The following is a 122,956-nucleotide window of genomic DNA, read 5'->3' as shown; positions in this document are numbered from 1 at the left end:
AACACTGTAATACCCTCGTATTAAATTTTTTATAAGAAAAAGAGGAAGAGAAAAGTAGATTAAAAATGCTGCACATCTATTTAGTAGCTAAAACCCAAAGAAAATACAAGTCAGTGCTGTCTTAATCTAAGTTTTCTAATGGTGTATGTGGCAGGCATTAGAAATTTAACAGGCAGCTAAAACTTGCACATGGACTTAATCCAAGCTCTTTAAAATGAGCTCAGACTGTGAGTGACTAGTTGCTTGGTCTGGAGTGTGGGGAGTGCTATTAGACGGGAAAAATAAAAAAAGAGAGAGGGAGAAATAATCTGGTGCTTCCTTTGAGAGGCACACATGCACACACGCTACTATTCAGTTTTGGGGTCAGGTTGAGTCAGAGATATTACCCCCAAATTTCAGGCTTAAAGTGGTTTGGCAAGAAAGGACAATGGAAAAATTGCTCATATCTCCATGTTCCCGTTAAGTTCTGAAGTCTGCTGTGCAAACCAAAGGAATGCACATATCATAGTTTTAAAAAATAGATTAAGCCAGTAGTGGAAAAGAAGTTCTAAGATATTATTATCCTTGGCTATTTTCAAAAAATGAATGATGAAACATTTCAGTTAGAATATCTACTGGAATGCTATAAAAGAGCGCTCCAATTATGTCAGTGTCCCATCTGTGAATGTGATTCCTGCCCTGTATGGAAGACTCTGAAATCATTTGCTGACTGTCAGCCGGTGTAACTGTGTCCTGCAGGGCTCACAGTTAGAAAGAGGCTTCGTTGAGGGACAGAGCAGCCGCAGATATGGGACAACAAGCTGACACAGGGACTCACGGCCAGAAGCACAGCTCAGGGAGCAAAGCTACTGAAGCACCTTTTTGCTGGCAGTGTGTTAAGCTACACAAAGTCTTCATTCCTCATTCTGAGCCTGCTCTAATCATGAAAAAGGGACTAGGGCCCAAAATTATTAACACATCATCGTTTACACACCCTACATTAACGAGACTCTTACACTTTGTCATGGGTGCAGAAATCCTGCCAAAGCCAGAGACTGATCCCAAAAGTGCCGTGTGCTATTAACCCCTGGCAGTTTGATGCAGCTCACTCTTTGTGAAAAGCAGACTTGTGACACGAAGGCAATTCAGGGCCAGGGTCTGCTGCCATCACCCCTATGCCACCAACCCGAGCAAGCATTTCACATAAGGGGAAAATACATGCTGGGTCCCAGGGGCATACTCTTTCTGAAGTATCTCTAGGTTGTGTCATGCAACTGACTGCACTGCTCATCTGGCTATTGTGGTCTCAAGTATTTGATCTGGAAAAAAAAAAAGAAAAAAAAATCAGTGCCTTTCATTTTGCTCTGTGAACAGGGCTCTGAGGAACAGCTACGCTTCCATAGCAATGTAAAGAACCATGAAAACTGCCATCAGAGCTCTGCCTTGTGCTGTGGTACACTGCTACCCTATAGCAGGTGAGACCGGGATCTTGCCAGCACTGGGAAGTGCAAGAAGTTTTCTATCATTCCCTTTGCTGCTCTTTGTGCAGCAAAAGAACTTCTCTGGGATGTTGTGAGAGTGACTAAGAGCAGCTGAAGCGCTCAGGAAAGAGGGAGTTTTGTCTGGAGAAAGCTGAGGATACACGAGGCAGGGCAATGGCCTGATCTTAGGGCGGTATAAAGCCACTAAAGACTCTTTCCATTGGCTTGTCCGAGAATTGGAGCTCTCGGATGATCCCCTTTGGGTGTAGGTGTTAACGAGTGTGTTTTGGCAGGTGCTTGGGGACCTTGCTACGGCAGAAGAAAACAAATAGCCGCTACTAAGAGCCCTTCAAACGAAGCCCTGCGATACCCACCTCATCCGCCCCGACACCCAGCAAATCCCCGGGGCGGCTCTGAGTCAGCGGCTGAGCGGCGGTGCCAGCGCTGGCGGCGGCCGAGCGGAGAGCGGGGGAATCTACAGCGGAGCGAGTCGATGGAAAAGTGTTTCCCTTCTCCACGTCCTGCTCCCCGGGCCGGCAGCCCTACAAAAATTGCGACTCACCTGGGCTTCCCGCCCGGCCCGCGGGGTGCAGCGCCGAGCACCTCGGGGAGCGGGCAGGCTGCCTGGGCAGCGGGCTGCAGGGCCCGGGGGGAGCAGCCGGGCCGGCTGGTCCGCGGGTGTTTTACAAGAATCGGGCTGTGAGCAGAGAGGGGTTTCCTAGCGCGGAGCATCCCCCGCTGGTGGGCACGCCGAGAGCCCCAGGCACAGCTGTGCCCGGAGACCCCCTCCCTGTTCGCCAGCATGGCCCAGAGAGATGCCCCCTCCCCTGGCTCCGTGCCGGCACCGCAGAGCCGCTGCCGTGCCCGCCGCCCCCTCCGCGTCCCCACGCAGGGCCGCTCCCGGCGCCGCGCCCTTCCCCGGGGCCCACAGCCCCGCTCGCCGCCGCGGGGGGAGGACGGAGAATGCCATAGCCGCTCCTAGACGGCTGCCCCCCCTCCTCGGTAGGGCCGGGGCCATAGCGGGGAGATCTCCGCTGCAGAGCGGGACGATGGTTCGGGTCGGAGCGGACCCTCGGGCTATGCGGAGCGGGCGCGCACCGAGCGCTGGCAGCGGGGCAAACTCCTCCTCTCGCCGCGCTTAACTCTTGCCTCCACCGGCACACCGCGGCCGCGGGATGGGAGCGCGGCGGCAGCCCCGAGCCCCCTGGCACGGCTCGTACCGTCCGCCCACCCGCCGTGGGCGCCGACCCCGACGGGAGCCGCGGGCATCCCCGAGGGCAGCGGAGCCGCCGGCCCCGGCCGAGCGCTGCCCAGGCTCCACCGGGCCCGGAGGAGCCGCCTGCGGAGCCCCGACCCCCCGGACCTGGGTAGGCGACGGAAGGGTTAAGCGGCCGGGAGGTTAGTCAGCGAGACTCCTGGGGTGATGGCTTGGAAGAGGAGAGTCCCCTCTGGCTGAAGTTTAAAGGAGGTTTCTCCAGACAGATTTCTATCGCCTTCGCGGAGCGCTTCAAACCAAACCTAAAGCCAGTCCAGTCCTTTACCCGAGGGACCTTCTCGTCACGAAAGCCTGCCTGCCCGCCCAGCCGAGCTGCCTGCGAGCGGGCTAAACCCGACAGGATAAACCACCCGGCCCGAGGAGGGACCTACAGAGACCCTCGGGGGAGGGAAACGCACGGGAGGGCACACACAGCACACAGACACACAGCGCAGGAGTAAGACCCTACCTTGATCCATAGACCTCATGATGTGGTGGTAATGTACCAGCCTGCAGGCAGTTTCTCTCTGCATCAGGAATTAAAAAAGAAAAAAGAAAAAAGAAAAAAGAAAAAAAAATAGAAAAAATAGAAAAAATAGAAAAAGAAAAAAAAAGGAGAAAAAAAAATATCTTCTTTAAACCATGTTCAACCAGTGCCGCCCGGACAGAGGGAACCCCTCTTGCTCGCCTCCTCCGTACGTGTTTGGAGGTGCAAAGAGGGATCCGAACTGGGCTGAGCTTGTTCCTGAAGTGAAGTCAGTTCTCTGCTCTGAGATGAGGGTTACTAGAGAGGGAAAGGCCACTTCCTTCCCTGCTCCGAGTGTTTATAGTCTTTGAATGCTGTAAAATAACGGGATTCCCTCACTGTTTCCTCCTGTTTATCCCAGTGCCATGGAAACCCCTGGATCGCCTCCATCTCCCAAACTGAGGGCTTTCCTGCAAACTTCACACTCAGGAATCCATGACGTCTCGCAGCTCTGGGCCAAGGCAGCTCTGCGGCTTTCTCAGTCTGCAGCACAAGCACTTAATTGTTGAGCAGAAAGTTAGAGAGCGAGAAAGAAAGAAATATGGATGATGTTAAAAATCCCAGTGTGTGCTTTTTAAACAAAACTTGCAGGCACTGCAAAGCCTTTCAAAGCAACGGGGCTTCTGTGCAGAAGTTTTCCTTCTTCCCAGCAGAGACAAGCTCGAACTGCTGCTGCTTTTACCTTTGAATAAATCATTCAGAAAACTGAGGTCCCCAGCTTATATTTATGTATTTTAAATTCACCAGCACCCTATTAATATCCATCTTGTTACTGGCACAGGTTTTGGCTTCTAATTACCATTGGCTCAATTCTTCATACAGAAGACTAAAAGAAGAAAAAAAAAAACACGGTTAATTTGTTTAGTGGCATTTCACAGACCTTTCTCTATTTCTATTTTTAGATCCATTTAGGAGAGGAGCAACCCCATGGATAACACGTGGAGCTCAGTAAGAATGAAATAGCCAAGGAAGCCTCCGAAACCAAGACAACCCGTGGGTGTTTACACATACTATGTATAAACAGGAAAATAAAGCAAAAAGAAAACAGGAAAATAAAGTCAAAGATGTCGTGAACTGTGTGTTTTCTTACAACGTATAGTTTTCACTGGTGTGTTAACGAGCCTATTGATACCACGCTGGGCTCTGTACCTCCCCGCAACTGGACTTACATACATTTTTTTCCAGAGGAAGAGATCAAAGGTTCACATCTATAAAATGCTCTTTCGGGGATCATAGCAGCTCTGCAGTCCCTGGGTGTTTGTGTATAACCCCACGGAACGCTGTGCATGGGGAGCCGGGGTCACCGGAGCCCCGGGCAGCAGCGGGAGTGACTCAGTGCATCTGGACTTGGCCCGGAGCTGCACGGAGGGCTGGCTGGCACCCGCACCGCGTTTCCATTCTTCACTCCCTGAGTCCCAAAATCGACTCGAAGGAGGTATCACAATCAAACTTTCTGCTTCTCGGGTTTGTTGTCCTGCAGGCTAGCAACTGCAGGCAGGCCAGGGAAACTCAGCGCACCTCACTTTCCTACCCTTTGTCATTTTTGGACATGCTGAGGCGGAAATACCTTCCCCAACTCCTCGGGCCCGTTATAGAATCGGCTTCCACCGGCGCCCCCAAAGTGCTGGGGAGCCCCGTCCCCGTAACCCCTCACCCCTCAGCTCCCCCGCAGCCCGTACCCCCCTCACACCCCCGCCGGCTGTTAGGGAAGACTTTTTCTCCTCGTCCCCGCAGGGGCTGAGCCCCGGGACCCCTCTGCTCTCCCAGCAGCGATGCCGTTTGCAAACATTGCTCTTCGGCCGTGTTCGCACGGAGATTTTCTCACCTGAGCGCCAGGGTTGGCAGAGAAGCACCGACAAACTGCTCCTGGCACACGGACTCGACCTGGGTTCTTTGCCCTTTAACACCCATCTCAACGGGACACTTAAAAGCCACGATGTTCACGGGCGAGATCCCGCAAAAAAACCCCGTCGGGAGCGAGAGATCCCGTGGATAGAGCCGCACCCCGCAATTCCCGGCTCCTTTGCAGAGGTGTCGCACCTGAGTTAATTGCTGTGTTCGATTAGACCCATTATTGGCATCAAGTGTGGTCGGAACCGTTTGATTTCTATTTCGAAACATTAAGGGGAAACCAAAGTTGTTGCTTTGCTTGGAGAGCAAAGCAATAGTTAATTAATCGTTATTATTGTTATTATTATTATTCCTCCCCCACCACCCACACTCCTTACTGTGGCACTAAGTGGTCACCCCAGCATCACTCGTTATAATTGCAGAGGAGAGGGGCTGGGGCTTTAAATGAGGGGGAGCGCTAAAGCAGAGCTGGGAAGGGGCGAGCTGGCGGGGGGCTGAGGGCGAACAGGGGTGCAGGGGGGGACACCCACAACCTGGGGGGGCCGAGGGCACCGGGCTCTGCCAAAGGGTATCCCGGAGCGAGCGGAGAATGGGCGACCCCGACGGAAAGCTTCGCCTCCTCCCACGCTGAGCTATAATCGGGGGGAGCAGTCACAGCTCAGCGGTTATGGCATACAGGTTGGCTTCCCTAGTCTGGACCGTTTAAAAATACAATGTCTTTCTTTTAATAGCTCAGTTTGATCGGCTCCCGCTAGTTCACATGACAGGGTTTTCCTAAAATATCTTCTTCCACAAAGTTTTTTCCAACTTGAAAATGCTGAATCCTGCTACCCAAATTAAACTCAGTGCAAAGCGAAAAAAAAAATAAATAAAGAAGTGAAAGAGGGCTGGCGGCTGCCTCCGGACTGCTAGTATTCCCCAAACCAGCATATGACACAACTGTAAGATTTCCAAGGCTTTTGGAGAGTTCAGCGAGAGAATCGTGTCCTCCACTGGCTGCAGCTTCCCCGCTGAGTTAAACTTTCCTGACGGAACCTTTCTCCATCTGGCTCCGGCTCCCAGAGCGTTGTGAGCGGCCGCGGAGAAGGGGATATAGTTCAAGTCTTATATAACTCTGCAAGCTGGATGCGGGGGCAGAGACTTTCCCTAGAAACGAGAAATTTTTATATATATAGTTACTTTTAGCTTCACTTTTCAAAGGAAGGCCAAATACCTCCGACTTTCCTTTGCTTTCTTATTTTGGTATCACTAAGGGATTTTATTTTTGGAGGTAAGGAGCTATTAATAGCTAATATTTTTAGCTAGTTATTCCCTCTTTAGGAGAATACTTCCTCTTCCTTTCAGGGGCACATTCTGGACTGTACCCCTAACCCCAAACAACGGACCCACCTCCCCACGGCACCCTGCGGGATTTGCCAAGAGGATGCCCGGTTTTTGGGGATGGGGAGAAGGTGCATGTCCCGGCTCTCCCGCTCCCTGTCTCAGGGGGTAGGTTTGGAGAGCGATGATCTCCCCGTAAGCAGCCCGGGCCGGGGGGCTCCCAGGGGGGCTCCCGGGGGTCGGTACTGGGGGTTTGGCCCCGAGGGGTCCCCGACTCCCCCCCTCCGCCGCAGGATGAGCGCTCCCCGGCCGGCTCCGCGCTCTGAATTGGCAATAAAAACGAAATAGCTTGGTGTTTGGTGTTTTTTTTTTTTTTTTAATTCTCATGCTCTTCAGGAGATAAGACATCAAGGCTTCCTGAGGATGTGCTCTCAGGCCATTGGGGCAGCTGCCCGGAGTTTATCATCATAGACTTCACGGAGACGTCTCTGTTTTCTTCTTGCAAAAGGTATTTCAGGCTCACAGCAACAATAAGTATTTTTGACAAAAGCTCCTCACCCTTCCAAAGTAAATACTGTTCTCTCCAGCGCAACCTCGACAGGTTTAAGCCGTTAAGCAGAGCCGTGCCTAAACTCCAGCTTTACACACTCCGGGTGTGTGCTCACTGCACCTGAGCTAGGCTCCCGAACAGAGCCCGACAAGAACCAAACCATCCAACATCTGCAGCTCGGCCGGTTTAAGTGATGCCAACTGGCACCTCTCGCCGCTTTCATAACAGTCTTAGAGCATCATGACTACATGTAACCAACTCAAGCTTATTTCTGACAATGCACTTGTCTAAATAACATATTCACTCACTTAATTAAGTTACAAACGGAGTGTCTGATCCTGTAATGAGCTCCACGTGGCCCGGGGAATCCGCCCACATAAAGCTCTCCGAGATTGGAACTAAAACTGCTTGAATTTTTCCCATCAAAACATTTTTTTCCAAATGAGAAATAGCTTTTCATCTACAATGAAAATTGGTTGAAATTTTCTTTTCTCAATAAACTGAAACATTATTTTTTGAGTTAGTTTTTTTTTCTTTCATTTTTTTTCTCCCCCATGAACTGACTTTTAGTAAATGGATTCTGTTTATGAACATTAAAAATAATTTTAATATTTTTTTTATTTTACTATTTCCCCAACAAATGCAACCACAGAAAACAAACCCGCAAATAAAAAGATATTGAAGAAAGTATAGGGAACATCCTTTCTCTCCCCCCTCCTCTCGAAAATTTCCTGTAAAGGAAAAAAAAAAGTGTCTTTCAACTCCCTGATAGAACAATAGGGCCCCACTCTCGCTGTCTTTAGGCAGACAACTCTTGAATTAGTGTCTTCTTATGGGACCAGGAGGATGTAATTAATTCAGCTGGCCTGATACGCTACCATCCCAGGCTGTAATTTCCCATCTTACCTATTACTGTGCCTGTCTCCTGGAATTCTGCAGAGTTGCAGACAGACAGCGGAGCACACTTGCAAAGCAGTTGCATGAGTTCGTGACCGCTTGTACATGGAAATGTCCAACCCCCTCAAGTTGGGTTATATGTGAAAGAAGTACCAGATCTGCACCTGCAGGAAAACCTATTCTGAGCCTCAGACTCCTGAAAAACCCAACCTGGTGATGGTCTGGTGGTGTGTTTTGGTTTGTGTGTGTCTTTTGTTTGTTTGTGTGTTTGTTTTATTTTATTATCCAGGGAAAAGACAAGTAGCTCAGCCCACCTGGGACCTGCCTGGCCCCTCAGCATCCTCCAGCCCCGCTGGCATCCCCAAACATCCTCCAACATCCCCGCAATAGCCCAGTGTCCCACTGCAGCTCTCACCTCTGGACCAAAACCATCGCTCAGTTCTACCCTGCAACTAAAATCACGGCTCTGTTCTACCCTGGCCCCTTCAATTTGCCAAGAGCCCACATTAATCATTGGATAAGGAATTTTAGAGGCACAGAAATTCATTTGCATCAGTGAGAGAAAACGAGGCAGGATGGTCTGTTGGGTACCGTGGAAGGGATCAGTCTTCCTGGGAGGTTTTTTCACACCAGAGGAGAAAGCAAACTCAACCATTCAGCTGAAAATCCCAGAGTTTACATCTATTCCCCATGTCCATCTGGGGCAGGAAGGGCCAAGGCAGCATTGCAATACATTAATTTTCTGGATTGTAAATGGTGCTAGATCTACTTCAAAACTGAAATTCTCTTAGTGCGCCCTGATTGAGCAAATTTGTGTGAAGAGGGATGTTTATACGCCGTGATTTATGCTTTTACCCAAACATCAAACATTGTTTGCAGGGAACACTTAAGCCCTCCAGATTGGCATTGCCTTACAAACTACTACCAATGACTAAGTTAGCAGCTCTGAGGCTTTTTGCAGACTAGCATGTAGAATAAAATTGAACTATAACCTTTGTTAAAAGCAAGAGTAATTAAACAAAGAAGAACTTTGGATGAGGCTATAAAGACATTAAGTTTCTTGCCAAAGATATTTTCTCTTTAAGATTATAAACCCATAGGGTTTTGTTTTCCAGTATTTTAAATGAAGGTTCAGAAAAAAAAAGAAAAGGAGAGACAGCTACACAGAGTAATTACTCTCTGGAATTATTAGGAGGAACATTAGTCATACTGGAGTGTTGGAAAGGGTGGGCAAGTAAGCAACCATTTAACTGCTTCTTGTAGAACTCAACTGGAGTCACCAGGCCACACTTTTGGAAGAGGTATCCAACAGAGCCATGCATGAGAAATGCCAATTCTTCACTTTCTTAACCCTGGATTTTTAGTCCCATCAAAAGTTGCTACCTGGGAAGTTCTTATTATCGGTCATACCAGGGTTAGAACTGGCTTGTGAACCTGTTTTGCATAGCACAGGAAAAAAGGGAGAGGAAGAAACAGCATATGATGGCCCAGAGCAGGTTGTGCGCATCCCCAGGCACCCGCAGCCCCCGTGCTGCTCCGTCCCCGGCCCTTCCCGGGCAGAGCGGCGCTGGGAACCCTGTCCTGCTGGACGCAGAGCGCCTGTCCCCTGAATTATAGTTGTTACAACAGTCCAAGGGAATAGCTGGTCACTTTTGCACCTTGCTTCCAGCTCCCTGAAAAGTTGGTGGAATGAGAACAGCATCATTAATTAATTGCTCTTCCCAGATATTCAACTCACCTTCCCCTTCCAGGGAATTACTGTAGAGAACTAAGGTAGGAATTGGAAGAGGTGCTTCTGATTGCAGGTGATTATGAGCTTGTTTCCCCAGCTGTTCCTTGCAGGGGGTGGGTTCAACATCCCCCAGGTCAATGCTCAGGCCCCAGTGGCTTCACAGTTCTCAGCATGGAGCTTCCTCCAAGTCCCACACAGCAGCGAGTGCCTCTCCCGGGGGCTGGGTGGGTGTTTGCAAAGCCTTTGGGAAGGGAAAGCATCCCTGGCTGAAAGCTAGTCCAGAAAGGACTTAGCAAACCCTGACCAAGAAGGCGGCTATGAAACCCACCACGCTCCCAGACTACCTGGACTCAAGTGCTCATAGCTATTGACTCCTGGCTCCGCTGGAGAACACAGCAAAGTGATGTTTTTCCACACAAGTTCAGAGTGAATTGCAGTTTAGAGCAATGTTCTTGTATCTAAAGACAGACTGCTACCCACTGTCACAAAAATGCATGCATAGTTAGCATTTGTTTCAGTTACATTAGGGCATAAGTTGGTTTATTAATAATAAAAACATGACCCAATCCAGTTAGACACCTGTACATTAGGTTCAGGATGGAAACACTGATGCAGTCATTTGCTATACCATATGATGGGTAAACTAAATAAAGATAATAAAGAAAGGTTATGACTGTTTTGGAAAGGTGGTTTTATCCCTTTAATATCACCACCAGGGCAAGGGAATCTGATATTATATCCTGAACACAGTTTATGATTCATTACTGGGGATCTAGCCACACCCAGCAGCTAATCTAGAATTTCACACATTTAATGAACTTCATACTTGAAATATGTGGTCTGTAAAATCTGATTTACACTGTTGTTAAAATAGTTGGTGTTTGAAAGAAAATATATTTTAAAGTATGTATTTGTGCACAAAGTTTTGTTGTTGTATTTTTTTTTTTCCTAAAAAACTCAAACCTGGTCATTAATTTACCCCAAAGCGTATAAAACATTCCCTGCAGCACAATTTCTAGTGCAGTATTTCTTTCAGCACCTCAGATTTACTTGCCACATTTCTTCAGGAGCAACTGCATCCAGTTATACAAAGGAGCAGAAAGCCCCCGCAATGTGATTGTAGGTACTTTAGTCGGTAAGTTAACTTGACAAGTCAGTTTGTGATGGAGTCCAGGGTCTATAATTAGTCCTTACCTGCTACCACCATAAAACTGCTGCATTAGGTCAGTCCTTGCTTGAGCCATACAAGTGGTACCTTGCAATTCCAGTTCATTCAAGCGTGTTAACTTTTTATTGGATGTTAACACCTGATATTTCCTCCAGGCTCTGCTTTTACTGAAGGCTTTGTGGCATTATATCCTTCGGAGCTGGAATGGCAACAGGAGCTGAAAGAAGAGTGGGAACCTGTATAAATCACTGCCCTGCATGGTATCCTGACGGTGAAAGATCACAAGAGACACGTAGGCTGTTGAAGGAAATAGGTGTCATTCACATGTGAAATACAGTATGTTTCTTTCTGTTGAAGGTTATTTATGGTGAACACTGCACCTGTAAAAATTAGTTCCACACTTCAGTAATGAGAACTCACAAGAATTAAGCTCAGACTTGGACAAAACCTGAGGATTGTGTGAGGGTGTGGATGAACGCGTGACCTGCTTGTTTACACCAGCCATGGATCTTCCACCAAGATACCAACACTTCTTTCCATCTGATTTTGGAAGGATTTTCTCTTTATTGGTTAAGTGTTGCAAATACCAGTTTCACTCAGAAAATTCGGTTTCTGTCTCATTTCTCCTTGTATATAGGAAAGATCAGATATCAAAATCTGATCAGTAGGAGGCTTGAGACTGCCTGGAAGCAAAACGGGCAGCTTCGAATCAAACTTCAGTCTATAGATGGTTGCCTGAGAAATTCCATCCGACAAATAAATGAAAGGATACTGAAGACTGGAAAGAGGCACAACTGGAGAAAGCAAAATAGATGAGGGATTGATAATGTGTAAGTTGGTTGTTCAGAAATTTCTTTTCCATTTTACAGCCCAGCTGTCAGGGTGCAGAAGCCCCAAGTCCCTGTGTCACATGGCGCGTGATCGACAAGTGTTTCTTTGGAGTAACTCACAGCAGACAATCCTAGAATCAACAATAGTGTAGATCCTGTTTAAAACTGGTCGTCCGCTTCTGCAGGTATTTTACTTAGCTTGGATACAGGCAAATAGAGATAAAAGGAAGAACCAGTGTTAGTTTCCAGCTCACACTTCAGGCGAAAAAATTCCATTGCTCTTGTTTAATTTTATTCACGTTCAATGCTAAAATAACTTTTCTGTTTGTCATTGGGCTTAAACTAATTGTTCCAGGCTAGAATGAAGCCAAGATGGCATACTAAATTAATAAACATTAATAAACATTAATAAACATTAATAAACAGCAGGATGTAACTACTCCAGTTATGTTTAAAAATTAAACTACAGAAAGGATCTGACGTGCAAATCAAGTGATTTGTAACTACATCTACATGCAAAGGCAACATGAAGACATGCGTGGAAATCGGGCAGGAGCACTGCGAGGGTGAACCTACACCCACGATGCTGCCTGGCAATTCGGGAGGTGAACCTACACCCACGATGCTGCCCGGCAATTCAGGAGGTGAACCTACACCCACGATGCTGCCCGGCAATTCGGGAGGTGAACCTACACCCATGATGCTGCCCGGCAATTCGGGAGGTGAACCTACACCCATGATGCTGCCCGGGGGATTCAGGAGGTGAACCTACACCCATGATGCTGCCTGGCAATTCGGGAGGTGAACCTACACCCATGATGCTGCCCAGCAATTCGGGAGGTGAACCTACACCCACGATGCTGCCTGGGGGATTCGGGATGTGAACCTACACCCGCGATGCTGCCCGGGGAATTTGGGAGGTGAACCTCGGCCGGACTGGCCGCTGCTCAGCTCTCCCTGGGCTCACAAAACACCCGTGTGAAATTTTACAGCTCGTGGTGTGCGGCTTGTCAGACATAGGGAGAACGGGATGGAGCCGGATAGAGGTGCAGCTGGAGAGCAATAAACATTTCCAGGGCTCAAGGGATCACTGGCAGTGCCACTGCGCCCACAGCAAGGTGACAATCTGCTTCAGCATCCGCTGCAGTCCAGAGGACTCTCCTCAAAGGTCATGTCCTTTAACTCCTAGAACAAGATCGAAGCCAAAAGTGATAAAACCATTGTGAACACAACCCATTCCAGCTCCCAAACGGGCACCCTGGCCTGCCCAGGAGAGCCAATTCACACCTGGGACCTTCCTGTCCGGAGAGACAGCGATGGCTCTGGCTGTGCTGGTCCAGGACACGGTCACAGCAATGATGCAGGACACAGTGATTCATTGGAAATCACTGTGTTGGAGCAGAGATGCTGGCAGCAGAAAGGCCAGTCCTTATAGACGTGCCTTTAATTCAAAATCTTCATCTTGAATTTACAAGGGGTGCAGAGCAATTCCGCCTCTGCGGGCAGTGTCCCTGTCTTCCCCATAGGGTCAGTGCGAATGGCATTTCTTTCCATGGCAGTTACACCATTGCTGCCGGAACATGGTTCATCAAGACCATTACATGGCATTTTATATAATGGCATCACCGACAAACAGTTTGTTCTCATTTTAAATAGGAATCCTGATCAATAGCAGTCTGCTTCACTTTTTGACAAGTCACACGTCGGTGGAATCTGCCACTGTACGAAATGAACCCGAAGGGACACGTCTTAAAAACACAAGAGCCAGCAGAGGACAGATCCGTGTCTAACGGCAGGGAAATGTAACGCCCACAGCAGAGCTACAACACAGCTTTTTGGGAGCAGATGTGAAACACATGAGTAAAAAATATGCTGTCTGGTGAAATCCCAAGCGGAGGAGATACCCGCTGCCCACGTGCCCCCCGAGGTGTGTGCTCCAGGAGCTCTGAGCTGACTGCGCAGGATCACGCAGCACAGTCACTTCACCTCTACTTATGCTCTTAATTTATATTGTGGATAATTCTACTTTTGCCCTGGTAAACAAGTTTCTGGATATGGTTAAGCTACTCAGAGTGTACATTTAAAATAAAATCTGTTTCACATAAAAGGACAAATGAGAATGACTATTACCCCCATCTTTAATGCGCTAAATTCTTTTGCACAGATTGTTCTTGTTACTACTTCTTTCTGTGAGAGAATCTGAACAGCACAAAATATTCCTTCTTACGTGCATAATTACAGCAAGCCAAGAGAGGGAGGCTTTAAAGTGGGAATGCAATGATTTTAAAGCCCTTTTCTGTAACCCGCTCACTCAATAACAGTTTGGTATTAGACCACAAAGGGAGGAAGAACAGCAGAAAGGAGGATGTTTTTCTGAAGGCCAGATCCTGCAAGGTGATGATCATCTCTAATTACAAGCAGCAAAAATTCAGAGATTCACCATGTAACCTAGAGAGCCTCACACCACCCAGACAGTTTTAGGGCCAGGAAATACCAGCTCTTGGCCCAAGGAAACCATAGCATCGGTTTTGATACTGACTTTAAATAGGTGCTGGACCAGGATTAAGAGCTGCTAGCAAAGCTTCTCCTTGTGTTACCTTTTTGCAGTCACAGCGATACTATTTCTGCAGCCAACTGCTGCTCACGCTCTCTGAAACTCGCTGTTTTCACATGCAGTTGCAAAATATCTAGCACAGATATAACCTGGATTGGCAGTTCTAGCTTTAAGATGGAAGTACCCTCAAAATTTTTGGATTGGGGTTTTATCAATACTCCATATAATAAGGTCATTTTTTTTTTTTTTAATTAGGAATGATTGCAGGCTTGAAAAGACATCTGAATGCTCTGTGGAATAAGTAACTTTCCCATAGGATTGACTCCAATGTTTAAGGTGGGGAGAAGGTCTAATAATCAAAACAAGAATATTGCTGAGCACTCTGCGCTCTGACTTTGGGTGCAGCCCAGAGATCAGGGATGCTCTGCCCTCATCTCCTACCTGTGACATGAGCAGTTACCATCCTCTAGTGAAGATTTATGATGACAACGGTATCTAACGCCATGGGAATGCAACGGAGAAGAGGCAGAGTAGGTGCACAGCTGCTGTGACTTGAGCCACCGCAAGGCAAAGACAGAGGACGTAGTGACAAGGGTTTCGTTTCTCCAAATGGTTTAAGGTAAAGGGAACTTCTGTGCATCTTCACACGACACCCAATGCCACAGTAAGATACACAATTACCAGGTAGCACCTATATATATTTTTTTTTTAAGAAAAAAAAAAGGAAAAAAGACACATAAATGTGTAATACAACCACAATTTGAAAAACCAGGCCACTGGCATTCTTTGGTAAAGCCTCAGCTGAAAACTTATCCCAGGATGCGTGATCCTCCAAAAATCTGCCAACCCCTGCAGTGTTCAAACTTCTTGTTTGACCACAGCCACATGAAGAATGAAATTAAACCCCATGGAAATCTTTGACATTTCTACTATTATGCAATGTTTGGGTGAAAAAAAACATTGCAGAAATTCTCCTTCCCTTTCCAGAGTGAGTTTAGAAAAACTATTTCTAGCTTTTTTTAATTACACATTTCACCATTAAAAAGAAACCATCCATAAATTAAAAGAACCACCAACTAGGGCTTATGTAACCCATTTGGAGCGGGAAATTGGTAACACTTGGGAGTGAAGTATGTTGCTGTAATTTCTGGAGTTTACAGCATCCATTTGATGTGTGCAAACACCACAAAAGTGTCTTTTTAATATTTGCATTAACTATTTTATACAAAAAGAGTTAATAAAGGTTAAGATGCTGGAGTCTGCATCCTATAGAATCTAAAATAAAAACTTTAATTATGTTTAATGATCAAAGGGATAGTTTATTGCTGCTTTAGCTGAATAGTCTCCCAAGTTATAGATTTACTTTTTCCTTTTTTTTTTGAGAGGGCGTTTATAGTTCTATTAGGTAAAAAAATCACCGTAGTGTGTTATTGGAGTTTTCCCTGCAGGGAATATTCAGTGTTAAACTCCTGCCTTTCCCTCCCGTTTCTGACCCAGAAGCAGGACAGGCAGCCCCAGCCCCAGGACTGCTCTTAATAGAACATTCAAGTGATGAGAGCATTCCAAAAATAGCTGTTCCTAACGCTATTGCATCATTGCTTTTCCAAAAGCAGCATATATATATGTTTTGAACAGAAGACTCGCTCCTAAAATACAGAGCAGTGCGCAGCAGCAGGAACGACCGTCTTCTCCCCGGCTGGGTTGCACTGAAAATTGTGAGGATGATTTGACCAGCAGCAGCTTCTGTGCTCCACACCGGACGATTCCACAGCATCAAAGTGCAACGATGGCTGCAGAAAGCACTCTGGAAAGAGGTCACTAATAAAGCGAAGGGCAGAAAAAGTTTTACACCAACATTAAAAAACAAACCAACAAAAACCAAATCAAACAAAACTCCACAAAACGGCAAGCAAAATCTACCCCCAAAAGCCTTTCCTGTGAAGACAGTTCGAAAACTGTTTATAGCAAAGAATTTAACGTAGCAGGTCTACGCCGATCAGCAGAAAGCACGGATCATTTCTTGGATGTGCATTTTCCTCGGAGATGAGTTAAAGGGCCACAATGCATCTTAACCTATATACTTAAAATTCTGACAAAATACACCTTGGACTGATCACGCCAGGACTAACTCAGGGGTATCACACACAGTGCATATGGATGAAGTAAAGAAGTTGCATAAAATTTATTTTCTCCACCTTGTTTTACAACATTCCCTTTTAAGTTTTTACACATCTGAAACATGTAACTCCACAGAACAATAAATAATCGGCATTCATATTTCTCTTGAATCAAGAGTATTTACACGTTATTTAACTAGATGACAGGTACAAAAAACATTGGCATCACAGTAAATATCATTTTGACACCAGAATCCATCTCCGCAATTAAAAATTAAATTAACATTTATTTTTTAACAATTTTAACAATTAAAAATGTTCTCAAAGGCATATAAGTACACAAGTTGTAGTCGGCAGTAGTAATGGACCATATTGGCAAAGCTGTAGAACCCAGGATTTCATGCAAATTAAAGAGTTTATTCCTTATGAAATAATGAACAATAAATAAAAAAAGAGCCCATCCAGCTCACACTGAAGATTGTAGTGGGCACTGGACTGGCCCCTGCAACTGTGGGGATGAGCCAAAGCCCATCTGAACAGTTGCATGGAAAGAACTTGCGATGGTGAGCTGCGTGCCAGGGGAGTTCACAGACCTGGGGCAGCGCGGCTTCTGCAAATCAAGGATTTATGGCGCGTCAGATGGCGCAGCAGCTTTCAACAACAGATCAAGCCAAACAACAAGCTTTAGGGACTCACACATCTCGCTCTCCGGGGCTCCCTGACCAACTCAGCTCAACCGTAACAAAACTTTCCTCAGCAGTCGCAGAGGACGAGAGAGGCCGTCAGGGCGTTTAATTGCGATAGTTCACTAGACCACAGAAAAACGCCTCTGGTGCTGCTGAGTTTGGTCCGGCCACAGCTGTAGCTCTCAGCACGTAGTTCTCAACAGCGAGGGGACACCAGGGATGTCACTCATCACTCCCCAGCCCAGTTCTGATACGAGCCTGCACAGATTTAAGCTGCTGCTGTCGAATAAAGAATGTTGCATTTCAATTGCACTATAAGCTGAGCAAAACAAATGTTCGCAAAGATAAACAGGACAAGCTCTGTGGAGGAAACAAATATAAAGGAAAAAAATGAAGAGGGTTGCGACACACCTGGAATTACTGCAGAGATGCAAGAAGAGAAGAGTGCATGTCACAAAACCCCACGTTAACGGACCACGGCAGCAGCACAGGACGGAGCGTCGGCCGCAGAGACACACGGACCCTGCAGCATCGCTGGGAGCACAGTCCCATGAATATATGAATCATACAGCACATAAACCAGAGCAAAAAAAAGGAATAGAAAGCACAGTAAGTAAGGCTACAAACAAGATACTACACAGAAGAAGAAAACAATACTTCACTCCCAATAAGCACAAATTATGAGCATACTAGAGGAAGAAGATTAAATTAAATTTCCAGCAGAGAATCCATTTATTCAAATATACAGTAAGTATGAACATATGTATTCAATTTTGCTTTTAAAAACATTTTTTTAAAATAACTTAAGAGAAATAGATTGCAGACATAAAGTGCTAAACTTGAAAAATACAACAATCCTTCCCCTCTCCTGCGGCTTGTTAGATGGCAGTTTTAATGTTCTGATTGCTTTAAAGAAATGCAGTGTGTACCCAGACAGAAATTACTTCCTGGATTTACAACCTTGTGCAAAAAAACTAGCTGCAAAGTATATAATTCACACCCCAAAACACAGCTACAGGTTACTATAAATTCCACTAAATATGTGTTCCTTATTAAAGTTATGATTCAATAAATATAAGCGAAATCACAATTCACTCCCTTTCTCAGTGTAAGCTAATATTTTGCAAATATGGTCCACTCAGTGTAAACTGTATTGACTTCAGGAAACAGTGAATTCTATCATATATGCGTCTCAAATATTTACATACAGTAGCATGGCACTGTTATTCTTGCAGGACATTTTACTACTAATTCACACTAGATAGGGACAGGGAAGATGCAAAATGTGATGTGTTTGCCAACAGACAAGAGGGATTACTCAATAAGTTACAAAAAGAAATTATAAATTCTTGTATTTAAATCTACTTAAATCAAATGCTTACCGGGGACTCCAGAACACCTGCATGGCCAACACTGTCCAGGAGCATAGCAAGTCACAATAAAGACAACATTAAGCATCGTTTTGGCAAAGTAGCACAATTCCAAGAGGCTGTTAGTCCAACTCCCCCATAGACCGGCTGTTCAAGCACCGCTTTTTCTCCATGAGACAAAGCACTGAGAAGTGTTGGACTTCTAGGGCCCTTCCTAACATGAACAGGCATGTCAAATAGGTAGAAACATATATTATTATTTTTAGGGAAAAAAAATAAAAGGGGGGGGGAAACGGCCGATTTTCAAAATATTATGAAAAGGTGGATACTAAGGATTACCCTTTCTTAGCCAGTAGGTTGTTTCTGAAGGTGATTTCTAAGTAGAGTTCAGACAAGAGCCTAATCAGAAGACTCACACAAAAGAAAAAACAACAAGTTAGATTAAAGAGTGTTTGCTGCTCTTATTCCTGAAGGATTTTGAAACATAGTTTTCTAAATTAAGAGTTTCCCCCACATGAAATAACAAGGTCATATGCACTTGCACCTTCCTCTCACCCTGAGCCACACGCGTTATGAAGCACATCCAATTTTTCTCTAAATCTTCTGGAACTTGCTTCCCCTCCTCTTTGATATTTACTCACAGGAACTGAGAGCAAGGAAGGCAGGTCAGGTTGTGCAAAACCTTCCCCGGAGCAATCACCACGCATCAGCCACGGCTGTCTGAGATCTGAAAATTCAGTACCACTGTGGGTCAACACAGACTCCAGCTCTCCTGTTAAAACAACACTCCCATTTTCCACTGAAGTTCACACCAGACCTTTTAACACAGCATTGTGCTCCTTGCGACAGCGGAACGCCTGGAGCAATGGCAACAGAAACTGGCAGTCCATTAAAGAGCTTCAGCATCGCACAGAGACGACCAGGGAGCTTTGGCTCCTCGCACCAGTGTGGTTGTCCTGACCTGGAAGGTTCCTTGGAGAGGAGAAGGGAGCTCAGACTCTGGGCTCTGCTGCTCCTGGTTCCTCCATGCAGCCAAGTGGTGCCAGCTCCAACGGTGGTTTTTATGATGTGGGAATGAGACAGTAAGCAACTAATTTAGCACAGACTAAACAGCCCTTAATTGAGGATGGCTCCCACTAAAAGCTCATCCCTGTCTGATGCATGGACCCAACAGCAAAAGGTTCCCGTAACTCGTCACAGCCTATGTAGGTGTTGCTTTCCTCGTGGTGTTACAGCATGGGCCAGTGCTTATTTAAAACCAGAACTCACTGAGTTTAATTTTTGAAAATCAAAAAACAGTAAGAAAATTTGCCCTGCACACGAGCCTAACGCCTTCATACGAACCCCACTCCTGCCTCTGCGATTCAAGTTTGGCTTTTAGAGCAAAGCAAGTGCAAGGTTCTCAAAAACCGCCTCTCTGCAGGGAGCGGATCATGAACAACATCCACCTAGGAGTGCCTCAGCTCATTTGCAGCTCATCTTCACAGCTTTGCCCTAACAGGAAACAGATTTCGTGTAGCTGTGAGGAGCAGCAGCTCTGTGACCTTCCCTTTCAGTCTCCAAGGATTCAAGACACGTCTGCCACATTGTCTGCGGAACAGTACGAGTCTCTCCTCACGTTGTCGACACATTTTAAGACTGATCAACTGCAAATTTCTTTTCCAAAGAGGATTTGCTTTAGTTTAGATAAATTTCTCCTATACAAATAAATAGAGAGGAAAGCTATCATGTCAGCAACTCCTTTTAACAGGAAGCACAAAAGCTAAACAAAACTGATTTTTTTCACTTTGGACTACATTTCTCTGTATTTATCAATGGCTGGATACGTCCAAAATCATTAAGGTGACCATGTTTCAACTGAAGGGAAATCTCAGACAAGCTCAGATTCTCAAGTGTGTGTAGATCCAACATGCTGGAGCCCCATTATGGAAACAGCATGCCATAAATCAGGAATCAGCTGTCAGCAGTATAGTGCATCACCTACTTTAAGGTATTTCCAAGATGTAAAAAGAATACAACTACTTGAATAAAAAAGATAAATAATACAAAACAACATAACACAATGCAAGGAACAGCACAGATACTTAAAAAAGGAACTTAAGTTTGTCAAATGTAAATTGCAAGGTCAGTTAGCAGCTTTCAGATACTTTCAACCATGCACGAGAAACCCATCATCACTGCAGTTACGTGCATTTGACCCCAGTTAAGTTGAACAAAAATGACAGACAAAAACTGGATGAACTAACAAGTGCCTCCGTCCTCAAAAAACTTCCCTTTTATCGTCAGGTTTCTGTTCACGGCAGTTGTGAAGTCTTTTTTCAATAAAGCAGCATGTAATAAAGATTACCACATGATCCTTACGCAAATATCAGACGTATTTGTTATAGTAACAACTACATGATTTTGTCTCTCAGCCATGTGCAATATTTGTCTCTGGTGTGCAAGGAGAGCAGCCCTAGGACGTGAGCTTCGAATAGCTTGGGGGAGAAAACCTTCGTCTCAGGTACTTCAGGACGTAGAGGGGAAGGCAGCTCACCAGGGTGATGACGGTGACTTTCCACAAGAACGACAAAGTTGCAATGAAGTAGACATCTGTAAAAAGAAAAGAGCACAGAGTCCATGAAGATGGGAAGTATGCTCTGGGAAGAGGTGCAGAAAAGCAATGCAATCTACCAATACTTAAACAGCCTCACCTTCTCCACATGCTAGTTCAAACCTCATAGGATCCCCAGTTCCTCACTTGCCTGCCCTTCTCTTCCACAAAAGACACAGCTTAGTTCACAGCACAGCTCAGTAAGACATGCAGCTCTCCACAGACAAGTGCCCAAATATACCCCATCCAAAACAGGGGGTTCCATCTCCTGGCAACACTAACCTTCCTTTTAAATGGACCACTTGCCTTCTGACTCTGGAGCTGCCCGCTGCTATTTTGCTGGTCGTCCAGCAAACGCATCTCTTGACCCAGTTACAAAACCTCAGAATCATTGCAAAAATAGCTGAAGCATTGTTCCAAACGGAGCTGGTACACCCATATGCAAGAGATACAGATGTGGCCCATTGGAAGTTATCCTCATTGCCTTTGGAGTTAGCAAAGAACTTTACGGAAGAAGTAGTGACATCTTGTGGTTCCTGAACAAACACTGGAACAAACCGTACGGAACTGAAATTTGCAACTAGATAGCTACTGGGGGAATCTGGAGTTCCTTACCTTTTTTCCTTTAGCCAGGGAAAAGATTAGCTCTGTTGCAAGGAAAGAAAAAAAAGAAACCCAGCAACAACCCCTCCAAAACCAACAAAAAAATGCCAAATGCACAAGAAAAGGGCCCCAATGCCCCAGTGAAGCAGCTAAAATAAGTTAAGTTTTAGGAGGCAGCTACTTCACCCAATTAAAACACTAAATCTTTCTATCCAACAACAGAGGCTCAAATTTCTCAAGTTCAGTTCAGGAAATAAAAGCCACTATTACATGACAGCTGATGCATGGTAGAGCTCTGAAAGCAGCGATGAGATTCTCTGTTCAGCACACAGTTTACCGACCACCTTTATCTCCTTTACCATTTCACTATGAGAAGAAACCATAAAATGCCTTTCAGGTGCTTTCAAATCAAACAGTTTACTTTGGTCAGAACCACTGACATTGTAATTACATTGGCTTCACCAACAGCCTTTAAATTCAATTCATGGCCTTACAGTCTTGTTACCGTTCAGGTCATAAACCAACTGATTGGAGAAAAGGCATTTAACCTTACCAATAAACTCATGTAAGAAGACCAGAGAAGCTATGTAGCAGGAGAGGCTAAGCAGCTCAGCCACTATCATGAGCCAGTGCCAGGTCTGGATCGTCAACGCCACCATCAGCAACTCGGTGAGAATCAAGGATGTGAAGGAAATGGCGACAATGTGCACAAATTCAGATTCAAAGAGGAGGAGCGCTCCATACATGATGATGCTACCTGCAAGGGAATGGAACATGTGGGTATTTTATTCAAACACCAGTCTAAGCTCTAAAACCCACTGCTAGGTCTTGGAAAGGATGAAACATAGTTTTGTCTTGAGACTGTTTTTCATGAAACCTGATGAATGTAATGACAATGAAACAGTTGCTATTTAGGAGACAGAACTGATGAGAAGACAGGGAAAAGTTACAGCAGAGGTGGCTAGACTTTTATAACAGTCTATCATATTCATAGACACAGGGAGATAGGAAATTAATACATGCTATTTTGGCAACCAGAGATTTCTAACATCACGAAACTCTATCCTCCCAGAAAAGCAGCTGGTCGCTACTCAGAAGCTAAAAGATATCAAATACTTCGAAAACCTCCTGCATTGCCTCAGTGCCCAGACAGAAGCGAGGTGTTGAAAAGTTAACCTCTCCTTGCACTACTTTGGCCAAGATTTCTCCTCTTTACACTTCCCCCAAAAAGGGAGTACACGTTAAAGCACTGGTAAGGACGCATTGTTTTGTGCTGCTATTCTGGCTGGGAATGCTCACAACGCCCCGCGCAGCCACCTGCACAAATAACTCATGTTAGCAGCATGAGTAATCCGCACCGACATCCATCACACCAGGCCAGTTTCGGAAGGGAAAACCTGCGAGTGACTAGAGCTGGAGCCACAAAGTTCAAATCCAGCTGTGAACTTCCAAGTTCAAGTTTTTGGTCAGGCTCATCTCTGCTAGCAACTAGCCCCATTGTTTGGCCTGCTGTCTTCTAGTTGTTCAGCACATCAGAAGTGAAGTCACTTTAACCAAATATTGTAACCAGATAGTGGTGTTAGCTTAAGAAGAAATCTTTCCCTCAGTGCATCACCCTCTGGCTTCAGCTTTTCACCACTTGTGAGATTTCTATAAATGCCTTGGCTTTGCCATCACATTTGTACATCATCAGAAGACCATTATCCCTGTTGTAGGGTCCTACCATATTAGGTTTTGGAAGATAACAGCAAGAGAGCTTTTGTATTCTTGGTTTCACTCCCTCCTGATGATGGTAATATCAATTAAACCAGTGAGAAATAGCTGCTTATTTTGGCACATGCATTCTGATTCTTGTTGATGAAGGAGTTTTGGAAAACAAGAAATTTTCTCACAGAATCATATGGCCATTGGGCTTTGTAGTTCCATGTTATTTACAGTAATATGATGGTAATATCAATTAAACCAGTGAGAATTAGCTGCTTATTTTGGCACATGTATTCTGATTCTTGTTGATGAAGGAGCTTTGGAAAACAAGTAATTTTCTCACAGAATCATATGGCCATTGAGCTTTGTAGCTCCATGTTATTTACATGTTTTCCATGCTCCCCTGATTGACACTTAGAGAAAGTATTTGAGTTCGAGGTTACTTTATAAAAAAAAGACAAACTAAAAGAAAAGGTCTTCTTAGCCATATATGCCAATTACTACATCCACTTTTGGAAAACAAATGCATTGAAATTAAGGCATTTGCTTAACTGTTTTAGCAGCCTAATTAGAGTGTATGAGATATGATCAAGAACCTGAGCTCTACTCTAGTTCTTCAATGCAGATGGCTGTGAAGTAACCAGAACTATTGCCACTTCTAATCGACAGGGTTTAGATAAAACACACAAAGCTATTTAGCATGCTGACTCAGTAACCTGTATAATCTATAGGTTTGAAAACCTTCTTCAAAAGAAGGTGAGAGTCACAAGCTCTACTTTACAGATAGAACAATTAAAGCACTAAAAGAAACTTGCACAAAACTACAAAGGATGGGCCCAGTCAGAAGAGCCACTTTGAACTCCTACATCATTGCCTACAACAAGATTGACCAGTTGCTGCCAATATTTAGTTTTAGATAATTTCTTCCTTTGGTAATGCTGCCAACATTCTCTGAGACAAAAAAAACCCATGTTTATTCACTATCCCAAGGATGCACTGCTAAATTCACATCTTACTCAACTTCCTGCAATACAAACAATTAGATATAGTGTACTCATTAAAACATCTAAAGGCACAAGCAGAAGTCGATTTCTTACCTTGATAGATGCTTATTAAGACCCAAATTAAAAACGTTTTGTAGGATAATGGTCGTCCCTGGTGGGGGGCAGAAAAAAAAAAGACAAAGCTCTGTTAGGTTTTCTTTCATGAACATTCACTTACAGATCAGCCCAGCAATTAATAAAAGAGAATCTGAAGGTGATTTGGAAAGAAAACAAAACAAATCCACCAACCCTGAGTTACTGTCTCTCTGTTCTCATTTTTCACGATGCACGAAGGAGCCTGGGACTGTGGAAGCTCATTGCTTGCACAGTACAGTACAACTTCTTCCTTACCGCACACATGATTAATTCAATGCAAAGAGGTCTCATGAGTTTAGTCATTGTACAGTGAAATATAAGATGTGTGTACACATATATATGAATACATTAATATTATATTTCTAGACACACATACACACACAAATCACCATCATATTGAAGGCAGATAGTTTTTAAAAAAGCATCTCCAGCCAACACAGCTACACCAGCACAAAAACCCCCTATGTTTAGACCAGGCCTAAGGATGGTTGGAGAATTAGTGGTTTATGACATAAGAGACAACATACAAGTGAAACCAGATGGAGACTTATTCAGGCTGTTGGAAAAACAGGCTTTGCTTCTAAGAGTATCTGTTTAACAGAAATCCTTGAGGGAAAGGATCTGTTGAAGACTCAGTCCACCCTTTCCTTCAATTAAGAAAGATGTTCCCAGTTTGCATACTCCAGTTATTCAAAAAATTGTCCACGAAAAAAAAAGAAACTCAATACAAGATTTACCTTCCTGATATTTCTATGGTAAATATCAAATAAAGTTTCCTTTGTCTAAAGAGAAGGACCTGACTTTCATGCTAAAGCTAAAAAAATGGCACAGCAACCAAATCTTTAGGTCCCTTTAGATCATCCTGAAGGCAAACTTCTATTCAAGAAACTATGTGATAACCTCCTCCCTCCATCAAATGAGCACATCCCTTCCCCCATCCCCTTTTCTGGCTTCAGGATAGTGCCAAATCCCCGACAATTTATCTTTCCCCTTTATTTTGGAACAAATCGGTAATATTAAATCCTTAGAATTTCCCACAGAATGGAACTTAAATTTCCCCAGCCGTTTTTAATAAATTGCATTTTATGTAGCATTCAATAACAAACTGCCAGGAAATCTGGTTGTATCTGTTAATTCAAATTTGCCTTTAAAACAATTTTGCTTGAAAACGCATGATAAAGTTCTGTGTCTGCCGATAACATATTTGACTTTACACTTTCAGAGAGTTTCAAATCAAGACAGGGTTATCGCCTTAAACCAAAACAGACAAACAAGAGTCTCTCGCACCTTGAGAAGATCTTTGTAGAGCTCTGGGTACAACATTGCAACTTCAGATTTAACATCTTTGTCCAGGACTAGAGAAAACACTGGAAACATCGTGTAAATTGTGGAGTACCTGGGAAGAAGGCAGAAAAAAAAAAAAAAAATCAGTAAATTCTCTAAGGTGCAGATAAGCAAACAGAAATGCCAGTCTTCAGAAAGGAAATACAGTGTTCCTGAAGTGCCAAATGACGTACGTATTATGAAAACTTGCAAATGGAACACAGCAGAGTTTTGCATGTAGGAAAAACCTGCAGGCTTTGCTTTTTGAATGGCTTTTGATTAGAAACACTCATACACAGATGATTGGTTCAAGTATTGCAACTGCCGTTAATGGAGCCAAGGACAGACCTGTGCCCACCTTAAAGTTTGCTCTACAGTTCTGCCTTGATCCTGTTTGCATCAGAAGACAATGGAGATGAATTTGCTCTTCGTTTTAAAATTGTACTTGAAAGTCTATAAAGTCAAGGGATTACAAGTGTAATCTCATTATGTTCTAGACAGGAACTGATTCCTCCTGTTGGAGGTTGGGTTATGTGCCCGTTCTGACCCGTCAGGAGCTGGGCACTGGCTCTCGCTGCTCTGCAGGCACCAGAGGATAACAACCATTCCTCTGCTTTTGGGCTCAAGGGAGCACTTCTGGAGGACTGCTCGCTTCTCACATTCCACAGGTGACAAACTGTCCTTCTGGAAAGATTTCTAGAAGCGCCTGCACTGCCTCAGTGGCTTTGCTCAGCACAGGGGAGCTGAAAGGGACAAGGACCACATCCATCTTCTGGAGCAGTGCTGTGGAACACGCAGGGTGGAGATGTGCAGGCCTTGCATTACCCCGAATCTATTAATTGTGCACAGGTTTTACATACTATTAGTAAGAAGTGAGCTCTTACCCAATGATGAGAAAACCTTGGTAGAGAGGAACTGAAGCAAAGTAAAATACTGATGAGAAAACAGCCTAGGAAAGAAAAGAAATAAGCTTTTCAGGCGTTAAGATACTGAAGTAAATGTAACAGCTTAAAAATAGACTCTGTTCAAACTGGAATGTACATGCAGTGGGTTCTCCAAATTCCTGAAATGAAGACAGAAGAATGTAATATCAACCCTTTTTATTCCTATGCAATACTTGGATGAAAGCTATGTTTAATAGCAAACGGGAGAGAGCTGGACTTGGAAAACGTTTTGTAACATAATTCCACACAGAAGAACATAAAGAGTTTCCTCCAAAGCCTGCTGGTTTGATCAAAGATCTCCAGATGTTGTGAAGGACAGGTGCATACTTGATTTATGCCTAGATGATGCCTTCACAACATAAAAAGAGTTAGCATGTTAGCATTCACTAATGCAAACTCCAAAGAGTTCAAGCTTACTTTCTTTTGTTTTTTGGGTCAGAAATTATGGGTTTGTTTTGTGTTCTGGTTTTCAGCTGCAGAGTAAGCTAGACTGTCACACAAGTTTGAGCCTTTTGTCTCTATGCATCCTTCTCCAGCGTGTTTATTCCAAAAAGCGGAGAGGGCAGACCCAGCCATTTCAAAAATATCAAGCATTTTACTCAGAGAAAAGCTTAGTACTTTTAAGGAATAAATCAGCACACTATGGCATGGAAATGCAACTCCCAAAGAGTAACCTCTGCCCTTAACTGTAACTCTCACTCAAGTCACCACAACTAAGAATGGAATATGGCTCATGAACTCTTTCAACTCTCTCTGTCAACTGGCAATTGCATTTTTGCTACACTGAGGCTCAGCACACATGAACAATGTACGTCTTGTGAATACCAAATATGTTTCTAAGGTTCCCATTGAAACGAAGAGGAGCAGACAGCTCTCTGGTCCCACAGCAAGCTGCCGAGCAATGGGGAAGGTCAATACGTGCTTCAGCAGGCTCTGGCACAGCTCCTGCACACACTCGCAGCACATCTGGACGAGCTTTCGGTAACCTCGTCAGGGCCTGAGCCACGTCCTCCTCAGTTGCTTAACTTTGGCTGCACTATTTTATGGCCTTACTTAAAACACACCTGAAAAGAAGCGCACTTACTCAGCGGAGACCTAAAGAGCGTTGCCCTGCTTCAGATTCTCAGTATTTCCTAGAATTACTAAATGACAGCAAAGACACACTGCATCACGGCAGTGTTTTGTAAAGCAGATTACTGTTTGTCTCATTTTGGAGAAGTTGCTGATGCTTGTTCAATACCAGGAACTTTCTTATGTGTTTTCACACCCAAGTAACAACCTCAATTTCCAACCCAGGAAAATTCTCAGAAGAAGAAATAGCTGCATCCAAAATGAAGTGCAGAACCTTACTTTTCGATTTTACTTTTTCACCTCTCCACTGGAAAAGCCCTTGTGACAGTCCACTTACCTGCATTGTACTGATGCACAGGCTCCTGTGGATGACAAACTGACTGAGAGCTGCAGACCGTTTGTAACTGTTCCTTCCATGCACCATTAGCAAACGACCCAGGTGTTTAAACTGAGTGATAGAGAAATCGGCTGCAAGTGATGCCTGTTTTCCTTCCTGTATACAACACCAAGTAAAAGCATAGTAAGGTTATTTCATTATTGAAAAGAAATATCATATTATTATTTAGTTATCACTGATAGAATGTCCAAGAAAATTTCCAGTACGTTAGGTGGGTGAGAATATTACCTCAGCACTTCTGCCTTTCACTGTGGCTTTTAAGCAAAGAGCAAAAATATGAGGAGAATTCCCATTTGAACCTTGGCCTCCAACTCTCAGCAACTCTCTGGATTATGATTCACTACACGCATGTTAACGTGACACACATATCAAGTCAGCTTTAAACATAAATTTTCAGTCTCAAAAGTTCGCGCAATGTTGATGCGTTGGCTCGCTGCAAGCGGAGTCTTTACACTGCCGCCAAATCCAGTCGTGTCACTCCAAGCAGCTCCACAAGCAGGAACCAGAGCTCTAACCCAGAGTGTGCTTTCTAAACTAAAATAAACAGGTTTAAATTGTATAGGCAAGGTATATGTTATCAGAGTAATTATGACTCCAGCATTTGGAGCATCTATTTGTGATTAAAAACCCCCAAACTAACCACAATGGTCCAAATTCAGGCAATCTGCCAAGAACAAAATAATGAACTTGAACTCTGGCAAACAGCAGTCTCCTATAGAGCCAATTTATTTTTCATGATACAGCTATTGGTCTGATGATTATTTGTGTGGAAGCTTTTCAACTTCTTGCACAAATTTCTGAGGATCCATTTAAGAGTCGCTTGTGAACTAGCTCCTGAATTACCATTGGAAGTGTTACTAACACATGGCAACCTCACCTTTCCTTCAACTCCAACACCACAGTCAGCCTCCTGAATCATGCTAACGTCATTCCCTCCATCACCTGCAGGTCAGAGCACAAATGACATTAGTCGTTAAGCAACAGAGGCAACTTGCAACCCCACCAAAGGCATCTGCGACAGTCTGTAATATTAGAAGAAACATTTAACCCTATCAACAAAAGCAGGATTTTGAACAGAAATTGGAAATTTAGATTTTTTTAATAGATGCACACGAATTCAGGCCACAGATCACTTTATGGTATACTATTACACCTACAATGCTGGAATAAAGCTCATGGCACTTTGGTCATGTTCAAGCTTTGTTTTGCAAAGATACCACCTTAAATATTTACGAGGAGTTCACCACTGAAGTTCCCATATGCAAAACTTCATCAATCACCTCACAAAACTACTGCTCCCTAGCTCAGCATTTCCCGGTCTTATGACACAGGACTGTTCACTCAAAAGAAGAAACAATAAAGACACCATGCTACGTGGTAATTCCCCCCTAACTAGTCCCTTACCTACTGCACAGGTGAGTTTGCCGGTCCTTTCCTGGAGCAACCGCACGATCTGGGCCTTCTGCGTCGGGGCGCATCTGCAGCACACGACGGCAGGGCACTGGCAAGCCAGCTCCATGAACTCATACTCGTAGTATTTCAGACACACCTAATTTACAGAGGTCAGAAGCGTCGCTGATGTTTGTGCTATGAAAGAATCTTGAAAATAAAAATCCCCATTCAGCCACAGTGATTTGGGGCTGTCGCTGACCAGCCCCAGGCATTTGGAACCCACCTCCAGCGAGTCGCCAGAAATAACCAGAGCACAGTCGTGCTTCCGACGGAAGGCGTTCAGCTCTAGATGGGCTTCCCCACGGTTAGTCACCTGGGGAAAAAGGTGGCAACTGAGGAGGGGTTTTCTTCATTGGGGTGAAAAAAAACAAGTCTCGGAGCAAAACTAATATAGACAGGCAGCATGTGGAGTTATTCAGAGCACACACAGGCAGATAAACAAAAGCTCAGGTGATAGAAAGCTGGGTCAAAAGAACAAAAATATTCTGGGGCTACTGCAGGAAAACAGTTGTGAGCTCAGCAACCCTCCTGTCCCAGAATTCGGGGTCCCAAACAAGTCTTCAGAGAGGGGAAGGTGGGTGTTACTCACTAGTCTGAATATATGGATGTCCTGTGTCCGCGTCACCAAATGTGCATTCTTGGCTGTACACGTGGCTGTCTCTAACTTATCCCCTGTCAGCATCCACACCTAAAATCCAAATATTTAAGGTATTAAATACAAAACTTAACAACCATGTCTACAGGACACCTGGAAGTACCATCTGCCAGTTCAGGCATAGAAAAGGGCTGTTAAAATATAGACACAAATTATTTTGCTAAAAAAGCCCTATTTTAAAACATACAAGAAAATTCTCATGGACGAACGAAAACAAAACTTTTACGGAGGCTGAAACACAAAAGAAGTTACAAGCTACTTATAACACTTTGCCCACCTGCAATATTTCAAGATTCTCCTGATAAACCCACAAAATGCAAGCTAAAGAATGTATATGCGTGTGTTAATGTGTCCCACCCCAGCTATTGCTCGTACGCTGAAATAAGCGGACTTTGCTGCAGAAAGATCCCTCATGGCCCTGCCTGAAATGTGGATGATGCAACTGGGGTTAGCTCACTGCTGATGTGTGCGTCTGGAACAGACTAAGCTGCTTGGAGGGTTTTTTTTTAAATACACACTGCTCCTTTTATTTTGTGCTGGTGAGAGGGGAACATTAGAAAGCAACGTCAGCAGCAATACCCTGTTATAATCTGGCAGGGAATTCCCTCAACAGCGTTTTTTCGGTTGTTGTTTTTTTTCCACTTTTTTTTTCTGCTTTCAAGACACCACCCAAGAATATTTAACAAAACTTTAAAAAAAAACTCCAAAAAAATCCACCAAAAAACAAAAACCAAACAACACACAAAGACTCATTTATTTGTTTAATAATCTGGGGCTGGAAAAAGACTTGATCTTAACAAGATGGTGTCTGCGATGAATTACAAGACTGCCTTCACTCTTGATTTACTTCTTGCATGCAATACTGTAACGAACATACCATTGCAAGGAGTGCTCAGAAGTGCTGCGCTCGCTGTGCAATGACACACTCCACACCCTGACACCAACTCCAGCCAAGGTGAAGAGAAAAAATACTTAAACTGCTTCGGAATAACTGGCCTGGACTATGTCACAGGGGGAAAAAGCCAGAGTGCTGCTAAGGAGCTTTGAATCTGCACATCTCGCTTCTCTACTCAAGTCCCTGCTGCTTACAGGGATGGCTCCAAAACAGAAAGCGCTTTGGAAGTCTGGCCTGAGCCTTGAATCCCACTTCCTACCTAAATATCGAACACGCAGCCCTGCTTTGGATTCACAGCACGGCTCAACATTTTGGTCACTTTGTTACTTAAAGTGGAGAAGCCACAACCAGAATCTTTCACCTACTTTTCTTGCCCAAATCTGAGCGTTTAGTCCATCTTTTTTTGTTTGTTTGTTTTGCAAGTCCAGGATCTTACTGACAAGTCTTCATAGAGAAAAACTAAGCAGGCATCACAGCGGGTCCATCATCGCTGAGCACAGCTCAGGCCGTACCGACTCTTAGGTGCCGGAGCCCAGAAAGCTGGAAAAGAGAACCCAGCCCCTGATTCTCTTGACTCAGACCCCCTCTAGTGGCTACTGAAAACGTGTACAGACACAACTCAGGGCTTCAACCCCAACACGGGAGCTGGTGCACCAAACACATCCCAAACAGCCTTGCTTCATCCAACCACCTGAAAGAAACAACTGCCCAAAAGTCTCCGGTAGCCCTACACACTTGGTTCTCTGCAGAAGGAGCTAGAGGATGTTAGGGGAAGAAAAGCACAAAAGGTGATGTGCTTTCACGTGTTTAGTTAATATTTACTATTTCTAGCATGTTCCCAATGTGATGTTTAAAACAAATCAGCCAGCCCTGCTCTTCCCATTCACAAAGGGCATCTGGTGAAACGTTCACATTGACAGGATCCCCCAGACTGTCTAAATTTACTGTCAGTAGGACAGCGCCACATACTCCAGAGGGGTTAAGTGTTCCTGCTAGGAGTAGCATTAGGTTAGGCAGACCTTAATGCCAGCATTTCTCAGCGTCTCCAGAGTGGGTCTGACGTCTGTCTGCAGCTGATCTTCCACGCCGGTGAGACACAGCAGCTCCATCTCCATTTCCAGGCTCTCGATGACCGTGGCCACCTTCAGGGAGCGGTCGTGCACGCTCAGCTTGGCCTGCACATAGCGAGCCTGAGGACAGAGCAGACAGCCACGGTCACTCACACGGCCAGCCCGTGTTTTTGTGGAATACAGAGTTAACCAGCACGAGGATTAACCAGTTCGCCTCCCTCTGTTAACTGTCATTCGGGGACGCCACACGTAATGGCTTGTGAACACGTTACAGAGGAAGGCGGAAAACATTTCAGAAAGTTTTTGTCATTTCGTTCCTGTGTGGGGGACTATGGTGAGTCTGTGGATTCCCTGACAAAGGACATGGGAAGAGAAATTAGCCTTAAAGATATTAAGGCCTACCCGTGAGAAAGATGGGAGTAAAAGAGTATCCGGAGGTATTAAGGTGTACCTGTGAGAGAGAAGGGAGTAGAAGAGCAACATTGACGACAGCAAAATTAGTCAATGAGATGTTATTGCTGTCACTCGTAACCAATAGTGAAGGGACACGTGAATTGGTAAAACTGTATAAAAATGCACTTGTGGCAATAAAAGGCAACTACTGCTTTCATCCTTGAAGAACTTGGTCTATGTCGTTTGTCCGTCTCAACCACGACATTCCTGCCCCAGCAGCACGGTGCACAGCGCGTCCTCGGGCACACCGACACAGAGCAGCTGCTCGAGTGACACCCGCAGAAACCCTCGCACCACAGCTCTAACCACGGCCTCCTAAATGGGCAAACAAGGGCAAGAGAGAATCCAAAACATTTCCACCATCTCATCTCTTCATTTAACTGAACAGTTCTTCATGTTTTGCCTGCCTGGGGCAAGCAAATGAGCACTGCGTGTAGAGACCCATCTAACAAAACCCCACGCGTGAAGCCTGTGTTCCCATGCAGCCCGGCTGCGTTATATTCTGGTTGCTTGTAGTTTTCCTGGATGTCACAACGCATCAGTGAAAATTAAAAGCCAACACATTTCCTCACACAAACAAAACCTGTTGAACAAACGAACATAAAGGATTGTAAGGCAGGATTCAGGAACTGTTTTGGAGGGTCCTGGCTGGGATCCAGTTTAAATACACATCACTTAAAGCCACTTTGATTAAAAGAACAGCAAGACATTGAAGAATGACAAATCTAGCTGAAAGCCTAAGGAGATGAGAGGTGGGATTATCAGGAGAGGTCTGCCAGAATTACTTCAGCGATTGTTTGTTTAAAAACAAATTAAAAAAACACAACTAAAAACTTACTTCAAAGTCTTGATACTGCTCTTCCGTCAGAGACTTCTTGGCTACGACAAGAACCCTCAGGCCTTCCCGAGCCATGTTACCACACTGGAAAGAAGTGACACATTGTAAACCATAAAATACATCTCAAGTAAGATGACTTATGCACAGCAATGCAGAGATGGCAGTGTAAGATAGCAGGTTAAGAAAATAACCATCCCATTTGAGCAACCCCAGTGAGACTGCAACATCTGATAAAGTGCATGATAAACCTGAGAGGAAAAAAGGAGATCTGCAATGCTTTGTAATCTATCCCAGTGATCAGAAACAAAAAATGTCCTCTCTGCTACACCGGCATGGCAAAAACACTGTCTCTAAGGAAAAGGACACAACTCTTCAATTTTTCGACTTCACATCTTTGGCTACGAGCTCTTAAAATAAGACCACAGTATTATTACATCTTTGAACAACAGGTTTTGGGGGTGTGGAGAACCCGTAACTGAAGTTACTGCTATGAACTCCGTGTCAACATTACTACTAACCTGACAAACATGTCCCAATACAAAGCTGCCAAATATAGTTTTGAAATTAGCCCTTTCAGTCTAAAGTAAATCTAAACACAGGATCAAGCCCAGGACAAATCTGGTGATCTTGTGTGGCAACCAGTTGTGAGCAAAATCCATTGTATTTACAGGACTTATTCTGCACTAAATATGTTGAGCTCGCCACCTGACTTCCTTGCCACTGCATATATATTTGGCGGAAGACTAATCCAATGAATGGCCAAGATCAGTGGCCTTCTGGCTCGCAGATGTTTTAGTGGTTATGTCCACTCTACTGCACTGACGAGCTTTGTCCTGGGTACCCCGAGAGGAGAAAAGCACTTGCATGAGAAACCCTCCGTCCATAGGAGAGACGGCCCCATACCTCCTCTTCCAGCCAGTCGTTGTACTGCACAATCCCAGCCATCACCACATCAGCCCCCTTCATGTAGAAGGTGATCTCCCCTGTTGATTCATCCTGCAGATAAGAAACAGAAGAGACTAAGCTGGCCCAATATCAGCCTATTTGGAGTGGCCTCAGCAAGCTAAGTGATGAGTATTCTGCACATCAGTCACAAAATCGGCACAGGGTCAGGCTGAAGATCCATCTGGCTCAGCATCTCGTCTCGAGGCCAAAACGAGTTGCCTATTCAATTGCAACTTAGTTACTTGCAGAAGGAATTAATGCTTTAGACAAGGATGATCTGCTTTTAACCACCAACACATGATTTCCATGCAGATACCTTTCAGTCCTGACTGCATGTGCCTTTGGAATAAATTCTAGTCCTCACCTTGAAAATTTATTTCATACTTACCTGAAGCAATAAAACAGATGCATGAAGCTTAACAGGGTAAAATTTACTCTAATTTAGCCCGTTACATTATATGGCACAAGCATAATTAAAGTTTATGCTTGCCGCAGAAAGGTTAGATTGCTGCCTGCCTTATCTGATCCAAGTAATTTGTAGGCTGCAAGCAAAGCATATTTACATTACCACAAATTAAAAAATCCCTTCTAACCAGACAGATACCTAAGGAGGTCACAGCTATTAGTATTACAAGCTAATGGAAACCCTGGCAATTTCCTCAAAGGAGACAAAACAATGAGTAAGGAACAAACTGCTCTGTAAACCAAGATAGCCACCAGGGATAGGAAGAAAATAAACTTAGCACGCAAAACCAGAAAGCCCAGGAAAATCTGGAAATAGGCAGCTGTGAACAACGAGGGGAAAGCACTTTAGGAAAAAAAGAAGTGAAAGAAAAGCACGGTGGACACTTTTTCCTTCTCACACTATTGAACATACATATCAGTCTGTCCCACCATTACAGAAACTAGAGGTGAAGATTCTCACATGTGAAGAGATTGGTAATAGCCAAACATCCTGTGGCACTGGCAAAATAGAGTTTACATCTACCTGATGTGGATACTAAAAGTGCAAAGAAGTACCCAAGTATCTTTGCTAGTGAAATTAAGAAGTAGTCAAGGATAACAAAGCTCCTGCACTGAGCATTTTCGCCAAGCTCATAGAGATATTCACAAGGAAGATGATCATAATTAAGCTTAAGCATGGTTTGCAATGTCCTGAAACATCCAGCCTTCACATACTGATATCCACACACCCCACAAGCCCAAAGCAAAATGCGTGTCACTATACCAAAACAATGAGAATCTGCTTAAATAAAAGACAATACTTTTGGCAGTAGCCAACAGTAAAGGTTTATCTATTAAATTATTTGATTAAAAAGTGTCTAACAACATCTCTGCAGGAAACCAAATAAAGACTCCACTTCCCGTGCTGCAGAACTGGCTGAAGATAGTTTAGATTTTTTGTCCAATATAAATACTGTATCAGCTATCTCCTTGCATTAGTCATTTCCTCTCACTGAGTTCAATAGGAGGTTAGTGCGTTCTCATATTATGGTAAGATCACACTATAAATCTACACAGAGATTTGCCAGTTATATTGTTTTGGAGAGGCATCTTTTTCCACCGTGGTCTGACTCTGGCCACGGTTCAAAGGCTTCTTTCAATTCCAGATATGACAATAGCACTATCTTTGCTTTACAACAAAGATCATTCCACATGGGTAAGGGGAAAAATAACGCAAAGAAAAAGAAGAATGGAAAATATTGTGGTCAAACAAACAGGCCTTCTTTCAAGAAGAAGATAAATCAGTACACAGTACGGTGAAGAGCGGCTGCTTTGGTAGAACAAGACTTCTTAGAAGTGAAATAATCAGCTACAGAAATGACAGCTGATCACACGTACACAAGCAGATATTGCAAAAATATCCCAAATGAGGTACCATCTGCTACTTGTTTTCAGTATTAACTACTATGTTATTTACTAAAAGTTATGTGTTGAAGGAAATCTTTTTACAGGAGCCAGAGCGGGCAGGAGCAGCAGCGGAGACAGGCACCTCTGCCAAGGATTTCAGTAACAGCGTTACCGGGCTGGACGTGTGAATCGCTGCCTGAAAACTCTATATCCACACTGCACAGCAAGCCTGGCAAGACCATCGCAATGGCTGCCGCTAGCCCCCAAAATTGCAGTTTATAAAAATGGGCAATATCTGTATAGGTGAACAGAAAATATTACCGTTTGAATTCTGCTCACTACAACCCCAAGTGCAGTTTCATTTCGCTGCTTCTCCCTCCCCTCCCTGGCTGCTTGCTGTGTCTGTTGCCTTCTGGATACTTCACGCTACTTTCCCTCCCCTTATTTCTGTTTTTTAAACAGCATAGCTCTAGAAGATACAAGAGGTAAGCACCTTGCAAGTTGTGGATCAAAACCAAACACATGCATATGTGTATGTTTAATAAAATAAAAATTTACTTGACAATTACCTATTTATAACCCCTCCCCCCCTTTTTTTTTTCCAAATGAAAATGAAAACACTGCTTGAAAATATTATTTTGAAGTATAAAGGAACATGGCAAAGTGATACCCAGGCAGCCAGCATCTGCTACTCAAAACCTGCTCCTGCATAGGGTGCACAGGAAGCTGATTTTAGTGGCTTAGCAGCAGCTCAATAGCTACAAAATAAAGACACTCCATTAACAAACACAAGAGAGAGGGGCCAATGATTGTATGAACAGTATTTACCATCAGGATCTGGGCCTGGTCTTGCTCCCACTGACCACAAAGAGGAGCTTTGCTGGTTCTGGCAGCAGTAATATTCTAAATACAGAAATGCAAACCAGAAGCCTTTTTCTTCCTAAATGGGGAGAATATAGATCATAGATAATTTAAAAGGAATAAGCCTCAAATCAAAGAGGAAAAGACTCCTTTCCTCTTAAATGAGAAAAATTAAGAGCACCCACTTCTCTGCTGAGCATATAAACACAGTTTAATGAAGCATACTCTGTCTTTGGTGTTAGCCCACTTTCCCACACCTTGGATAAAACAGCACCTCACCAAAGGTGAGCAATGAGGAGGGTTCTCCTGCTTTTATTGCTAATGTTTTTCTTCTAGATCTTGAAAAGGTTGCCTGAATTCTTCACATCATTTTCACTATAGAAATAATTAATCTGAAGAATTTACACTCGCTGTATTTAAGCGGATATGCACTACACTTGTTGCAGCTGTCCCATGCAGCACGAGACGGCTGTGGGAACACCTATGGCTGTATGTTCAAACACAGTCGGAACTCTAGATTCACAGATTTAGCACACTGATTACTCTGTACAGGCACAGCCTATTAGCCCACTTCAACTAACATTCCTGCCCTTGGGCATGTTTTAATATTCCAAAGCCTGGAGTAACTTGAAATACAAATTTTTCCTCCCAACGCCATACTGTGAGGTGTGATCCAGAACTTAAAAGCAGTTCCTTGAGCAACAGGAGATCCAGGTCCAAAATCCTCAGGTTGGATAACACAAGCACAGTCATTTGCATGAGATTTAACGGTTTTCAATCTGCGCAAAACGCAGCTTGTCCTTCACGGGTTTGCAAAAATAATTATAGGCACATATTACATTTCCACCTTTATCACCAAATCTCTTGGTAACAAGAATACTGAAGTCCTCTATAATATTTGTTGTTGTTGAATACAAGCACTGCATTGCTCCATTTTACATCATCCCTTCATGATGCTGCTTCTGACAGGGGCTGTGGTCGTCCAGGAGTCCAGAGAAGCGGAGACTTGTGAAGCTACCAAACAGCATCCAATAAACCAGACCTAATTAATCTGCTGTCAATGAGGCCCACGTGTGCAATACCGATCCTGACTGTTTCTAACTAAGAACAAAGGCTACTCTTCCTGCTCTTGTAGCTTAAAATACACCAGGCAAAAGGTATCTTTACAGTCTGCTTCCAGAAACCCCAAAATAAACATGCAGCAACCCCATTTTGCCACCAAGTAAACAGAGGGGAGGGAAAGAAGGAAAACAAAAAAAAAGAAGGAGAAAAAAAGGAAAAATAAAGATAAGAAGAAAACCACCACCAAACCCCAACACAAAAACCCCACCAATCTTGCCTATTCTCCCCACCCTAAATAACAAAGCTGCAGATCCCACAAAATGATACAACAAATACTATCTTTCCCTGGATTACAGGTTTCGTATTCATGTTTTAGATTCCTGGTACCAATTATCTGTCTGTACTCTCAGTGAAAAGTAACAAGGATGTTTTAATTATCTCCAAAAGAAATATTCAAACTGCTTCACCTTGTTTGCTTTGCAGGCAAATGGAAGTGCCTTACCACAGCTGGGTTTGTTTATCTTACTAACACTGATTTTCCAGCACTATCTTGAAAACTCATTATGATAATGGTGACAACCGATCTCAACTGTTTTTAACACACACGCACTTTCTTCTAATTTCTTTTAAAGGCATTTATTTTTCTGAGAGTTTGATCTTGTGTTGTATTTGTCTATAAACCCACCAAATTATGCCTACAATTTGGGCTGGGCACATAGGTAGCGTGCGCAGTGCCTGCTGCTGCTGATAAAGGTGCCTGCACAAATGTACCCTTTAACCTAAACGGAGCTATTTTCCAACGCTGCTCACGACACCGTGTCCTCAGCATGGCTTCAGACTCTGTTAAACAGCTCGAAAAAAAAATCTCCCCAGTTCCCTGCAGCCACAAGTGCCACCTCCTGCAGTGCTCAGCTTCCACAGGGTCTGAGATGAGTTTCAATGCCTGGCAAAGACCTAGGGAGCACTTCTACAAACCCATTAACAATATCCTAAAGTTACTTGTTGTGGCATCTGTTCAGGGTCTCCTCCTTCCTTCCTTGAGCAAGGGACCAATGATCAATAAACTAAAGATGTTCCAGCACTTATTGCCAAAAATGGCCAAGGAAAGGGATGTATCACTAAACGAACCCAGCAGTGAGATGCTATCGGCTCAAAACAGAGAACCAGCTTATAGCCTGAGGTAGAAGAGACTGCAAAACTCAGCCAGGAAGCACAGCACACCTGAGAGCAAGTGTTTTATGTGTTAGCAGGAGATTCACAAAGACACAAGAGCTTACCCGAAGCTACTTACCCGAACGATTATCCCCATGCGCTTGCTCTCATAAGTGAAGGGGAAGATCTGGAGGATGGTGAAGTTCAGGATGTGGCCACCCGGTGTCCTCAGCTGCACAGAGGACTGGTCTCTGCCCACCAGTGTCAACCCCACGCTCTCCGTCCACTGCACCAGGGCCACCTGGGAAGAGAAGGCCATGGTGAGGTTGGCCAACCCACACCATGCCTCCCCTGACGGGACAGCGGGTGCGGGCTGCAAAGAAGCTCATTAGTCTTTAGTGGTGCTATAGAATGGATCTGCTCATATACACAGGTGCTCCCCTGTATGGCTCTTTCCTGCAATCAGTAGCTTACTAACAGTATTTTGGATTGCTACATCCCAAAGGCCAATGCTTCGGCCAGGGCAGGCCTAGGCTGCTCAGACTTGTGCCTGGGCACATCAGGTACACCTCTTCACAAACACTTTTTGAATGTGCTATTTCCCAGCTTGCTGTGTATGAAATAAAGAATTCAAAATGATACATACACCCTGGATTTACAGCATCAAAGACAGAATGCATTAAAAATTGATATTAAAAAAGCAAACAAGCAAAATGAGTGCTGTGCTACACTCTGTTCACTTGGTAGTAACAATTCATCAACAGCTTTCAACGTCTGTACTGATCAGCAAGACAGCTGAAGGCTGGCTCACAGACACTTCTTAGAGAACCCCTTCTACCCAAATATTAAATAATAATAAAAAACAAACACAAAACAACAAACAAACCCACAACCAAACAAAAACAAACAAACAAAAGCCCAAACCAACTCAAACAGATTTTTCAAAGCACACACCAGAACTCATTCAACCGAGCTTACGTGGCTATCATTTTGATTCCAGCTTCTAGTATTTAAGGACCTGCAACACTGAATTCTTTTCAAGCTTTCACCAGGTTACAATCAGAATCATGACAGAGACCACAGCCTTTATTTTGCATCCCTGATGCCCCAGAATCCCCACCTCAGCTGACACATCCATCCAAGACTGAGCCTGCTGAGATAGGGGGGTTTAACTCTAGAAGCTGTCTTGGCAGTAACAGATGGGAGCAGCAGCTGACATGTGCCCATATATCACTGGCCTCCAAGAAAGGATCCAGGGATACTTTCTCCAAACAGATGCAAAATACTGGAAGTATTTTACAGTGACGTTTTCAAAGGCATGACAGTGCTGGGCACATGGCTGCTGCTGACTTGGAAGGTTAATTATCCCTTGTGCCTTTCAGGTTCTGCCTTTATTGCCTTAAGTGACCACAAATACCTTAGGCAAAAGCAGAATTTATTTTTGGAAATAACATGTGTGAGACATAGATAAAAATGGGATCTATAAATCACTGCATTGAGTCAAGATTTTACTAGATGAATTGATACAGTTGAGTCTAATCAGAGAATCTCTTGTGAACTCAGCTCCCTTTCATCCACAATTAGGCCTAAAAGACAACTTTACTTTATTAAAGGAAAAGTTTATTTAGTCTTAAATCACCAGATTAAAAAAAAAAAAAAAGAAAAAAAAAATTGAGCTGGCTTTGCCTTGAAACACCTTTAAATCAATTTGAATCAATATTTGTTTTAATATTAGCAAGTTTTTGCAGGCTTCTTCACAAAGATTACAACAAATCAAAGGCTCTTTCAAGCTTATCTTTTTCAGAAGTTTCTTCAAGCCTTCCTTAGTGCATTAAAGTGTGCGGTTAGATAATCCTCCTAACAGTCTCCCAGAGCAGAGATGGAGTTTGGGTTTCTAATGCTCTGGTTAATAAATAATTATCGAGAACTTTTCACAGCATGATGTTACGTGACGTCCAGCGTGCACAGCACTGGCTATTGATATATCCATGTTGGTAAGCTGCAAATGTCTGGAGATAGAAATCTCTGCTCGCAGCTCAGCCCATTAAAGCATCTCCTGTGCTACCTTCTGTCACAGACACGTCCACCCTCCTTCCCTGCCAGCGTCTCATTTAAATCCTATGCCAGGAAGCATTTAAACCTCCCAAAAGAAAACCCTTGCGCAGAGGAACAAATGGAAGAGCAGCACGTCAGATGCTACGTCACGCACGTGACACGCTTCAAACCGACTGCGTTGCATAGTGCTGGCCACCTCGGCTGGCCCTAAGACCACAAAAAGGTATGTCTATGGAAGGGGAAGAATAATGATAGAAATCTCCTTTCTCATGCTGGTCCGGAGCAGGCGTGGGTCCTGTCAGCCCTCAGTGACCCTCCAGGTGAACCGCATTCAGCACCGGAGGGGACGTGGGGCTGACCCCTTTGAACACGCCACTTCCCAGCCTCTATAGTTCTTAATGAATAATTACTGAGAAAGTGACGTAATTTTGAAGTGTTCCTATCAGAGGTACCAAACACATTGAAATTACCGTCCCCATTCAACGGGCAACACAATGGGCCCGGACTCTGGGAAGTGCCACTGCACCAGTGACAATGCCAACAGCAGCAAAAGTACTAAAGGCTCTTCTGGTGGGGTCTGGGCAGCACGTTCCCAGCTCGGTGCGAGACAGAAGAGGTTTACTCTGTGCTGAACAAACAGATAAGGTGTTTCTCATCTTTTCCGTGTGACTGAGAGCATTCAAGATGCAAAAATATGTTTACAGCTTAAACTGAGGACATTTAAAAGCAGGCTTGAAATCCCTCCAACAGCTTCAAGAGAGCCCATGCTCACTGATGAGAGGAAATCAATAGAGTCCCTGACCACACTCCAGGAGTCACAGCCCCATCCAGGCCAAGTCAGATACAGATCTGAGCATTATAAAGCGGAGCAGCGACAGCAGCTCAGCACACTATCCCCCAAACTTTGCTCTTTCCCACAATTAAATTACCAAATCTACCACTGAAGTGGCTATCGACTAATAAATTTCATTCTGAAGAGACAAATAGATCCTTCTGTGCCATGGGTTGCTCTACAAATGTCCCCTTTAGGGTTGCCTAGGCAGACAGACAACAGGCAGAAACCAATTGATCGGTGCACCCTTTCATGTCCTGGCAGCTGCGGTGGGTTGTCAGGGTTAAAGACTGTTTGCCCAGGAATCCCAGGCACTCTTATCTCTGATCAGATTGTATCTATTTCATTTCCCCTGTTAGTTACTGTATGGCTACAACTGACACGCTTGCAGAGCCCCAAGGCTGTAACCGATATCTGAATAAAGATACTTCAAGACTTCTAAATGGCAGCGTGCACAGGAAACAAATTTAGGAAATCCTGCTTTCTGTTACAGGAAATGAATCCTATGCCAACTGGTAGAAATTACCCTTGCTGTTCAAGTAAAGAGAATACAAGTTTTTGTACTCATTTCATAAACTGACCTTCCCTGCCATGGCCATATTTTATTGATATAGGATTTCAAAGGCCAGCTTTAACAGGAGTCCAAAGCCATTCCCCTACAGGGAATGTTATTTAACAGCATCTCTCTCTTCCCAAGGCCTCGACTTGTGCTGATCCTGCAGTTTGTACCATCTAGTATGACATACACAGAGCATGTCTAAACAATATTTGTACATCTAAGACCTACAGACAAGATTTCCTCAGTGCAGCAAAGCGTATCTGATTTCTGAACCCGCTGTAATTCTGTACTTAAGACACCACAACAAAGGAAGGAAAAAAGAAATTTAAACAATAATCTTGGAAGGATTAGTTATCATGCTATAGTAAAACAAACAAACAATAACCCCTTGCGTATTTGAGACAAACTGCTGCATAAATATACTAAAGACAGAATAGTATAAAGTGAAAAAAAACCCAAACCAAAACAAACACTGACTTCACTATATACTACTATATACATGTAAATATAAGAGAAGGTATGTGCAAAACTAACCAGTAAATGCTTTAGAAAAAAACAAACAAACCAACCCCCAAAAAAGCCCAACCAACCACCAACAAAAACCCCCACACCCACTTAAAAGTAGATGACAAAAATTACCATCTGGAAACCATTCAGAACTTGTTTCAATCGAAAGGCAGTTGATTTCTGGAAGCTCTCTTTATGAGGGAAAGCAATACATTAGAAGAGAAAAGCAGGTAAGCAAAACACCGGCCCAGCTGATGTGGTGAGAGAGGACACACGTGCACACTGCTCACCAGCCCCAGAGCCAGGGAGGACGCAGGGCTCATTGTCACCATAGGCGCATCAGTGAAGATGGGGGGTAAAAAGCAAACATGCACCTTTGGTATAATACCAGAACATATTCTAGGAAATGAATGAATTGCCTACTTGGAAACAAAAACATGACAGGAAATATTTGGAATATACACAAAATATGGAAACTAACTCTGTGTGCCAGTCTTTCAGTAATGCATGCAACAATCTCAAAATCCTCACATAGTTTGGCTTCTAACAAATAAATCCATTTTTGTGCAAACAATTTCTCACCTCTACCAATGAGGAAAGCCAGCTCTTCTTCTGATGTCAAAGGCAAAAAGGCAAATCTGCTTTATTTGGGGCAGTAAGTGGAAGAACCCTTTGAGTGCAGTCAAATGGGCGATATGATCTCATATTCTCAGTAGGATTGTTATGGGAAACTTTAAACTTCAGTTTCTTGCAATGGCATAGAGCAAGTGTAATTGTACAAATTAATAGAAAAATTGCTTTACCTTGCTTGCACTAAAGATGATGCATCTAAGAAGCATAACCAATACACAAAACCATTTTTCATTCCCCGTCTTTGCACAGAAGGAAACAACACTCTAATTAGATTCTCCAAATTTTGCAGACAGTGGCAAAGAGCACTTTAATTGGAAGTCCTGTATTGAACCTGCTCTCGCAAGTGTTCAGTAAAAGTCTCCAGCAAGTCTCTAAAAAGCTGCAAAGTTTGTCTCTACTGTACCAGCCTGCGTAGCCCTGGCTGGACCGGGTGCGGCAGAGAACTGGCCAGGCACAGCTTTGCCCTGGGACAAACTCTTGTGCGCTTTGCTTCGCAGAATTAACTTGTGCTCCGGCTCGGTCCTGTCCACATGGGAAGGGACGTGTCTCGGGTTAGCAGTGCTGCTCAGCGTGATTTACAGCTTTTCACTTGGCCTGGAAGTTCAAACACTCTGCAGACCAGGAATGAGCTGATTTCTGGGAGGGCTCTAACCCCCTCCCACAAGTCACCCTCCTGCCCAACGAGACACGATTGCCTATAATTTACAAAACGTGGGAAGAGGGACTCACGATGTTGAAATGTAAAATATACTCTGGACAAAAGGTGCAGAAATATGAACAAAATTCTGTGATGCAGAGGCTGATACAACAGCCAGATATTAGCCACCATGTAGCTCTACAGCTTCAGGTAGAGAGGCAGATTTGGCTGAAGTACATCAGCTGAGAGGGCTCTTACTGTCTGTTCGTGGGTTATCAGTGCATAAATGCATTAAGATATTATCTCCTTCACTAGAATGAAGTATTTTCACCAAAGATCGTGGTGGGGTTTTTTTGTGTGGATCTTGTTTGTTTGTTTTGGTTATGTTTTTTTGTTTGGCTGGTTTGTGTGTGTTTGGTTTGGGGTTTGTTTGTGGGGTTTTGTTTGTTTTCAGTAGCAAGCAAGGTCATATTTACGTTTTTATACACCCAAACAGACACTGACCTCATCAGGACTGGAGGCCTGGTACACCCTGCACGAGTCCTCGTAGTGTCTCTCGGCTTCAGCCTGGTCCGTCACCCCGTTGGACTCGTACACGGGCGTCACGTTGTGGCACAGCGCGATGGCCTTCACCGCCTCGTGCACGCGGCTGCTCATGGTTTTACGCACCTTGGTGGCCAAGGTCAGGCCCTTCACTGCAGGTGGGTCCTGAGATTGCTTATAAAAAGAAAAGCAGAATAAAGTCTTATTGCAGTGGAAAAAAGATACTTCCTACTTCAGTGAAGACCATATATGCAGCAGTTGTGCACACTTATGTCCCCGAGAATGAGCATCACTCTTCATACACCTTAACTCAGACCATCACTGGGAATATACCCCAGCATAATGCAGTTTCTTTATCATTGTCACTGGTGGAGTAAAGTGCCCCAAAAGATTTATCTAAGTTTATGGAACAGTATATTGAGAAAAAGACCCTTCATTGCAGATCCACCAAACACCGACTGGTGAAAGACCAAGGTCAGAAGACGCAGGGAAAACACTTTTTCCTCCACAAAAGACCAGTGGCTCTGATAATTTGGAGTCAATTTGGTTTAATGTGCAAGAGAATATAATTGCCAAAACCAGAAAACAGATGACTCATTTGGACCTAGAAAATCTTAATCACATTCATGTAATTTTTAATACTATTTTTAGTATCAGAACGGGAGTCTTCGGATAATTGCACAATTACTAAATTATCCTGGTTGAAGAAGGGACACACAGTGATCTAGTTTCCTGCTCTGTTAACCTTTAGTGTCAAGAGGACAAAAGTTTCACTTCCAGGTCAAAGGCCACAACATGGTAAAAATAAGAGCAAAGAATAAGAACTACAGTTCAAAATGAATCATTGCCAGCAAATGCTTCTCATTATAGGGAATCTCACTTGGTAATGATACACGTTTTATGAGACACATGTTTTACCAGTGTAATTCCACATGCTATTTCCCACACTCTGGCGATTAGAACATAAGGTCTTCAAATTTAATATTGCTGCTCATCAGCACTGTTGCAACAGGCTTTAACCAAATCAAACAACAGCAAACTCATCAGAGTCACCCAAATGTTCTTGGCAAATATTGAATACTTTGGCAAATAATTAACCAGTAGATATAGTACAAAATAAGAGCAAATAGATCTGATGGGTTTTTCCTTTTTTTTAGGTACAGTTCAGTCATTTAAGGGTCTGAACACCGAGAGAAGAACCAGATGCTAAGAAGGCCATGAAAACAGAGGAGGGAAAGCGAGTTAAATGACTAGAGGAGTTACAAGTTACCTCAGACACATGCCAGTGAAAAAGATAATTACTCAAAATACCAGGTATTTATCAACTGTCATATGCTTAGTTAAAAGCACATTGCAGCCTGACAGTCCGTGCCACCAAACGGATCACTGAGGTCACGGGAACCTGCTGTGTGTCTTTACCACCATGAACCAAACCCAAAAATAAAAATCCTATTTACAGTACAAGGTCCCTTTTTCCAGGCAAGAACGCTGGCTTCGTGTTTCACTTTGCGAGGGGTATAGAAAGCACACTTCAGTCTAAAGTCTCCAGAGCAAAGCAAACCCAACGTGACGTTGAGAAACATCACGCACTGCGTTGGGTGTGCGCGCTCAGGGAAAAGCGTGAGCACTTTGAAAATTCCTGCTGTGGTTTCGGTAGGAATGAAGCAATTCCACAACTATCGAGAAATTAAAACGCTCGACATATGACATGGGAGTAGTAATTCATCACTAACCTCTGCAGATTGTGTCTGTGGAATCACATGTTGCAAAAGGAGAAAATCTAATTGTCATTAAGCCACAAAAAAGTTATTTCTAGCTGTAGTTGAAAGAACAGTTATCAACAGAAAATGAAAAATAATGCTTCCATGATGACATAATTAGTGGCAATTCTTAAATCTTTCATAAGTACTAGTGGCTGGAACATAAGCCACTGACAGCTGATTTTTTTTAAAAAGGTAGTAATATTCTCAAGTAAAACCTCATCCCTTGTTTTAAGAAAGAAGTGTGTATATCTAGATGAAGTTTCAACTGAAAAGCATCTTATCTGCTGTAACACACTAAGGAATACAGTTTGCTGACCCAAACAAGCCCCATAGCATTACCTGGTTATCATACCAAACTGAAATAGAAGTCTACGAACAGAGATTAAGGTTTTTAGATGCTGGCTCACCCAGCAGTACTGAAAGAGGAATGCAAGGGAGAGAGACTCCCCAAACTGGGATTTTCCTGTTCTACACTTTACATGCCGACCTTGCTGCCTTCTTTAGCTGTAGACATTTCTCAAAGCAGATGTCAGTTATGCACCATATAAGATCACTGGTGCATTGGTGAAAGAATCCCACTTTTAACATTTTATTTTTTAACAATTAGGCCTAAAGCAGGAGTACGAGCACACTGTTCTCTGTTACTCTGCTTACTAAGTACCTATGGTTCCTCCTTATTTATGATTGCCCCAGGACACAGCATTTCAACCAGCAATTTAATCCACTAAATATTACCCAGAAATGACTTTTCAATGAAACAATTTCTGTGGTTGCTTAAGCAGAGAATATCTAAATAAAATTATGCTATTTTACAATCAAGCCTTGGTAGCAAGACACAGGTGCCTACTCTTACAGATCCATGAATTTGCAGTTGCAGTTAAAGACTGGTGGATGTGAAACACTTTACAAATGTAATAAGCAATTTTGATAATATTTATGTATTAAGCATCCAATGATCTTCAGACTTTTCCAAAAAGTAATAGTTAATAGGCAGATCCTTGCCATATTAATTCACCATTAGCCCAGTGACCCAGAAAACTGTTTTGTGAACAAAGAGCAAAGTAATGCAATCTCATTCTACCTGTGTGTATATACTGAATATGTGGCTCTGCACTTCATCCATGGAGTCCAGGCCATACGCTACAGTTCCCAGGTGAAGTCGCTTGAAGACCATCTCATTCTGCGTAAGAGTTCCTGTAAGAGGCAGCACCACACATGGAGCAGGAGCCAACACATCTGTTCCCCAGCACACATTCTCATCCTTGCTCTAGCCCAAATTCAAGAGAAATTGGGCTGGAAGCTGAGTCAGCCACTGCACCGGGCTCTCAGCACAGGCTGGGGCCAGCAAAAAAGACAATATTAACAAACCTGAGGGCTGATTCTCCTGGGAAGCAGTGGTGCACACCGCTGTGCCAGTAAATAAGAACAAGATTTACCCCAAAGTCAATGCCAGCAAGAGCTGCAGGCATAATTCTGGTCCTGCTGGAACCAGAGAAAACTTCTGGAAACAGCTTCAATGGGACCAGGATTTTATGTTGGACCAAGCTTTTCATTAAAGCTTAGGTCTTCCAAATTCAAGCTCAACTTTAGAAGTGCGAGGACAGCACCAGACAGACTGATGGTACATTGCTTTTAATTTTATGCTCAGCTTTTGGTTTAATAGAACACTCCAAGTGCTCGCTGAAGTAGCGTAATATTCCTGTCCTATGTGACTTAAAGTGCATTCAGAAATAAAAATGGGAAAGTTTTTTTTTTTTCAAAAACAGAATAAATCACATTGTCAATGTGACAGGAAATGCATATTTCTTCTAGTCTTACGAAATCTTACTTTATACTCTCTGGCTGGCCAAAAATGTAACAAAACCCAAACAACAACATACAGTGACTCAAAACTGTGTTTTCTACATAGATACCTGTTTTGTCTGTAAGCAAATAGGATATCCTCCCCAGCTGCTCAGGAATAGTGCTGGAGCGAACCACAGTCCCAGGGATTTTGGAATCTCTGCGGATGACCCAGCTGTAGACAATTTTCCCCATGTCCAGATTCACCCGTAAGCTATGCAGGAGGAATGGGAAAAAGAAAATGTATCTCCAGTTAAACTCTGGAAAAATCATAGTGAACTCCTACAGTACAACAAAAGGACATGTCTTCCACACAGAATTTGAGCTGCCAAAGAGGGTGTTTTGGGAGAAGTACATTCAAAGCCAGTGGTTGGGTTGCAAATGCGGAGAAGGACTGTGCATTGCTGCACTGGTACTGTAATTCAAAGATAGGTGATAAAATTATGTTGAGAAGAACAGATATAATTCGAGAGGAAGATGGACACAGATAAGTAAGGACAGTGGGACTGATATGCAGACAGCAGGTTAAAAATGGAGCCAAAATGAATCCCAAACCTACACCGAAAGTAAGAATCTATTTATTAATAGAGTGTAATTAAATATCAAAGTTTCAGTCCACTCTAAAAGGCAACTGGCTCCTGTTACACTACATGCTGTATAAATATCTCTCCTTTTCCATTTTTTGCTCTGCTCTTATCCAAGTAAGATTCTCAGCTGGAACACTGAGATAAAGGGCCTTGAATGACTAATCCACAGTCCGAGTTAGTCAGTGAATGTGTGAATATTCTGAACAAATTCAGCAGAAATTAGTAAGCAATTCTTCTGTTTGAAGAGTAATTTGATCTCTATTTCTAGATTTGCTTACTTGTCAAATGAGGAATAGGTAAGAGTTTATATGCTTATTCATACTAGAGGCATGGAGAAGGATGCAAAGGAAACAGTATTTTGCTGGGAAGAACTAGCAATCACCTTACCTAATGGGAATGATGTTTGAGAACAGAAGGAGAAATCTTATGATCTGAAGATACCAACGGCCAGCAAAGTGCTGAAGGGCCACCATGACAAGCGAGACCACCACAAGAGCCCCAAACAGGATCTTGGTAAGACAGTTCACTTCCAAGTCAAAAAGACCAATCTAAAGAAAACAAAAACATTCAAACACCCAAGAAAAGACATTAACTCAATGTAATATTCACAAAGGGAATAAACTGCCATATCCACCGAGCCATTCTCCACTAGTCTACTTCTCTTTTAAAACACTACCAACATAATTAAATTTACAAGCAATATTGTTGCCAGCTTACTAAATAAGACTTCTACCCCTTGGAAGCCAAGCAATGCATGAAGAGGTGTGAGAGGAGTCATGCTGCCAAAACTGCAGACTATAAATCATCCCTCCACCTCGTTTTAGCTTTGCTACAATAGAAGAATGCAGTAAAATAAGCTTTCCTACTCTAACTGGGACTATCTCATTATAAGCACATAAAACAATAGTTTTAGAAATCTTAAAAAAGTGAGAAGATATTATAAGATCAAAAGAACAAGGAGAAATAGATTTTGCTATGGTAGCTATCTTCAGTCGTAGGCTGGAAGATATGTATCATTATTCCTATGAGGTTGTCTCTATAGTGTGTATGATAGCACTTGGAAGGATTTTCTTCAAAAAGGATAAATTTCTGTGCCTTTTTTATTTATTACAAGACTATTTCCTTACCATACCTTACTTCTTGGATTTGAAGTATTCATCACACTGCGCAGTTCCCTTCCAGTGTAGAGGACAACTCCCACAACAGTACCTACACAAAACAGAGCGGCATCAGCTGAGGAAAAACAACCTCCGCTTGTTTTCTCTATAAAAAGATTTGTTGGATCCAAAGACTTGACAGCTGGAAAGGTTTTTTAGCGGGCTACTTTCAGAAGCAACAGCAAGCAGAAATCAGAAAAGACGGTACTGGAAATACAAAACCTGTGGAAACACAGATTTTGAACAGGAGACATCCTACAAAAAGTCAGTAAATGGATGCATCATCACAGACCGCATCAGCGAATGTGCATGGAATGAGAAGTCATCAACTGCTTTGCTCTGTCAACTTGCCCTGACCCTTTTCTGATGTCAAGTTGTCTCTCCTCACTACAAATAAAAGCTGCTAAGGACAGAGGATTTCTTGGGTTTTCTACCTCTTTGAATCCCACTTAGGTGTGGGTAAGCTTGCGTTACACCAGATAGCAGCCCTTCGTTGTGTGCCAAAATTAAATCAGTGCTCTGGGCTATGGTTCTTTATTAGTGAAGGTTGCCTCAATCTGAGTAAAACCAATGAATTCCAACAGCTTTCGGAGACAGAATTACCTTATTTTAAAATCTACAATTTACTTTCAGTATTTGTCTAATTGCTGTTCCCACCAAAAGGCGAATGATACCAACTCCTACCTCACTGTAACAGATGGAGCTGCCGGGACTCTATCAGTGTGTTTTAATTCTATGTCCCACAGTTGCTAAAGAGCTGAGAGTGAAGTTTTCCCGTTTCTTCTCACAGAAACACAATACAGTTTAGCACCGTAAATTACTGGGTTTCTACTGATTTCTCTTGAAGACTTTGCAAAAAGCCATAAATAAAAAATCTATATACCGTCAAGAGTTTAAAAGCCTAATTTTTTTACTAGGAAATTTTAGGGGTCTGTGAAAATGGGAAAAAAAAAAATCACTGCTTTTTTTTGGGAAATACGTTGTCACTTTATAACCTCCCATTCCCCTACTACTATTAATGATCAAAGTTTTAACAAGCTGCAAGTGAATTATTTTTAAATAAGACTGATTCAAAAGAGGTGTTTTCTAAAAATATGCTGGGAAACATTCCTTTAAAAACAGCACAAAAACAAACAAAAGCAACAAATCAACCGGAGCCAGATGGCAGATGGTGGTACGATCATCCCAATTCAGATCAGCAGACGGCACAGCTACTCCACATCAACTGCGAACAGTCAGAGTCGGGCTCATTGCTACTGCAGCAGATGGAGAAAGCCACGTAGCTCTGCGTCGCCTTACGAGCCAAGGCTGCCCCAGTGAGACGGCGTCACCGCAACTTGACAGCTTTCACTTACAGAAGAAAAGTAACATCCCCATTTTTTTTCCTATCAGAAATAACCCACAACATGCTATTTATTGCCATAGGAGAAAGCAAAAATGGATATTATTATTGATCAAGTCAGTCAAAATGAGGGGGAAAACCTGCCAGGACTAGCGAACAGCTTGAAGGCACACTGGTACATATAAACCCAACGTTTCCAGTTGCTTTATGGCCATTCAAAACAGACTCCACTGCATAAACCATTTGAAATGACGAAAATATTTGCAAATGTTATTCCTATTAACTGAACTCAAAGATGTCTCCCTACAAATAACTTTGTTCCTACTCAGCAGGCAGAACTGGATGCAAACAGTAAGTTCGTTTGGGCAGAGTTCGTTAGGCGCCTCCACTGTAACAGGCTCAGCCACGGCAGCGCGAGATCTGCAGCGGCTCAAGAGCTGGGACAAATTGAAGCTTTGATACAAGAGGTAAGAAAACTGCCCTGGGAAAGGGTGCTGCAGGGAAAGTAGCCACACAGGTCAGAATCGCCAGAAAAAATAGCGTTCCATTTCTCCATCTGTTTTGTTCCAAAGTGGGAGGAGCTGAGACTCGTGCATAAATACTCGTGGGTATTTGAAGCTGCCAGGCTGATGATTTGTGTCTGCACTCAGAAGGGAGGAAGGTAGTTACCTACTGCACGACAATTCCTAATCTATAAACATAATTTACTTTATTAAATTGTATTTGGACAACTAGTTTTTGTACAATCCCTTGGTCGCAGCACTGCGACAACACTGTAATACATTTCAAGAAAGAGTCTGAGTAGGATCAAGTAGAAACATAAAGGAATAAAATTTATTCAATTTTCTGCTTTGAAAAGAGCAAATCAAAATATTTTCAGTGCTTCAGAAAAAAATCTTTTGAAGTTCATGTTCCTTCCCATTATTATTAATTCCATATACACTTAGGTACTGCACTGTGAAGTCTCTCCATTCAACAACTTCAATTCCAGAACAGAATTTCGCTCTTCTCCAGCTACCACCCTGCAAACCGTGCAAGCACGCTGGACAGGAGAGGAACAAGGCTTTTACTTTGACAAACCTCTACAAGAGGGCATTGATTAATCTCAGGCCTTGGGAGCTTATCATTTCTATATAAACCGAAATCTGTCAAAGAATTTATTTTTTTCCTTTTTGAAAGTATGTAAGATGAACTCAATGAAAGCACTTACTTGGAAATCTTTCATCTTAAGCTTCTGTTACCAGAATCTATTTGACACTGTTTCTGTTACAGATTAGGATGTCAAAGCAGAGAGCAATTAAGTGCTATTCTGGTCCTAGATCCTAAAGAAGTGCCCAAAGGCCACTCCAATTCTTTCTCATCTAGGAATGTCCAAGAGGCAATTAGACATCAGCTCAGCCCCCCAGAGGTGTTAGGACAAGTGGGAAACCTCATTCCAACTGCTAATTTCTCCAACTGACAGAGATTATTATTCCATTACGAAAAGACCTTTAAAAATTGTTAACATATTTCCTTTAAAAAAAAAAAAAAAAAAATCACACATGCCTCCATCTTACCTGATGCAATCACTGTGCTGGCCCATAGGGTGTTTTCTATGCTTAAACTTTCATTCACTGGAGGGTCACTGTCTTCCTACAACAGGATAAAACCAAACAAACACGTCAGTAATGGAAAAGGCCAGTGAATGGCAGAGTTACAGGGAGGTGTTTGGAAAGGGACACTTGTAGAGAAGATGAAGGATTTTCACACACCCAGGTAAATCTCTGGTTGAGTTTTGGGTTAAGAACACAAGCGCTTTGTTGCTATTCGTATCTATTAAAATACCTCTGCCCGCTGAAGTCCCCCAGGAATCATAAATGAGAAAGGGATTTGTCGGCAGCTCTCCAGGGACTACAGGAAAATGTTTCCTCACTTGGCTCATGCAGATTAATAGCATTTCTCCTGCTACTGTAAGATCTCACTGAGAACCTGTTTGGGCTGCTCAGTGATGCCTGGAAAATTGTCTGATATGTACCAGAAAACAGCTACAAGACAGTGCAATTCCTTTTAGGCACCAAAAGATCAATTCTATACAATTGCACCTTTGCATGAGAAAGTGAAGTCTGTGCAGAGTTTATACAGGAACTGCCTCCCCAAGCCACTCCAACTCCTATTCTGTGCCAGCACTATTAGACCAGATTAAACTTTGCCACATAAACATAAAAGGGCAAAACCTATAACTAAAATACCAGCAAACAACTTCTAAAAAGTTGTAACTGTCTCCTATTTGTTACAAACCCATTTGTCCTCTGTAAACTGCTCAAGGGTAGATGAATCTCTCAAATTTTTCATAATCCCACTGAGAAAAAAACAACTTTTGCCTCAACCAGGCAAAGCACCTTCCCAGTAAGTCAGAATATATAACTATTTTTTTTTAAATTATGATATTTCACAGTGGCTCTGAGCTGCTGCTCTCCGAAATAGGAGGCAGATATAACCGAGTTTACATAGGTTGCACAGCAAACACTACATATATTATTTCAAGCATGTATCAGGAAGACTCACCCTTGTGAAGGTCCCAACAAAATTATGTATATCGATATTGGGTTCTTCTGCATACACATAGGATCGGATTTGCAGTAGGTCCTATAAAACAGACAGGTTGTGGCAGAAAGTTAGACAACCACATTTTAATAATTTACAAATATTTCTACCAAAAAACTTTGAGCAAGGGTTACTTATCAAGTTAAAATAATTGTTAAATTATATTACTTACTGGAGACCAACTGTCTAAGAGAAAATGCAATTGTACCAGCTTCACTGAAGAGTTTTTCTTGAAGTGATACCTGAGAGACTTCTGGGAGTCACTTAGACATCAGTGCCCCATAAATGAGATTTCAGCTTGAATAATCAAGACAGCTTAAGACACTTCTTACTTCATAGCAAAGAAGGTTTGGACTGGTCTTCCAAAGCAGGGAACTCAATATTTTGCTCAAGATGCCAGTGCCACTAGGGACGGATATGCCAGTTCTGCACAGTGTTTTCACTGCTGGCTCCTACACATGCACAAACTATTCACGCCATGAAGAAAATGCCTTCCTTTAAAGCCTTTGTATAAAATAAACTTATTGCACTTTTTACAGAGAGAACATCAATAAAATAGCTACTTGGGTTCTCCCATCTTTTTCTTATTTTCTTTAAAAAACAAACAAACAACAGAAGCATGAGGTACTTTAGCTAGAGATTCTGGAAAAAAACCCAGTATGTTTGATGGAGGTTATATGCTTATTTCAGATCACACAGTGGAGCTTCCATGGTGATACTCCTGCTTCATAGAGGCAAGCAATGAAAACTGAAATAAATATATAAAGGGTGAGTGCCATGAGGATGCAGCCAGGCTCTTCTCGCTGGCAAACAATGATAGGACAAGGGGTAATGGGATCAAGCTGGAACACAAGAGGTTCCACTTAAATTTGAGAAAAAACTTCTTCTCAGTAAGGGTCACAGAGCACTGGAACAGGCTGCCCAGGGAAGTTGTGGAGTCTCCTTCTCTGGAGACATTCAAAACCCGCCTGGACATGTTCCTGTGCGACCTCACCCAGGCGTTCCTGCTCCAGCAGGGGGATTGGACTAGATGATCTTTTGAGGTCCCTTCCAATCCCAAACATACTGTGATACTGTGAAATGGCTTCAGAGGCAGCTCATGGGAATGCTTGAATTGTGCCTCTGAACACACTGCAGTGCAAGGAATGAAAGGGAACACTTGAGAAGTACCACCACCAAGTATCCTACAACAAGAGCTACCCTGCACTAAGTTACTGCAGTGGTCCCTGGAGAGGAAAAAGCAGCCAGGAGCATCCTACCAGCAGCCCCCTCCCGCTGTGGGGGCATCCCATCTGCCTACCCCACTGGCCACTGCACAGCTTAGTGGTGACAGCCGTGTGGGACAGACCTGCGTCACCTTACCTGAAATCTTGCCTGGAGCTCAGGAAGAGCTGGCTCACCCCTATAATCATTGTTGCCAAAGCCAACCTGCAGCATGCACTGAGAACAATGCTGCATTAACCTGTTTGTCAAAACAACCCATTAACTGAAGCACCTGAATGTTTTTCAGGTAGAACAGATAACTCATGTTTACCCAGAAGAATATTTAGTACGAAGGCAGCTTACAGAAGCGGTTGGCAGTCTCTGAGTACAGGTCACAGGCAGCCGCAGTTTCCAGTCTGTCTCACCATCCAGCTGGTCAGTGCGAAGGAAACAAGACCCTGTGGATTTCCAACACCAGTCAGTGCCCTGGCCTGGCGTACACCTATAGCACATGAAACAGCTTCATATCTAGGGCACCCTGCTTTCTTTGGAAACAGTATCTCACTTAAACTAACATTTCTCAATAATGTAAGAGTCAAAAGAACTATATTCTTGCATCACACATTCATTTCCTTCCTCTAGTCTTGAATACAGTGAGAGTCTGCACAGTACCTTTAAGACATTTGAAATGTTCTCATTAGTCTTTATGTTTTCTAATCCTTCTGATTAAACATTTCCTTATCCTACACTTAACAAAACAAACCTGAAGGGCAAGTAAAATTATTTACATCTACAAAACAAACTGTTGTACAGCAAGATTCATTCACCCTGGATTCAACCACGTACATTCTTTGATTAGCAGAGTATAACACCCCGAGAAGTGGCAGCCCATAAAACCATTTGAATTCTATCTCTCTAAAATTTTACTACTATCTATTTCTTGCACATTTCCAAAAGATAATTTTCTCTAAACAACCAGCGAAAGGTTAATGGCTATTTTGACAATTGGTTCCAGATGTTTACCATTCTTCTCCGACGTCCTCAGGAAGATCATGTCAGCAGGGACCCGCTGGTTCTGTTAAGAGAAGAAAGGCCATTATTGTGCATACACCCCTGCACGCGTGTGCAGCCGCCTTCCACAGCCCCACCGAGACCAGCAAAGGGGCTACGGAGGAGAAAGGGGATTTCTTTGTCAATCTGAAGCTTGGTATTCATTTTGCTTTGAATCTTAAACTCGCTTCCCTGCAGAATTCCAAGTGCAAGAATAATAACTGGTGCCAGTTCCCACTGACCAGATCAACCAAGGGATAGTTTTACAAAAGAGCTAGTGAGTAACTCTAGAAGTAGGAAGAAATTTTAAGCTAATGCTGGTTTCCTTTTAAGGAGTCCCATGCTAGAAGAAAACATGTATCTGGAGTCTACAGCTACCATTTTTCTTTCTTTTTTTTTTTTTTTTTTTGTGCTGAATATTTTCAGACTAATAGTTTTAGAGGACAAAGCTGTTTGCACAGAGACTATATGAAAATTAAAAATAAATATCAGTGGGTAAAAAATACACACAAACTTGTACAAAGGGGGAAATATACCTGTACATACCAATGCCAGCAAATGGATCACTGTCTCCCAATGCTTGTGTTGTTTACACAGGTATTTAACCTGTGTCCAACCATCAGAGACAGGACCAGGGAGGCTGTTAACCTTACTAGAGTATAACTGGAAAAATTAAGTTATAGGTGCCTATCTAGAGATTTGCTCCCATTTGTAAAGCTAATGATGCTATCTTGGTGAGGCGGGGGAACCCTGAAAAGTGATTAAATATTGTAACTAGTGTTCAACACCTGACATTCTAAGCCTATTGTAAAACAAATGTGACTTCAAAAATATATAATTTTCTGTGGTCTTGCAAAAAAAAGTACTTCATGCAGAAGAGATACACATAACAGCTAACCTTCTCGACAATGATGAGGTCGCCTACTTGTATGTTGGAGCTCTTCACCTTCACAGTCCCTGCAAAGGAAAGATATCAGTGCATCAGAACAGGGTCTGTGGGTGCTGGGGGATGCTCATCACCTCCCTCCCTCCCACTTGGCGGTTCTGGAGAAAAACAGGTAACAATTCTATGACAAGAATGAGCCAATGCTGCCCTGTAAAGACCCTCCAAGCCCACTGGTCACACAGTGGTTCTGGATCTGTGAAAGGGGCTGCCAGCCTCTTGTCTGACAGCTCCAGACCTCAGCGCTGGCTGCAGAAACCCACTGGTCAGTCCCTGGCGATAGCTCCGAAAAAAGCCCTTGAACTTTTGGGTTTTTTTCACACAGTTTAACCCAGGAGTTCGAAAATACTTTTGGCATCAGGCAGACAACAGAGCAAGAACAGGAAAATCACCATCTGTTGACTCCTCTTTCCTAGGCGGCTGAAAATTTAACACTCAACTCTCAAGCCAAGACCTGGGATCCGTAAGTAAAATGGGCCCATGTTAAAAACCAGGCTCATTTCCTGCTGTGCCGCAGCTCTTGTCTCCGGCCCAGCTCTCCCAGCTCTCCTTTGCCTCTCAGCAAAGCCTGACCAAGCCCTGCAGATTGTGAGTCCTACAGAAAACGCATAAATATTTATTTCTTTACAGCTGTCAAACATTTCCCAGTTGCTTTAAAACAGGGGATTAATTTAACAATTGGCTAGTAATTTCAAATCATTAGCCAGTTCTAGATTTGGCTTCTCAGACTCACCAGTGATTTATAATCAGTTAATTTGAACCTTGCCTCTATGTGTCTGTCTGTTATTTTTCAACAAAAGCCTCTTTAATCTGCCGTGATTTGAGTGGAAGTGGGGGAGGCACGTGGAGCCCCCCAGCACAGACAACACTCCTACTGTACCTCGAAATTCATGGGCTAACTGGCCAGATAGCAGCTCAGGGGGAAATGAGAAGGGGGAAGGGAGGGGGAATAGAAATTAGCACAAAGCACAAAGGTCACTAGGATTTTACTACTGGCAGTCCCTTCATTAGCATCCTTCTCAGGATATGCTTCAGTGTTTCTGCTCCAAATTAACAATGAAAGCCATTCTGGGCTCCCGGCAGCCTGCTGCTTTGGTGACACACTGTGTGCTTAACAACATGCTTCATCACTGCTGCTAATAAATGCAGACTTCCTTACATGCCGTAATTATTCCTACAAATTATAAGCAGTCATGGCCCATTTCACAAATATCTCATAGGTCTTTTGTGGATTCTGGGGTTTGACTTACATATTTTTAGGTGTTTTGTTGTTTTTTTTTAAAAAAAAAAAGGGTAAACAAAACAAATGCTGGGCAAAAGACATCTCTGGAGGGGCAGGAAGCATACCAGGGATTAAGAGTCCATTACGCAGAGGCTTGAAAAGAAAAGCCGCACTCCAAGAGGATCCAAAAAAGCATCCCTGGCAGTCTTCTGTATGGGCTATACAAAGTTAGGTACTATGACACTAAAAGGGTCTGACAGATAACATCTCTTCCTCCCCTTTTAATACGGTTCTTCACAAAACAACAAAAAGTGCTTTTGAATATTCTCCTGTGTAAAGGAGGAAAAAAAACCACCCAACCCTGTGTGCTCTCCCCACATGGGGACAGCAATTCCGCAGCCGCTGTGCAAAAAAGCTCCTGGAAGAAGAAGCGGATATGTTTAGTGATATTTTATGTATTTCTCTTAAAGATCACAAGGATTTATTTGCTGACTATCAGTAGAGGAAGCACTACCTGCAAGGTTCTAGAATGAAAGCTTGTTTTTCTAGCGCTTTCCTTAATGATGTAAATTCACACTGGAAAAGAAAAACTAATGCCTGGACAAAGCTACAATGTGATTATTTCCTACCCTTATGCACATAAAAGGCTTTTTGGATCATTATTCAGAAAACAATATCGGCTTTTAAATTTCTTTCAATACAAGAAAAATCAAAGCAGCTGGAGCAGATTTGTCTTGTTCAATAACCCTCCCAGCCCCAGCTGTTTTAAGGTATAAGAAAGAGAGGACCTCTCTAACCAATATGCATTTTTATAACTCCTGTATAAATGAGATGCCCTTTTTAGGTAGCAGAGCTAATTCTGCATTTCCAGGCGTACTCCTGGCCTCTCACGGATGACATCTCTGCAGTATGTACCATATGTCCTGCTAAGAAGGCGCAGGACCAGATGTTTCCTTTGACTCAGGACTCCCATAAAGAAACTTACTTGAATTAGTTTTATTTTGATCTTGGGAATTCTGTAATTCCTTTTTCTTTCTGTGGGGAAACTACCTCCTAAACATAAGATGTTTTCTCACGCATGTTTAAGAACTAATAAGCTAATAACACAACCGCTTCATTTACCAATATTGCTCTACTGTTAAAGTATTTTTGTACTAATAAATTACTGCTTTTATAAGTGCATCTAGAAGTGCTTTCTCTAAATACACATAGGTTTATTTAGCATTTACTATGCTGTCAGTTCATATTTTCTGAAGTTAATCAGAACAAAAGTCAGTGATCAGCACAATTTTAAAACCAACTAGTCTCACTATCTTATTTTTTTTTTAAAATCTTAATATATGATTGATACTTGTTTCATTCTTTGCCATATCCTGATTTTAATTTTTTTAAAGATCAAAAAGTAAACACAAAATGCAGTTTCTTCCCACTTCAGCTATGGCCTTTGGAATTATCACCAAACCTGATGGATGTACCATAGAGCAGATTACTTAAGAGTATGAAATAGATTAGCCAGAAGAGATGCCTTTTGCTACCATGTGAGCACTTACGTCAAGATTTCACAACAGATCTGCAGAGCTTCATTAAGGCGCAGATCCAAACACTTCATTTGGAATTAAAGATGAAGCCAGAGATTTATTAAAACAAGTCAAATGCATCCGAAAAAAAAACCAACTTGTTTGGATGTGCTGCACCAAACTTTTGCAGCCTTATGCTATATAAACTGTGGAGAAGGACTCAGAGGGTTTGGGAAAATATTGTTTTTATATGGCTGGTAAATGCCAATGATCTGTATCTTAAGCAGCACCCCTCGGTAGGAGGTCTCTTCCCATTCCATTCGGTGAAGTTTCTCTCTGTTATGCAGTGTTACCGGGGAGGGCGGCCGCGAGAGAAGAAAAACAAACCAAGAATGTGCAAGCACAGTTCTAGCTTTCTATCAAGCAGAAAGTCAGCACACAGACCTCAGAACACAAGGAGGCTTGTAGGTTTATGAATAGGGGATTGAAATTTGATTATTTTGTATTACAATCCAAACAACTGTCCTTTAAATACAGGGGAAAAAAATGCTTTCCAGAAGCCTTCTGGTTTCATCGTTTTGGAACATAAATGGATCATGTCCAGCTTCAGGCTGGAGGGATTTTTTAATGTTATGTAAAACAAAGGAACATACAATCTATACTACTGTCTCTGCTGCCCTCCAAAAAGATTAGCCCCTAGAATTCAGCAACCCTATTCAAAATAAAATGTGAGCCAAAGAGGATTCTCCCTTTTCCTCTACAAAATCTTAAAAAGCTTAACACAAGAACAGTGCATGAAAGAAAAGTTTCCCGTACAGCAGCAAAGCTGCAAATTGGAAACACCCCCCTGGGGTGGGGGCCAGGCTGGAGCCCGGAGGGCACGGGGACCCCAACCCGGGAAAGCCCTTAAGCCCCCGCTTACTTCTGTTCCTACTCAGAGCTTCCTCTAAGCATGTGCTTGAGTATCCCTGACTTCACTCAGACCTGAGAATGTATTTACATCCGTGGGCTTGGGCTGGAAAGGCCAAGGCTGGAGATGGGAAAAACTCTTCTGTGGCCACCTTAACAGTGGCTTAGTGCACATACTCAGGGGAAATCAAAATAGCTTGGAGAAAGCTCCAGCGCTCCATTAGATCCATTCTAGCCGATCTTCAAGAACAGCAGTGCTCAGTGTCGAGCCTCACCGAATCCCCCCGCCCCCAAAACACTGGCATTAGAGGCAAAACTGCTAAAAAATGACACGGGAATGCTTCAGAGGGCTTTTTTGTATCCCGCAGCACTGCCCACTTCCAATACAGGGCTGTGCCAATATCCTGAAGCATGAACTGGTGCTATTCAATCAAAAAACAAAAACCAGCCTGTAACCAGTCCACAGCAAGTCCCACCTGGAGTTTTGTCAGCTACGCTGAAAATTAATGGTTAAGATCAGCTGTTCTCAGCTGATTTTGATATTTGCTGCTTCTTACTTGTAACCTGATGAAGAGCTTCATTGAAAGCTTGTCTGCTTCTTCTAACTGTACTAATAGATACAAAAACCCAAACCCAGCAGTCTTCCATCCCGCATCTATAGGAGCCTCACAAGGTATTTTCCTGCTCCCAAGTGATTCTCAGAGGTGCTAAGGTTTTAATCAATGGAGAAGTATAATAGATGTGAAAAGCTCGAGTACTGAGATTTAGGGAGAGACAGAAAATGACTTTTCTCCCCAAACCACAAGACAACTATAAATAATTTTCTGTGTTTTTCCTACTCCAAACTATACTGCTAGGGAGCCTCATTCCTCTTTCTGCATCAGATTCATGTTGAATAAAGTGGCTTAAGATTTTCTTTCACAAAATTAGAAAAGTTAAAGGACTGGGGGGAGGGAAGTCATTCATGGGAAACGTAATAGCAATATGAAAAGAACTAAAGGAGAGGTCAGGCCCCTTATAGATCACTGAATAGAATCCAGAAAGCAACTCTTTTATATCTTTAAACAGATGTAGTACACCCCTCTTGGATGAGGCTTTTGTTGGTTGCCAAGCATTTTAAGTGTTGTAGTAAGAACACGTTATTAAAAGGGGATTTAATATTCAGAAACTCAAACTCCCTAGTTCAGAGTTGCTTCATAATTCTCGGCAAATATATACAGCCCTAAGCAATTATGTTCAAAAAGCAGCCTTATTCTTAAAAGTACAAGTGTTGAAAGCAGCATATTTTTTACTACACCTAGTTCACTGCATCTTAATTCAGGGGTATAAACTTTTATAACAAAGAAACTGGAACTGAAAAAAAAGAAGTTGCTTAAATTCAGTCCATTCCCTTTTTATAAAGCCAAACCTGGCCTCACCGTCATTGTGATGGTATTAGGAGTAACTCCACAGTGAGGCAGCATTTGATTTTTCAAACAGGAATTTCAATGTCTTTGTTAGGTAGGGCACAGCTGTAAACAATGGCCAGCACCAGGGATCAGGCACAGCTGAGCTGCAGGCTGGGCTCTTTACAAACGGGGCTAAAAACGATGTACACAAAAAAAGTCACAAGAGAAGATATCGCCCATGTTGAGGAACTACAGTCGCTGTGAACAGAAACACACAAAAGGTGTGATAACATATCACACAGTCTCTTTTAGCAAAGTACTTAGATGATCTAAGTCCCTGTTACAGCCCACAAAAAACCCATGAAACTCAACCAGTATTGCACGTTCAATAAGTGGTGGAACACATTGGTACTTCAAGCAAGTCATCTTAAATTTAACACATGCACTCACAAGCTCCTTCAGTCCACAGAGCACTTGTACGAACTGCGATCTGTGGTTCCTGTGCTGGAAGGGTCCCCGCTCTGAGACACACAGCTCACTTCACCTCGCCGCCTCAATCTACCTCTGCAGAACCATCTTCTGACAATTTCACAGACCTACGTCTAATTCTTCTATAAAGGTGCTTTTGCAAATTACCTGCCTATGTGGATCCTCCTCCCTGTTTTAAGCACACATTTGTTGTTTCCATTCAAGAATTTAAATTGGTAGCTTATAGGAATCCTTCTTACATCCATCTCTCTTACTGACAGGGTGAACAAGCAAAACACACATGCGGGGGGAAGACAGATGCATCATGACCAAAACTGGAAGAAAAACAAACAAAAACCCTAGACAACCTATCACATCTACTATAGTTCCACTCTTGTTTTCTTCCTGCTATGCTGTTTGCTGTATTTGCCTCTCCCTCCATTCATCCGTGCAGCATTACAGAGACCTCCTCTCACATCAGAGCCTTGCAGGAAGGAAAACACATTTCCCTTCTGGAAACATCCACCTCCACGACCTAAAGAAATTCAGATACAGTTTGGTGACTCCAATCCACCAAGAAGGGACAATAACTGGGAAAGAAGTTACAGCCTACGCTGGGGCTTAGGAGCACCGAGGGTTTAAAAACATCACATCAGTTGCCTGGAAGTCAACCCCTGCCTGGCGGTGGCTGCAGTGACCCCCAGCACACCCCACAGGCTCCCGCGCATGAAAACGCACTGACCGCCCGCTCTCCACACCTCAGGTCGCTGAGATGATGCTCTGAAGTTATTTGAGGCATCCAGCCTCCTCCCAGCTCCCCCTGCATTAGCCGTGCATCTCCCTGGGAAACCCCCAGCGCAGCCCAGCGAGGAGCCATCCACCAGAAACCCCCCCGGACCCCCGAGGCCTCGGCAGCGCGGCCACGTGCCCGCGAGCCCATAACCCCCTCCCCGCTCCTTGAACTCTGCTTCCCCGACTGTCAGCAGCCCGTGATTGAGTTGCAACCCCTGGCGCTGCCGCGGCCGTGCCGGGACGCGGCGATGGAGCCGCCGAGCCGACCTCTCGCTGTGAGCTTGCTGTAGATCTGCGAGTTCACTTCCTTGTCGCGCATGTAACATCTGATCTCCTCCGCGGCCTCTCGGATGACAGTAACGGCAAGCACAAATCCCTAAAAAGGAGCGTGGTGGGGGGAAACAGAATGGATGGACACGTCAGGGAAAAATCACATCTGCCTCTAATAAGAGCAATATTTATCAGTATCAATGCCAACAATCTGCATTTCTGCATTCTGTCTTCTCTCACTAAATCATTATAGTGATATTGCTGCTGTCCAGAACTCCCAACAGCAAACTGACAACAGACTTGTTGCTTAAAAGACAAAAAGGTTGTTTCTTAGCTTTATTGTGATGCTCTGTTAGTACCTCCAAAGGAAATATTTTTAAAGTTTATCTGAAGAGTGTAAATAACATATTTCATCTCACTTCACAGGTGAGTAACAAGGACCGAGAGGGGCTACACACAAGTCAAGTGTAAGAAAGGACCCCTCAAATCTCAGCACTCCCTCCACCACAGAGCCATCAATCAGCTCGCTTAATCTGGAAGAGTTTTTTATTATAGAAATCTATATGAAAATTCTATATAGCCCCCTTTTTATATATACATATATAGAGATACGCTTACATAATGTGTATCCATGTGTATGTATACACACAGCCTACACAAATAAGCACTCTAAACACATTAATGTGAACTACTCATAGTATAATTACACATTTATCCGATTAGGGTTTCAGTGCTGCTTTTCTGTGGATATGAGCCATTATTTCTTTTCCTCTTGTCATGAGGAAAAGGCCCACATCGCATCCTTCACTATATAAAAAATAATTAAATTAATGCAAAACAATGTAGTATGTTTCTTCAGTATTTAAAAATGCAGACACGTGAAGAGACACAAGGATGGGGTTTGTTTAATTTTCTGTATTCAATCCTGTATTTACAAACCTTGAAAGTAATAAGCTATTAACACTGTATTTTCAGAGAAGTGTTTCACCCCCACACGTTCAGGACCACAATCAACTGTTTTGCACCACGGTGGAAGATCTCCCATTTTGGTAACTAACAGAATGAACATTTCCACGTACAAGTTGCATTTGTATGTTTAGCTAGAAATTCCTATCTGCTTTTCCAAACAAAATTTTAAAAAGCATCAGTTATTTTCAACTTATGTATTCAAATAAGTGCCCAAAATATTCCCACATGTGCTGACTCACTGTGTCATCTCATCTGTCATTCCATCCCAAACACCCATATTAGCCACCAGCAATGAACAAAGACCTTTCCTGCTTTCTGGCAGCTCATAAGCCAAATTCTAATTTCTCACCTGGCACAGACCAGTCACAACTGCCTACACAAAACCCAGAAAGAGAGATCCCCTGTGTGCATGTATACTTCATTTATATGACAGGATCTTATGAAACTAGCATTAGGTTCATACAGTAAATGCAACACAGCACACACTGAAGAGAGAATTCAGTGAGATCTGGGCTTTAATATAAACAGAATTTCAGCAGCAATGTCCCAAAGCTGCCCCTTCACTTCTTTCTGGATTTTGCCAGGGATTTCACAGTACTGCAATTCTAAAAGGCGGGAAAATTTTCCTCAGCGACCTCAATAGGGTCACGTGTTTTTACCACCACCATTTCTCAAATCAGTGCACGAGTACTGTCTTAGAAAGAGCCCTGTGTGCTTCTAAAAATCAATTTTCCATTAGTTTTGTGTCATTTCTTTAAAGTAAAAAAGTATGTCTATCCTTGGAGATTTTCAAAACTCCGGTAGATGAGTTAAGCCCACCTAAGTTTAAAGACAGCCCTGCTTTGAGCAGTTGGACCACGTGTCACTCTGAACCAAAATTATTCTACAACACTATGAGCTGAAACGCAGCAAAAAAGTTATTCACAAAGAAAGAGAAATAATAGTTTTACGGGGGTAAAAGAAAAATATACATGTACCTATATTTATGCATTTAAGCAGTTGTAACTGGCTCACGCAGTGCATTTTAGAGATTTAAGAAGCCCATTCTACGCCACTATTCCTCCTTCTGTCCTTTGACACCACTGGAGTTTCTGCTTCAAAACTGATTATGATAAATTTCCTTGGATCACAGGTGAAACACATGGCTACCAAAAGAAAAGGGCAAATAGTTCATAGGAAGGAAAGAGTATCTGCACTCTGACCAAGTTTGAATATGTCCCTATATATTTATTTTTATATGTGAGAGTTTTGTAGAGGGGGGTGGTTCTCAGTTTTTTAATTTGCTTTTTTGAATGTGGTTAACTCTGAAGGAGCCTCCGTTTGTTTTCTCATAGTCACCGTGGGCAGTGGCGGGAGCTCTGTGCCTGTAATGATGAACACGCTGTGGGCAGAGTCCTCTCGCATCCCCATCAAACCTCTACAAAATGAAGCTTATATATGAGCCAGCATATATGCTACAACATGTACAGCTCACGCCTGAAGAAGTGAGCTAACAAAATGATTGAAGGCGCAAACTTAAACCCCACAGAAAACGCAGCACAATAAATTTTGTCAAAGACTGAAACTTTCTTGAATAAATAAACCTTAAATGACCTACCAGAGGAACCCAGTATGTGTAAAGTGCACCAAGCCTCATTTCAACGACAAATTGTGAGCAGGCCAAAAGCAAGAAATAAAGGTTGAAGAAGTATTTGAACTGGTTAAACAACACCTAAAAGAAAAAAAAGATGAAGGAGATTAACGGAGTTCAGAAGTTACGCATATTGAGCTAAACACCAGAAAGACTTTTGCATGCTCCTCTGGTGTTTAAGTGCTAACTTAGGGCAGTCTTAAAGTAGCCCTGGACACTCGGGACAGATCTGTGTCAGACAGATCTCCAGCTCCAGGTTCTGCTCCTGTCTATTGTAAAACCACTGAAATCGGGGAAAGCACTGGGGCAAGACAATGAGAAGTGACTCTCCACACTTACCCCAGGGAGAAACGTAAAAAAGTTGTATTTCTGATTGTTGATCACATTGCGAGGGTATCTCTGGTCCCTCTTCTCTGGATGGCCAAGCCAAACAGTACGAGGCCTCGGGTCTCTCCTCCCACAGCATCTTAGGCACTCACAACACCTATAGGAGGAAAATTAATTAATTACAAGTTAATTTTTAATACATTTCTTTGACTCACACACCCCCCAGACCCTCTCTGTCAGCCAGGCAGAACAACTGAGCGTCACTTCTTCATCTGTCACTCACCACCTCTCATTTCTCAATTATCCGCTATATTATGAGCATCTTAAAACCCGGAGCTTGACTTGCTACTAAATACAGATGTTCCTTCTGCTACAGCCCACTCGAGGCTGCCAGCGACAACTCAGCTCTCACAGGAATTTTAGTGAATAAAACTCCACTGCTCAATGTTATGAATCCTTATGACTCGAGGCAACGAATCAAACACTGTCAGTTACTTCATGGGAGATGCAAGGGCTTATCAGCAATACCTCCTTACCTTGAAAAAGCCTCTCTGTCCAAAATTGCTGCATTGTACCCTCCCAAACCCCAAAAGGGTTATTTTCCTGTTGTCACTGCTTCTTACTGAAAGCCAATCTCTTCCCAATCCCCCTTGTTCCTTTAAAACCAGCCCTATTGAATTTCACTGACATTTAGGAAAGCCAGTGTCAGCTAGACTGATAACCAAAAGCTTCAGAGCTCTTACAAACCATCTTTCCAGAAACCACCGCTAAGATCTGCTCTTAAATCACAGCATTCTGCCACAAAAGTTCCGTTAAATATGTACCTAACTGAAAGAAATAACTATTTAAGGAAGTACACAAAGCATTCGGCTCTTAAACTCGCTGTCTTGTCAGAAGATACACACAGCGTGATGAACCGAGTTAACAACTCACCACACAGAAGGTGGTTTCCTACAAAGATACAATTTTTTAAAATGTTTTATGCCCTGCTGGCTGCAAATAAACAGAAAGAAAAGTTATCAGTTAAGTCAGTTCCTTCAGTAGATAAGAGGGGAGGAAAATACAATATAAAAATCAACTTTGCTTCCAGAACTAAAGTCATCACCATGGGATTCAGTGCTCCATGAGCACACACAGACATTAACTTCACAAGGCTGCCTTGCAAGATAATTCATCACAAGCTTTTAAAACCAGACAAAAAGATTGACGTTGTTATATTTCATTAAGAGTGGCAGATGAGCCCTGAAAAGGTGGATTTTTCTCTAGTCTGTGCTCAAGAACAACCAGAACTGTAAGCGTACAGGTGCCACCCAAACATAGGAGGGGTTTTCTCGCTCGGAGCAGCTTTCAGACCAAAATGCTGACAAGACAGCAGAGCACTACACAGCGCCCACACATCGGTGCTGAAGGAACGTGAAATCACAAGTTTTGGATGATGCCAAATAGTCTCTTACCATGCAAGTCAAACTCCCAGTTCCAAAACCAGAGCACTCCTAAGTCCTCCAGTTTCAATAACAACCCCACTGCTTTCACCCGCACACGTTTGTCACTGCCCACGTAGAGGTCAGCTTCATCAGAGCTGCTGTATTGTCAACACGGCCTTGCAAACTGCTCATTTGCTGAAGAAAATTAGGAGAATGTAGGAAAATCTGACAGAAACACTGTGGGTAATGCGAATGGTTCAAAACCCTGAGAGCAGTGCACACCTAGATCAAATGACTGGAATAAAGTGATTCTGCATTTGTAACAGTGCTAAGACAGTGGACTTCCACCTTTGGCTATTCCCTAGGTAGTACCATAAAACCATAACTAACATAAGTACCCTAAACATAACTCACTTCAAAGTTACACTTGCCTCTGAAACTATCAATTTTTGTCAAGTTTACAAACTTTTTTCTTTGTTAGGAGAAACTAACCAGCGGATCTTTCTTCCCCACATGGTTGTGTATAATACACATATCAGAAAGGCAGTTACCAACATGAGACAAACGGTAAAGCTGCTGTTAAACGCTCATTAATAAACTCTACTTCAGAAGTATTTGTTTATTTTATTAGCTTGATACCTTTGAATTGCAGTTTTCTTTTGTATTTGCAGATGAAGACCTAAGACAAATAGTCACGTTTATCCCAAATACATTTTAATGGAAAATAATGAAAATGGTAGTATTGGGATTGCAATAGAAAATATATATGGTCTATGGAATTAAAAAAAAAAAAAAAGGTGGTTTTCCTTCTTTCACAATGAAGAAAACCACACAAGATTAGCCTTGATTTCATGTTTTAATGACTCTGAATTCAGAATGACCTTTGTGATAAGGCTACAAATCAGAAGCTTTGCCCAAGGGAGAAAACCTGGTGTCCACACACCCCATTTCATCACAACATGTTTCCCAGTTACAAAGAGAGTCAGTTGGTCCTTGTAATTAGACATCTGAAACCAGTTACCTTTGTTTGTTTTTTAGGTTGGGCCTGTTCTAGGGATTGTACTCAACAGCAAAAGAACCTACACACATATATAATAATATTTACAATAGGATAAGGCTCATAGATGTTATACTATAATTTAATATATTTTTTAATTGTGCCAGGAACTGTTTTTACAAAGTAAAATTCACCGATATGCTCCAAAGAAGTTTCCAAATATCTGGGCAGATCTTCAAACTGATACCTAAATCTCCAAAGCAGACTTACAGCTATTTTAATAAGTTCAATGACTTATCACCATTTTTTCTTCATGAATACAGAAGAAAATGGCAAATGAACCCCACAAACTATTCAGAACTTTTCATCTTAAGAAGACTATGCTCTGCCCAACTGTTTGCATACAATTATATTGCTTTTAGTCTTTTCCAAATTACTATGAATCCTCCAGTCTCGGAATGGCAACACCTAGCACTGCAAAACTGCTTAACTTGTGTGGTTCTAAATGAGGCAGCATCTGCAAAGGCTGGGAAGTAGAAGGCAATTGCACAAAAGTGAAATTACCCCAAAGTTAGTACATGTTCCGCAATCAAAGCCATGACCTCTCATAGCATTCCCATCACAAAGATACGCTGTGTATTACTATAAGGTTTGACAACCGATCAAAATAATGCAGTTCCAAGTATAAGCAAGAAATGGCACAGAAGAATCTGCTGTGTAAAAACAACAGTTTGGTGAAATTCCTGCCTGGCTGGAGTCACAGCAATTTCGCAACCCCCTGAATTACAGGAAAAGCAAACCAAAAACCTAATTAGACAAACAAAGGAAAAACTTCCTGCCTGGCAAGGTTTTGAAGGTGATTATCAGTAGTATCAATGCTCAAGTAAAGAATATCCAGCATTTCTACCAACTCTGCTACATAGCCTTTTAGCATGAGGTTTCTACGAAACTTAAAGGAACTTGTAAAAAAAAAAAAAAAAAAAGTCCAAACAATGACCGCAATACTACAACCAGCAACAACAGAGCCGCATGTTGCAAGACTTTAACTGGGAAGGTTTTATCAGCGCTCAGGAATCCCGTTACGTCATCGTCTCGAATCCTGCCCCGGAACGTGCAGTGCTGAGCAAGGAACTCGTATACAAGCAAACAGCAAATGCTGATCATTAGCCCATATACATTCAAAGATCCCCAAAGAGTTTTTGTTACGAAGGTGCCCAGTGAGCCCCAGTGCTGGTATTTAACTCGCACCTACTCTGTGACCTTGTTTTTCCCACAAACCACGCAGCAGCGCCTGTGCTTTGCTGGGCAGGCTCAGAGCAGATGCCACAGTCCAAGCCCTGGGCGGGCGGGAATGTGAAGTGGTGACGGTTCTCTCCGCACACTAATTACACAAGTGCCAACCCACGGCTTCTTGAAATAAGTTAGAAAAGGAGCTTTTGGTAAAAACACTGACATTTCTCAAGCACAGAACCATATAGTAATTCTTATAGGCAGATGTTTATCACCCCCCCCCAAGCATTCCATTGTCATTTTTTTTTAATTTTACCTTTTCAATGATATCTCAAACTTCATTAAGGAAGAATACATGACTAAGCTCATAAGTTCCGCTTTAAAATCCTGCATATATCTGTGATCCTTACAAAGTGCTTTACATAAACAGGAGTGGCTGTAATGCCATATTGTGTTTTAACAGACCAATGGCAGGTTTCATTCACCTACCCTGGGTCACGTGCAGACACAACAGCTTCACTACCTGAACCCGTCTTACACGGGCCAAAGTTGCAATGTCATTAAATACCACTCTCCACAGCTGCTTTTATTATTATTGCAACAGGTTGTATTGGCACAACATGTGCTGCGACACCAGTGAAAGCCCAGAATGTGCCGGCACTGGACAGCTCATGAACACACACAGTAGCCAAAGCAAAAGCCCTCAAAAGCTGCCAAGGACTTGTACTGTGAGGAGAGACAGCCATGCTTAGGGTGCAAAGTCCTGGGCTGCACCCCTAAATAGCCAACTTGGGATGCCTGCATTCTGGATGACAAAACATAACTTGTAATGAGAGCAAAAGGGAAAGAAGATGCAGGAAAATGGGGGTGAACCTAACAAGGAACATTTCAGACAGTCTCCTTTTCCCTTTCTTCTCCTCTGGAAACTGAATAATCTTGACCTTGAAAAAATACATTCTGGCAAATCCATGCAGTTGGGTACCAGAAACAAAGTACTCTGAGCACAAACAAGTGCACAAATGTGTTTTCAGATTATCCTGGTGCTCATTAAATAAGTCCTTTTGACTGGGGCTGTCAGCTTTTTCCAATTAACTTATTCCTCCCTTAAATTTCACAGGTATTGCATAGCTCTGTGATCTACTGTTTCTTTGGATACCATCCTTGCTTTTGAGTATCAAGCTTGAAGACCTGGATGATGAGGGAAGGGGTTTCTCAGCCCATCACATCACTCCAAAGTTCTTTGCTCAGGGTAAGGTCAGTGTCACTGGAGGCAGTTGGCTGTTTCTGGCAGGAGAGAACTACTGGCATTATTAGGAATGACAATATACTTTCCATCAGGAAATCAGGTGGCTACATCCTTGAAAGGGAAAGAAAGATTGTCTGGAAAAACAGCTGCAAGTTTACACTGCTGCTTAGAGATGCTGATAAAATTAGCATGCACTTTCCAGGAATGGGAATCACAAGGCGCAAGAAGTGTGAGCAGTTTTCTATAAAAGTTTAGGAATACACATTGCTAAACATTTCTCCTTCTCCATTTTGCAACTGAAGCACTGAAGAACAGTATTGCAAGTACAGTAAACTAGAAAGCCACTGTACAGCACGAATTATGATCTTACAGAAAGAACATGAAAAATATATGAAGACAGCCTATACGGGAAGCTTATACAGCACTGTTATTCACATTTGAAATCACAACTTGGCAAAAAAAATAATAATAATAAACAAACTCACAAATCCCCAAAATAAAAATCACAACCACTCAAAAGCATCTCTTTCAACGTGACTGTGTCGAAAACTTTGAGTCCTGTAAATGATGTGGCCCTTGGTCTGCACAGGGATCTACAGGACTGGGGAGATGGTGAAGAGCACAAAGGTCGACTGTGTACTTCACTTGGGATGATACTTGTTTACAAAAGCACATTATTAGTGATGATGTAAGAAGCAGTACTAGGACAGATTGACTGTCAGATGCCAGATGAACAGCCATTACCAAGAAGCAGTTTTTCTTTATAAATGCAGCATGTTTCATGGAAAAACATTTGAGAGAGAAAATGAAAAATGCTTTCATAAGCATTTTTTGTGTAAAACAAACCTAATGGAAAAAAGTTTCGCATTTGTCCAATACTGGGGTAGTATTTGTCAAATTAGTGTTAATCAACATATTAAATCACTTCTACTACCAGCATATTTCTCAGATGATGTTTCTGTGTTTCTCAGGGGCTGTGCTGTTAAGTCCTTGGCACCTTTAATATATAAACCAACATCCACATTTTATTACTTTAAAAGCATATAAAGAATTTTCTGTTGATTAAAAAAAAAAACAAACAACCAACCAACCAGAGCCACGCACAACCCCCTGGCCTTCTAATGCACCTCCCCGTGATTCAAACGCTCCCATTTCATTTCAGACGGCAGCTGGGTGGCTCAGAAAGGGGCCAGGAGTGCTGCTGTTCCCGCAGCCCACTCCTGCCCTCCATCCCTGCAGGAAAGCAGCCCCCTGGGCACGCACCGCACACCCACGCGCGGGCAGACGGAGGGCAGCAGCTCCCACCTCTCTCTGTTGACTTTGAAATGGAATCTGCCATTTTAAACAGAGCCAGGGTACCTACACACATAGAATGGAATGGCCGAATGAAATGTTACTGTAAAGCTCCTCCTTCCCCGGCTCATTCCCCATTTTCCGCCCCCCCCCACGTTTCTCGATCAAGGCCTTTCTACATTGTGGAGGCAGCGTGAGCACAGCAGTTTGACAGCTTCAACAAAACACCCTGCAGGATTGTGGACTGAGACCATAAGCTATATAGGGAAAACTTGTGTCAGGCACCGAACACCTGGAGTGCTTTAGGAACCTGCAGCACCCTTCCCAACAGAGCTCGGCCCCTGGGAAGCTCAGAGCCCCCCCCATCCCACTACCAGTCCCACTGCAGTTAACGCTATCCCCCCCTTCTAACTGGCATGTATCTCACCGTGCTTTTTTCAGAGTGCTGCAACACATTGGAAAGAATATGGCTGAATTGAAGGCATACAGCTACAGAATTCAGGAACTTAGCCTTTGACTGCAGCAAGGAAGATCCACGCTAAAGTTATGCTCAGGAACAGCACTTCTCCCACCAGTTCATTAAACACATGGTTTCTCTTTGACACAGATCTCAGCTGTCTGTGTCATCATTCATCTCCGCCCGGCTACTGCATGAGGTCCTTCCTGGCTTCTCTTCAATGTATGACCCAGGCTGAGGCTGTAACGAAATCCTTGCTCGGATGACACCTGCCCTTTGCTGCCTAGATGCAAATTAGGCATTTCTCCTTTTTTTTTTTTTTTTGTTAGCATACACGAAGATTTCTGTGAAGTCATTCAGTTCACAAACCGAAATCTGTTCCCTGCTCCAGAACACCACACTGACAAAAATCTCTGTTGAGAACTCACCCCCACTGCTGGGGGGGAACCCCCACAGCAGAAGTTTCAGTTACGGCTGTGCTAAGGTGAAGTCTTTCAAAACTTGCTTATCCCTGGCTTTTCACATGTATTAAGGAAGATGACTTGCTCTTCATTATGGCTTAGGATCCTTGGGACTCCATCCTGCATGTGACACCAGGGACCCTCCCTTACTTGTTGGCTGATTTCTCCTTTGGTTTATAACATTGTTTTGGATTTGCTGGACTTTAATGCTTTGTTATCCACACTATCATTAATCAAATTACTAACATATCACAGGCTACTTTTCAGTAAAACAAGAGTTCCCAATATATGATAAGTCACATCCCCAAAGTTACCGCACCAAACAAAAACCCCAAAGCCAAGTTACTTAGACTGCTATCGAGAAAAATCCTAAGCAATCTTCCCTCACAACTTCTTGCTGCCAAAATTTCTTGCTAACACTGGAAACATCATCTTTGTGACTGCTAATCAGGTAGAGTCCACAACCAGCAAACCGTAACTTAGATTAGACGAGGGCAATTTCTGTTAGACACTACTAACCATATCCTAATACCCAAGGGGGTCTTCATGGAGATTAGAGAATTTTAGGAAAATAAATAATTCAAGAAGCTTTAAGAAATTTCTTGGGCATCCACTTCTCCCTGATCTCTTTCAATCCACGTGACCAAATTTAATGCCATGGTGGCTGCACCTTGTGGAACCTGCCCAGTGATGCACGTTACCCAGGCGCTGGGGAATTACTTGCTGCATCACACACACCTCCCGGTTTAGTATCCACTGGCACAGATATTGCTACAAACAATGTTCATAATAAAGAATAATTCCAATAATGAATAAACTACGTAGGTCAATTTCAGCTAGAGGAATGCAATCAAAACTATCAACAAAAACCATAACAAACAATGAAAAAAGTACCAATTTCCTCTTGTTTTATCAGTTGGGACTTCCTTTGATATTTTAGTTTATTTTGCTATATAACTCCCCACATTAAAAAATAAAAATATTCAGGGTCAAAAGAAGCATCGCAATAACTGACAGCCAGGTAACTTGGATAGCCTGTACAACCCACTACGTACAAACCAACCTGTCTAGATAATGGTGCAATTTCCTACCAAAATAGTATTACAGGATCATCTATAACTTCCTGCATGGGGATGGCTATCAGGATAAATATATACATATGTCTCCTTTAGGAACAAATCCCACACTCGGGATTTTGCAACATCCCACATTAAAGATACTGTATTGCTTTGACAGATACAGTTAAACCCAGCCTCCTACATTTAGACAGAGACCTTTGTTACGGACCTACAAACACCATCTCCGGCCCAACGCTATTCCCAAGCACAGGCCGAGCGCTCTCTCAGGAACCAGCCGGTAATTCTCGGCCCCACGCCAAGCGCAACAGCGAGATGACAAACAGGACCCGGGGCCAGGCGGCCGGTGCCACCGCGGCCGTTCCCGCTGCCCCGCACCCGCGGGCCGGGCTCGGCCACCCCCACCCCCCGCCGCGCTCGCTGCTGCCCAGGCTTTGTCTGAAGGGCTCTAATGGAGAAGACGATGAGGATAAGGGCCGCCCAGGCTGCCTTTTCCCCACGCAAGGGGCTACCAGCTGGCAGCTCATGGCTGGCCCCACTCTCCCCCAGCCCCGGCGCCCCCGGCCGCAACGCAGCACCGCCCGGCAGGGTCCTGCCCCCCGCCCGGGCGTGCCACGGCAATGGCGTCAGGAACAACCTGTCAGCCTGCCTGCCTGCCTCCCCCTGCTCCTCCTCCTCCTGCCGCGCCCGGACCGCGGCCGCGCAGCCTACGCCGACACGGCTCCCCGAGCATCCCGCAAAGGCACCGGGCGGGGACCCCACCGCCTCCCCGAGACGAAGGCACCGGGGGTCGCGCCACCCGCCCGCCCCCCATAACACGGGCAGCGGCCGGACGAGCAGCGGGGCCCCGGACCCACGGGCTCCGCGGAGCAGCTCACCCGCTGCGGTGCTTGCTGTCCATCCGCTTCTTCTGCCGGACCGGCTGCAGCGGGATGTTGTCGGTCATGGCCGCGGCTGCCGGGGCGGAGCGGGGCGGGATGCGCTTCCCAGCAGCGCCTCGGCCCGGCCCGCCACCGTCTGGCGGCGCCGAGGGGGCCGGGCTGGGCTCTGCCGGGCTCCCAGCACGCAGGTGCCGCGCCCGCTCCTCCCGCCCCGGTGCGCTCCGCTCCGCCCCCCCGGCCCGGTTCGCTTCTCGCCTGCCGCCCCGCTCCGCATCTCTCTGCTCCTCCCGGGGCGCCCGGCCCGGTTCGGCCCCGCTCCTGCACCCCCGACGGCCGGCACCTGCTCTGCCTTAATCCCGCACCTGGGGCGCCGGACTGAGTCCTGCCGGGCTGCCCTTCCCCTCGGTGCCCTATGCACCCCGCCAGCCATCCCCCAGCCGGGCCGGAGGCTCAGCAGTGCCATCCCGCACCATTGGGCTCCTACCCCCACCACCTCCACACCCGTGGCCTCCTGTGTTTCACCTCAGGTGAAAGGACCGCACCACATCCCCTGTGTCCTCAGCCTTTTGCAGCCAGGGCAAAGGTGCAGGTTATATCTCTCCCTCTTTATACCATCCCACCACGCACGTCACAGGGCTGTGCTTTTCAGAGCCGCTGTTGACACCCTTCTTGCTTGGTGACCTTCACTTACTCCTGGCAATGCTCTTTTCTGCATCCTGATCCATATTTCCTCTGCAAATCTAGGCACAAATTGCTCCAGCATTTTTCTCCTGTTTATGATTTCAAGCTTTTCTTTACAATAACCATGACTAAATTCTCATTAAAACTAAGTATACAAATCAGATTCCAATAAAGCATTGGGCTATGGAAATTGCTTGGCTTGATAACCTTGGTGTTTTATCAGATAGGGTTCCTGGATGCCACCAGAGTCTTTCCACCAGCTGCTTCATATTCCCATCCCAGCTAAACTCTGCCCAATGTGTCTTTGACAGCCATTCTGTCTTCATCATCATCTTGCTTCATTCCAGCTGTTCTATCTCTATTGCATTTTTCTCCTGGTGTCTCAGTATCTTCATGTTCTTCTTTGCCATAAACAAAAATGCAAGGGAATCCTTTAAGAACTGCACACCCTGCTCACATCTAGCCCATGCACCTTTCGTGCTCAAACTTATTTGACATTCAAACATGAAAAACAAAATTCCCAGTGGCAAAGTAGTATTTCATAAGGAGAATTAGAAACTGATACTGCAATGATCCCATTCAAATCACTTTCCTAGTGATAGTATCATGAGAAAAATTGTTCAACACAAATATTCATGTCACACATCCTTCTTAAAATGTGGAATGTTAAATTACAACTAGAAAACCACAAATAGGGAAGTCTAACGCGGGTAATGGTATCTGGTCAGCCACCAGAAACTGCGCTGATCGCCTGTTGGGAGCTTGGTTGAAGTCACTGAAGAAGACCAACAAGCAACTGAGAAAAGGTCAGTAATAGTAACAAACTAAAAATTGCTTCCGCTGTGTAACTAGTTAGGCGGTGGCCCCGTGTCACAGTGTCACAGCTGGTCACTGAGGATCCAGCCCCCACCGCTCTCAAATCACTTCCTCCTGCTTTGCCGTTCCCCTCGGACACTTTCTGTGTGGCTGTGCTCTCCATCGGCTCTGCAAAGGGACTGCTTTTACAAAAACCATCTGTCTGGGAGAGTTCCTTTATTCATTTATTTCAGTCAAATCCCATCAGGAGCCGGATGCTGAGCGCAGCCTGTGAGCAGCCAAGCAGCACCAGTGAGAGCACCAGAGCCTTGGGAGCGCACGGGCTTGGACCAGGGGCTTCTTCACCCAGATTTGCATCATGAAGAGTCATAACATGGGTGTTACACATTTTCTGTAAGCGAAGTCACGTCTGTACTGCACAGCACTGTGCCCGTGGCTGGCGCAGGCAGGTGCCCATGGCTGCTGACAAGGTTGCTGCTTTGGTCAGGGTGCTCCAGCCGCTGTGGACATTGCCCGGCTAAATTTGCTCCCACCACCCACCCAGCCACAGCAGTGAGGACAGCAGACCTGCTGTACAGGCTGTCATTTGTGCCAGTGGAGCTTCTTCCTGTTTGAAACCACAGTGACTTACACCGGTGCACCTATAGGAGGAAATGCCCAGTGTAGATAAAGATCATACAAAATAGTTGGGTCTACACATCCCTTACACTGCAGTCCCAGTCACCACAAACTTTGAACCTCTTTGAAGTGCATGGCTGTCTTATGTCCTATCCCTTTCACACAGTTTGCAAAACCCTTCAGAACAATAATCTGCTTGGAATGGTCACTAAACAAAGACACGTGTACGTACTTAGACATGCAGCTGTACTCAGACCACTTACAACGCGTGTCTTGTTTAGTTGTTGTAGCTGCTCCCTACAGCTGCCTGCAGTCCTGGGCTGCCAGATCTCATCTGCCTGCACAGTCAATCTAAACTGCTCTATAGTTCTGCAGAACTAAAATACCATGATCACAATGACCAAGAGAAGAGAATGAGTGGGTAAGCCTTAGTGTAAGTTCAAAATCACCTTTAGTTTTAACATACTGTAAAGTAACATATATTAAACTGACTTTTTTTTTTAATGACAAGGGGTTTTTGCTTGAGTTCAAGGCAATCTTAAATAATAGTTAGTATTATACTTTTCCAGTGAAAAATGAAGACCATTAAAAAAAAAAGAAAAACAGAGAATATATGTTAAAAATAAAATAAAAGGGCAAACGGGAGCAAGTCACATCAGAGTTTGTGGGTAGCACTCTTCTCTTTCCTGCCCTCACTGTGTTATAGCTCAGGTTACACTCTGGATTACACCAGCACAAAAACTGCAATTGTCATTTTTTTTTTCCTTACAGTTGAAGCAGAGTCATCCTGACATTTTGTAATGAGGACATTTCAGCAACGTAATTAATAGTTACACCAGTGTCAGGCACCAGCACTGAGAATGTTTAGGCAGCTGTTTTCAATGCCATTCCAGCTAGGGCAGTCTTAATACAAAAACTCTTTGTAGATCTGACTTTTAGACTGTATTTCAATTTAGTAATACCATGTTTTAATTTCTTACTTCTCAATCTACTGTTCTCATCCACTTATGGGGAGAATTGAAGTAGAAATAGAAATACACAAACATTTAAGCTCATGAAATATATTTACTCCATTTTTTCTCACATTCAACTGCAGATTTTTTTTTTTATGAGAGATGTGATGAGATAATTAACTTCAAATGATAATGTAACAAAACGAGCAACTGAAGAACCTTAACAGGATGTTGTACTTGGCCAAAACTGTCACAAGTCATAACACCATTGCCACAAACCCACTGGCCTCATGCTGTAACCGGCTGAAATGATAATCCTAGCCTCCAGCACTGAGGCTCAATCTGTAATTAAAATAAAACTTATCAAACGTCACTGTTATTTGCTTTGCAGTAGAAGTGGCAGTGGATTTTAAAATAGCCAGCATTCTCTTTTAAGCACCACATTTTTGGCTCTTTGTGTTTCAGACAGAACCAGGTGACAGCACTCCTTTATACGGACCAGCTAAATGTCATTTCTGCACGTTGCCCAACTGTACCATCCAAAAACATGGGTGGAGAAACAACTGACGGTCGCAAAGTGACCCTCAGTTCCGGCAATCCTAAAAGAGGAGCAGAGGGATGCACAGCCAGCTTGACATGCATCTGCATCATCAGGGTAATGAGTTTAGCAAACAGGCATAGAAATCAAGTGACAGTGACAGACTTCATGCTGCAGCACCTGAGGATTCACAAAAACGTTCAAAGCCTCTCATACAGGCACCCTAATTTTCTGCCTTATATTGTAACACTTTTGATTTTTAGCTGGAAAATCACTGTGAAAGATCCAGACTAGGCTGTAGCCCAATAAGCTAAACCCACTCCTTGATGTGTTTCTTGCATAGCATTAAATTTGTTATAAAGATTTTACATGTGATCTCACTGTTCACAGCAGGTGTGCACTCTCCTGATTTCCAAGCCTTTGATTTCCATTTGCCTGTTGAGAAGAAATGCCCAGAGGAACACCTCTAGCCTCACACTGAGAGATTAGATTTCCTAAATAAAGTGAAGTAAAACCTTTTTTGGTTCTTCTGATGCTCCATTTTTGCAAGCACAGAACTTGAGGCTCACAAAGGAGCCCTGTAAGCTGCAGAATTCATAGTGTACAACTGCTAATTAAAAGGAGCAGAATTATTTTCCATAATTTTAAATCATTATCTATGTTTTTTCTCCCAGGACTTTTTTTTGCCCAGATGATTAAATTAACACAACAGCAAACAGAGTTTTATTCCTCTGCCTGTTCCCTCCCAAAAAAATGATTTGTCATAGAAGCAGTTCCGGAGCACTTGGCCTCCCCTGAGGCTGCCTTGCAGGGAGAAAAGCTGTCAGTGTTTTCATCACTGCACATTATAGATCCCATTTCAACACCAGAAATTGTTTGTTGGCAAGTCTAAGGTTGAAGTCCCCCTTTTAATGCGAATGGTTGTACAAAACTACCAGGTTGTTAACTGGAATGATTTCGTATCTTTTTCCCAGAGCAGATAGCACAAGCACACTTGTTTTGCAAGTAGGATTATGTTTTATGCATGGAGTAGTCCCAAGTCTCATGTGTTCTGCCAGTCAAGTCTACAAGGACAAGCAAAAGTTCAGTCTGGCAAAGCCCGGCCTATGGGCATGACTGGCTGGCAGGGCACGCCTAAATTCAAACAGAAATTTCTGTGTCTGTGAGCCTTTACTGTCACAGTTCCCAGTGTTGTGGGAGCGATCCTTCCTGTCTAATTATTTTGCCTTTCTCCCTCACTTCTCCACAGCAGCTCCAGGTCACAGAGCAGCATCACCTCCCACCCCCATGGCCCTGCCTCCCCCTCTCTGTCCGTGACACCAGCCTCCCACCCACAGGTGATGCTTCCAATGTGTTTCACTGATCCCCAAATGCATCCAGGTCTCTAAGCTCCAATGACTAAAGAACACATAAATAAACTGCATTTTAGGAATGTGCCTATGTTCCTCCAAGGTGCAAGTCCTAGTGCCAGTTTCCCACTCAAACAATGGATGGTGGTTTTGACAATGAACTTGCAAATTGTACTCATTACCTATTATGCACAATATGCTATAAATTTTCTTCCATTTTAGTTGTGCTACTAAATGGCCAAGTTTTTCATGCATGAGACTCCAGTGGTTTTGCCCAATGAACAATGTAGAAGGCCATAATAACGATGTTCTGGCTTTTTATATGTTGGAAGAATAAATGAATTTTAGAAATACATTTAGTTTTGCTTACCTTGTTTATTTTTTCACCCCTCTAAACACGAGTATCAAATTATAGGTAATTCTGACATCTAAGGACATAGCTCAGACTGCAGGTATGTAACTGCTTGCACAAAATGTTCATGATTCCACAGGCAATTGAAGTTGTGACGTTATTCTTTGTACCTATTATTATCTGATTTCATAAGTGCATGTTTTACAAATACCAGGATGCACCTTTTTTGTCTGACAACGTAGCCCATTGCACATGGTATTTCCAGGCTCATTTCAGAGCTGTGTTTGCAGCTGCACCATCTGTAAGGCAGACGAGCGTGCAGGAGTAGGGATTTGGTTGCTAAGGGCTTGAAAACTCGCAGCCATGCAGTAACCGTGCAGCAGGCAGCCCTGTACACCGCGGTATTTCTCCATGGTACCGACTCACTCCTGCAAACGACAAGGAAAGAGGTGGGCTTGGGGCAGTGGAACATCACCATTTCTCAAGGCAGTACTGAAACAGGCTCAGATTGTGGCATTACACCCCTCAGAATAAAAGCGAACGTACCAAAGCTGCCCATTCCTGGGGCTTAGCGGCTGCTTGAACACAGAGTCATTGCCAGGAAGGAGCATTTTAGCAAGAGAAACACAAACGTGAGCCGCGATGCTGAAGCAAGAATCATCAGCAATATGGTATCATTGTACATGCGCCCTAAGCCTACACGAGACACATTCATCTTTTAAATTTATCTTTTAAACGCCAGAGCTCAGACAAGACTACCGCAATTAATTGGCAAGTTAAACACTACCAGATTATAATGCACTGTTAACACCTGCATCTCTGATCTGCACGGATGGCTTTGATATTATTTTTTCTTTTGACAAGTGGGCGATAGCGGATATCCTTTAAGCCTATATTTAATGAAGCCCTCCATAAATCCATCAACACTTGCTAAGGGAAACTACAATAAAGCTCATACTGCCATAGGCTCTGTTATCGAGAGAACATTTGGCATTCTCATAATGAAGTTTCACAGCAGATACTTCTCATGTTGATCTGAGGAAGTGTGCTATTCGTATAGGATCTCTTTCATCCTTGCACAATTATATGTTGCAGATCATAAAGAAAACAACCGTTCAGCCCCTAGTTTTCAAAACAATAACAGCCAAACTGTCATTCATCTAGAACAGCTGTCAAACATAAGAAATGAAGAAAGAAAAAGTTACAGCTTTCTAGACAAACTCACATTTTCATTTTGTTATCTCTTGAAATTGTTCTGCTATTAGCTGCAGCTGTTTTATGAATTCTTGCCATGCTGATTTCCATGTTACATATCCTGTGTGATAAAAGTGTGAAGCTACAAACTGAGGGCAAATTGGTATTTGTTACACATTTTATATTTGCAAATTTTGTTTAAAAAAAAATAAACCCCATAGAGTGCTTATTTTATCAGTTAAGACTGGAAGAATTTATATGGGAACATAAAAGCAGATAATGAAGGAATTTGATTTTTTCAAAATCTGAACATCAGGAGTTGAGATGCTTGGAGTGATTTTAATACTTACAGGGATTCAGGTACCCCAAAGCAGTAAGTTATCTGAATATGTGCTGAACTTAAAGGACTAACTAATCAAACTGGTTTCACAAAAACAACAGGTGTGTAAGTTTGGTATTCTGAACATCCAGACTGACTGGAGACACATTCTTCTAGAACAAACTTCGTGAAGTGGATCTACAGGACTGTAAAGGGCTGTTAAGCCAATTCAGCTAACTCGATTTAAAAGCATCTCTGCCATCCTGTGCATACGACTGCAAAGCCATTGAAGATTTAGGAAGATAATATGCATAAAAGGTTTCAGGACAGGTTCTATATTACTACAGTAAGAACACAGGTTATTTGTCAGTGATTTTCCCCATATATTCCTCCTGCATCACCTTTCTGCTCTTAACACATCACAGTTTGGTCCTCACATGCACATGGTTTCATAAACCAAGTGCTTTGACTTTTGCTCACATTACAGTTTGCTTTGGTTTTGTTGGATTTTTCAAAATTATTATCTGAAAGCTTAAATGAGCTGATTGAAGTACAGGCAACAAGCGTACAGAAGCTGTGACCACACTCCATGGTTAAAGAGATTCGAACGCTGCAAGAGCGCGTTTGCATTCCTGACCTCGCACTGATGCCCTTTGCTGCTCAAGGTTGTGGTCTTCACATTTCACCCTGTTCTTCCCTTCTGCTCTTGTAGTTCTAGGTATTGCGCTGACATTATGGGCAGTACCGCTCTGCTTTTCCTCCATATATTTAGATTCTATGTCTGACTAAATTATATACATATAAAATAGCATTAGGTACTATGAATTAAATTAGAAATTTCTTTTTAGTTTTCTTTACAGAGACACTTTTACACAAAACCTTAGTAGTGCCTGGATTTTACCTAAACCAAGTATTAGAAAATAGGGCACACAATGAGATCCACCTGTTCTCATTCTGAAACAAGACATTTTCTACATGAAGTAATTGAATCAGAGAAATTAATCTTTGGATTCCAAGATGTGGCAGCCAGAGAGGCTAATAAAGGATTTTGAAAGGCAAGGGATGCTGCTTTAGATTGGCTGGCATGTCCAGCACGATTCAGTTATAAGAGGTGTTAAAAAGCATGCTTTCCAATAAATCACACAGCTTCAAGTATCAGTGGTATTAACAGCAATCAAAACATGGCTAAAACCCCTGCCTTTTATAAGCAATTAACTCAAAGTGCAGAAAACAGAAGATACGATAATGAAATATATAATATAATATAATATAATATAATATAATATAATATAATATAATATAATATAATATAATATAATATAATATAATATAATATAATATAATAGGTGGGAGTGTGTAATTGCCAGCTCTTCTCTCTGAGTTCCGTTTCCTGTCCTGCTGGGGCTGTGCACTGACAGACGCTTTTCTAGGTCAGCACTGAATGTGAGCTGAAGTCAAATGTGCCGATCCAGCGCTCCCCCACCCAGCACTAAGGCAGAGCACTCACCATGGGAGGCACAGCACAGCAGAGCCCTCTCACCTGAGCACGCCAAACAAAAAGAGACCGAGCCCCAACACTGTATCAATAACCTCGTAGGATCACACAGACACTAAGGTGGCTTTCTGCCTAAGCTGTTAGTTTTCAAACAGAAGACATCATCTCTCTCAATTCCAAATGTAGCACAAACCCTGCAGTAAGCTTAATAGCTTTCAATACAAAAATATAAAAAAAAAATGCAATACTCATCCCTTTTCCTTTGTTTCAGCCTCTCCCTGCCACACCATCAGCTCAAGCACCTCAGCCAGGCCCTTTCCCCTCTGTAGATCCAAGCTCAATGGTAATTTATGCTTTACTCCAGGTTGTATCGATCAGCAGCCCCAGGACAGCTCCCATCGCCTCGCTGCAGGTGTTGGAAAGGCAATCAGCCTCACCGAGCTCAGCCCAGACACCTCGTTATCTACATGATTTTCAGACAAACTCACTCCTCAAAGTTCCCATTGACTTTTTGGAGAGTTTTTAACAGAATGGGTAAGTCAAGAGAAAGATTTCTTTAGAGGAACAGAGCTAATACATTAAGGTAAAGCTAATGTATTTTATTTACTTTTTTTTTTAAAGCAGTGCAGCTTTTAAGTTCAAATTTAACATTTTAAGTAACCCAGACTTTACCTTAGCTCATACAAGTAAATATGCTACTTAGACAAAAGCAACAGCCTAGGCAAATCCTCTATGCAATGAGCAAAGTAAGCAATAACAAATAAGAACAGGAGAGTCCTTTAGGCAAGAAGAGAAGCTAATGAGCAGAGACAGCGCACATACCATGCTCACTTCTGCTCTCACACCAGAGCAGCTATATTAGCTTCAGTAAACTTGGTCTTAATTTACATTAGCATAGGGAAGAAGAGAATCAGCTGTCTTTTTTCATTGTTAATATGCAATGTTACTGTAAACTGTACACACTTGCCAGTGTGCTGAGTTCCAACACGCTGAGTTTCAGAAGGTTTTGGCTCAGCTCCCGCACACAGGAGAGCAGCTCGTTCCCAGCCCTGCTCGCTTCAGAAACACAGTGTCCCCCCCAGCTGCCTCCAGCAGAAATATCCCTATGGCACAGCTGTGGGGACAGCGGTCAGATAGGTCCTACCCATTATTCAAGTTTTCTGGTAAGACCCATGATTAGCTGGGGTTCCTGCTGCGCTCCAGCCTGGAGCTGCCTTGTCCCTGAGCTGTGGGACACTTGCCTGGCAAGCAAAGTCTCGCACTCTGTGCCAAGCACGTCATTTCATTTTCGCTGCTGTCCCCCTGGCCAAGGCAGGACCCAGCTGCACCCACCCGATTCCCCCAACCACCCTATGCTGCAGGATCTTGTACAACTATTTGCCAAAACCCCTCGTTGACGTGGTTTCCCAGCAGGTTTTTGACACTTGATTTCTAGACCAAAGCTCATGCTTTAATAAACTCCTCCTACCTCCTCATCTCCTCTCGGTTTCCAACCTGTTGACTAGTACAGTTAAAGAAGGCAGAGATCTAAATACATAATTACATTCTTATGGGTGGTCATGAAAAGGCAGACAGTTTGGCATTTTGAGGTAAAGCTGTAATGTGAGCTCAGCCCTTGTGGGACAGGCTCAGTTAACATTTAAGAGAGAAAGACACCCCAAACCTTAGGAGCTTTTTGGATGAGGAGACATCAACGGATACCACCAAAATGCAAAGCCCCAGGACAGCAGGATTTGTTGGCTTCCAGCTTGCAAAACTGCTCCTTTCCTCCTGCTGCTGACACATTTTCATGGCATCACGATACCACTTCATATCAAACTATCAGTGAAGAGCAGGTTTGTTATCACAGGTTTTGAAGCCAGGCCATGTTTTCACCATACCCACAGCTGGCCCATGCTGGAATGCAGATTTCCCAGTATGAGCAGATGTGGTCCACCTCTCCTGTAAACCCAACACCTCCTCTTTCACACCACGCCGTTTCTGGTGTTGCTGCATTTGGTCCTGCACGGGCAGCACATCCTTCATGGGATGCCCAGCACCACCCGTGTAAGGAACCAGCCAGAAGTCCAGCCTGAAGTTTGCAGAGACAAAGCAGCAGCTCTGGCAGCAAGTCCATCCAGGTACCCAGAGCAACCTCACAGCAGGTTATAAACTCAGTGGCTGGGAACAGTATCCACATGAGCATGAACATGTAGTTTATTTGTATTTATCACCACTGAGAGACCTGTTGCTGTACTCTTCATTGTGGTTGAGATTATTATCCCTTGGTTTCCCAAAGCAGAGATGGGTTGTCTTCTTTTGCACCAAATATTTTGCCTCCAGGAACTAGAGTGCTTTTGAACAACTGCATGCTCTACATAGTGTTGTAAGCTTTGTACCTTCCTGCACACCCACCATGTATTAGTACCTTTCCTTCTGCTCCGATGTCTATTTTGCCCACCTTCCTGGACCACTTCATATCTGGTCCTGCCCTCCCCACCCCTTTTTTTTTCCTCCTTTTTCATTCCTTCTGAGCTTGTGGTAGAGCCTAGAGAGCAAGTGTTTCCTTCCTGCCTTTTTCCCACTCTCAAGAGCCTTGTGCAAGGGGCACCATGAGCAGGCAGCACTGATGTCAGACAGATGCACCTTAAGGGTGCTCCAGTTCTCCACCATTTTCCTCCACTGTTACCACCCATGCACAAAATAAATTTGCTGGTTTCAGTTTTATCAGAATCTGAACACTTTTCCACTGTATCAGGGCTGTTTTCAGAACTCTTTTCTTTTGCTCTTCAGGGGAAGTCATTTATCTACACAGTCAGCAATTAGATAACTTAGTATTCCTTTCCCTTTCTAGGGTGATTGCAGTACAGGAACTACTGCACCTATTGCTGCAATTCTATTTTAGTGTGGGGATCAACATCCCTGGCAAGTACCAATCCCTATACCAAACCCCCACCATTCTCAATAAACTCCTTGAGAGACTCCTCCACAGCTACCTACTTGCTGTTGTTTTAAGTAACAAACTAAAGCTTAACCCTAGATTCATGGATTTAAAAAGTCACTGGAATGAGAAAGGATGCTGACTCCATTGAGCTTGCTCTTCAGAAGACAAATGCTTTGCCACAAAAATGTAAGTACTAAGTGTGAAAAAGCCATCCCAAAATTTATTCTGAAAATGTCAACAGAAACGCATCAGTAGATACTCAAAACTACAGAGTTCTTAAAAGTCATACATTCACAACTCAGAAACTTGACAACTGGGATGCCTTTTGCATGGTCTATGTAACAATATCCATTTTACAGTGTAAACAGGTACTGGTATGTTCTTCCAAGTCCAGCAGGAAAGGCACAACTCGGCATACAGAGATCATAAGCAAGAATTAGGTGCAACAACATTACACAAACTTTTGGTAATCTGCATTTTTGGGGCCTTCCACAACGGAGACTGGACTTGAAGATTTCCTGCAGTCAACAACTAGACTTCTTTCCATCGTTCAGTCCTTCCACACCAAATGCTCGCTTTCCAGTCTGGTTTTGATCCCATCACACACACAGCTCCAGCAGACGTTAGAGGAATAGCGAAAGGGCAGTCCAGTAAGTCTTCAGGTGCTTCCACTAATACATCAGGTTTTGGTTTCAGATAGTGCATGGAAGCATCTGCTTGAATCTCAGTTCATTACAGTGGTCATTAATAGAAAAATAGACACTACAACTACAAAAGGAAAAAATGAGGTAGATAACTTAGAATCCAGATGACCATCCAGCAACCTTCATACAATACACATGGATCATTAATTACCATTTTGGTAGAATGCAATTTCACAAACCACCAAGAAACTTAATGACCAGAGTAGGAATGACATCCAAAAACCCACAAAACATTTAACCTAAGCATTAATACTTCATATTTAAATACAGGTTTACACAGACTGATCTAAATTACTCAAATGAAAAAAAAATAAAAATAAAAAAAAGTCTCTTGCTAAGGAAACCAGTTCCCATGCCCAATTGCAACAGTCACCTGAGATTCCTTGCAGAGCTTTTAGACCTGACTTCCCAAGGCAAGTCTTCCCTTTCAAGAGAGGAGGAAAAAAAGTATATACATACCCACCCATGCTTGTTTGGGGCTCTTGGTATGGAAATAAAACATCTAGGAAAAACTGCACATCTTTGGAAGTAGGAGTTTTGGCACTATACTTAAAGGACTGTCCTAGTAGTAGTATTAAATAAGCAGCAGTCAACAAAACAGATAATTAATTCCTCACGAGCAGTGATTAAAGAAAAACAGCAACTTTCTTTCCGCAGAACTTCTGAGGCAAAAAGGAATTGAAAAATATATTTTTTTGGTAGTTTTTATAGCCATTATAGTAAAAAGTACATTCAGAAACCATAGAGCCAAAAATCCAAACAGAAAAACTATTTCTAAGAGGGTGGCAGACATTCTAGGATTTTTACCCGCATTAATAGTTTTTATTTCTCATCAGTAAATAGAAGCTTTTCCATCAACAGTAGGTTACTTCCACTCTATTCAAAACCCCCAAGTATTCCACTCTAAACAAAGAGGTAAATATTCTAACCTTTGGAATTTCAAGTTGTAGAAACTTTTGTAAGGCTGTACACATTAAAGTCACACGTAAGAACTACTTTGCAAGACCCGCATCTTTCCAAATAGAAGGAAATCCTATTCTTTATTTATTATTTACTATTTGCAAAGCAATATCATGATTGTACTCTGGGCAACTCTTACAAAGACAACCATAAAATCATTTGCACGTCAATAGGAAAATAGGAGGCTGAAGTGGAATCTCTTAAAAATATATGTTTGTGTATATATATATTTGTTCTTTCTGTACGTCAACTTCACTAGAGTTTTTAACTAACAGCAATTTTGTTCTCCTCCATGAAGTGAGGGAACTGGTGTTTTGGCACATTGTCTGCAGCAGCACCACTGGCCTTCTCCGTATCAGAACCAGTCCCAGACTGGGTTCCATCTGTTTTGGAGACCGTAGCAGTATTTATTGACGAACTGCCCCCAATGGTGACCGGAAGGGTCGGTAAGCCACCGCTCTGGATCACCGAGATCTCGTTAGTCTTCATTGCTATGCCATTGCTGAGTACCGCTGCGTACTGATTCCACACAGTGGGGTCAATGCTCACTGAAGGAGGCATTATATCCTTCGGAAACATTTCAGATACCTTCTTGGGATCATTCCCCAGCAGGGCCATGGGGTTATCAATCGAAAGCCTTCTTCCCCTCCTGGCAGAGTTATTCCACATGTGAGTTCCTACATGGACCTTCCAGAGGGGAAAAAAGTAGGGAATCGTTAATACTGCAGTTATACGGTATACCCAAGTTCTACTCCGCTTACAGCCAAGTTGCTCAAAAGAAGTCACACATACACCACTTGCATTCAGGTAAGTATTTAATCTGGCTAATTCTTGTCTTTGTTCTCTTCCTGGCACATGTAAGATACAGTCATTCTACTGCCCGACACCACCATGGCTCTCTAGAGTTTACCGCTGAAGTGCTTGTAGGGCTGTGTTTTCACACTTACTGTCAGTGATGTTGGCAGAGGTGCCTCCCTACCCTCCAAAAAATAAAAGCCACATTATTTGCTGGGAACAGACTACATTGGAAAAAATTTAGTTAACACAAGAAAAAAAAAAAAACAACTCACCAAGGAATTTGGAAGAGATGTTACACCTGAGCTAAAAATCTTCCGCACCACAAACATACTGGTAACCTAATGGTCCCTACAAGTGACTGTCCACCAACTGCAGAGTATTTTCCCTCCCCATCAGCATTTATGCAAGAGGACTGAAGAGCTCAAAGAGGTTCTCATGGGAAAAGAGAAGCCCCGGTGCAAGGGAGGGAGCTGAAAGCCCCTTACAGGGCAGACGGATTAATCTTACAATAAGGAAAGACTTGCAGGACTTCTTCAGCAAGTGCTTAGATGCAAAAATCCCTAAGTACTTTGTGCTGTCTCAGGATTATCCTCTCAGTTTTATCGCTCCTTGTCCTGCATGGTATTTCAAACAGTGCAGTGTAACACGTGTATTCTGTAGGCATCATTTTGTAGAATTCGGTCAATGAAATGTTTGTCTTGACACATCCAAGTCCACACAAAATAAAGCAATCTCCTTAGTAAGGGCTAAGCCTTTCTTACCATACAAAAAGGAAAGTAAAGGACAGTAGCAGACTTCTGTGGGTAATCTTGGTACACTGTTTATCCAGTTGTGTGAAGAAACTCAGGAAGGAGAGACAAAAGTCAAAGATAACCATTTGAGGAACTAAAAGAAAATCAAATTTGTCCCCAAAGGCAGGACGAAGATTGGCAATAGTCTTTCCCTCTCTGCTATGACTTCCCCGACAAAGGAGATCACAACTTAAGAGACAACTTACCTTCAGGTTTCCTTTTGTTGTGAATGCTCTCCCACAGATGGTGCAGGCAAATGGCTTTTCACCTGTATGGGTCCGTTCATGAATTTGAAGGGCGCTGGCGGAGGAGAAGTTCTTCCCACACGTAGTGCAGATGTGCTGTTTGGCGGGACGGCAGAATTTTGGTCGTGGCACGAGGAGAGGGGCAACACCAGGGGAGAGAGCTGGTGGGCCAATGAAATGGCTAGTGCTGATGGGACGCTCGCTGGGCATCTCCATCTTTATGAGGGCTGGTGGGGCTCTAACAAAAGCAGCTGGAATGCTACTTCGACCTGGAAAGAAAGCAAAGATAACACTTATCCCAACCTCCTCCTGCTTCCAAGCTTAAATCTGGCTAAGATACCAGAGGCCCTGCCTTTGGAGCTGGACCTGCCTGAAGAGCATTCCTGCCAAGCCCACCAAAGCCAGGCAGTAGGGCTGCTATTTCACTTGCTAGGTAAGATGCTCTGAAAGAAATCAGTTCATCCCTACTTTTGCTGGTGAGCTTCAGAGTTAGGAAGTCTCACTTTGATGTCAAATTTAGATCAATATCACCCTCAGCGCTGAAGAGCTCAAAAATCCCACAAAAGATCCCACAGTTGTAATGCCACATTCTTGGGTTAAGCAGCTTTCCATGAAACACAAGCATGGATGCATCAGGTGAGGCTATAAATGACAGTAAGCATGCAAAGGTTTTCTTTATATTAAGGACCTTGTATGCTCCCCCTTGCAGGAGATGACAGCAGTCAGACAAGAGGAGTCTGACAGTCAGGGAAACTTTCCAGGGCATGTTCCCTCTCCTACTGTAGGAGGAGGAAGAGGGGAAAGCTGAGGTTTGGACCCCTGTTCATCCTTTTAGAGATGGATTTCCTTCAATTCTGCTACCTCACCCAAAGTTAGTGCCAGCATTTTGTGTTACTCACCATATTCTCCATTTGCAAAGTGTAACCCGGGTTCTTCCTTAATAACCTTTCGACCAATATTGCCGTAAGTTAAATCCAAAGCACCAACGACCCCTTCCATTTCTGCAGGTGCATTCTCAGGACCTTCTGATTTATTTCCCGTGCCTGTATCTTCTTGATTGTTGAAGCTAGGTGACTTTGACCTTACGCTCTCAGCTTGGCTGTTGGCTGGGGACAGAGCCTGGAGTGATGCAGACTCGGAGGCAGCAGGACTCCTGCCGTTCTGGTAATCTGGATCTCCTGCCACAGAAGACGAATCGTTTGTCATGCCATCACTTTCTGCCGAGCCATTGTCACTAGACTTCAAGCTGCTTTGCCGCTGCAAGTTCAAAGCGGAGCTGACGATCTTCATTTGATTCTCCAGTGCTGCAATACCAGAGAAGCCGGCTGCTGTGGCTGGAGATTCTGATCGTGCATCATACGGAGTAGGAGGTTTTGAAGAACTCCTAGGGCCATCCTGAGAGTCCAGGTCTTCTTCCATCTCTATGCTTTCCACGGTCTCATCTGGGCGACTAACGTCTCCATTCTTCTCAGCCACAGGAGGGTCCACATCAGTACTGTCACAGGTGCTTTCCGGGATTGGTGTATTGGGTATTTGTCCCCCCATATGCATGCGGATATGCTGCTGCAACACAACTGCATTTGTAAACTTCTTCTGACAAATGGGACACGAATGTTGCATCTTCAAAGGAGTATTGGCCCGGTGGACACCATAATGAGTTTTAAGGTTCCCTTTAGTGGAGAAGGCACGGCCACAGATTTTACACTTGAATGGCCTCTCTCCTGTGTGAGTACGATAATGCATTTTGAGTGAACTCTGGCAGCTCAGCACTCTGTGGCAGATGAGGCACTCGTTGGGGTCAGCAGTGGATTTTTCAATATTTTCAACCAGCTGCTGGAGCTTCGATGTTTCTGAGCCTTGCTCATTTGACCCACTGACATGGAAGATGCTCACACTGCAGGCAGCTTGCGGTGAACTCAAGCTCTGCTCTGTTCCCGATTCATGACCAACCATCCCCGATGAGGATGAGCCACCCTCGCTTTCTGGAGAAGGCCTGGACTGCAGGTCACTTGAGAACGTTCCAGGCAGAGACTCCTTAATGCCCGCAAGGCTGGAGATGGCCTGAGGTGCACTGGTGGCTGCAGAGGTAGGCAGAGTTGTTAGGACAGGTTTGCTATCCACAATTAGGTTAGACTCATCCAGTGGCACAGACATCCCATATGGGATTCCAGTGCTAGTGGGAACATTGTCCAGGTGCTCAGGAACTGGGTAAGGATTCATCTTTATATGGGGGTATTTGTCTTTGTGGCGCTGAAAATGCACTTTAAGGTTTCCTTTGGTTGTGAAGCGGTTACCACAAATGTTACACTTGTAGGGTCTTTCACCGGTGTGGGAACGGAGGTGAATCTGCAGTGCACTGTCATTGCCAAAGACCTTGCCGCAGAATTTACACTTGTGTTTGAAGAACGGCTCTTCTGCATTCGGTTTGCTTTCAGACACGCTAATGTTGGGAGGTTTTCCTTTCCCCTTCTTTGAGGAATCGATCACAGAAGAAACAGCAGAAAGCGGATTTTGGAAGATGACGGAGTTGGATGACTGAGGTAGCAAAGGATTTGGGAACCGAGAAATGGAGCCGGGGAGGCTTCTGCTCACCTCCGGCTTCAAGGGGAAGGAGGAGGAAAGGCCGGCAGCCAGCGAGCCGGCCGCCGCAACGCCAGTGTTAGAATGAGGTAGTTTTCCTTGCTTCAAGGATTCCAGTGATAGGCTCTGGCTTCCAGCTTTTTGTCCGATTAAAGCAACAGCAGCCGAGAGCTGCTGAGACATGTGAGCACCCAGAGCTTTCAGCGGATCAGTAGCAGCTGCTATGGAAGGATGCAGGGCGTGGGGAGCCATCATGGCAATCTGAATGCGAATTTGCTCTGTCAGCTGAATTTGCTGAAGTTGCTGCTGCTGCAAACACACGAGCTGCTCCAGGATCATGGGGATAGCATTGAAACCGGTTGCCGAAGAGGAGATGGCATCGGAGGTCCGCTGGTTCACAGCCACCTTAGTGCCGCGTATCGTCTGCAAAGTCACATTAGTGTTTGGTACTTTGGATTTTGGTAGATAGCTCAGCCCAGGAGCCGTAGGCGTGATGGGGGGTTCTATTTTAAGGTACATTCCTCCTACTGATTCAGCATCCATTTTTCCTTCTCTCTTTTCCATAGAACCAGTGCAGCTCTTTGCCTGAATGTCCTTGCGTGTCCTGCTATCCATTCGATCACTTGAAAAGCTCCCTAGAGAAGCTTCAGAGAAGCTTTCAGGGGGTACTGTTCCCTCACTGTCATTCATGATTAGAACAGGTGGATTTTTAGTGCAATTTTTCTTATGCTCAAGGAATTCAGAGAGATCAAAGAATTCTGCACAGCATTTCTCACAGATTTTAGTCTCCTCCATGCGGCACCTTTTGGAACTCATTTCACCATCTCTGTCACCTGGGACGTCTTGTGGACTCCCTTAAAACAAAAGAAAGTCACATTATTAATAGCTAGATTTAGACTTGAGTATTTCCTATTCTTAAGATCACCAACTTCACTTATGTTGCGAGTTAAAGATACAAGACATTGGAATCAAGTTCACAGATCAATCTGAAGTCTTGTTCTTTGTTTAGCTGCCAAGTCATTTTCAGCCCCAAAGAAATCTGCATCTCAGTTCTGTTTTCAATAAAGATAATAACATAAAAGGAATCTCAACAAGACTCAATGGAAAGAGGTTTATCGCAATTCCCTTTATACAAGTAAAAATGGAACAGTACAGCAAGGCAGTTATAGCACCTGCAAAAGCCCTTAAAAGGAACACAGCCTGAGGAAGACAGAGAAAGCATCATAATGCTAAGCAAAGCATCGCATAAGCTTATTTTGTGTTTGTACTTCCGGTTATAATTCTTTGTTAACCATCTCTCATAAATTCATATAAGATTGTTAATACAGGAACTCCAGAGCAGTTCTTAATTGTACACTGATCTACACTGAGTTGTTTAACTTTCATTCCACCATTATGGAAGTAATTCCTACCGAAGAGGGCTGACAAAAGCAAAAGTAAGTCCAATATTAGCTTCTAAATACTTCAAAAGCACACTCACGTAAAAAAGCAACCTCTAAAAAGCCACAGTAGTAAAGAAAAGACGATTAACTTACAGAACCCCACAGGTAGGTATGAGCCTACGCTGATGCTGATGATTATTAGAGAGCAAAACAACAAGTCCTGCTTGCAAAACATACGCAGTTGTTTCAGACGGGCTCAGGACACCCTGTTTAGCTGCATCCGCAACTCGCCCGCTTTTAGGGAGGGGGAGGGAAAGCAAAGCTGGTCTACAGGTACACTCCTGCTCTTCCTCCACCTGTGCCCCACAGATTAGACTGAGCACGATTTCCACACGGACAGAGAGAAAAAAAAATAAGTTGGGGATATATCAGAATGGGAAGAGAGGTTAAGAGAAATTCTAAATCAAAACAGGATGTTTTTGCTCAGTCCAGCCATCTTTAAACAACAAACTCACCCCCAGCTTGAGGCGGGCAAGCATTCGGGGCACGGGAGGAGGGAGAGTTCAGGGGGTAAAACTTGAGGCTCATGCGGCTGAGGGGAAGCGGGAAGGACTGTGGCTGCATTACAGCCCCCACCAGCTGAAATGTCTTGGAACTCACATTAATTGGTCCAATTTTGATGGGTGCCAAGGGTGCAGTAACCAAGTGCGTCACGTCCCGCACACCCAGCAGGACACACTGCAGACCTCAGCTGAGAACCTGTGTTACGAGATCTCTTCTATTCAGGTCTTGCATGTCCAGTAATTCACTTGGGGCTCAGCTCCGGTTCCACATGAACAGCCTACACCATTTTACAAGGGGAACCAAAGACTCTGCAAGCACAGGAGCTACTTGTGGCTTTCATTTTAAAGGTGTAACTGAACCACACATCTGATACATGTGTATATCCTGTACATTGCAGGGTGGAGGGGAAGCATGTCCAAGCAACAACTCAAGCATGTTGACTTACTGTTTCGCGGTAGCGTAAAAGCTCTGAAAGGGAGGATATTGCAAAAGGTGACGTTTGTTAGGTTAACACGGGTATTGTATATATATATTCAACAAATCAAGCTTTAACTGTTAAATACTGAGTGATGGTGAGTGCATGTGAAAGTTAAGTTTTTAAAAAGACAAAACTTGATCAACTAAAAAACCAAAGAATTGGAGGCCTGTTATGCTATGGTCCAGAGAACCATAAATCCGAATCTATATTTATGCGATTCTGTTAATCACGTACATTTCAGGGTTACAAGTCCTTGAACAGGGACGAAAGGTTTTCTCAGCACAGATTTGATCAAAACTGTTTCAATGCCCCATATCTAAATGGGGAGAATTAAACTTTTTGCCCCGTCCTTCAGCGCAAACAACTTCCACAAGTAAAGGAAACAATAGTAAAAACGTAGTTTTAGCATACATTTCCCACCCCAAATATCACTAAACTGATGCCTCTAAAGTTGATTTGACTCTATAGAAAAATATACGTAGAAATCTAGTCTGCAGACAAGAAGTACATGATTCAGAACTTGGTCAATAGGGTCACCTGAGGTCAAGAATGGATGTTTTTAAACTCATCTTTACAAGAGTCTGAGGAGATACAACGGCAAAGAAAGCACTAGTGTTGGAAAAAAGGCAAGAAGCTTCCATAACTACACTGTACACTGAGTTGAAAGGTATTTCCTTGACTACTTTCCTAACTACTTCCATCCATCCAACAGTTATCTCACAGAACAGGCTAAAGCATCAAAACCTTTTTCCCAAATCCTTTAGCATTTAGGGCTTCAACACTCCAGTCTCCCAGGTTCCACTATACAGTTCCCTCATGTTGCAAAATAACCTTAGGTTTTACTTTAGGTAGCACAAAGCTCTTCCTTCCACCATCTCTCCATAAGCAGATGTATTTCATGCTGTAGTTTGCACCTGCAGGGTGGCCATGCAAAATGTTTCAAGTGGAGTAGAAATGTCTGCATGAAAAGACTGTTCCCCAGCCCCCAAGGAGATATTCCAGGATAACTACCCCTAGACAAGTCCTCCAACTTAAACTGCTTCAAAGCCTCTGATCATTTATCTCCACTTCACTTGATAGTACTTTCTTATTTTCCCACTTTTCCACCGATAATACCACACTAAATTCAAAGCTCCCTTCTCCAAACTCCAGCAGGCTCCACACTACTAATATTCACAAATCTGAGGAGCCCCAGGACTAATGTTCCTGGTCTTAAGGACCAGTTGCCACCCCAGAGAAAGAAACGGCAGTAAACTGAAGGCACCTGTGTTCAGCAGCAGCAGGTTAGCAGCCCTGCACACTCACACAGTTCTGTCCCCAGTTCCCCTGTCTGTAAGGCACTAGAGCTCAGGACTCCAATTAAATTCAAGTCCCTGCATGACAAGTAGAGAAGAGTCATGCTTTATTTTCCCTTCGACCTCAGAAAATAGTGTAATAGCTTCCCCTACCTCAAAAAGCATGTTTTTAAGATACATTCAGCAGAAGCAGGATGCTTGACTATCGTGTAGCAGCTGGAATAACACAGGAGCAATTTGTTGTTTTTTTAAAAAAAGAAACCAAACAGCTTCTCTGAAACTCTTCATCTTGATTTCTAGCTACATCCTCTCTCCAGCCCCGAAGGGGCACAGAGCCCCTGCAATCAGAGCACCTCATTCACCCAAACCCCTGTGCTGCCCGCCCCCTCAGCACTTATCACTGACATGAACTTAACGGTCTGAAAACGTGGGGTTTTCTCTGCAAAGGAGCCTCCCTGTGCAGGCAGCTCTGTCCATACTGTACGAGGATTTACTGAGAAACACAGGGCCCCACCACAACCATTGCTTGTGCACTTCACTTACCCCTCTCCAAAGGCTTCCTAGGGATAAGACTTCTACTTTTTTTTATCTCCCCACCCCCGAATTTCAGGAATGTTATCTCTCAGCATCTAGTTATCCAATAAGTTAGAAGAATGCAGTAAACCCAGCAGGGGGGTTAGATTGAATCACTGGCAAATGGATGGAAAAAATCCACTATTGTGTAGGACAAGTCGGTCATCGACAAGGAAGGCTGATAAAATCCACACAGCTCGAATTAATTTTTTTTAATGGAACCAGTAAAAGAGGAGTGAAATAAATCTTGTCTGGTTTGATGTGATTTCAAAAAGGGTGCTGCTGATCGACCACTCAGCTCAGCAATTAGTGACTTTTTTCAGCTGTGATAAAATTATTTCACTTGAGTTGGGAGGAAATGGTCAGAGCTCAAGTTTGTGTCCCCCCAGTCCCCTTCTCTTTTCTCCCAAAAGTTTAATACCTTTGGTGAGCTTACTTTTTCCACAGACAACATTTGATCAACTATTTCAACTTTAAAATTAACATAACCATGAACTTCCCCAGTTAAAATTAACTCATGAAGGATCAGCAAGTATCTACTGCAGTTTTGGTCATGAAAACTTCTGCCATCAGCTCCCTGTTGCTCTCAGGCATTGTGATTGCCCGATTTTTTTCCTGTTTCCAGCTGAAAAGCAAGGACTTAAAACTGGCCAAATTTTTCCTTCTTTCACTATAAAACACTGATCAAAACATTTTCTTTAACCATGAAAAAATCACCTCCTTGAGATAAGCAAAATACAAAACTACTGATGGAAATATCCCAGACCCTTGGTGTTTTCTACACCATATTTATCAGCAGCATTTTTCTACCCAAGAATGAGCCAGAAACGTGTTACACCTAACAATTAATGTTTCACGTGCTTTCAAGTTGCTTCTCAAGGCTTTATTTGATTTTTTTTGTTATTATGCCTCCGAGTCACCATTTTGATGATCCACCTACTAAAGAGAATGGGCAAAATATTGTGAAAAAAAAAGCATCTGAAGAGCAAAAAAGTGTTAAAACACGGAGGCAAGGTTAAGATGGAGGGCACGGCGCTGGCAGTGCAGGCGCCCCCTCCCCGTTCTACCAACCTCAAGTCGTTCCAAAGCGCTCCAAACCCCCCCGAAGTTGAGGCAGCCGTGACAAACCCCTTTTATAAAATGTCTGCGAGTTACCTGCCCAGGCGCACACACACCCCCGGAGGCTCCAGCGCGGCCGCGTCCCGGCGCCGGTCGGTGGAGGGCACTGCTGCCCGCCCGGCTTTGCGGGGAACCGGCCGCCCCCGGGCGGTGCTGCCAGGCGGGGCCACCCCCGGAGCGCGGCCTCCCCCCGACCAGCATCCACCTGAGCGCGAACAGCAACCCACACACCACCCATCATTATTTTTTAAAGCAAAACCCGAACTTGCTTGAAGAAATAACGCCCAAAAAGCAGAGGTTGCCCCAATAAGCGGCAGCAGGGGCCACCCGCCCGCCGCCCTACCTGCGCGGCAGCGCTGCCTCCGCGGCGGCCGGTCCTCCCACAGCTGTAAAGGCGGCGGCCCCGGACCACACTTAACACTAGTACAGTGTTTAAGACCGAGCTAAACGGCACAAACCCCGCTGCCAAGGTCAATTGCATGAGAGTCCTAATTGTAAGCCTGACATCAACTTACCACCCACAGCAAGCAGGAGGAGGCAAAGGTTAGAGCAGCAGCTCTGTCAAAACGTCACATGCCGCCGAGCCCAGAAAAAGGGCTTCATCACTACAACCAATATAATGTTTCACTTACGTAAAAGGAAAAATAAGCCGGGCATCGCCCCCCCTCCAGCTCCCAAGCACCCTCACCCAGCACACCGCTGCAACACCCCGGCTGCGCAGCCCAGGGCACGGCCGGGGAGATGCTGCCCCACCCGCCTTCCCCGACGACGGGAGCTTCGGGAAACCTAAAATAAAAGAAAGAAAACCACCAAAACCCCTTGTCTTTCCTCGTTAAACACCCCCCTCTCCAGTTCTGCAGAGCTCAAAGCACGAACTAGGGATTTAAATAAAGGAAATCTCTAATTTTACCCTGAGAAAAAGTTGCGGTTTGATACTGTATTTTTTAGGAATGAATCAGATATTTAATGGCAGCAATCCAGCACAATGGGCATTTTCAACCCCTTTGTGAAAATGCTAATTTTCAGTATGTAGTATTATTCTCCAGTGACCACCTGCTGATTTTTTGACCTGTTAATTGATCACCAGGTTAGCAGAACCGTTTCTTAACACGCTGCATTGTTCACAGAGGTGGGTCACAAATCGCTTTGCAAAAAAAAAAAAAAAAAAAGAAACACTTGCAAAAGAGGAGATAAGAGCTTGATTTTATTATTACGATTATGTATATACTCGATAATGTCCCAGACAAATCCCTGCGGTATTTCGACTTTGTTATGCAGCTTCATCACTTGTTATTTACGGGCACACCTGGAGTGGTGAATATCGGGACTATTTTGGAGATTTGAGGGCGATAAGAGGCATCGGAGCCGCAGCCGCGACTTTACTTCTGAAAACAGAAACGCAGATCCCGCAGGAAGGGGTTTCAGCGCAGGGACCCGCACCGGCCGCCGCCTCCGGGCAGACCCCCCGTTGTCCCCGCACCCCAGCGAAGGGTCCCGGCGAGCGCGGCCGCGGGGCGGCGCACGGCAGCACCGCGCCCCCCCCAACCCACAAGAGATGCCCCCATCCAAGGCGGCAGGAGAAGCCCCAAAATCCCCGGCGGGGCGAGAGCTTCGCCAGGTTCTCCTCGGCCAGTGCAATCGCTGCCCGGGCTCCCGGAGGGAATTTCATCCAGGGTTTTGTTAGAAGCGGGGGGGGAAGCCCCAACAGCAACAACAAAAAAGCAGCTGGCCATTGCCCCGGAGAGCACGGTGTGTAGCGATCCTCCCTCCCTGCACACCTCCCCCGCCCCAAGCAGGCCGCATCAGGAGTTATTAACCCTTTTGTTTCAGCGCAGACCCGGAGGTGGCTTTCCAGCAGTGGGCAGAGATTTACATGTGGAAACATCACCTCCATCCCCCAGCCTAACCATATGCACAAAGGAAAACAGTCATGCATTAAACATGGGATTTATTGCCTTCTGGCCAGCTTGCTGTTTCTTAAGTCACCATTAACCGGACCCAACAATTGCACATTTCGACTGAAAGAAGAGAGGGGGGAGGAGGAAAAAATTAAGAACCCGAACCTCCTGCGGGCTGGGAATAAGCAGCTCCTGTAATGCGCATTGGTATTGATCAGTTCTAGAGGTGGAAAAACCCCACACAAAATCAGTCCCTTAGAAGGCAGAGAACCCCCAAAAAAAGTTCTTGGGGGCCGTATAGAAGCGTTTGGGCACAAGGACCACAACAACTCCTAACAAACGAAGCCCAGGTCGGCTCCCCACCAGCCTCCTATTCCTCACCCGGGACGTGCCCCTCCTGCCTCCACTTTCGTTTCGGAGCAGGACGGGCACCGAGAGCGCAAAGAGCGGGGCAAAGCCGGCACCTCAGCCCAGGGGCCGCCAGCCCCCCGCAGCCCAGCTCCGGGCAGCCCCCGCGGGAAGATGCTGCTCCGTGGAGGAAAACCGGACACGGCCCGGCAGCCCCGACCCTTTCTCGTTCCCGTGGGGGACACCGGCAGGCGACTGTGCCCTCCACCCCTTCCCCTGCACGCCCACCCCCACCGGGAGCTCAGGGCTAATTTGAGCGCAAATGTATACTTTCCTCGTCCCTTAAGCAAGGCAAAGGGCTGCGAGCTTCCCTAAAAGGAGGAACACTGATTTGCGGTAGCGAAATCTCCCACATCGCCCAAATACAAAGCGCTCACGCACACCCCACATTAGCTCACCGGAGTTATTTTAGGAAGTCGGAAATCAAAGATGGCTGGAGGTCAAGCTACAAAAGGTCCAGGGCGATTGTGATCTCCAACGAAAATAGTCCGAGCGCCTTTTTTTTTAAAGCCCCACAAAAATCCTCATATAACTACCGAGAAAGTGCTAAATAGATCGGGAAAACCAAACTCCAGCCACTTCTTACTCCTGCGAAGACTATTCGCAATTCCTTCCTCTCTCTCTCTCCCCCCCCCCCCACTCTATTTGCCCCCCCACCCCCCATCCCTTCCGCCCTAGGGAGGCTTTGGGGTTCACCTCCCATGAGGCTGCACCTCGAGCGCAGCGGGGCCCGCGCAGCCGTGCGCCCCCCACGCGGGAACCGGCGCAGGTTCCGCGGGACCAGGGCAGGGGGGGCGGTGCGGGGCGTTGGGGGCCGCCAGCCGGGCAGGGCGAGGGATCCCTCGGGCAGCTCCGCGCCGAGACCCCCTACCCCCCCGAGAAACAACGAGGGGCCGGTGCTCCGCACTACCCCGCGGAACAACATCGCGCTGGGGCTCCGCAGGGGCGCGGGGATTTAAACGCCCCCAAAAGCCTAAGAGGAGCTGGAGGTCGGGCTCTGGGGTGGGAAAGGAGCGGGGGGTGAAGCACGATGGTGGAAAAAGCCCCCCGGCAAGCGCTCCTCGCCGCCCCGGCCGCCTCCTCCGCGCATCAGGAAAGTTGGGACCCGCCGCGGCTCCGCGCCTTCCCTTGCGCCTTACCACTTGCAGCATCTGGGGGCTGCTCCTCCGAGTTGATGTGCTGGGGCTTCGCCTGCTTCCGTCGCGACATGGTGCACCAGCATCGGGAGCAAAATAGTAGCAATTATTTTCCTCTTCACAACAAATTCCTAGAGTTGGGAAATTACCCCCATTGGGCGGAATGCGCATGTCAGAGTAATTATGATTATCAATAATGCATTGCGATTTATCATGGGTCCCTGACAGCTGATTGGCCTGAGTCCAAGGGCTCACAGATTATTCAAATAAGGTCCATTGATCCGGGCGCAGCGGGGCACGCTGGGCGATGTAGTCCCTGCCCGGCCCGGCCCGCCCGGCCGGGCGACAAAGGCGAGAGCCCCGCTGGGGAGCGGGGCCGCCCCGGGCAGCTCTCCCGGGGCAGCGGGGGGGCAGGATCAGTGTGGAGAGTAAACAAACAAGCCAGCAGCCCGACTTGCCAGGCTGGTGAGGGACAATACCTTTGTTATCTCACCTGCGCTTTTTATATTGTGCTTTAAAGACTTCCCCCCCCCCCTCTCTTAGAGCAAGCAGAAACAGGGGACAATGCTAATTCTTCCCTCTGTCATTAGATAAGGTGGAAAAGGAAAGAGCACTGATTGTCTGAATGGACGAGCCCGGGGTCTCCTGGTGGTGTGGGCAAGTTAAGGGTCTTTAAAAGCGGATCCAGACGGCGTGTAATTATGTTTGGCGTTGGTTCATTTGTTTAAAAGCTTCTTTTAAGTCTCACTTTCTGGGAAGCCGACAAAATTGAGCCAATGGTATTTTTAACAGCAAATAAAAACGTTAGACGTGAAAGGTTCATGTGAAAAACTTGAAGCAAGTGAAGAAACACCACTTTGAAAGTGTTTTCCTGTACTAAGTTGACTGTGTAACTATATAGTGGAATCATTTTCATTTGTAGTCCCCTCTTCTGCTGTCGGGTTCCATGTGATAACGCACCACATTTAAATCCTCCTCCAGAAGCCCCAGCTGCGTGGCCCATAGCGTTTGGTGCCACACTGGAGGTAGAGTCCATGTGTCTGGATAGGATCGCATGACCCAGCCCAGCTCAGGCTCGGATTTACGTTGCTGTAAATTCCCCGAGTGTTACAGAGCAGTCACCTCTCCTCCTCCGATCCCTACTGAAGCCAGCTGGACATTGCCTAAGCAAAAATGTGAGGCTTCTTGCATATATAGAGGTGCAGATTGCAAAATCTTTCAGGGAGACATGAATGCTTTTTGTTTTCCTGTAGAACACACCCCTGCTCCTAGATCTATCTATGAAAAATGAAATGGGTTGCTAGAAGACATTGGAGAGGTTGATAAGGTGAAGAGATGATTTTGTTGATTTGGAGGAGCAAAGCACTGAGTAAGGATTTAGAAGATGTAGGTTCAGCCGAAGTCAGACTCAATACACACTTACCATTGCATTCGTCAGCAAACAATTTACCAGGGTTTGTGCCTCAGTTTCCCACTTGTAACCTGAGGATGCCATTGCCCTCGCTGCAGAGCTGCTGTGAAGATAAACATCCAGCCGAGATTGTGGAGGGGTGTCGGAAGGGTGATGTAGAGTGGAAAACGCAAATCTTACTAGACAGCAGGAAGGTGGAGGGAGGAAGCAATGGTGCCTAATGGGGCCACGTAATTGCCACAGAACATTGCACAACACACTTTATACGCATTTTATCGGTTACTTTACTAACATTTTTACCTTGCAAAAACCCTGGGGTTTGAACAACATTTATATTCTAAAGTTTGTGCCTGTGAACACAGTTATGCCAAGTGTCCATGGCATTACCCAGAATCATCTTTTATTTTTTTGTGTGTGTGTGATGCTTGAAGACGGGGGAGCTGTAGTTTGTATGGGACAGCCATGGAAAGATCTTAACATTGTAGACCAAGGTAAACAGCGCATCGTGATCTAATTAGTTATATATCCTTTTGGGGTTTGGTTTTGTTTTTATAGTGCCTCTTAAGGTGTTTTATTTAGCTAAGGATAATAAAAATCTTAGAAAAAATCTTGCCAAGAGAATCTATCACCCTCCTCCTTGGACAATTATTGAACATGGAAGCTGGGACAAATTTTGTTTTTCAGGCCACTTTCCTTGCCCTTTCCTCTGCAAGCAAATAAAGGTTTTACAGACCCCCACACTTCCTACACTTTAATGGACATGTTACATCAAGAGCAACTCTGTGTTTACTAATATTAAATAGAAGAGATTAACAGGTATTTAAAATAACTCTGACCATTTTTATCTGGTGATCATTCCACCCCCATGTTGCCCAAAGAGCTTCTATATTTTTGTTTGTTTAACCGTCACTTTGAAATGCTCTTTGTTTCCAAAGTGTGTCCTGAGGAAATAGACTGTTAAACAAGATTGATACCAATTGATCCGCAGATAGATATTTACATTGATGAATTTTCTCCTTTTTCACTTGATATGCTCAGTATAACCAAGAGATTTTCATTTATTACACATAATGCTACCAACCCACACCAGCGAATTTATTAAACATGCTGTTTTTTGTATCAAGCTGAGGGACAGACATCCCTGTACAGTAGATCCATATTTAGAATGGACAACTCATGTGGAGCATTTGTACTGAATTTAAAAGAATATATTATATGAAATCAATGGAAGTTTTTGTATTGATTTCAGAGGACTGGGATTTCACTCGCTATGGCTCTAGCACACTGAAAGAATAGAACACGTGAAAAGTGTTAGTTTAAAACGAAAAAAAGAAAGCAAGGGACATTGCTGTATTTAAGGCTGTGAAGACAGCAAAAGTAGGAGAAAGAACACAACTGACCAAAAAATACAGAGAGGAAGAGGAGGAATGTGACCAAGGAAAAACTGTTCTGATTCTATTTTTCTGGGAAGGTGTTCCCAGCCCGTGGTGGTTATAGATAGGCTACTCTGAATGATTACATCATATGCAAAAGGCACGCTACTTGGCTTCAGCACAATCATATGGATTAGCATGATTGCATCTTCTGGATTTGAAGAATAGCAGGCTTCCTTTTCGGGCTTGACATTGATTTATTTTTTTAAGAAAAGTCCAGAGGAACAATCTTCTGCCCCCAGCAGAGCCGAGGCGTCACTCTGGATAGGCATCCTCCCAACAGCGGCCCAGCCCCAGCCGCCACGCTGAGCAAAGGCAACTGTGATAGCGCGGCGCGTTGGGAGCACGTGGAGCTCATTGCCGCAAGACACGGCGGCAGGAACCGCAGCGCTGCCCAGGCCGGGAAATTCCTGTCTTCAGGAATGTCATTGCAAAATTATCATGACTATGGAAAATCTGATAAGTATGTTTGTGGGGAGATATATAATATGTATATACATGTGTTTGTATATGCATCTCCTATGCACACTTAACCTCACCAAGGTAAAGAGCATTATCTTATATCCTGTGATGTCCTACTTCAACCAACTCAGTTTATTGCTGGAAAAAAACCACACAAATTTAAAACTTAGTTCATCCCTTTTCGAAATTCAGAATTTAAATGTAAATAAAAATACCTTTCGCAAGTTGCACTGTGCTACATACAACTTTATAGCTTGGAGAAGGGAAAAGAAGCCTTAATAAACTTTGAGGCACACCAGTTCACTTTCCGTATTCTTTCCCCTGTACCTTACTGCAGCTCGTCACAAGATGAATCTCCCAGTGTCGGCGCCCAGGGCTTATCTCCGCTACATGGAGGATGACTTGAATGTTACTCTGTTAGAACATGTGTAGGAAGCCTCACATTTGTTGACATGAGGTGGACCATAGCTCTGTAGGCAATGTAAATCAGGGTAATTAACATTAATTGTTGGGCCAGTTAATCAAGAGTGAATGCAAAGACACATACATTCAAATTCGGAAGTGGTTAAAAAGTATGTTAAATTTCATGTCGATAAGTACTTATGACTCCTCCAGACTAGACTCTATCTAAAACCAAAATCAGGACACTCTCTTTAAACAGTTTTCTTATACCATTACAGCTATGGTAGATAAGGGACATATTTTTTCCAGCTTTATAAGAAAGTAAGGGTTACGTGGTCTGTCCGTCCATCCATCCATCCATCCATCCATCCATCCATCCATCCATCTTCCAAATGACTTTTAAACCCACCACCTGCTTCAGTCAAACCTGATAGTAGCAGAACAGTTTCAAATACTTGAGTTAGTGCAAATTGTGTGAAAATCAGCATCTGGGTAAGGAAGAAAGATCCCAATTAATGTTCTCATTGAAGAAAGAATTATGCTTCAAATCTCACACACATGGCAGCCAGCAAGCCATGTGTAGAACATTCACACTGGTGACCCATCAGCCAAATTGTTGCTTCAGATCTGCACACACATGCTTGCACCAGCCACCCGAACAGGCTGGGGACATTGGACCAAGCAGGGAAAATGCCAAGGAGTGAGAAAACGATGGAGCACAAATGTTTAAAACAGGCTTCCTCAGCCCACTGCTCAGGGAACAACTTGCATCTTGACCTAGCGATGCTTTTAGTACAGCTGCAGTTAATAGAGCCACAATATGGCTTAAGTACCTTCCGTGTGGGAATTGTTAATACAAACGCATCCACCCTCACTAGAGCAGTGGTCCTACTTCATATGTGTTTGCTGGCCAATATAATTAAGGGGCACACCTGTCCATGAATAAGCTTTAGGTTAAATTTAGAAACTCTCCTGAATTTCCTTCTAGGTTTTATATATTTGATGCTAATTTTTTGGAACATCCTAAAGGGATTTAGATGCTGAACTCCCTTGAACACTCAGACCTAAATGTTTAAGAGCCAAAATATCAAGCAAAACAGTAATGAGTTGCAACAAAGGCATTAACAGAGCTTCATATTTTCCTCCCATCACTAAACAAACACGATGTCCATGTAACAACATCAAAGAACTGTTATTAATTAATAACCAGCTGTTAAGTGTGAGCAGCCACTTTTATTGTTTTGAATCTTTGTGACAGGAGCAAGCCCTGTTGCTTTAGTGGTTGTGACTCTGCTTCGTCACCTGGCTGTCCCACGCCCACTGTTCTCTCCAGCTCTGTTAGCAGGGATTGCTGTGAAGAGAACACATTATTTTGCATGATTATGTTTTAAGAACAATATTTAGCCATTGATGATGGGACTGAAGCATGGAAGAGGAATTTTGGGGTGGCAAGATCCTCACAGCTCCATTACAGTATGGGTGTGTAACAAGTAAAAAGTCATATTTAGCCTCTGTCTTGTAAATGCAGCCTCTTGTACTGAAGCTGCCAATGCTGCCAATGCTATGGAAGTACCACTTTCATAATGGTACTGCTAATGCAACTGATGGACCTCTGATTCCCATGAGTTCTGAGCTGTATTTTACCAAAGATGCATCTGATGGAAGATGCAGGAAGCGACTTAATTTCAAGCCTTAGCTCTCCCAAGTGAGCGAAGGAATAACCTAGGAATTGTAACTTTTGGAAAGAACCACCAACTGGCTCCCCAGCCAGGAGGAATGAGCGGCATGTGGGCTAGGCAGGTAAACAAACAAATCTCTGGTTTGTTAAAATGCCCAAGTGTTTCATCTAGTCAAGAGTAAACACTATTCAGTTCTGTTTCTCCCAGCATGAAAAGTGTCCTCATGTAATATCTGGTATTAGACAGCAGATGCAGTCTGGAGAATGAGAGATCCAGCTTTGCCCAGGAATACAAACCAAGTATGTTAAGGAGTGGATTGACTGTGTGTCAAGTGAATAGCATTCCCCTACTCTGCAATATTTGTTCATGTTCAAACACTTACTTGCTTCTGAATAAACATAAGACTAGAGGTGTCACTTGTCATTGCGGTGTCTTTACTGAATTTCATGACCAAATGATACATCACAGATAGTAACAGGAATCCTGTGAGATCGTTTCCTTCCAGACAAGGTACACAAACCTTTTTTTTAGCACTAAGCTGTAATGGACCCTTTGGAGATGTCTGATTATTGTCCCTTTTTACAAGGGAGACATAGAGCCAGCAGTGGTGTGAGGGAGTCTCAGGGTCACTGCTGTGAGCCTCAGCCCATCTCCAGAGCATCAGGGCTGACATTTGCTGGTGGGAAATCTCCTTCATAATTAGGAACTAGTCTAATGGGTTTTGATTATGAGGTATAATTATTTAAGTTAATACCAAACCATATCTGAAGGTGATGGTGAAATATTTAATCAGATGGCAATACTACATACAACTTAGTAGGTAACAAGTTAGGACAACCTCCGCTGTATCCTTATCATCTCAGATAACCACAATTTAATTGCATGTAGTATTGCTTCATAATCAATTTGTCAATACAGGGTGCCATTACGTTATCCTAAAAAGCAGCTCATGAAAGACACATGAAAGCTGTTGCCTGTCCTCGCAAAGGACTGAGCTTGGTTCCAAAAGGTCTCTTCCCAGGTCTCTGTTGGTGGTGGTTGCATGGAAGAACTGCTCGCTGGGCTCGAGCGCTCTGCAAGAGTCTGTGCAGAGACGGCTTGAAACAGCAGCTCCGAGAGAGAGAGTTATGAATTTCCTTGTTCATGTCAGGGAAGAACCAGGATCGAAACTGAATTATTTTCAGATGTCAAAATACCACTTAGCAGGGGTCTTTTACTTAGCAAAATTAGCTCTCATTTTCTGCTTTCATGACTATGATTAATATGATTTTCTTTTTTTTTCTTTACATTGTAGACCTAATTAACTTTCTTTTGCTACAGCAGTTTTTCCAATTCCTTTTATCAGTTATATCCCCATCCTAAACTTGGCTAGTTTCCACGTAGGTGGATTTGGTTCATGCCATACCTAATGAAGGACTGACAACCAATTGTGAGTGGAGATTCAGAGCATTAGCAGGTTTTGGAGGTGTCATCTGGTCTTGGATAGCTCAGCTTTTAGTTAAAAAAAATAACAAAAATTAACAAATGGAAAATCAACAACACCCCCATCTTCAGCTGTTATGGTTGGAAGGCAATAGGGAAAAATCAAAACAAAACATTAACACTTTAAACTGTGAATAGGGTGAAATCAACACAAAATTATCTCAGTGGGAACCTGAAATAAAAAAGGACAGAAACCTATAATTTTTTTTTTTAAATCTAAGCCTGATTGCAGAATGATGACTGAAATATTTTAAATGACCCATTTTAGTACTCTACTCTTTATGCCAGGAATTAGGAAGGAAATGCAGAGGATATAATGATATGATCACTCTTGAACATCTGAACAATTTACTCTGGGTAGTATCCTATTTTCATAATTTGTGAATCTTGTACTAAAAGTAAAGTTTGGAAGAAAGTGATCCTTTCCTTCTCATTCAAACTGTCCCACAGATCAATTCTTGACCAAGACTCAAAGACAGTAGCATGTTCTGTCTGCCATAGGTATTATTCTTTAAAGGAACTCTTTGATTTAAATGCGTATCTCCAGTTTTGATGAAATTTCCGATACCATTCTTTTGAATTAATGATTAAAGGGATTTTGTCTGACTTTTCGTACAGATGCTGAAGGGCCAGCACAGAATGAGCCCACTGAAGTTAAGGCTACACTTTTGATATTATTCAGTACCTCTACTTAGATTGGACAACTAAAAAATTGCATTTTCATTTCTTTACACAACAAGATTCATTACCAAAAATTCAAACTACTGTTATACTATAAAACCCAGGGTGTTTATTCAGTTTGGATGCTGTATATCCATGTAGCCATATAGGTGTATTTAAGAGAATGTGTATGCCTTTTTAAAGAAGTCTTAAGTCAGATTAGAAAATTTGGGCCAAACCAGGGTAGAGTGACATTTTCAACAAGGCGCTCCTGCTGTCAGAAACCACTTTCAGCAGGAGACAGTATTGCTACTCAATTTTCTCTTCAAACAAAGGAAATGATTGTTGAGTGTTAGTTCATACATTGTCTCCCAAAGTAGTTAAAACTGACTTTAGTCTTCATCAAGGCAGCTTAAGTCAACCCTAGAAACTGAAAGAGAGAGCCTGGAATTGGTGGGTAAATATATTGAAACTGAGCAACTCGCACTTGCAATAGAACTAATTAAATTTAACAGCTTCACCCAAGTATGATTAAACACAATAGGACACCTTTGCTGGTTTTTTTTGTCCAAGGTCACTCCAGCCAGCCCATTCTACTGTCATTTAATAAAAAGCCCAAACCACCAAAAGGAAAACCCACAACCCATCTGCAAAGCTCAGTTGTTTCATCCACACTGACTGACCAAAATGTTTTAAGACCTGTTGGTTTTAACATTGATTAGTTAACTAGAGTGAGGTCTTTTCTAAAGTTCCTCTGGTGCAGCACACTGGCCAGTAGAGCTATCACTGTACAGTTCTCCTTACAGCTCTTTTCCCATCTGTCTGCTTTTATACCTACAAGACCCTTAACACTGTCTGATTATTCCCTGTAGCAGTATAAACAATGCATCATAACCACGGTGGATCACCCATGTGTGCCATCTATCTGCTGTCCTTCAACATGACTGCATGGAAGCTCTTTGGGGAAGGCTTTTTGATAGAGGTGTGCAAGTGAGGATGGATTTGTGCAAGACCTGGGTGTATGGTTGCTCCAGACATGCCACAGCCACGCAATAAGCAGGTAAGATGCCCAGCAGCTTCTGGGCCACTTGCTCCAAAGTTTCAAGATGATGCACTTGTGTAAGTGGCACAGCATTAGTGGTCCTGAGCCCACTGCTGGAGGAGCTTGGATGAAGCGTTTGAGAGGAAGAAAACAACTAGATAAAGCTAAAATAGTAGTTGTATCTGGCTCAGCCCAAAAGCACTTTTAAAGGCCCCTCATAATTAGAAGCTTGGCAGAGAGTTAGCTGCAAGTGGAACTGATGCAGGTCTGGACACTAAATGCAGATCAGCCCCTTTCCCTTGCAAACCTCCCACTTTTCAGCTAGTTCTGGCTGTAACTTAGTTATCCCTGATTACAAGTGTTCAACAACTTTAATGTTAATTTAGTTATGTTAGCTAAGGTGCAGTCTACTCTACAGACTTTAACTAGATTAAGAAACAGATCAGCTATAATTGGAGTCCCTGATTGAATTAGATTGGGATTACAAATATAATTGGATACTACCCTATTTGAGACACTTCAAAGGAAATAAATCTTCAGAGCAAGAAAGCTGAAAAAATCAACAGACCTTTGGAAATCCTTGGTCCTGTTTCCTGTGGGGATGTAGATAGTCCCGTATCGCTCCAGTGCCTTCTGCAGAAAGATATTTTTTAAAAGACAATTGCACTGGTGGAAACTATAAACCAGACTTCTGACATACATTCACAAGTCAAAGGCAACATAACCTTGCAGCTTCATAATCTTGCCCGTGGTAGCGATACAGCCAGATTAGGCTAAAACTGTGCCTGAAAGGAGCTTTAAAACCTAGTAACAAGTCCTAAGTATGGACTAACAGGCCTCAGGTTTTATTGTAGGACATAAGCTAGGAGCCACAGTTTAAGCAAAGAATTCCTTTTGCTGACATGGCTTTTGCAGACATTTCCATTTGAAAAGAGCAGTTGGTTGAACAATGGTCTCGGTGCTGGTTCAGTGCTTGACACCTTGCAGTATATAAAGAACAAAAGCCTGAAAACTTTTTTTTCATATGATATCTTTTCCTGTTTGTGGCCTTTAGTCTTTGCACCACTGTGAGCCTCCAGCCACCCGAGCCCTGATTAAGTAGGTCACACCATAAACAGGCTTATCAGAATAACAGCAGACTCATAACTCAAGTAGGAAAAACCTAGAGAATACATTTTGTGGAAGAGAAAAAAAACATCCAGCAGCCTCTTAACTGACCAGCCATGTAACAAAACGAAAATTAAAATTCATCCCTCAAAATACCCACTCGTGTTTCAACATTTGCCTTCATGAAGACAGCAACGTCATTGAGAGGGTGCTCTGTTCTGGTTCAGGCATAAAGTGACTTCAGCTCTTTTGAGCCTTCTGCATCTTGGCTTCATTTGATCTCCTTATCCAGGCTTCTCAAAAGCCCCCAAACATTCAAGTTTATATGGAAATAAGTTGTTATGTGAGAGCTATTTTCAGGGGAAACAGCCAATTTGGGTTGGTTTTGTTCTTTTTTGGAAGTTCTTTCTTTTTAACTTCTCCTCTGTGCTTCATCAAAAACTTGCCACTCATGTCAAAAATACTGGTCCACTGGCACATGCTCACCCTGGGGGTCTCAAAGTGCCTTCCACGCATGAAATATTGTCTAGATGATAAAGATGGCCTCAGCAAATCTATAAACCCTTGATCCATTCCTTATAACACTCCAGCCTGGCTCCCTCCACAAAACCTCAAGAGCAGCAAAGCACCTTTACAGGCTGTTCAAACAAGCTGGAGTTACAGTTAATAAATTGTAGCCCGTGTGCTTGTGTTTCCCCACACTCTTTTTGCTGATTAATTGTTAACAGCATCTCTGTTTAAAGGTACTCCAGGACAAATTTGATCCTGATTTATTTTTTTGACATCCCACAGTTAGGTATTTTCAGGGAAGAAGACAAATGCATTAAAGTAATTCTGTGTCCTGAAGTGAGACCTATAACTATGAAAAAAAAGGAGAGATATGGGACTCTTGGCTCCTTTGTGTAGCAGATCACGGATATCTAGGAGAGGTTTTATTTATATGTCATTTGTATACATAAGATTTATGCTTGCAATTAAGTTTCAGTGTAAATTAGCCTGGCTTGTGTGTCTGTTTAATTGCAGGTGCAAATCAAGTTGGTAAAACATCTTTTTCTGCCTCTCTTGGATTTGTAAGCAGCTCACATCTGAGCTTCGAAACTCTGTGTGTGTATTTTGCAGATGACAGTTGTGCCTTCGAAAAAGGAGCTCCTAGCTCTCTCAAAGCTTCAGCTAGTAAATGCTCCCTTATACATTTTAATTAAAGTGGTTATTCGACAAGAAGCCCTTCTTGTTAGGTTTAGGTGCATAAATTCACTCAATTTTGCACATCAAGGCAGTAAATTGTATCTAAATATTGATGTATGTTGAAAGTATTGATACAGCCGAAAAGGTATCTGTCTCTTACTTGAGATTTTCCAATTTCTAAGCCTGGTGTTATGTGACAACTTGAGCATGAGCAATCTTTATCTCTGTGCTAGTTAATTGAGAGGGGTCAGATTACCTCAAGGAGCCAATCACTTCGGGGTGGGGGTTGCTGTAATTTAGGACATCAGGAATTTTGACTCCAAGAACAATTCTTTTCAAACTTCTCTTTTCATCCCTGAGATTAACTGTTAGATTTTCAGGGAGAAGGGAGGATAGAACGGGCTGGGGAGCAAACCAGAAGCACTGAAGAGATTGGCAGTCACCTTGCATGTACTAAAGGTGACCAAAGAGAGGAAAAAAATCGCAATTTCCTTTATTTACTAAGCTTGCTCCATTCCCGATTGTGTATGACTTGGCAACAATATATTGATTTTTCAGGAGTTTCTTTTTACAATTACAAAAGAAAACAAAATTACTGATTGGGAAGGAAAACTTCTTTGTTCTGTTTTGTAAAAGAAACAGGGTTTTTGTGTGTTTGGAAGAAATAGAAATGCATTAAAAGAAGAAAAGGAGAAGGAAGAAGATGATGCCACAAATCAATACAGAAAATTAGGTGAAATAGAACATCTTGTATGTTTTTTAGAAAATCATTTTTCATACACTAAGTACACTTGCAGACTTGTTTGCTACAAACCTTTTCAAGTTGCCATTTGAGTCTGAAGCTATAGGCTTCCCAATAGGCTTTAAGATGGCTGAGAAATATTTTGTTATTATTTTGGGAAAAGCAAAAGGTTAGGAAGAACTCAGGCCTTCAGAGACCATCCCAATCTTAAGAAACACACGTATATTTATCCTCCCTACAGCCATGTCAAGGAAAGTATAAAGTCTTTGCTTGGGGTTGAAAGACCTGATCATCAAGGTGCGGGGTGTTACCTCCCTATGACACAGTGACAGAAGAACCTGGTGCCGAGGTGGCACAACCTCACCCACCGAATGCTGGTTCTCCAGATGGCTTCATGAGTGGTTGTCTGACCTCAGTATGAGTAATGGTGAAATCAAGGCTGAAAAGCTTGTATTTTGAATGCTGATGCTTCTCTCAGAAGTGGTATTGCCACCTACAATGACCACAAGCAGTATGTCACCCTCATTTCCCCCCTTGCTATTGATTTTGGGCAGTCAGTATGCTCAGGACTGTTTAAACAGAAGATGACAAAGACCAAGCGGTTTACAATCAGGAGACCTGGTGTTTTCTCTCAGGGTGAAGTTACAGTTTGGGATGAGCCAAAATACCTACTTCTGCCATCCCTATTTCCAGCCAGGAATGGGAAGAGGCAGGATGGTGGCAGCCTGTCTTTAGATAGGGTTTTCATCTTCACAGAGCCAAAGCCTCCCAGTTTAGTTTTATGACCTTTGAGCATCTGTACTAAAAAACATTATGGCTAAAACAGCCTCTGCTCCCACCTCTCTTTTGTTCTTTTTATGCTGTGCTGGCTAAAAAATAATCCAGCAAAAAAAAAGTTGCTAGCTCAGCTGGATAATTTTCTCGGACCACAGCCACAAAAAATACTTGTGGGTCCATCCAACGAGAAGGGGAAATGTGTGGGGCTGGACCGCACAGCCATGGGCCATCCGCAACACCTGCACCAGCCAGGTCTCTCCCTTCTGTCGGGTTCTTACTAATAGAGCCCAGCACAGGATCAGGGCTTGTGTGTGCAGGAGTGATTTCTACTTTTGAGAAGGCTGTACAGGGTTGGTTTTGTTTTGTTTATTCCACCTATGTATCTTCACCTCTAGGAAAGTGAAAATTAGTCTCCAATTATGTAATTATCAGCCACCCTAAAGCTCAATTAATGCGTTCTGTAACTCATCCAGAAAAACAGGAGGGCATGGTGTATATAAACGATGGGAGTTTCTCCCTCCAGCTTTGTTTCTCTCTATTTTTAATTGCATAACTAGGGTGATGTGTAAAGATAGCTAAATTCAGATTGGGGTTTACATCTGCAGTTGCTGGCTAATACTGATGAGCCACACGTTGCTTCACTGTGTATTATTTCAGGCCCTACCTCTATGAATGGAGTTGCTTCAGCACAAGGAATTTTGCTGCAATAGCCCGGGGCAGCCGTACACAAACAAACAGCCTCTTGGAATAAATGCTCTGAATGAGTAACTCAGGATAGAGTTTCCTGGGATAGAGTGGATTTAGCTCGAGTCATGGATTTGTATAGTACGGGCATAACTTTTTTTCCTTTAAAAATACCCTGTCCCCCACTTTACAATGAATCACTGGGGGTTTTCCCCAAGGTTAAGCAGCTTTGCAAATATTTAGGTATTTACAGAGAATTAATCAGGAGCAGTGACTCCAAAATAAGCCTTCATGCAGATAAAGACTTAAGAAGGACTTGAAACTTCATGGAACAAGGAAAAGCTTGGTCATGTCACAGCACAAACACCAGGTTTGCTTGTCCCAGGAGGGGGGTGTTGCAGCCACTCTCCAATTTCTGCCATAGGTCTGCAATGAATTCTCACTAGTGAAAAATCCCGAAGGCGCTGATTTACTAGCCCACTAGCACCCAGCCTAGCCAAAGCACGCTACTGTAATACAAGAGGGGAAGGACAAAAACAATCTATAAATTCATCTGTTCAGTCTTCATAAATCCTAAGGATATCCAGCTCTTCCTCTGAGCTGTGACTCCATCGCCAGAGAACAGCATCTTCTCCCACCTGTATCCTCCAGCCTCTGGCTTGTTCCGTGGGTGCAATGGAGTGGGTGTCAATGGGGTGGGTGTCAATGGGCACCCACAGCTGCAGGGTAGCAGGTCACAGCTGAGGCTCTGCCCCTGGTGCCCCATCAGCTATTCTTCCCCTACTTTCAACATTTAATCAAGAAAAAACAATTTTATTTAACCAAGCCTTACAAGTAATTATATGTTATCTGTTAAATATTACAGAAGCTCCACCCATGCATACGCAAGAAAAGAGAAGTTTTAATTCACTAGTGCCTGTTTGAGGAGATATTTATGCAAACTTCCATAATTCTGGGAATCTACTATTACATAGCCGGCTGATGGCCCTTCTGAAAATGAATGACTACTATTCAGAGCACTCAATGTTCACATCAAGCAGTTTCTTGATACGAACTGTTCGGCTTCAGGTTACTAACTCCCACGAAATCCGATGTTTCATTTAGAACTGAAGTTCCTAGAGAAACAAATGGTTGTAAGAGAAGCCTTTCTTCTGCAGATCGGTAAGGTAATCTTAAAACATGTAATAATAAAGAAAAGCTTGAAAACGTAGGGTCTCTGTGGGGTTCGCCCTAAGGTCACAAGCCCCTAGAAAGTAAACAGAACATTTCCAGTATATATATATCTCCAGTGTGTGTGTGTATGTGTGTATGTATATATACGTACCTATATATGTCTATCATATATATATGGATATATATATAGATAAATCTCAGAGGACTTTCAGATTATTTTGGAGCTTTTGGAGTAATTGAAGCTATTTTTTTTTCTCCAAATACCTATGAGGCATAATGCTGTGCTTATCTCACTCTTATATGAAATTTATTCTTCCAAACTCAGTCCATATTCAGTTTTCCAGATACTGCAATATGATATGTGAATAAAACAGGCACGGGAAATAAGATTGCAGCCTGCTGGGAATATGAGCTTCAGTCTCTTTCTGGTTTTAGTTCGATGGTCACAACAGATAAATATATTGTGGAGATACAGTTTGGAAGAGGTATTAGAAATAAGGAAAAGAATTCTCAAGGGAGATAGATGACAGGAAGTGAAGTAACGATCAAATAGAAAGAAACCTGCATTCTGCTGTTGGGGAAATATGGGATGTCTCCATTATCGATTGGCTCCAAGTGACAGATTCTTCAGAGGTAGAAAGATTTCTCAGCAAGATTGACTTTAACGAAGTGGGCAGATCCACGGTGGGCCTCTAGCCATAGAACAGATTTGCCAAATGGCCTTTGATTCATTATATTTATGAGTTTAAAAAGCATGTATTTTTTTCTTTTTTTCCAGGAAAGAATAAACATAAATAATGCAGAAGAAGCCTGAGTTCAGTGGTGTGGAAGTAGCACCCACCTGAATCCTGATAAATCTGAGATAGGGCATGTAGGATCAGACCTGGGTGGAGTAAGACTCTGGGGACAAACCGTAACATCCAGGGAAGAATATTTTTATCTAAGTAGCTGGTTATTGCTGTGCTTGTAGAGCTCATCACCTCTATCTTCTAGAAACAGACTCTGCAAGGCATTTGCACAGGGTCTGAACACCCAAACTTGATTACTATGTGAAAGTAAACTAGGGGGAGGAGGAGATGCCCATCTCATTCAATAACCACTTTTGATACTGGATATCATTCGACGCTCAGGGAATATGGTGTAAAAGACTGTGCAAGATAATCAGCCACCACATTAGGTTTTGTCTTAACCTGAAAATCAGAGTATAGATTAGACCCTGAAGCCTGCCGTTAAACAACCCTTCCAGAAACGCCATTAGCAATAACAGTTAAACAAAGATAGTTCTGTCATCCAGTCTATGCGTGAAACTTTTAAAATCCTTGTCTCGGTGGCCATGAGTCCCACAGTGCAATAAATCACTGCACTGAAAAAGCATTTCGTATGAATCTGCTGTCTAACATAATAAAATATACCTTGAATGTCATGTCCCCTTTTTATGTGTGTCTCTTCAAATTTTAAATGATTTTACTTCCTGCTGGAGTCCAGCTATTGTTTAATCTTTAAAAGCTTATTGCCTGATTTTCAGAAGTGCTGAGCACCCACAAACTGAATCAGGGGGCTCTGTAAATGTTCAAAATCTTTTAAAGACCGAGGCATGGTTTCGATGTTCAGCCAGTTCAATTATGCCATTGATTTGAGCCCATTCAATGTAACAGATTTCCCAATTAGCGGACAGTGGAAGATCACACCTTGGGAATAAGTGCTTCATAAAAGGATACAGCATCTGCTCTGAAGAAGCATTTAAAGAATTAAACCCCAAATAAGTCCAAAGCCCAGTTGCTCATTCTCCAGCTAACAACTTACCTTCTGCAGCTCTAAGTAGTATTTAATCTTCTGAAGAATAATTCCTGCTTGCAAACATGTTAGCAAGAACAGCACAAGATTGGCCGGGAATCCATATGTTACAATTTATTGGGTCTTGCTGTGGTAAGGTGGGTGGGCTGAAGGCTGAATTTTTAAATAAAAGATGCACAGGGAGAGAGCAAGAGAGCAGTGGAACCAGCCTGTAGTGCTGAGGCTGTTCTGTATCTGAACTTACTCAATGGAAGTAAAATATTTTGCTTATAAAAAATTTTCATAAACATGTCTTAGGATGTGTATTAGAGGTACGTCTTAGGATGTGCATTAGGAGTAAGCTAAACAAGATGGTATAAACACAGGAATGGCCTGTAATAGGAGGATGAATGGCCTGTCCCCGCGCCCGGCCCGAGCGAGGAGCCGCGCGAGATCCATCCCCGGCCACGCGGCCCCTGTTTAAATCTGGGAGATGCCTAAATATAGAACCACGTGGCTAATTCCAGGGTCTCGTTTATAAAACGCCTTTAAATTGCAACCACCTCTAACTTATCTTCAGCCAAAATTAAAAAGGGCAGATCTGCTTCAAGGGATCTGTCAGTGCCAAAAATATCTACAATTTTCTCAGGCAGCAGAAAGAACAAATCAAAGAGAACAAGGGGATTTTATTTGGTTTACTGTTAAACATTTATCCAAAGTGTCCTGCCAGATTTGAAAGGTATTTAGGCATCAAAAGGTACAGATAGGCACGTAAAAAGGCCTTCAAAAGAGTCTGAGCGGGTCAGATGCCCAGTTGCCATTGAAATTCAGAAATACCTCAGATTTAGTTTCCCTTTACTTTTATCTTCCAGTCTTGATTCCCACTAAACCCTACCTTGGGCAAACCTCAGCTAGAAAACTGAGATGTTCAGCATTTTAAATGTGGTGGATGCCTAAATATAAAAGCAAATGCTTAATTTGAGACTTCCACTAAACTTCTGGTTTAAAACTACTACCACGTCTAACCTATATAAAGGCACAAATCCATAATGAATAATAATAATTGAATTCAAATGCTTTCATCAAATAATGCGCAGCATTTTAATTAAAATCTGCAAGGATTTTTGGAGTCAGGGTGGACAGTGTAAGTTATAATCTAGTTTATGGTATAAAGTACTAATTATGTGTCCATGGTATTCATCAGATGAAAATGTTTCCTGTGTAATGTAAAGTAAATATGGTAAAGATTAATTTAATTATGCATTTTATAGATGAAACTATGTTTCTAATATTTTGTAACTAACAATAACTTTAAAGGCAACTGTAAATATATGGTATTTTGAAACCTTAAGAGATGCAAATAAATAACATCTGGACCAAAATAACGTGTGAGGCCTGGATTACGGTTTTGCTAACATCACTTTTAGAAGTACGATACTTTACTGACAAATAAGGCCAGCAGAAACGCCAGCTCAATATAAACTCAGTAATACTGGCCAGAAAAGGACTTTTTACTAGCAAAACTGCAAATTGGTTGAACCTAATTGACAAAAAGCCAATATGTTTTGTGCTGGTGAGGTTCAACAGTACCAAACCAGCCTGGTTTCTGGCACTGTTGCATTAGCAAACCTGCAAGGAATAAATAACTGCACATTTCTCAGCTGTCAGCACTATCCATTGAAAGCTTACCAAATAAATTAGAATTTCCACCTATTTTATCTAACTCTCATCTTCCTGCTTGCAACCCTGCCATGATATTTTGGAGCAAGGTGCATGACTGAATTTTCGTGCCTTGGCTGTAGCATCCTCTCCCCAGGGCGGGATCTGGAGCGGGTGCTGTGCGGGAAGGTGAACTGCCATGAAGTCACAGCAAAGAGAAACATCACTCTCACTCTGCCTCATCTTCAGATGGGAATTAATGTTGTTACTTCATCACAAGAGGCTCCTGGGTGACATATGACAAACACATTAGGGGAGGGGCCGTGCTAACAAAACAACAAAAAGTTTGCTTTCTTGACGGTGTAATTAATTTTGATGATTATTTTTTTGAAAGGGTGGCTCTGCCCTATTCTCTGCCTGAGGATAGGTGTTAGATTATTCCTGTGAGAAAGGCAGCTGAAGGAGCAGCTGTGGAAACCATTTGCACTCTAATAGCACTGCAGTAGTGTCCCCATGAAAGCCCCACCATGTAATACACAAGGGCCATTTCCACGTGATAGTGAACAAAGAATATCTACATGAAGATAGTCTATGAAAGAATATCTATATGAAGACAGTCTATGTGAAGTCACTCTTCTCCAATGTTTTTTTTTTTTTTGTTTGTTTAATCAATTTCTCCTTTTATTTTGCAGCCTTAGCCTGATCAAGGTCCCCTTTTTGTGTTACTACTTGGTCTCATAGGCTGCATCACTAACAACTTGGTGCTATTTAGTCTTATTTGCTCTTAAAATGAACAAGGCATTCTTAGGATGTGTTATGTGATACTACTGTTTTGTTACTTCCCCTGGATAATAAACAGTCTGGGAAATTAATGATTTATAAAGAGTTAGTGTTTGTGACAGAAACTAGGACAAGTGGCTTGACTCGGATCCTGCTTGTGCCTATAACTCCGAATATTTTAGACGACCACCTCTGATTTGCATTTATTCAGAATCCTGCCCAATGCACTTCTTTTAACATGTATAAGTCAAACATTTAGCACTAATATAATGGGCACCGATGAAGGAGCCTCACAGAAATCATAGATATATTTTCTTTGCAACGAAATACATACACAGCTGAATTATATCAGAGGGACAATCCTGCATGGTGAACTCCAACAAGGCCTTGTTTGTTGTCCAAATAAGCTTCAGCCCTGCAGGATTTAGGAAGACAGAGTATCAGCCCCTTGCACAACGCTGCTGGGAAGCGATTCTCCCATGGGGTCGGTCATCAGCTGCACGTCTCGGTCTATGACTAACCTTATCTGTGGATTCATGGTAGGGTGAGTTTTGAGGCAACTGTGGTTTCCAGCAATCCAGGACTCCCTACACATTGCTTGTTCCATGCACCACAGTCCTTCCTGTGCTGGCCCATCTAGTTGTGAAATCCGTCTGTCATCCAGTTCAGGGAATTGATCCAGACTTAAAACACACATACACAAAACCCAAAGGATGGAGAGCCAGCTTGGGATAGGAACTGGGAAAGGTGTAACGGGACAAGAACACACTAAGCCCTTTCTGCCATGATGCCACAGTCACTGATGCCACAGTTCAGTCCACAGATTTTAGACCTTTTGAGTAGTTATCAGGTTGTGTCAAATACAGGGAGGAATATACTGCCTGGCACATAAGGCTTGATCCTGAAATAAAACTTAATTATTTATTAAGAGAGCATTTACACTGAAAAGATGAACATATTAATATCTAAACACATCCCCAAGTGCAATTGTCTTGGACTTGATTTAGCTGTCACTGAACTGTACAAGCTATCTCCTACCTATATATGCTATTTAATGGAAAGATATTCAAACACACCCTTAGTAAATAAAACTGAATAATACTAGATGATGCAACACAAAATTTTGAGATCACTGCTAAAAATTATCACTGGGAATAGCTGTTGTTACAGCTGAATTTTGGAACAACTCTGTAGATTGAGGAAAGAGGCCCCCCCCACTTTTTTTTTTTTTTTTTAAGCTGTGCACCTGCACAAATGTCATTAAAAATCCAAACAGAAATACTAGAAAACAGTTCTCGTGAACTCGCCAACACTTTCATGACACAAATATAACTCCCAGGCAGAGCACGTGGGATATATAACACCCTCAAACAATGGGCTTTTGTTAATGAGCTCAGGAGAGGCTCCCATATAATTTACCATACAATGGTGCAGTGTAAGGGGTGTGCAAATCTGTAAACACATCCCCCCCGCCGCAGTGTTTTGTGGTTTTGAAACAGCACGGTAAGGTCACATAACCTAAACTGCAGATGTAGGGACAGAATGGACCCATCAGCCAATTACTGACACTCTGAGTCAACATCTTTAAAATACTTCCAGTGTCACACATCAATGGCTATGGGAAAAGGAATAACGTGACAGTGTTGTGTGGGGTTTTGCTCACATATGCCTCTAAGCACTATATCAGACTTGATGAATTTGATGGACTTCCTGAGAATTACATATGGACAGGAGTCCCTGCCTTAGGAATGGACACCTTACCAAACTTAAAAGTTTTGGCAGCAAAGTTTATCAGCAGCTTGTGAATGGAAAGATTGAAAGGCGCTATGAAAATTGTAAATCGTTACTGTATTTTTCTAAAAGATTAATGTCAGATCCTCAAGAAACAGACATGTCTACAGGCTGCTAATTTATTACCAGTAAAGCTTGGTTTAATAAACTTGTGGTAAATATTTTCTGCTTTTAAGACCCTCTAAGGCTACAAAGGCTCCCATTTGCTTTAGGGTCCCTAGGGATGCTGGTGCCAATGAGACATGTTTCATTAATTATGTTGCACAAATAAGCCAAATATTGCACAAATGTGTGTAGCAACATTGTGAGGAATGCAGCAAGGACTCTTCCTAACTTCACACAGAGCAGAGCTGCCCAGCTGGGGGCTCTTTTGAAGGACAAATAGGGCCTGAAACACACACTTGGGACCTAAAATTGACAGCCCAAAA

At 43.3% G+C, this 122,956-nt stretch overlaps 2 protein-coding genes across 3 annotated transcripts; both read right to left on the bottom strand.

Moving 5' to 3' along the window:
* Positions 1-16,295: 16,295 nt before the first annotated feature.
* ATP9A (ATPase phospholipid transporting 9A (putative)) lies at positions 16,296-76,266 on the bottom strand. 2 transcript variants are annotated; one of them, XR_014185433.1, is made up of 29 exons: positions 76,115-76,266; positions 67,065-67,209; positions 66,693-66,806; positions 64,124-64,232; positions 57,516-57,574; positions 56,591-56,642; positions 55,931-56,025; positions 54,326-54,406; positions 53,338-53,413; positions 50,415-50,491; positions 49,670-49,830; positions 48,767-48,909; positions 47,935-48,047; positions 45,052-45,264; positions 39,464-39,625; positions 34,357-34,449; positions 33,454-33,537; positions 32,112-32,282; positions 30,132-30,230; positions 29,766-29,855; positions 29,495-29,639; positions 28,968-29,032; positions 28,031-28,186; positions 26,563-26,627; positions 25,643-25,751; positions 24,314-24,371; positions 22,066-22,269; positions 16,957-20,908; positions 16,296-16,870 (listed from the first exon to the last, which is right to left on the bottom strand). XR_014185433.1 is itself a non-coding variant. In XM_082065821.1 (28 exons), exons 1-28 carry the CDS (start codon positions 76,180-76,182, stop codon positions 20,772-20,774), a joined length of 3,144 nt encoding a protein of 1,047 aa, XP_081921947.1. In that variant the 5' UTR covers positions 76,183-76,266; the 3' UTR covers positions 16,296-20,771. The 2 variants fall into 2 exon arrangements, 1 of the variants encoding a protein (XP_081921947.1); XM_082065821.1 differs by having other exon boundaries at positions 16,296-20,908.
* A 13,017-nt stretch (positions 76,267-89,283) lies between these two features.
* Positions 89,284-102,417, bottom strand: SALL4 (spalt like transcription factor 4; the record flags this gene model as incomplete). The annotated part of the gene is made up of 4 exons (XM_082065385.1): positions 102,290-102,417; positions 91,753-94,287; positions 90,815-91,122; positions 89,284-89,706 (listed from the first exon to the last, which is right to left on the bottom strand). The coding sequence occupies exons 1-4, from the start codon at positions 102,357-102,359 to the stop codon at positions 89,284-89,286; spliced, it is 3,336 nt and encodes a 1,111-aa protein (XP_081921511.1). The 5' UTR covers positions 102,360-102,417.
* Positions 102,418-122,956: the final 20,539 nt, after the last annotated feature.

This window comes from Streptopelia decaocto (assembly GCF_964273445.1).
Source record: "Streptopelia decaocto genome assembly, chromosome: 14".
Classification (NCBI taxonomy): Eukaryota; Metazoa; Chordata; class Aves; order Columbiformes; family Columbidae; genus Streptopelia; species Streptopelia decaocto.
Note: the sequence above shows the minus strand (reverse complement) of the source record. Positions and strands in the feature narration are given on the sequence as shown.

What these genes read in the sequence shown, in the direction of transcription:
- ATP9A (XM_082065821.1), bottom strand. Translation starts at nt 76,182, where the DNA reads ATGACCGACAACATCCCGCTGCAGCCGGTCCGGCAGAAGAAGCGGATG. An exon ending in TTTTTACGTTTCTCCCTGGG is followed by an intron (nt 66,807 to 67,064) that starts GTAAGTGTGGAG and finishes TTTTTCTTTTAG; the next exon opens with GTGTTGTTTAACCAGTTCAA. An exon ending in CTTCTTACATGAGTTTATTG is followed by an intron (nt 20,909 to 22,065) that starts GTAAGGTTAAAT and finishes TTCTTTTTACAG; the next exon opens with ATGTCTACTTCATTGCAACT.